Consider the following 144,179-nt stretch of genomic DNA (forward strand, 5'->3'; position numbering starts at 1 on the left):
CAGATGAAATGAAGCCAGACTCAGGGTATCATCTTGCAGAGAAGCCATTTAAAGGAATGGGCTCGTCAGAGGGACTGGCTATCACCAGTCGACCACATTTGGAGAAATGTAACAGAAGGAAACAAGTCAGGTTATTGCTGAGTGTCTCAGCTTCCTTGTGTACGATGGTTCAATCCTTAAGCACGACAGTTCAACTCTAGAACCCAACAGTTCTTACTTTAAATACAGCAATGTGACCCTTGGATATGATGGCTTGGCCTTCGACCTATTCCTTGAGGGTCAGGTCCAAAGGCCAGACCATTATACTCAGTGGTCATACCGTATAACTCGAGGAATTATATCAAATAGATAAACAGATGTTCCAATATATTTCTACATCATACAACATACCTCAGTTAGAATACAAAGACTATATGAGTCTTTGATTAGAATGCGAGGCACCAGTTTGGTCATCCCAATTTCGCAGGAATGCGAAAATAGTGTAGGGCCACAACGAGCAAAGTGATGATAAATTATGAGTCTCTTTTTTGATATCCTGAAACCAAGACCGAGATAGAAAACGGAACGAGAAGATACAGTTAAAACAAAAAAATACAAAGTAATACATTGATAACCAAGAAACGGTGCGTGAAGACCAAGATCAGTAATTTTGTTTGCCGTTAACGATAAAATCGAAGTGTTGTGACAATAATCGCGAGAAACAAAGAAACTCAACTCCATGCATAACGGAAGGAAGTAAAAAAAAAAAAAAAAAAAAAAACGAAGTGTCACCAGAGTAAAACTTCCTCCATAAATGTAGACTAAATAGTAGTTATATATATTGTGTGTTTCTGGTTATATTATATCTAGAGAGGTGACTTCACAGCCCCAGTTAGATGAATGTGTTCAAAGCCAGGGTTAGTGCGTGTTTACAGTAAGCCACGGGAGTGAGCTTTGACACGCAATATGCTCACGAGCCAAACCAGGCCATTGTGAGGACACGATGGTGGTAGATATGTTCACACAGACCCGGTTCTCCCGTGGGTATGTTCTCCTGGATTGGGCGTGGTTATAAGAATGCTATCTTGACTTGGCTGTGAACACATGACTCTTGGGCTTGGCTGTGAACACATGACTTGGGCTTGGCTGTGAACACATGACTCTTGGGCTTGGCTGTGAACACATGACTTGGGCTTGGCTGTGAACACATGACTCTTGGGCTTGGCTGTGAACACATGACTTGGGATTGGTTGTGAACACATGACTCTTGGGCTTGGCTGTGAACACATGACTTGGGCTTGGTTGTGAACACATGACTCTTGGGCTTGGCTGTGAACACATAACTCTTGGGTTTGGCTGTGAAACATGACTCTTGGCTTAGCTCTGAACACCCAAATTCTGGGCTTGGCTGTGAACACATGACTCTTGGCTTGGCTGAAGGACGAACACTCATCCCTGGCTTGGCTTTAATGACCATACCACCTTGGCTTGGCTTTTGTGAGCACACCAGCCTCGTTCGACGATTTGTGAGTACAGCACCTTTAGCTTGATTTTTGTAAGCATACCGACCGTGTGTGGCTTTAACAGAGATGCCAGAGAGGCTTAACTGGATATTGAGCACACCAGCTTGGCTTGGCTGTTAATGAGTACAGAGCCTGGCTTGGCTGTTTATGAACACACCAGTTTGGCTTGGCTGTTTATGAACACACCAGCTTGGCTTGGCTGTTTATGAGTACAGCAGCCTGGCTTGGCTGCTCGTGAACACACTAGACTGGTTTGGCTGTTTATGAGCAAACCAGACTGGCTCGGCTGTTTAAGAGTACAGCAGTTTGGCTTGGCTGTTTATGAGTGCAGGATTTGGCTTGGCTGTTTATGAGTGCAGCAGCCTGGCTTGGCTGCTTATGAGCACACCAGACTGCCATGGCTTATCTCCGCTGGCACGCGACGCACTTGACGTATCTCTATACTTCACACTACACACGATAAGCAGAGATTAACTCTATTAGGTTCAAATACGACTCGATGCCTCTTCTGAGTTAACCTTACTGTGTCTTCACCCACAACTTATTTGATGACCTATCTTTATCATTCGTTTTCTCCCGTATAATCATTTTCATTAATATGGTAGACTTTGATGCCAGTTTTGCCACGTCCTTTTCATGCATTCGTCTAATATCTTCCTTTGGTGTGAGCGAGGCAAGATGGGTTTTGTGCATAACGGATCTGCGGATCTGCCAGGAAGCATTACCCTTCTTGAGCTTCTGCTCTCGACGCCAGATGGCTTATAGATCAACAGGAAATTTTTTTTATAATGTACAAGAACTTTGTTCCACAACGCTAACTGTCAGTTTAAACATTCCGGACCACAAGTTTCCCCCTTGGATATATTTCCTTCCCCATAACCTTGAAATACAGTAAGCGAGAGAGCGCATGCGCCAGACATGGTGAATGAATTGCATGCAAACTATTGAGTGAATGAGTTTTTATGAGTGAATGAATTTCGTACAAGGTTTTGTCAAACACTGGTTCGATGGTTCGTGAAACAGTAGTTCGAAAAACTTACGAGATACAGAATGGTGTGGGCTGTGAGGCTCACAGCCGTAATTATCAATTAATCCGCTAACAGTTGTTAGTTACACGATCTAAACTGCTCAGGGTCATCTCCCCTAGCGAAGTGTACGAGGGGGACATCTTTAAACTCTTTTCCCCCACGATTTGTTCATCAGTACGTTCGCACTCCCGGCAAATATAATTCATAAGTTTAAAGAGCTTTTCCTTCCTTATGTATTCAGTCGCAGTTATAAGGATCGTATCTGCTTTGCCTTTATACCCACAGGTACTGCTGCAAAGTAATTGGTGATTTTGTTAAGTAAAGACTGGCCAAGCTATAGATTCTTGGCTCTAAAGAACCATGTATGAGGGTTAACACTTATAAATGACATGAATCTTACATGCCACTGAGCCACTGCAATTTATGGATATCATTTTTTTTTTCCATCTTCACTTCAGTTACACTGCCTTATTTTTTTTTTTTCAACTTTTTCTGTAAAGATTATTGGAAATTCCTAAAGACAGGGTGTGGTGTAGGGGAAAATGGAAGAGAACGGCCATATCAGAAAGTAGTGGGGTAAACATAGTCAAATCTTACTCACACACCTCAGAAGGGAAGCCCTGAACCTAGCTTACCCCGTTGTAACTCAGGAGTAGACAATAAACGATTAATTAAAAAAATCTTGCGCAAGAGTCATCTTCCGGCACAGCCAACTCTCTTCACTCTCCCACTGGACTTGGTTTGATATTTCAGGGAAAACTTTGATAGTTTCCTTTTCCCCCAAAACAACTACTTTTGTCCATGTTCCATTATTCCCAACGTTTTTCTTGGTCATCTAAGAATGAAAAATCGCCAATAAGGTCGCGCAACTAAATAACTTCATTTTCATTAAACACACCTGTTACAGAACTATTTATTTCCTTGTTGACATATGTGGTTGTTCCATCTCAGATGTGATTTGCCAAACAAATAAACTACGGCCAATCCGATACCAGATAAGATATGAAAGTGCATATTTGTTCTGTCTCACCTTGATCCGCTGCGGGTTCTTGCTGAGGAGTGTGAAAGTCAAGGGAACAACAAGTCAGGGTAGCCGAGCTGTCGTGTGTTAACTATGAATTAACATGAAAATCAAAATGGAGTAGAGCTGGTACATACTATCATTGTTTATGATAAATGGCCACGGGACGAGTTCTTCCTCGCCCAAACTGTAAGTAGATGTTATCGTATTATTCTTTTGGGGTTAATCACTGCTTCGACTCCGGCTAGGCTGTGTTACACTGAAATGCTCATGTATACCAGGAGTCGAGTCTGGCTCACACACACGAACAAGATTGAAAAATTAAAAAGCGTAAATGCCTTACTGTACAGCGCGCCATCTGAACACTTACTAAAAAAAACCTGTTAATAAAATGTGACGAGTATTTTGTTCATATATTTTTGTCAAGTATTTTGTTCATTAATCGTATATGTTAGGTAGATTAGGTTGATCATTGCGTCATGAAACCATTAGTTTTTATTGTGGGTAATTGACACAGCTTATCGCAGATGTTCTTTATTGTATCAACGTTCACTAAGAACTGTTATATTTACCGCTAGTTTACCCGTCAGACCTCTTAGGTATAATTGGGAATCAAAGTACTGGTATAACTTGTAGCGCTACTGGGGGTGGGGGGGGGGGATAAAATCTATGCTTTCCTGTACAATTCCAACAGTGATTTATATATCAACTGGCCTCCAAAGTCACCATTGTCTATAGTCTGTCTCCTTATTAGAGAGTGATGAGTTTGGTTGAAGGCCTTCTCACTCAATAGGGTTCCATCCTTTCCCTGAATGTAACTGTAGCGCAGCCTCGGAGCTTCAAAAGCCCCATCAGTCATGCAGTCATCGATATACATGATATACTAAGTTTCAGAGAACAGTCCTATATATGTATGTATATATATATATATATATATATATATATATAAAAAAAATATATATATATATATATATATATATTTTTTTTTTTCTTTTTTTTTTGCTTTGTCGCTGTCTCCCGCGTTTGCGAGGTAGCGCAAGGAAACATGAAAGAATGGCCCAACCCACCCACATACACATGTATATACATACACGTCCACACACGCACATATACATACCTATACATCTCAACGTATACATATATATATATATATATATATATATATATATATATATATATATATATATATATATATATACACACACACGCAGACATATACATATATACACATGTACATAATTCATAGTTTGCCTTTATTCATTCACATCGCCACCTCGTCACACATGAAATAATGTATATATATATATATATATATATATATATATACCTCACAAAAGGTGAGGTAGCTGGTTCCCGAGCTTGATGGACCAGCACCCTGCAGCTTTCGACACTTCTTATTCTCATTTGTTAATCTATCGTGTGAGTAGCCTCGATCTGGGTTCCTAACGTTATAAAAAGCACACATCAGACACTTGACAGTGAATTAGTGCTATATAATCTGGTAGTACTATGATGACTGCAAACATTGTAGTGTTTAGTACACACGACAATTTTTGCATATTGCATGTACACAGGTTTTCATCTAACATTGCCAGTGTACATAGATTGATGTACAAAACATAGAGCATGCAGTACATAAATCGTGTATGTGTGTGTGTGCACAGCAGATGTGAAAAAGACATGGATGCATAAAGGGATGCTGCTATTATCGTCAATCCTGCTCCTCTTTCCCGTCTGAGACAATGAGGCTTCAGGGAACAATCCTCGCTTCACTCCTCCTGTCCCTACTTTCAGAGTAATACAGGAGGGGAGGATTAAAGCCACCTATGCATGTAACATACATAAACACAAAACGAACAGGCTGAAGCAGGATATGAAATATATAACCTGTTATCCCTCCAACTGAACATCCACAGTTAACAATGTTTCCACAAATTGCTGATCAGGAAGCTGAAAGATAGGAAAAACACATATATGCATACATATGAACATGCAAGGAGAAAATGTTTGCAAATGTTATAAAAGTGCGAGGATGCTTTTAGCTTCAATGTCTACTTTTCCAATATAACAGTTCTACTGTGTTTTCAAATTGATATATTTTGATAAATAGGTCCATATATTGGGAAAATAGTAGATTAGTGTCCTGTATGTCCTCTCACCTATCGCATTTCTGATTTTGTACTGTTTTATATCATATTACTCATTTGATATACCTTTGGTATTTGAGGGCACGTGCAACTGAACGCATCAATCAAGGCCATCTCATTTACAATTATATATATATATATATATATATATATATATATATATATATATATATATAAAATCTTACTACTTTTACTTTATTTTGTCGCTGTCTCCAGCGTTAGCGAGGTAGCAAAAGGAAACACGAAAGAATGGCCCAACTTACCTCCCAATTGATTTGTCCCTCAACCCTACTGTACCTAATAACCTTGCTCTTTTGTAATTAATCAGCTAGTTACTATTATACCCCCCACCCTCCAGTTGTGTAATTCTTCAGTTGTATATTCTTAGCTAAAGGGTCACGAATACATTAGACTGCTCTATATCAATTAATTCATTTATCATTTATAATATATATATATATATATATATATATATATATATATATATATATATATATATATATATATATTTTTATGTGAGGGTCTTGGGGAGAGGGGCATTTATGCAGTCTGTGGGGATGAGAACCTGGGAAATATGTCAGTTGATGTTTGCTGATGATACAGCACTGGTGGCTGATTTAAGTGAGAAATTGCATAAGTTGGTAACTGGGTTTGGAAGTGTGTGTGAAATAAGAAAGTTGCGAGTGAATGTGAATAAATGCAAATTTATCAAGTTCATCAGGGTTGAGGAACAAATTATTTTTGGTGCGAGTCTGAATGGAGAAAAACTGGAAGTGAAGTATTTTAGATATCTGGGAGTGGACATGGCAGTGAATGGATCTATGGAAGGGAATCAAAGGGTGGGGAAGGGGGCAAAGGTTCTGGGAGCACTGAAGAATAAGTGGAAAGAGAGAATGTTATCTGGGAGTGCAAAAATGGGTGTCTGATGGAATAGTGCCAACAATATTGTATGGTTGCAAGACATGGGATGTGGATAAGGTTGTGTTGGGTATGGTGGGAGTGTTGAAAATGAAATGTTTGAAGGCAATATGTAGTATCTATTATTTATTTATATACTTTGTATCTGTCTCCAGCATTAGCGAGGTAGCATAAGGAAACAGACGAAAGAATGGCCCAACCCACCCACATACACATGTATATAAATACATGTCCACACATATGTAGTATGAGGTGGTTTAATTAAGTAATGAAAGGGTAAGAGAGATGTATAGTAATGAAAAGAGTGTGGTTTGGGCATATGGAGAGAATGAGAAAGGAAAGATTGACAAAGAGGATATATGTGTAAGAAAAGAAGGGAAAAAGGAGAAAAGAGAGACAAAATCGGAGATGGAAGGATTCAGTGAACAGGATTTTGTGTGATTGGGGCCTGAACATGCAGGAGGTTGAAAACATGCATGAGATATATTGAACTGAAACAATTTAGGATAATGAAGTCAATGTACCGGCAATGGACTGAATTAGGGCATGGGAAATGTCTGGGGTAAACCATGGAAAGGGAGCTGTGATTTTGCTGCATTACGCATGACAGTTAGAGAATGGATGGTGCTACCATGTAAACATGGGAAATGGCAATCAAGTATGGAAAAAAAATATTCATGAATTAATACCAATGGTTTTTTTTTTTTTTTTTTTTTTGTCGCTGTCTCCCGCGTTTGCGAGGTAGCGCAAGGAAACAGACGAAAGAAACGGCCCAACCCACCCCCACACACATGCATATACATACGTCCACACACGCAAATATACATACCTACACAGCTTTCCATGGTTTACCCCAGACGCTTCACATGCCTTGATTCAATCCACTGACAGCACGTCAACCCCGGTATACCACATCGCTCCAATTCACTCTATTCCTTGCCCTCCTTTCACCCTCCTGCATGTTCAGGCCCCGATCACACAAAATCTTTTTCACTCCATCTTTCCACCTCCAATTTGGTCTCCCTCTTCTCCTCGTTCCCTCCACCTCCGACACATATATTCTCTTGGTCAATCTTTCCTCACTCATTCTCTCCATGTGCCCGAACCATTTCAAAACACCCTCTTCTGCTCTCTCAACCACGCTCTTTTTATTTCCACACATCTCTCTTACCCTTACGTTACTTACTCGATCAAACCACCTCACACCACACATTGTCCTCAAACATCTCATTTCCAGCACATCCATCCTCCTGCGCACAACTCTATCCATAGCCCACGCCTCGCAACCATACAACATTGTTGGAACCACTATTCCTTCAAACATACCCATTTTTGCTTTCCGAGATAATGTTCTCGACTTCCACACATTCTTCAAGGCTCCCAGAATTTTCGCCCCCTCCCCCACCCTATGATCCACTTCCGCTTCCATGGTTCCATCCGCTGCCAGATATCTAAAACACTTCACTTCCTCCAGTTTTTCTCAATTCAAACTCACCTCCCAATTGACTTGACCCTCAACCCTACTGTACCTAATAACCTTGCTCTTATTCACATACCAATGTATACTTCACAATTCCAATCTTTCCATTCACCTCTGGCCACCTATAGGTCACTTATCAACCCAAACTCTCTCTCTCTCTCTCTCCCCTCACACCCCCTGCTTGAAACTCGGATTATGCTCAGTTGGACCTACCATCTTCACACTTGAGTGTCTACCTCCAGCAAATTTGATTGTGAAAGAGATATACAAATTAGAAACATTTACCTGTGAACTAGTGATCTTGAGAGGCCCATGTTGGAGATATGGTTGCCTCATTGTAAACAACGGGCCATGGCCCCTGACCGTTAGAGTTGTGACCCACCCAGATGACCACAAGAACTCCATACATATCCTTAAGCATCAGTGGAGTGATTGCCTGACCAACATCTATCACCACAATCTCTTCGTACCAACCAATCAATGCTCATACAGATTCAATAATTGTCCAGTACCTACCACTGTGAATGTCAAACACAATCCATGAACAAGTCACAATTAAGCAAGCAGAGAGTTTACTTTTCCTATAGTTATGAGTATGTCAACTATTACATTACTGTAATAAAATCAAAGTGGAAAACATTCATTACTAATGTTCACCATTAAATACATGTCAACACAGTATAACCACAGTTCAGCTAGTAACTTTACATCGCTTAATGTTCACTACTAAATCCAAAATGTGTCAACACAATACCACTGCAATTCAACCAGTATGTAACTTTACATCACTAAATTTCCACAACTGAATATATAATGCATGTCAAAACTAATGCAATTCAACCAACATGTAACTTTACATCACATAACATTCAACAAATCACCACTAAATGTATAAACCATTAAACCTGCTCTATAAAACTTCTTGCACTATGTACGTGGATTTCACCAATATGCTTGTCCAAAGCATAGACATTTCCAACCCTATGAACTTGAGCTCTTTTGTGATGAATAAACTAGTTACTTTTATAACCACCCAATTATGGAATTCCTCATCCATCTATTTTCAGCCAAATGGGTGCTTGAATTCAGTAAACCATTCTTTCTTTATATAATTACATCCATGCATACATCACAATTTAAATCTTTCCTTTCACCCACGCTATTCTTGATACATTCCATCCACGCTCTGTAACATTCTCCCATACTCTAGTGGTGGCAAAATTGCACATACTTTCTTTCCCTCTTCCCTGATAATTCTCCTTCATTTTCTTCCATACTACTCCTTTCACACCCTCCACAACTCGAATTCACCTTTTTCATTTTCACTCCACACACCCTACCCAATAATCAGGGTTTCCCCAATCCCCAGTACATCCAAACTATAACTTATTATTCTCCACAAGCTCCCTACTTTTACTACCATTAGTCATCACAATGACATTCAGAGCCATCACCCTGAATTGCTGATCCCTTATACTCCCCAGCATAACTGGTAAATGCTACACATGTACCCCTTGTATGCACTAGGATGCAACTAAGATGACCAGGCAGTGGTGGCTGAAATTCCTCCTCTCTTGTGTTACTGCTTTCCAAAGGAAGGGTCAGAGAAGGGAACCAGGCAAGGATTTCTCCTATGATCATTTTTCTATTCTTGGCTTTACCTTGCTGGGGTAAGAAGCAGCAAAAAGGTATTAAAAGAATTGCAGATGTACATCATGAAATAATCTTGCCTTATGAAAGTGGACTGCTTCTTCTTACACCTGACACAGAGATCAATATGATCTGTTGTAAATTACCCATATCTATCTTGAGATTAACTTCTTGATATCTAGCTTAATTCATAACTTAAATCTCTACATCAACTTTCATTCTCTTCCTTAAAGTCTTAATATTTCACCTCAAAAGCACAAAAAAAAACACAGTGTCAGACCAACCTTTTATTGTAGTTTGACCATAACAGAGCCGAGACTGGAGAGGAAGTGTCATCATGTTAACAAATTCTTTAGCTTAATTCTTCTTTCAGAAACATTAAAAGTTCCTTCAGGAACTTCAGTCTTAAAACAACTCTGATTGTAAGACTGAAGACAAATGTATACATGAATGATCTGAGCATTCAAATCAATTTCAATTTCAAATACTTTCAAAAACATAACTGCAAGAACATTTGTACAGTTTACAATGCGCAGTACTTCATAATGTTACCATTAAACAACTGAGAACACACATGTATTATTTCGTAGGAAATATATAATCACTGGAAATTCATGTTACATATACAATACATATTTTACAAAATTCATCATCTTCAAACAATACAACAATAAATTACTTCTGGATAAACACCCAGAAATACAGCACAGAATGTCATCAGCTTCAATGGTATAAGCTTACTGCATGTAATGGGAAGGGAGCTATAAAAATTTCTAGGAAGATACAATCCACACCAAGTTGGGGCGGCTCTGTCAAGGTCATCCACAGTGGTAATGCTGGGGTGGTGGTGGTGGTGGTGATTATGGTGGTGTTAGTGTACGAAAGCAACTAGGCCACCACATACAATATTTGCTATAAGATCAACATAATGGATTATAGGGGATAATGATATCTGATTTCACATAAGTTTTTAAAGAGAGTTCTCACATACACACTCTAGAAAATTGTAGCAAATATATGTGTAATGTCAGAAACATTATGAATATGCCTCCATCCCTACGTAAAATCTTAAAAACTTTTCCCCAAATCTTGATCAAAATAAGAAAATAGGATTAAAAACTCAGTGTCCTATGCAAAATTCTTTTTAAGTGGTTATCATGGCCATCATCAAAACTGTAAATACTTTCTTCATACTCTACTGAAAATTATGTTTAACAGGATGCTGGATAGAATGCACACATCAAACCCTTGCACAGTGTTATAATTTTTTGAATTCATATTTCTATCACACTTACCGTCTAAAGCATACAAAATCACATAAAGCATGATAAGAACACAAGAAAAGATTAAAGTATAAAGAAAATTTAAAGATGGATGAACCATGTCACATGTGAAGAATTACCAGTGACTGAAAATATCCATCATCTTGAAATATCAAAGATAAGCATCTAATTAAGAAGAAAATAAAATAGACAAATTAATGCACAATGTAAGGCATAAATAAAAAAAAAGACATTTCCAGTCATTCTCAGACCAAGTTCACCGGTAAACTCCCAGGCAATCAGATCTTTGTAAAACTCCGTTTCTTTTCTTAATTCTTTGTTGCAACTTAAAAAAATATAAGTGCATGCACATGAATGAAGTCTCCTGACTTCACAAACCATCATAGGCCAGTAATCCTACATAAACATCTGCATGCACTATTATTATACCAACCCTGAGAACCAACATTTCTAATATCATTCCACATTATGAAAAACTTGGCTATATCTAAGGAGGCACAAAATGCAGAATTATTGAAGTGCACATTCATGTAGGAACAGAATTATTCAGCAAACATATATTTATGATCATTATTTCCAAAAACCTAAAACATTAATAAGCATGTAACTCTCCCTTGCATATACCATGCAATATCATCAGGTTTCTTACAAAAGCTCAAATGAGCAGCAATTCAGTAAAAATGCAAAGGGATTACTGAATACTAAGGTAACTAATATCTCAATATACAAGTTTCTGAGAGCACACCCTACACCAGATGTGCTGCCACCATCACACCCCAGGACTCCTCAAATGTTCTAAATGAATAGACATGAAGACAACAGCAAAGTCAAAAATACTCAAGCATCTAAACATTGTAATCCTAAAGTGCAAGCAGAAAATCAAGTTATGTCAATAAGACACTGACATACAGGTCACCAAAAAGCAAATATCATAATGCACAATCACTAAATACAGAGGGCCTACCTTCACTTAGAGAGAAAAAATTACTTGGCTAAAGTTTGAACCATCAACCATGTGACTAAAATAAGAAAGTTACACATAAAATAAAATTCATGCAACAGTGTTCATGGTATGGCTACAAAACTTCTCCAGCACTATGTGACTCTTAGAGTGCTGGGATGATCATCGTAGCTGCATCATAAACAGCTGTATCTTCACTGTCTGTGACCTGACCTGTCATTCCCAGTTCTACACCAAATTTCAATAAGATTCAATTTCCAATTAGTAAGGGATAGAGAACCTTATAGTAATCCTTGGTAAGACTCAAAACAGTAGGTCATATCACACTGCTCGGCTTCAAAAGCCAATTTCCTGATGGTGTGGTTAAGTAAAGTCAGAGCATATCATTGATCTTAAAATGTAATAATTTATCTGTGTTAATCTACCTGCCTCCTAGTGTTAAACATTAGGGATGATAATGTTTAAGGACACATTTACTTGGGCAAACTTAAACTATCTGCCTCTTATGTTTAACATTAGTGATGGAGATAATAGTTAGTTATTCATTTATCTAAGTTAACTTAAACTACTTGTCTCCTGATTTTCAACAGTAGTGACAAAATGTTTTGGGAATCACATATCTGTGTTAGTTTAATACAGCTGCCTTCAAAGTTGGTAATGGAGACATTTTCATACAGAACCACAACTCTACAATTCTGAGAACACAGTGAGGTCTTTTTTAAGTGTCATACTAGCTTCAAACAACTGGGCATAACAAGCAGACTTCACTCACTACTGTCCTGAGGTTTATACAAACTAAATTATGCTTATCATATGCTTGTGCAGTGGAACTTAAATTACCAAGGTATCTTCAAAATGCAAAGGACACTGGCATGCATTGTTTTTCAGGTTCAGTGCCTATGAAATATTACTTAATTTCAACTTAAAAGAGTATGTATATCAGAAAATTACACATGAATTATTATAATTTCCTTATCCTAAGAAATAAGTGTCGAATATGAGACAAATTGTACTAACAAGTCAATCACCCAGGATTTGAATTAGACAATACCAATTACCCTGGAAAAATGGTGATAATCATTCTTACTTTACAGACACAAATATTAAGATCTAATAACACAGACAAAATTTTCAAATTGCAAGGCATGTGTTAACTAAGGCATTAGTATATATAATGGTTCATGGCATAATACTATTCACTTGACCACACCACCAGGTAGTTTACTTGAGCCACATTTTGCAACCTTCTCAGGCAATGTTTTCCGTTGTCTTCATATGTGTTCATATTTGTAATCAGTCGCACTTATGATGTCATTACAGCATGAGAGTGTTAACTGCCACAGTTATCAACCAGTCATCACAAGCAGAAATTCGCATCCACAAAGGACGTACAAATTCCAGCTCTCGACAGTTAATGGGTTACGGTTAATTACACATCCTGAACCTCATAAATGCATTCTACAGAGGTTTGGCAAGTAACACTATCATGCCCCAATTCTTTCATATCTGGTTCTGTTGGAGACAAGAGCTTAGAGTGGTACTGCTGAAGAAGCTTAGGCAGTAGACTTTTAAAACATCACTTTAATTGTAAGAGAATAAGTACTTGAGCAATCTATATCTTAGGACAATCAGCTGTTGCAACATCAGCACACACTACACATTTCCACTATTGTACAAGTAATTGTTTTAAAAATCTATCCCAGATTAGTTACAGAGAAACACATGGCAGCAAAAGGAGAAACTTCATAAGAGTAAATAAGATTTACACAAAATATCATTTCATTACCTGTTATATTTTGAAGTTTCTCAAAAGGCATTGTCAGTGGTTATTGTTACTGGGAAAGGATCAAGTTTATACTCTTAAATAATTGGCAAATTATTTTTTACCAGAACAATAACGCTCCTCACTGGTGACATTTCAAACAACTTTTAGCAATGAATTAATGGAAAAGAATAAGAAAAGTACAGGATAAGATGTCTATAACATGGATAATTCTTCAGTGATCAGGTACTGGAAGCATTTTGCATTCAATCCCCATTCAATGAGAACAATATCCCAATAAAAAGAACCAGGTATTACAATGCTCAATGGGTTCATACCCCATAGGCCATTGGGAAAACCTGCCTCTTCCATTTCTCCAGATACTGTGTAGCCACTGGTCATTAGTGCTCACCTTATTACAATGCTCAATAAGTTCATACCCCATAGGCCATTGGGCAAACCTGCCTCTTCCATTTCTCCAGATGTTGTGTAGCCACAGGTCATTAGTGCTCAGGTAAGGAGTTACATTCTGGCATTACTCTTAGTAATACTTTTTAATTATGATGCACTGCAGCAAGAATGCTTTTGGCTAAAAAAATATTATTATAGCTATTGCTGAAATAGACATATAGGCTTACTAATTATTAAAGGAAATTCATTCAACATAAAATCACTTTCCTAATTCTGAGCATGATATAAATAGGTAAGGTGAAACATAAAAACCATCCAATTCAATTCATAAGACTCAAAATCATGAGTTCAATTATTCAAATTTACACTGGAGTTAACAATTCAAATTAGCAGAACTGTACTCCCTAAAACCTCACACACACACACACACAGGATATCTGAGAACAACAGACCCATACAATGGCCACACAGGTCTGAGAGAAAAATGCACAGGATGAAAGACTGAAAAATATAAGTGCTACCTGCACAGGACAACAGGCAGGATCCAATGGACCAGAAATGAGGATATAAAACAAAATTTGTAAACAGGCCAGCAAGAGGACCCTACACAGTGACAATGAGCAGTTATGACATGTGCTAGTTATACACTGCCATGAGAATCCTATACTGACCCAGATATTTAGTCATATACTGACCCAGATATTTAGTCACTGTTTGGGAGTTACGAGATGTACAACACTGATGCACCTAGAGTAGAAAACAAAATGCTTCTTATGTCATATATTCTTAAAGTACAATATACAGAATGATCAAACAGAAAACCTAGAGGATGAATTCAGAATAAAAATCATGAACAAAAATTATACTTTTCATTGTATCACTACTTTGAGTGCAAAGAGCAAAAATGATCCCATTCTGGCTTCCACACTCAACCAGAAATTAAAAAAAAGAGATTATTCAAATTCCACAAGTAAAGGCGATAATGTAACCTTCGGAGCAGAAAGAGTAAAAACACAATCCTTCCTACCACAGTATTATGGATACTCTTTATAAAGACAAAATGACAGTGTTTTAACAGTATTAGCATCAACTATAAAACACAATCCCTACCATCACAGCACTATAGTTACTTTTAAGAGAGAGACAAAAGGACAGTGTTTCAATAGCATCAGCATTGAATATATACAACTCGTCACATTTTGACTTAATATTGGGTGCAGCACCTCTCTGAAGAAAAGCTCTTGTACACTACCAACCTAAGATTATGGGAGTGTTTGAAGGAGGGCCAGAGAACCATGTGCACTTGGGGTGAGGTCTCCGAGGAGTCTCCTCCCTCCCTCCAACACTCCTCCCCAACAGTAAAACCAGATAACCAGCACTGGCACACTAAAGCCTGTAGGAGAGGCACAATACATTTTTTTGTAGTTTATCAGTTTGCTTAATAGGGAAAATGAGCCTTAGTTCAGATACATCTAAAGCTCAATATCACTCAATATCCTGTTTGCCATACTGTTTCACTCAAATTATAGGACTCTTTTTTTTTTTGTAAAAAACAATTCTAATCTCATAACACATATAACTGCATAAAAGAACAGATAAGATTATAAAGGGGGGTTAAAATACAAAAAAGATAGTAAGAATATATGGCAAGATTGGCAGTTATGAGATTAAAAGAGCTATTTTCTACCTCTCACATTTCTTTAGTAACCAAATACAAAACAAGCCATCCACAAGACCTTATGGAGGCCAAGAATTACTGAAGAAGCCATATCTAGACATAACCATCATGTCATGTACATCAGAAATGAGGTGTCTTTTAATTATGTCTTGAAGGTATCTATCAACTGTTACAGGATGATGACACCAAGCATGATATCTCTAAGGATGAGTTCCTGTTATTGTGCAAAGGGTAACTCAGCATTAAAGTACGCTTGATGCCATTTGCACCAAGTCTTGAAAGTCAGTAAAGTGACTGTAGCACAAATGAAGAGGGTCTTAAAAACTCTTGAAACTTAAATTCATCCTTACAACCACGTCCTATTGTGTATATGATGCTGCTGTTAACTGTTTCAAGAATAATTATTACAATCTTCAGTTGAGCACTTCCACATGTCAGTCAGGCCCATTTGTATGATTATACCAGGAAAATGTTCCTAACTGATTTGTGACCTGGTAACAATGAGGATCTTGGTGTCACCCTCCTGCTAGTTCACGGTGGGTCTTTAGTCTTGTTTGGCTGCTGTTACCGTATCCAAGCCCATTTTTGCTAGAGCTCGCAATGCAGTTAAGCATGCCTGTAAGAAAAGAAAAAAAATGCATTGGTAAATCAATATATAAAAATGCATTGGCAAATCAATATATAAAGTCTACGATTATCAATCTTTTAAGATTTACATGGTTACTTAAAGTCTTTGTACACAACACATATCAGCAAAACGTAAGTAAAAAAAAATATTTTGTGCTATTTCTTTCCTTATAATTTGAAAATAGTCCTCCAGTAAGTCTAAGCACTATACACACTCATATCACTTTACCAAAATGATTTTTAAACTATACGCTTGACCTTATTCTCACCTGAAGATTCCACTGTTAATTTTATTTTCTTATTCCAGTATTTAGTATATATTTACAATTTTTTTTTTTTTTTTTTTTTTTTGTCGCTGTCTCCCGCGTTTGCGAGGTAGCGCAAGGAAACAGACGAAAGAAATGGCCCAACCCACCCCCATACACATGTATATACATATGTCCACACACGCAAATATACACACCTACACAGCTTTCCATGGTTTACCCCAGTACTTCACATGCCTTGATTCAATCCACTGACAGCACGTCAACCCCGGTATACCACATCGCTCCAATTCACTCTATTCCTTGCCCGCCTTTCACCCTCCTGCATGTTCAGGCCCCGATCACACAAAATCTTTTTCACTCCATCTTTCCACCTCCAATTTGGTCTCCCTCTTCTCCTCGTTCCCTCCACCTCCGACACATATATCCTCTTGGTCAATCTTTCCTCACTCATTCTCTCCATGTGCCCAAACCATTTCAAAACACCCTCTTCTGCTCTCTCAACCACGCTCTTTTTATTTCCACACATCTCTCTTACCCTTACGTTACTTACTCGATCAAACCACCTCACACCACACATTGTCCTCAAACATCTCATTTCCAGCACATCCATCCTCCTGCGCACAACTCTATCCATAGCCCACGCCTCGCAACCATACAACATTGTTGGAACCACTATTCCTTCAAACATACCCATTTTTGCTTTCCGAGATAATGTTCTCGACTTCCACACATTCTTCAAGGCTCCCAAAATTTTCGCCCCCTCCCCCACCCTATGATCCACTTCCGCTTCCATGGTTCCATCCGCTGCCAGATCCACTCCCAGATATCTAAAACACTTCACTTCCTCCAGTTTTTCTCCATTCAAACGCACCTCCCAATTGACTTGACCCTCAACCCTACTGTACCTAATAACCTTGCTCTTATTCACATTTACTCTTAACTTTCTTCTTTCACACACTTTACCAAACTCAGTCACCAGCTTCTGCAGTTTCTCACATGAATCAGCCACCAGCGCTGTATCATCAGCGAACAACAACTGACTCACTTCCCAAGCTCTCTCATCCCCAACAGACTTCATACTTGCCCCTCTTTCCAAAACTCTTGCATTCACCTCCCTAACAACCCCATCCATAAACAATATTAAGGTAAAAATGGTGTCATAACAATGGGCAAAATCAGCCAAATTCTGAATATTAAAAAAGTACCATGAGCCATTCAAGCAGCCACAGTTATTCAAATTAAGCATGTCACAGACATTTAAACCTTGGTGCAATGATACACGGTCAAATCTTGGTGTGTTCAACCTCTAACTGCCAAGGTAATCTGTCAGTAACTGATAAGCTTCAGGATTTATCTGGAAGCAAATCTGAGTTACAGGTGATAAATGACTTCTACATATACCTCTGGGAAGCTTAGAAAAACTCAACTGAGGGTGGGAAATTTTGAGGACATGTATACACATCCTCACCTCTTTACCATGCTATTTGAGGAAATATAGGTACAGCACATCTCTAGCACTTTCCTAAAGTGCAAATGTGAAGCTGCCAGTGAAGTAAGACATTTGTGTGCAGTATGCTCCTACAAAGCACAGGCCTCTTCAAATGTGCACAGGAAAACTGAAAAACGTACATACCTTCTCAATACTTTCCTAATGAGAAGATATACATACATCCACAGCACCAAAAACGTTAACCCACTCTCTCAACATATCCAGACTATCTTAACATTACATTTATCCAGTCTATCAATGCACTCAAACTATGATCTTGATATTTCACCTACAGATCTTAACACAACAGACATCATTTTCTGGATGTTTACATAGACTTTTAATTTCCTATCCTACCACCCCCTTTGTACAATCAGTTTGACAGCTTATTATCACTACCATTCTCAAGTTTCCCCTAAAAGAAATTTCTCTGCAATGCCACCTCTTTCACATAAAGCTACAAGGCTCAAAAATTCAAAGTCTTCCGTGCATCATTCTCGTAAGATTTCTTCCTCTCCTTCAATAACCCTTTGTATTCTTTTATCACTAATCCCCATGTTCATTTAAACTATATGTATACAAAGAAACCATTATGTCTATACAACTGTTCTCCAGTCCTTTTCCAATGAACTTGTCTATCATACTTGCTAAATCAATCTCTTCAAAAAATAATACATTTTCTGAAGCTGAAAATCAATAATGACATACAAGAAACTTGTTCCTGTATTGTTAACATTTAATAGGAAAGAAAAGAGTGGCAGTGATGGTACATGAAACAGGAGGCTCCAAACTGGTTTAAGCCTGTTACCCAGTGGTTAGATGGTATCTTTAAATTCCAATGGTAAATGTTGTCCTATAGACCTTACCTAAGAAAGTAAAAGGCTCTATTAATTCATTAAGAGAACTAAAAAGCTCTATAAATGTACTACTTCATGATATACTTTTATGCATTGTACTCACCTGGTCATGAGAGTCATCAATTGTAGGACCAGCCCCATGAGAGACATGAGGAGGATTCGTGGACAGGGAGACCAAACTCAGGTACTCACTCTTATTGCCCTGCAAATAAAAACAATTTTCTTTACTGATACTTGTTGCCCTCCATTATCTATAAATCACAATTATCTGAAATCACAAGCACAGGCTGCAAAAAGACATGCTATGACCATTGTTATTACGTACACCTTTTCTTATTTCTACCAACAATATCTTTTCTTCTAGAAATAAAAAAAAAGCACTCATATGCGGACTACTCAACACTACATTCCTCCACATCCTTCAAATCTGCTCCTACTTCTTCTAGCACTCAATCTGCATCTCATCTTGATACAACTTACTCCATAAACTGACTTGGACAGAATATCTCAATGGGGATGAGGAAATCTGGTTAAGTTTAATGCCTCCACAAACCAGTTCTGTCCCTCTCTTTATCAATAACTCCTCATAACTTTACTCTCTCCTTTGCTAAGAGCCACCATATCATGTGGCAGGGTGGTGACGGGAATGGATGAAAGCAGCAAGTATGAGTATGTACATGTGTATATATGTATATGTCTGTGTATGTATATGTATTATCCCTGGGGATAGGGGAGAAAGAATACTTCCCACGTATTCCCTGTGTGTCGAAGAGGGTGACTAAAAGGGAAGGGAGCAGGGGGCTGGAAATCCTCCCTTCCTTTTTTTACTTTTCCAAAAGAGGAAACAGAGAAGGGACCAAGTGAGGATTTTCTAAGGCTCAGACCTCTGTTCTTAACACTACCTCGCCGACGCAAAAGAAGGAACAGAGGGGGCCAGGTGAGGATATTCCAAAAAAGGCCCAGTCCTCTGTTCTTAACGCTACCTCGCTAACGCGGGAAATGGCGAATAGTTTAAAAGAAAGAAAAAGAAATGTTGAAATGTACAAGCATGTATATGTGTGTGTGTGGGCGTGTATGTATATACATGTGTATGTGGGTGGGTTGGAACATTCCTTCGTCTGCTTCCTTGCGCTACCTCGCTCGGCACCTTTCTACATTTTTTCTCTAGGAAAATAATAACAGAGAAGTCTGCCAGTGGTGGAAGTTGCTATCTTCTGGAATGCAGCAGCAGCCCTATAAAAAGGGGTCCTGGGAATGGAGAGTAAGTTAACATGGGTTAAGATATACATAAAGTACAGGTTTGTCATTGAGAGAACTGGACAGCAAATACAATCAGAACCATTAACCTTCAGCTTGAATTTAGACTGTTATCCTCAGCATACGTCTTACCTTAGGAAAATCAGTAAACTGCACTTGTAACCCCAAAATCTGGGCCAGATACATCAGCTGATCCTTGGGTCGCACTGCCTGAATTGATGACACATTGGGGTTCTGTGAATGACATGCATATTCCTTTATCATTAGATATATCTATTCAATAAGTAGTCAAAAGCACAGAAACTGTTAGGGTATATCAACCTCTGGATTTTCACAAATGGTGACTAAACCAGGGGATTATAATTGCAGAGATAAAATTTGGGGAAGCAGTCTACCCTCTACTTCTCCTAAATGTTCTTTCCTTAACCCCTAAACTCTTTTACAATTATTCCAGTCTAAATATTTCACTTAGTTTTCTCTCCTCTCCTCACCCTAATACTTGCATTTCTTGCAATGAACATATCTCCTCCCTTATATTAGACAATCCTAATATTGCAAAGCTGTAACTTGTTACAATTCTAACTATATCTCTTTCTAAATCTCATTATTAAATTCTAAAAATTTCTAAATCTCGTTATTAAACTCTAAAAAACAATTCATTCCCAAAATAACACAAACATCCTGGGAATAACTACAATCTACCTCTATCTCGAAACCCAAAATATGAAAATCACAAAATCTACTTCTCAAAAACTGGTGCTGTCATATAATTATAATCATTATCATTTTTCCTTGTGAGCACCTATTCCATAACTAAAAGAGTCTTATTCATCCTAGAAATGTATACTACTCACATTTTAGTGATGGCTCTTCCTTTGCCTCTCTCTTAGCCCAAGTTGAAAAAACTTCAAGTTCATTAATTCTTCTGCTATTACCTCCCTGCAACCAACCCTTACAACCTTTTGGAGCTCTGTGGTGTAACACTTAGCACTGCTGACCGTCATGCATTCAAGAGATGCCTAGAGGTCGAGTCCACATGGGTTCAATCCTGGTCACTACAGCCAGTCCATGGTTAACTCAGATGGAAACCCTGCCTTCTTGTATTTCAATTTTCCAAAGAGGATGCATTATCTGTTTTTGACGCTACCTTGCTCATGCGGAAAATGGCAAGTATGTACGAAGAAAAAATAATATAACATGGTAATGCCAGGAAACAGAAAAAGAAAGACCCATCCACTCATATATACACATATCCACACATACATGTACATATATATATCAACATGTACACATAAACAAACACATACAGAGACATACATACATATATACACACGCGCATATTCATAATTGCTTGCTTTCATCCATTCCCAGCGCCACCCCGCCCCAAAGAAAATTGCATCTCTACCCCCTGGGTAGTGAGGTAGTGCCAGGAAAACAGACAAAAAAAAAAGGCCTACATTCGTTCAAACTCAGTCTCTAACTACCATGGGTAATGCACTGAAACAAGAGCTCACTATCCACATCCAGGCCTCACAGACCTTTCCATGGTTTACACCAGATGTTTCATATGCCCTGGTTCTATTCATTGATAGCATGTCAACCCTAGTACACCACATCATTCCAATTCACTCTATTCCTTGCACGCCTCTTACCCTCCTGCATGTTCAAGCCCCAATCACTCAAAATCTTTTTCAGTCCATCCTTCCACCTCCAATTTGGTTTCACGCTTCTTGTTCCCTCCACCTCTGACCCATATATCCTCTTTGTCAATCTTTCCTCACTCATTCTCTCTCAGTATTATTACTTCTTAATAATACTGACTGCTGATGAAAGAGATCAGTAGATGCCATCTACCAATATTCACTGTTAGCACAGCAGCCCTGCCAATAGTGTTTATCTAAATGCTTATGAGCAACCATTGCTCGTGAAGGAGGCCACATTCAAATCACATTAAGAAAGGGGTGAGAACAAACAAGCTTGAACAGGCCATGAAGCACCCTGACCATCATCTTAAAGTGACTTTGGGTAAGGGGTTAAAGGGTACTCATGACTATGTCAGACTTTATATTCTACATTCTACAACAAATTTCTAAACTTCCTTTCATTACTGATAAAATTCTACCATACAATTCCACGTCCTTGTCCTCTTTTGATTTCTCTGTTCTCTAAATGCTTGACAAAATACCACTGCTGCATTGCTATACCTGATTAACCATGGCTTGCTGTTGTTGTGTTTGCACCTGCTGCTGCTGCGAAACTTGAGGCTGAGATGGAGGCTGCTGCTGCTGCTGAGGTGGCCCAGTCATGGGAGACTGCTGCTGTTGCGGTGATTGCATGGCTGCCTGCTGACTGGGTGGAGGTCCCTAATTAAGGGATAACTAAACATTAGCTCAACAGCATTTTCTATCAATGTACCATTAATGCACTAAAACCCTTGTCCTATCAAACAGCATGGTGGTTCATGCAGAATCTCCTCCACATACCTAAGCCTTTGCACATCCCTATAACTATTTTCAATACATACTTTTTTCTCACTTATATTTTCCCTCACTGACTTCCAGTCTACCCTGAACATCTTGCCATTTATTTGTCTTTTTATGCATGCTATCTACATGCATTTTCTACATAAGTCTATAACAACTCATTCCTATGCTTACAATGAACCAAAAATTCTTTTGATAAATACATTATCTCCATCTAATCAGGTTATAATCAAAAGTCTACTGTTTTCAATCTACATTCATTTTCAATATATCTAAACTGCCCATACACTATGAGCCATTCCACAGTTAATCAACGATGGCTCAAAGTTATGTTTCAAGACTCCATCTAACACACTGTTAGACATTCTATAGCTAAACTGCTTTTCCTTTCACTATTACAAGCAGGTATATGTATTTACTCCAATTTTATGTAAACTATCATCATTTCTTCATAGTTTCTGACTTATGAACCACTAAACTTATGAAGAGGATCCAGAAATGTAACCCATATGGAGGCAGAGGACTCCCGCACATCCTCCTCAAAGGCTCAAGCTAGGGTGTCTGTATGTGTGTGGAAGAATCAGGATGAGAAAAAGGGGAATAGGTAATATGTTTGCAGAAAGGGAACTGCATGTTTTGATTCTGAGAGAAACTAAGCTTAAGGGGAAGGGGGGAGGGAGAGGAGGAGAATAGTTTGGTAATGTCCTAGGGATAAAGTTGGGAGTCAGTGTATGGGTGAAAACAATGGAAAGGATGGCACCTCTGCCGAAGGAGTTGTGGGATTGTGTGAAAGTGTAAGGAGGTGAGGGCTGATATTGGTAAAATTGAAAGAGGATTACGAGAGGTGGGTATCTGCTAGTGCTCATGTATCTGGTACCATGAGGATTTAGGAAGAGTGGCAAGTGATTTGGGATGACCTGAGTGAGTGTGTTAGCATTTCTAGTACAACGAACTGCATAATAGTGATAGGGGTTATGTATGCACGAGTGGGTGATGTGGTAACTGAGGGTATAATTGTAAATGAAAATGGTGAACACCTTCTGGCACTGCATGCTGAAAGAGGGGTGGTGACTGGAAAAATCAGGTATAAAGAGGGACTTACAAATGCAAACAATGATAAGTGGAGTTAACAGTGAACAGGAATTATGGGATTACTGCATGTTCTCAGTAATAAGCACACTAAAGAGAGATCTTCTGGATGTAAATATGCTGAGATAGACAGCTGGTTGGATCTCTAATGACATCTCTGGAACTGAAGGTAAAAGGTCTGTATGAGCTCTGAGAAAAGGGGAAATATGGTGGGAAGTTGATGAAAGTGAGTAAGTTTAGAAAAGGGGCTTGTGTACGAAGACACCAGGAGAGACTGGTAAAGGAACAGCAAAAAATGAGTGTACATGAAGCTAGGAGAGGGTGAGGAATGGGAGGTACACTCTCCCCGGATTATTTGGATATCATAAATTTGTAATCTGGATTAATTAACTAAGCCCAATAATTACAATTCAATGGAGAAAATCTTTGCAATGTTATGAATTAATGAAGCATTTTTGAACTCTGAATTAAGCATATAATATACAAGAAAAAATTCATAATATTGTTAAGGAAATTTTTCATGTCAGTCTACAAATTACAGCAACATTTTGAAGTATTCCAAATCAGAGAGTCAAAACAAATTTTCGTAATTTGTGTTACTGCATAACTTTAAGTAGATCATAAAGGCCAAAACCCAAAGCATTATAATCTAATGGGATCCAGTGTACTATGGGGAGCAGTACTTACATGTGTTAAGAGGTGTGTGGGATATGGATGTGGAAGAAAGGATGGTGAATTGTGGTACAAGGAACTTAAGTTGTTAGTGAAAGATAAAAGAAAGTTTTATGGAATAACTTACAAGGATGGAGTAAGGATGAGTAGATGTCAAAGAAAAAACAGCAGAAGATCAAGGATTTAAAAATATGACAAATGACAAATGAGTTGGGGTAGGAGAGTATTATCAAATTTCAGGGCAAATAATAAAATGTTTTGGAAAGAGGTGAATAATGTTAAGTGAATAAGAGAACAAGTGGGAGCATCTGTGAAGGAAGTAGATGCAAAGTGGTAACAGGCAAAGACGATATGAAGAAGTGGAGCGAATATTTTGTAGAAATGTTGAATGTGTTCGATGAAAGGGTGGCAGATGTGACATATTCATGGTTTCATTAATATTAATGGAGGATTATGTAAACTGAGAGCTTTGCCATAAGCAAGGTCTGTAAACAGCTGAATATGCTCTGACCAAGTAAAAGATTTCATAAAGGCATGGTGACTGGCCTTGTGCCAGAAGCCTGACACATGTGACCGGAAATAGCGCACTTCTCTCTGCAAGTACTGACTAAGAACTGAATTTTGTCTCATATCTCTGCTTTCCCATGATGATGTGCTATTACATGAAAGTACCTGCAATATTTCATGTTTAATTTCTCCACATAATTATCAGCATATATAATCTATACACCTTATCTTTAATGCTGCATGGGCGGCAAAAAACTTATGTACAGTACTATGCCCATGGTATTCTGAAGGTTACCAACCACTACAGTGAAGGATATAAAAGCATTATCTGAGTTGCCATTAGCTGTTGTTGGTTCCTGACTCAACACTCTACTGTTTATCTAGCCCAGAATTTTCAATACCCCAGGCCACATACATCACACTTGCAATCAACTGCAGGAGGCATCTTGTGCCATACACAGCACATCAACTGTCAATGGGTTAATCAAAAAGGTACCTAATCACCTGATTCTGGTTCTGCCATCATACAGACTTATTATATGCTTAGCTAGTATTCATAAGACAGAGATAATGATCCTTGAGGAGGGGCAAAAGCTGACAGCTGGGTAAACTCTAAAGGCAATGTGTGGTTAGCTTAAGAAAGTTATTTGGGAGTAGAGAAAATACTCTGTTAACGCGATATGGCTTTCTACAGATCAGATTTTGCTGCCTATATGTCCCTTAACTTCTGCTTATTGCAGAGAATATTTGATCTGATGAGTAAGGAATAAAGAGGGAAACTAAATTCTACTACAATTTCTAAGAACTGCTGTAGGAAATTACTTCCACTCGACAGCTTAGGAACAAAAGAAAAGAATGCTTGTTCTAACTATTCTTGTCTTGCTGTTGATGGATTACTTTCTTCCTCAATGAATAAAATTAGAAATCAGTCTAATTTCCAAAACTGAACCTTTAAAAGTAAAATTGGGCTATACCTGAGGTGGTCCTTGGGGTCCTGAGTGATGGTTCTGTTTTGCCATGGCTTCTGCAGTTGGAGAGTTTCCTGATTTTAGTAGCTCCTTGGCAATTGTTGCTGTTGCCTGCATATTCACCATTGGACCTACATTTACCATACCCATACCTGTACATACGTATCAACAGTGAAAATAATTACACTTTCATGATACACAAGTTTATCCACAGAAAATATATATTCATATCAACTCATAAATTTCACCTGGATATGAAACTTTGTAAATGATCCTAAGCACACTTAAGATACAAACTGAAATGCAAAATAAACCAAGTCTTCAAAAGACATATCAAAATGTATACATACAATTGTATGTTTGTAAGGCACATCCAAGGGAATATGTACAAAAATAAGCCACATACCAACCACATCCCTGAACATGAAAGTCATGAAAAACCTACACAAAGTCCATCTATACACATTCTTCATTCACCCTTCATTCGCATTGACACATGCAGTGCAAGTAAAACTTTATAAAACTCTCCTGCAACATGCCCTAACAACATGTATCTAACTTCCACATAAAACACTTTGGCCCAGTTACAATCCTAGTACTTCCTTGCATCTTCAATAACTCTACGATACACAACAAAATCCATGACATCTGAAAACCTGCCATCATGGAATCGACCCTAAAACACTCTAAACCCCCTAACTTCCCTCCTCCTACCATCCTATATAACTTCTGTTTTCAGATTCCAAACTGAAAAAATTATCCAATACAGAATCAAGCAGTATCAATCACCAACACCCCACATAAGCAAGGCTTTTGATCCAATCACTTAACAACCACATTATACAAAAAGCTTCAACCAACCCAACTCCCTTCCCTCAAAATAATTGTGGCAACAGACATCAACAAAGCATGCAACACTGTTCCCTGATATTTTCACACAAAGATCCATGACACCATCCTCTGCAACAATGATAGAAAGTGGTTTGCCAACTTCAAAGCTGACCACCAAGCCAGTCTCTCCCAAAGGATTCGTCTCTAAAACTATTATGCTTTGTCTACCAAAATGACCTCCCAGTCCCTCCTGCAGACCACAGTATGAAACGTTAACATGCAGATGACCCTGCAATCACATTGCAGTACCCTGACACCCTAGAAACAGCAATATGCAAAATTTCATTACATAACTGGAACAATGGCTCACCCAAAACAAAACAAATCATTTGCATCTCCATACAAGTCTTCAGCCTCCACTTTTTATCCAAGAAAGTCACACATCCAATGGGCAGTCTCTCATCACCTTCAATGTTCAATCACTTCCACATAAATAAATGCCAACTATTCTGGGCATCATAAATGACACACATATACCAACCATTCACTCCCCCCCATGCCAAAAACATCAACAAAAAACAGCAAACAAACTAACAAGATAAAGAATCCCTTAGTACCCTCTACACAAAATTCACCTCCTTCATCCTAAACTACACCACGTCCACTTGGTCATCCAACCTGTCATTAGTAAATATAACAAAGCTGCAAACCACTGAAAAATGAGCATTTAAAGCATTCCAGGCTCCATGCAATCATGAACATCCAACACCTACAAAACACATCAAAAATTCTCCCTACATAATCCCTACCCAATATGCTCAATGCTCAGTTCTTGCAACAGCACAAGAACCTTCCCACTGAAATCACTCCATAAAAAAACAACCAACCCCTAAGTAGAAATAAAAAGCTTACCTCTGCTTGCTTTGCACTTCAGCACCCCAACCTAAACTCAAAGATCCCCTTCATCCCAACAAGAACAACACTAACAAAACATGCACACTTAAATCAGCCAACAAGCTCTAAACAACTGCCCTCCTGTGTTATCAACCATTGGTGGTACATCCACCTGAAACCCCACACTCAGCAGACATGTATAAATTACATTCACTTGTCTATGCTCTGGACATCACCTATCCCCACATCACTACAAATACCGATTCAATGTATCTCAGAACAATATGCCCACGATGAACTAACCACACTGAAAACACTGAAAACTTACTTCTAACATGCCCCTCAATTATCCTAAAGCATCACTACACTTTATGACCTGTGGTCCTGCCCCCATGGATTTGGCAAACTTCCCAAGTGCTGCAGGGGCTCTGCAGAAGTAAGGGGCTCCTAGGGAAGGAAGGTAAGAAGATATGTACAACTGTATGCCTCAAACCTTAGTTCATCTGATATATATCCACAGAAATACCAACATGTTTGCAAGTACACATTCTTATATCCACAGAAATACCACCATGTTTGCAAGTACACATTCTTAAGACCTGAAGACTATAAGACCCTTAGGCATAAGAGGGAGGGGATATCATGAAACACATATGGTGCCTGTAAAGTCATCAGTGCCTTAAATAATGATAATTTAATTAAACAACCTCAAGATCCCTTATATGGGGCTCTTGCAGCTACAAGGCAACATTCCAATCAGAGGCAGGGGCATGATGAACTCCTTTGGAGTGTGAAGGTCTTTGATGAGACGGTACTCCTTTTTGTCTTATGATGATAATAAAACTCCCCTGAAGGTGACTTATCACTAGAAATGTAAGCACTGGCATATATAAAACATTTTAGTAACTTCATGAAAAATTTCTGAGTAGTTAAAACTACAATTCACAAAGTAGTGCAAGATATTTAAAACAAAACATTTAATTACCTTGTGGCTGAACCTGTTGGAAACCATGGAGAGCTGACCCATCTGGCATCATGATAAGCCCAGGTACCAGTTGCCTTCCCCCACCAACAGCTGGTCCCCCCATCTGGCCCATGTTATTAACACCTCCAACAACTGCTGCATCTGAACCACGTTGATCAGCTCCATCTTCCAAGAAGGTTACCTACAATATTATGATAAAAAAAAGGTAAGACTACAAATTTCCCTTGTATTGTACTTATGTGCAGAATGTGAAGAACTGCTAGTTCATTTGTATTCAATGAAGACATATATATGAAACAACATGATGGTTAATCTCAAGACTGGATTCAGACATGAACGTTATAGTAAGTCTTATTGGGAAGATTGTGAAAAAAGGCAGATACTGACTTATGAACGATGTGAATATAAAAATAAGAAAATGTGCTTTAGTGTAACCATGTGAGTGGACCAATATGGTATTTGGCAATGAAAGGACAAATTAGGTTACTTCAAACAGTTGTAATAAAAGCATATCCCCTCATATTTAAGCATGGAGGAAGAGGAAGAGGAAGAGGAGGAGGAGGGAGAGGGAGAGGAAGAGGAAGAGAAGGTGGGGAGGAGGAGGGCACATGATCCCAATGCTGAGATTTTTCTTCCTAAAATGAACAAGGACAACACCTAAAGCTCCAAGATAATCCTAAACAGTTATAACAATATACAATAATATTCAGAATAGGGTGAACTACTTTGATCTTTAACATTTATGAGGTAAATATACTTAAAAAAATAGCCATAATTTTCAATGAGAATGTTCCAGTAATCTTATCAGTTCTTTAAATAACCTTGATGGAGCATGTGAATGACAGGCATGATACTGACGGCAATGGCAATGACAACACTAACAGAGACATACTATAACACAGTCTGTCTCCTTATAAAGCAGTAAGCATTAATCTGCATGTAACAACAGGTAGTTAAGTTTTACAAAAATTCACCTTTCTAGTTTTGTCAGGGTCTGAATTTGCACCATCAGTCTTAATGGCAGGCTTGCCTGGCTGTGGCTGAGGACGAGAGTAACCCAGCAGCTGCAGCATGTTCTCGGCTGCTGCTCTTTTGGCAAGCTTCTTGTTGGGCCCACTACCCTGTGCACTCTGACTACCAACAGTTACCTGTGAAAGGAATGTATTCAATACATAAAAACACTGATCTTACTAACAACTTAAAAGTTTCAAGTGATTAAGGTTAACAGGTCCAAGTATGGTTCACAACCTAGAATTACCTGTAACATTAAAAAAAGCAGTATTTCTCATCACAACAAACCCATCACCAATGAAAGAATGACCAGATCCTGGCACCCTTTTGACTGCCATCATGCAACTAGGAACAAAATCACTTCCACAGCCAAAGTTCTTAAACTTGCTCTTTCCTTATTCATTTCTGCAACATTTGTGGTCTCAAATCTCACCTTTCCTCCACAGAACACTACCTATTTAATCATTCCCTGATCTGAAACCCAACTGCCTACGACTGCATCTCCTTTGCATTATAAGATCTCTAACTATAATCTCTGTGTTTGTTTCCGTTTCAAGGCTGGAATTCTATATGTTAGCTGAGACAGCACGGGCAGGTGAGGCCCTAATCAAGGCCATCCACCCTTGCCTGAGCCAGGTACCCGTTTTACCGACCAACCCCTAGAGGTGGATGAACGGCTGGGTTAACTGTGGACTGACTGCCGCGACCAGAATTCAAACCTGTGCACTTGACCCTGGGGAGCCCATGAATGCTTCATGGTCAGATACATTAACTGCTGCATTACAGTAAAAACACCTACTGGTCACCTTATGGATCTTGAGCTTTCTAACTCTAATGCCATCTGGCTCAAAACGTCAATATCCTCCATTTCCTTGCTTTTAAGTTTTGTTTATCTCCACCTCATTCTTTTCTTTTTAGCTGAGAGAGCACAATCAACTGAATGTCCTAATCCAATCCACCTCCTTTATGCCATCTATATAAAAATATTTTTTTCCACCTCCTTTATGCCATCTATATAAATATATTTCTTTAAAATAGCATTATGCGGGCATTCCACCAGTTTTTAAGGCACCTAAGTCATACATATCCTTAAAATTTGGAATAACCAATCAAAAACACTGTCAACCTCTCTCTTAAGAAATTCAATTGGTATTCCATCCACCCTAGCTAATTTGCCACACTTCATCGTACACAAAGCTTTCACCATCTCTCATATTTTCATCAAACCATTTGCCATGACTCTCTCGCTATATGTACCCCCTCCCCATGTCTCAGGAAATAATGCCTAAAATTGCAGTATACTTACACAGATAAGAAACATCTCATCTGCCAGCTCAGGCCTTCATCCATCCACTCAACACCCTCACACACCAAAATTAGGAAAGAATACTTCTTTTCTGGATATTTTCTTTAATAAAGTATAACAAAGACTCATTCAGTAAGGAAAAAAAATTAGATCATTCCCCCCAGATCAGGTTGATAATTTCTGAAAATCTGCACAACTTATGGGTTAAAAACTCAATGCATAATAAACATAAAGATATGTAGAAGTCTACAGTCATGATTCTGAAAATCACACATTAAGTAACATCCACAAGCTAAGACTAAATACCTCATTTTCATAATTCACTTAGAATATTAGTGACTCCACACTATGTGAAAAAAAGGGGGGGAGACAAGTTTGCAGACTGTCAAAACGTATTTTCATCAATGAAAGTAAAATCTAACACCTTCACAAACTTGTGAATCATATTTCAAAATTTACATTATTTTATGGCCCTTGACATTATGAAAAAAATGATTCTTGTTCTCCCTACAAGAAAATGGTTAAAATACAATCTTCTAGAAACCACACCAATCATGAAGCTATTAATTCTTTTTACCAAAGAAGGAAGAAAGAATATGAAGTTGTGAACTCTAAGGTTTAGTACCTAATTAAAAAAATATTATATTACAGTTGCCCTACACAGAGTTTTGAGGAAATATATCCATACCTGCATGATAAACTCTCTTCGACGTGGTACACCTCTTTCAGCCAAGAGTGTGTATACAGGTTCCTTCTCTTTCTTGGCCTGCTGGATCTGGATCAGTCTGGAAATGGGGTTTATACCCTGACCATATTCTGGGGCAGCTTTTTGTTCCTGTTTATGGGGGAAATTAAACTGAATTAGTAATGACTCACTGCTGAGTAGTTCATAAAACACATGATCAAAATCATTAAGAAAAAATATGGGAATCTACATTACGGTAAAACGATGATACAAAAGTATCAACCTTTGTTTGTGGGTTGTAGGGGAATGAGGACAAATCAAACAAAAGCATGCACACACAAGCACAGGTAAAGATCACCTAACTACCCAAGATTCTGCCAGAGGCCAGGTTAGTGTGCAAGCAATTGATTCAGAGTGCAGATTTTGCTTGGTTTATGCTGTTGATATCTGCAGCCGCACAATTCCCATAATCATCACTTCTGGGATGATCCAGCACTTTTCTTAGCCAAGCTTGCATCTAGATTTATTCAGAAGACTTCCATGTTCATTGTTCCTATTTCTGATCTTTTAAGGCAAAACACTGAAGAGTTGCTCCAGCTTTTTACCAGGCTCTCAAAATTTTTTTTTTCAGTGCCCTTTTACCATACTCTAAGAAACACTTGCAAACTTAAGTCACTATTTCTTCTAAAATGTGAGGTTTTAGTTGAAAAATATCTTTTTTATGATCTATGTTCCCACAAACTATCATACAGCATTTTATCCTTCTTTCTATATTAAATAGTTCATGTTCTTTCAGTCTTTTACATTAGTTCGAGTGTTCCATTCTCTCAATTTTACCTGGAGAGTTTTCTGGTTTCTCTCTTGTCTATTAACCTATTTGCTTAAGTAACAATACAATGCAACAATATTCAGTTTTGTTTTTTAATATTTTTTTTTTTATTATTATTATACTTTGTCGCTGTCTCCCGCGTTTGCGAGGTAGCACAAGGAAACAGACGAAAGAAATGGCCCAACCCCCCCCCCCATACACATGTATATACATACGTCCACACACGCAAATATACATACCTACACAGCTTTCCACGGTTCACCCCAGACGCCTCACATGCCCCGATTCAATCCACTGACAGCACGTCAACCCCGGCACACCACATCGCTCCAATCCACCCCATTCCCTGCCCTCCTCTCACCCTCCTGCATGTTCAGGCCCCGATCACACAAAATCCCCCCCACTCCATCCCTCCACCTCCAATTTGGTCTCCCTCTTCTCCTTGTTCCCTCCACCTCCGACACATATATCCTCTTGGTCAATCTTTCCTCACTCATCCTCTCCATGTTTTTTAATATACACAGGATAAATTTCCATATCAGCTTTCTATGAATTTCATCCATAGCTTTCTATCTCAAACAGTGAAAATTCTTATTATCATACTGCTCATTACCTGGCTCATCATTAAAAGCTTTTCCATATGTTCCCTGAATTCCAATTCTTTATTTATGATGAACCCTAAATGGAACATCAATTCACTTTAAATCTGTCTCCCTGCTGGGCCCTAAGAAGGTGTCACCATTATAGTTATTCATTCCATGACCTATTTGTTCAAATTTTCCATCAATAATTCCACTGTTCTCTTCTGCTCATTTATATACCTGTCATAGCATTTTTTCTTAATTTTCCCTTGATCCAATCTTTTTTATGACTATACCATCACATGCTAATTAACCTGACTCATTTCTTTCCTTTCTCTGTCTTAGACTGATATCGTTATAAACACCATTCAAGCTTGCATGATACTGTTACTTGCAACATATTTGACAGAACATCATCTTTGTCACACAAGCTTTGTTTGCTGCTGCTTTGAATCCTTTGGATTTTAGAAACTTTGACCTACCCTCATGTCCTGCCTTTTATGTTTTGTTTCACTGCTCTCTCAAACAAAATTCTGCAACTTGTCAAATGCCTTGGCAAAATCAAGAAAAATAATATCCATTCTCTCTCTCTGCATTAAAGTATCATAAATGCTTTTATAGCAAGCTTATCACTGAGACTGTACTTCATTCCTTGGTTACAATCCATGCTAGCCTGTGTTTATACAACTGTTGTTGATTGTGTGTTCCAATGCATATTTTTTCATCATATCTAACCCAAATAAACTTCAGAGCAGCTCAGGACTTAAAAAACAAATTCAAATTTTGCTTGTAACTGTGAAATGAAAGAATATATGAAAAAAAAACTCATACATCTATGGTAGAGTACTGAAATTAATGCAGTGATCCTCAGCAGGAGGCAGTGGATGGAGTAAGGAGGGAATGGCAAGAAGAGCAAAGGGAGCCTTTGACTGATTCAATAGCAACTCTTATTACTGTATATGAAAAATATACATGTAAAGGTGAAAGGATATGTGCAAACACATGAGCTAACCTAACTTATAAAGTGGTAACATAAACTTAAAGATAATGCACACTTCCCCTGTCAAAAGCAATGCAGGGAAATGGGGTTTGGGGCAAGTCTTATGACCCACATTCACTCAATGACACTTATCACTGTTTTTGGTTACAATCACACATTTACATATATTTCTACATATATTTACTTTATTTATTTATTGTACATAATTGCTGTTTCCCTCATCAGCAAGGTAGCATCAGGAAACTAATGAAGAATGGCCCATCCACTCATATACTTGAATATATACATAAATGCCCATATATGAACAAATACATACATATACATATCAAAACATACATACATATACATACACAGACATACATACATACATATGTACATATTCATACTTACTTGCCTTTATCCATTCCTGTCACTACCCAGCCCCACAGGAAACAGCATCACTACCCCCTGCATATACATATGGTTGGAAGTAGTTGGCAGGCAGTCAACAACAAGGGAGGTATACTACCAGTGCTACCTGCCTGGGTATCAAGAGGGTCAGGGACAGCTGCATAGTGAGCCAGCAATTCAGTGGCTGTTAACCTGGACTCCTCTGACCCAGGGTGCAGTCTTTTCTTTTTGCCTCAACCACATGTGGAGTATGGCATTCTGTCCACAAACGTGCAATCTCTCCTTGTCACACATAACACGTGACAACACTTAACTCACTCAGCTCATTCTTCATAAATCTAGATTTTCCTGTGGTGAGCACTATGTGCTAGCCCTGCCTTATGGCAAAATGGTAGGAGCAACAGATGGTAGTAAGTAGGAACATTAAGGTATGGGCATTAGGTAGAAACATAAGGTAGGAGCCTCCACAAATGCTGCATTAAACTTTGCCTCTGCCAATGGCCTGTTAAGGGTGAGCCAATAAAGGCTGCAAAGCAGCACTAGAGTTTACTAGTTATGGAGACTCTATTGCCGTGGCCAACCCCTTGAGGGAGTTCCAGAATTAAACAAGCATGTCTGCAATTATTTACAAGCATATTTACACTTCTAAATTATTTCCAGATTGTGGTAGTCTGTAATAAGCACCTGAAGTGATCATGAGACACTTGGTTGCCATATGAATGTCAAAATATTGGCTGGTTGTTTAAATAAGCCAGTAAAAACAAGTGTTCATATGATGATTCCTGGCACCTGCCACTACAACTCTTCTTAAGATGAATTTCTGCATTCAAAATTTAAAGACTTATCACAACAAGCTATGAAAAAGAACTTATGAATACCTATAAGAAGAATTTAACAAAAGCTGGGGTAAGCACACATTACTCAACAGACATGCCACATGTTTCACAATACTCTTATTCTCTATTGCAATGTTCAGTGTATGCTTGCAAATTCACCTGGAACCTTTTTCAGCCATCTGTCAACTCACCTTATAAAAGTTTCTCTACCTGCATGTTCTATGTTTCAGTTGGCAATACAAAGAATCTTTCCATATTTTTCTAGGCTCTTATTTTTTTCTAACAGGCTCAATTTTTTTTAATAAGCTCTCATTTCTTTTAACTAGGCTCTCATATTTTTTGTTTACACATCCTAAGGGATTTTTGTATATCTAGGCTCATTTTTTTTTTACTAAATCGTATGGAATTTCTAAACATCTAGTTACTTTATTTCTTCCATATTGTGAGGTTTTTCATCCTAGTAAGTGTTCCCACATCACAAAAGCAAAATGTGAAAACCCATAAGAAATGAGACTCCATTAGAGACAGTGCAAGCTTTATGGTTTTGGATGGTCTACTACCTGTGATCCTGCTATTTCTGAAAAGATGCCGATCTGACTCATCTGCCTACATCACTAAAGCAGCACTGGAATGCCTTAGTTACCACTACAAACAGCCGTGGAATTGGTGAATATGTAGGTCTTAAAAGAAAAAAAAAATTCTGTCATTTGCAGAGTCCTACCAGCATCTGAGAAAGCACTTGCTTTATGGGAGATTAATATACCTTTCTATCCCTCAATATAAAGTACAACCCTACGGATTCAACTCTGTTGACCATCATATGATATCTATGGCAGGTAGATGTTCAATAACCATTAAGCAACCCAGTCAAACCTGTGACACTATGGCTTGGAGGGTGAAGTAGTAACTACTGACCTCTTAATCTCATTCATTTGCTTACAGATGGTGACTGTCCCTTAGGCCTATTACCATCCAAAATCAGTAAGTTTATGATGGAAAAATACAAAGAAAGGAAAGGGAAAGTAAACAGATGCACACAGGACTTTGCTTATGGTAGAAAACTGGTTTTTCATCTTTCAAAGCCTACATTTATCACCTAGGAACAGAATCCTAGGAGCATGTAAGAGCTTACCTATCAACAGGATAAAGTCCTTAAGAAAAAGCTAAAGAAAGTTAAAATAGGACCTACCCTTATGACCCCATCTAACAGCAACATACTCAAAGCCAGACAAGCAGACCTTTACAGAGATATCAAACAACAACATTTGTCAAATACCAAAGAAACCTTTTATCAAATTTAGCAACAAAGTTCTTAAGCAAGCTCCATAAAAGAAAATTTTCAGATAATTTTGAATGTTCTGACAAGGGATAAGTGGTGGCACCCCTTTAACCCCAACAGGCATCAATATAACCCTGACATTTGTCCCTTTAACCCTGACACTTCCATCTAAAAGTCATTTCCTATTCTTTCCAGACACCATGAGCAGATAGAGGAAGCAAGTGCTGACAACAGAGGAGACTGCAAGAACTGATGTTGATGGCCTCTGAGGTGTTCTTTAGTATCATTACTTACGAACACCTCATTTATGATTCTGATCGTAGTTCTTACAATTATAAGTTGGATTAAAGTTTTTCCTAAGACTATGATGTTTTGTTTTAATCATAACTATAGATGAAAAAGTACAGAGAGAAAGTGGACAGAGCAAAGAGCTCAGGGTGATAAGGTGTACTAATTTTATGATAAAAGAAAACTATTTCTCATTGTCAAATATGCTTTTCTCAGAAAATTAAGTAATAAGCATAGAATCCTCCTTTTTTGAGTATGTGTATGTGTGTTAGAAAAGTGGTACACACTTTAGAACTACTTTCATTTCTTGATGGTGAGATTGCATCAACCGGGTATGCCCATGAAATTATAATGCACATCCAAAGGGTTAAAGAATCCCTAGGGAAGATTTTACTTCTAATAACCTATGATGAGATTTTGCATAAAAGCAGGGTGCCTACTGTAGAAAAGTACAGAGTTACGAAAAACAAGTCATGTAGGTTAAGTGTACTCAAGTGGCATGTAAGAGATGGAGAGATTGTAAGCTTGTGAAATGAAAACGAGCTACTTTACATGTGGGTGAGACAAGAAGAAAAGATAGCTGCCTGGGCCAAAGGAGCAACATTTGACAGCCAGTGAAATGCTGGCTCACTATGCAGCATTCACTAACCCTCCTAATACTCAGGTGGGTACTGCTGGTACTATACCTCCCTAGTTGGTGGCTAGCCAACACCTACTACCTCAGAGAACTAAAGAAGATCTGAGGAGAACTTGCGGAAGACCTGAGCATGAACTGGCAAAGACCCAGGAAAAGGAGGGGAGAACAAGGGGAAGATTTAGGAAGACCTGTGGAAAGTCTAAGGAGGACCTGGGTAGAATGTGAGGAAGACCTGAGGACAACCTGTAGAACATATGTGGAGGATCTTGGGAAAACCTAATGGAATACCCAGATAGGATCTGGGAAAGCTTTAGGGAAGACCTGAGGAGTACCTTGGGAAAACTTACGTAGAACCTGAAGAAAAAAAAACTGTAGAAGACAGAGTTAAACTGCAGAAGATATGTTAAACAACCCATGGAAGACCTGAGGAAGATTGAGAAGACCTTGGAAGGATCTGGGGAAGATTGGGGATGACTTATGGAGAACCTAGGAAAGACCTGAAGAAGACCTAGTAAGGAACTGGGGAAAAAATTTGTGAAAAACCTGAAAAAGGCCTGGAAGGACCTGTTTTTGAGTTAATTTGTTACTTTCTCATACCCATACTGCAGCATCTAAGGCCCTGCACATGTAATGTAGGTACTCCAGAATCTGGGCAAGGTTTAAAGCTACCATACTTTGGCCTTTAAATACTCTAAAATCACCAAAGGCTGCCATCTTTTCTTAGGTAACATTGCGTACAGCCTTTGTCTGCGATGTTTTTGTGGGTGAGTATACTTCAAGACTAATATTTGGTGTTATTTGGGCCTCCAGGCCATAACCTTGAAAAGCAATAAAATGAATTTCACAAAACTGAGCCTTTAAGGTACCTGTTCCTTACTGTACGTTTTTTTGGCATTCTGTTTATAATTTTGTATGAAAACTGGACTGAAAATTCTCCCCATGAATGTAACACACTCTCCACTGCCAGATGCACTCCACATATCCTTAAATTGTCCATTCTGCCTTATGCACCCTTATTTCAACTATGGATTTCATGCATCAAGTTAGTTCACACACTAGCCCTACTTCTGGTCTAACAGTCAAATGAAAAGAAGTACACTAAAACTAGTACTCATGCAAAACAGTTTATTTCACTTATTTCTTTATCCTTTAGCAAGTATTTTTATGCCTTATTAAAGTTATCATTATTCAAATGTCAAGGAAGTGGTAGAACTGGGGCTGGGGTGGTAATACAGTATAAGCTGTGAAACAAATCTCATTTTCTATAACAAAAAATTATAGAATTTATGCAAATTCAATTCTTAACCATTTTTGGAACACAACCTTGCCTTACCTTCCTGCCCCAGAAGTCCTTTCTATTCTAATGAGGCTCCTGCAGCATTCTGGAAGTTGATCACATCCACCAGTTGGGACCACAGGTCATAAACTGTTCTCATGTATTATGTACATCTATGTGCAGAGAGTGCAGGGCATGTGAGTAATTCATGTTTGGTGTCTTCTTTATGGTAGTTGTATCATGGGCATGAAAGGCCTTTAGATATGTTGAAATGGTGTTTACAAATTTGCAACGGTGGGTGTTATCCAGAAATAAAGCAGAAGACTGTGACTTGAGTTTGTTTTGGAAATGTGGTTTTCAATGGGTTCATGTCTGGTGGTCTGAGTTTCAGAATGAGGTAGGAGTTCAACTGTTTAATGTTTGTCAGTTTTGTTCACTGTGTATGTGTTTTATCAGTGTTATATTTACTGGGGGTTGGGAGAGCTGTGAGCTGAGATAAGGGAAGTGTGAAGCAAGGGTATATATCATATTACTACTTAAGGATGGTGGTTAGTTATAGAGAGGTATGGAAGGGAAGCATCTAGTGCTGTTGCACAGACCTGAGTACAAAAGAGGACTTGGCATACATTAGATGGAAACAATATGGAAACTAATGAGGGAGCAAATACAAATAAATGCAGGGATGTCTAAAAACTAAGAAGTTAACGAGGACAAAATTCCAGAGAATTCAAAAATCCAATGTGATTAAGGAAACTGGATACAACTAATGGCAGTGAAACATACAAAGCAAGCTAAGCACAGTGATAAAGTAAGCATCAAAACATCAGGCTTGAGAAAAGTAATCTTTACAAAATCCTGACACACCTACATTCTAAAAAAAGTACATCCAGTCATGCTAATACACACACAACTACTACAACATTACACCACAAAGACATTAGTAAAAATGTTTAATCTTGCATACAATGACCACACAAGTTTCTTGAGATATACATCATGAGCAGACAATAATGAAGGTGAAGCATAATGACCTTAAGTACAAAATCATTACGTACACATTTTAAATTCTCTTTTCTTCTTATAAAAGTCCCCAAATCCAAAAATTCCTGAGAATATATTCATTCATGTGCATGAATATTTTATGACATTCATCTAATAAACCAAAACTGATATACATTTCAATAATCAATCTAGTAAAAATAAATGCATAAAAACAAGTATTTCCCAATAAGCTCAAAAAACAAAAACAAAAAAAAATTATCAAAACAGTCACACTGAAATAAAAGCACCAATGCTATACTTGCCTCTTGACCCACCTTGATGAGATTTCGGCTCTTCTTCTTAGTGGTGGGTTTACGCTTGACACGCACAAGAGACGTGGGGGGTAGAGCTGGCAGTTTGCGAAGTTCCTCCAACATTAATTCTGCTGCTCTTTTCTTGCTGACCTATTTGTATTACATGATTATTGTAAAACTCATTACATAATAACTACAGTAATGCAACAATCATATGATTACCACAGAAATCTAAGAACTAACAGTGTGATTACAAAAATACCCTAAGAACTATATGATAATAACAGTATAACTATATGATTAACAGTTCTCTTAGAACTAGGTTCTTCAGTGATCTTTTCTTCCTTTTTGTCTTGATAGTCCTACATAGTGATATAAATTTCTATCTGTTTTTCACTTTCTTGATCTCTCATTCTACCAGCCAAATAGTATATGTATGATCCCTCTATCTTTGTTCTTCTCCATACTCAGTGCAGGGTGGTGCACAAGAGTCCTCCCCAAACACTTTGGTTACCACAATTCTCTATATTCATAATAATAATAATCTCTACACTAAAGCCTGGACATCAGATGAACAATAACAACATTGGTTTAACCATAAATAAGTTAATAATTCCAATATATTTTCATAATTATTATTGTTTCCTGCATTAGAAAGGTGGAGCCAAGAAGAAATGAAGAAAGGCCACAGTCATTCACATTCTTTAGCTTTCATGTGGAATTCCCTGAAACCATGGTTCCCTATCCACAACCAGGCCACAGAGACCTTTCCTTGGTTTCCCCTGGCTGCTTTACATGCCCTAGTTCAGTCCACTGACAGCTTGTCAACCCCTGTATACAACATCGTTCAAATTCACTTTCTCCCGTGCACAACCCTCACCCTCCTGCACGCTCAGCCTCAATCACTCAATATCCTTTTAACTCCATCATCCTTCCATCTCCAATTCCCCTTCTCCTTATTTCCTCCACTTCTGACACATACATCCTCTTTGTCAATCTCTCCTTACTCATTCTTTCCATGTGTCCAAACCATTTCAGAACACTCTTCAGCTCTCACAACCACACTCTTTTTATTACCACACATCCCTCTTACCCCTTTAACACTTATTCAATCAAACCACTTCAGAGCATGTTGTCCTCAAACATTTAGATTTCTAACCAATTTCACCCTCTTCTACACACCATCTACAGCTCTTGCCTCACATCCATATAACATTGTTGGGACTACTATACAGTGTCTGCAAAAAGCCTTGACTGCCCCCTCCCCCAGATATTTTCAAAGGCGATAATTACTTTGTGTCCTTCCACTAACATATTCTTCAATAAAATGAAGGAGTCTCCATCTTATTCCTGTTTGGTGGTCCAGCCTCTTAATCAGCATCCCATGCAGTGCAATGTCAAGTGCTTTCAGGTAGTCTGTATACAAACAATCCACCTAGTAATCTCTTTTGTCTAAAACCAAACTTAATCTCTCATAGAAAAATCTAAGAGGCTCATTACAAATGACTTCCTTTCCCTAAAATCATCTTTTTTTTTCATTTCTAATTTCTTCTCTGCACAAAGTCAACTATCTGCTTCCTGATCATTTTTTCCAGGGCTTTACAGACAACACTCATCAGGGTAAACAGTTTGTAGTTTGGTGCCTCTTCGTAGTTTCCTCTCTTTTAGACATGTATGATATTCACCCTTTTCCATTCCTTTGACACTGGTTTTCTCCAGCGACACCTTGAACAGTATTTCAAGAGATGTCAAGTGAATCTGCACATATTTTCAGCACAATTGTGAGCATACAAGCTTTTGTGTGTGTGTGTGTGTGTGTGTGTGTGTAGTCACCTATTCGTAAAAAGCAACTTACAGAGCATGAGGAATTCTCTACTTGTGGGGCCCCATCACCTGAACATAAAATGCTATCATCCAGCTCTTTAAACCTTTGTGAACTCCGAGCATTCACTGGCTCATTGGTCAATTCGTTCCAACATCCACCGCAATAACACTAAAATAGGACTTCTTAACATCCTTTCTAGCAAGCTTTTCACCCAGCTTTTTGTTATGGCCTCAGGTTACTGCACTGCTGCATCTATTGAAGAACTGTTCCCAGTCCATGTCATCCAGCTGATCCACAAACATGAAGGCTGTCATGAAGTCCCCCGAATCTCTCTTATCTCCTCTACAGTGGACAGCTTTGTTGCCTTAAGCCTCTCATAGTAGATCAATTCTCTTAATTCAGGTCACATCTTAGTTGTTCTTCTCTGTAACCTCTCATTCAGATTTCTGTGCTTCTTTAGGTGCAGCAACCACACTTATGGGGCAAAATCCAGTTTTGGTCTGATACATGAAGTAAATAATTTTACAAACCAGTCCATATATCTGAATGATTCATAAAATTTCTGCAAACACTTTGCTTCTTTCACAATTCTCCTGACATGCAGCTTAGATGATAAATTAAGCACAATGTCAACCCCTAGATATTTTTCACATGCAAAATCCTGTAATTAATTTCCTACTAAGTAGTAATCTCACTAAAGTCTTTCATCCTCATTATCTCAAACTTGTGCTGTGTATAAGTTAATTCCCATCTGTCCTGTAAAGAAAGGGAGTTTTACACTCAAGGGGCCCCACCCCTTGAACATTCTCTACGAACATACAACATTCCGCATTTCCGTATACTGTCTGATAAACTTGACCATGGTGTCATAGCACTCAAATTGTGTAAGAAGGGAATACCTGGTAAAACCAGACATTGGATACACACCTGAAGTAACAAATCACAACACATTGTAAATCAGGCACTTTCCAATGATTCCACAGTCAAAAGCTCATTTCCAATAAGAAAAGTACTCCCACCTATTCTGTTCCTCACTGTTAACCTGATACTTACGCAAACATAAGCAAGTCTAATTTCATCCTCTACAGATGATACAAGACTAAGGGTTAAAATCTTATGAAATGAAGACACTGACAAACTACAAATTGGAATACGCAAATTCTTCCTCTAGGTTGCCAAAAACCAACAAGCTTTTCAACATTAAAAAGTTCCAACTTCTCCAATATGGTTGGAGTGAAGAAATGAAAAACAATACACAAGGGATAGCTCCCAGCCGCCTACACTAAAAAATAATTCTCTATTAGTATGACAGGTATTTTAGACTCTGTAAAATACTATCACTGAAATGAAAAGGTGTGATAAGCACAGGAGAAAACACATTGAAAATCCAGGGCCCTGAGACTGTATAACACAGTGCCTGCAGCCATAAGAAACATTATGGGATGTAGAAAGGAGAAATTTAAGGACCCCAGATAAGTGTTCACAAAGTGCACCAAAACAGCTGCATGGAAAGACCAATGAAGTCAAAGCCAGATAAAACCTTTAAGTCCTCCCTATAGATGCAAGTCACACACCTTCCTGACTCTCACCATCAGTGTGTATAGTTTAATGTTATTTATTACTTATTCATTATAATTGCTTGCCATTTCCCATGTCAGTGAGGTAGCACCAGGAAACATATGAAGAAAGACCCAACCACTCGAATACACATGCACACATACATACATATACATATATACATACAAATACATAGACATACATATACACACATATATTTTTTTTTTTTTTTTTTTTTTTTATACTTTGTCGCTGTCTCCCGCGTTTGCGAGGTAGCGCAAGGAAACAGACGAAAGAAATGGCCCAACCCCCCCCCCATACACATGTACATACACACGTCCAGACACGCAAATATACATACCTACACAGCTTTCCATGGTTTACCCCAGACGCTTCACATGCCTTGCTTCAATCCACTGACAGCACGTCAACCCCTGTATACCACATGACTCCAATTCACTCTATTTCTTGCCCTCCTTTCACCCTCCTGCATGTTCAGGCCCCGATCACACAAAATCTTTTTCACTCCATCTTTCCACCTCCAATTTGGTCTCCCTCTTCTCCTCGTTCCCTCCACCTCCGACACATATATCCTCTTGGTCAATCTCTCCTCACTCATTCTCTCCATGTGCCCAAACCATTTCAAAACACCCTCTTCTGCTCTCTCGACCACGCTCTTTTTATTTCCACACATCTCTCTTACCCTTACGTTACTTACTCGATCAAACCACCTCACACCACACATTGTCCTCAAACATCTCATTTCCAGCACATCCATCCTCCTGCGCACATCTCTATCCATAGCCCACGCCTCGCAACCATACAGCATTGTTGGAACCACCATTCCCTCAAACATACCCATTTTTGCTTTCCGAGATAATGTTCTCGACTTCCACACATTTTTCAAGGCTCCCAAAATTTTCGCCCCCTCCCCCACCCTATGATCCACTTCCGCTTCCATGGTTCCATCCGCTGACAGATCCACTCCCAGATATCTAAAACACTTCACTTCCTCCAGTTTTTCTCCATTCAAACTCACCTCCCAATTGACTTGACCCTCACCCCTACTGTACCTAATAACCTTGCTCTTATTCACATTTACTCTCAACTTTCTTCTTCCACACACTTTACCAAACTCAGTCACCAGCTTCTGCAGTTTCTCACATGAATCAGCCACCAGCGCTGTATCATCAGCGAACAACAATTGACTCACTTCCCAAGCTCTCTCATCCCCAACAGACTTCATACTTGCCCCTCTTTCCAGGACTCTTGCATTTACCTCCTTTACAACCCCATCCATAAACAAATTAAACAACCATGGAGACATCACACACCCCTGCCGCAAACCTACATTCACTGAGAACCAATCACTTTCCTCTCTTCCTACACGTACACATGCCTTACATCCTCGATAAAAACTTTTCACTGCTTCTAACAACTTGCCTCCCACACCATATATTCTTAATACCTTCCACAGAGCATCTCTATCAACTCTATCATATGCCTTCTCCAGATCCATAAATGCTACATACAAATCCATTTGCTTTTCTAAGTATTTCTCACATATATACATATACATATTCATCCTTACTCACCCTCGTCCATTCCCGGTGCCACCCTGCCCCACATGAAACAGCAAGGTAGTGCCAGGAAACAGACGAACAAAGGCCACATCCACTCACACTGAGTCTTTAGCTGTCATGTTTAATGTTTCTATGCATATGTACCACCACCAACACTGTGTCTGTGAATGAAGTTGTGTAAAACCAATTTCAAGAAAAGAAAGAAAACAACTCCATGGCCTCCCCTCTTTTTGGCAGCTGTCAAAACATCAACCACAACCACTCTGCCCACCATCCACTAAGCAGTGGGCCAAGCTAACATATCCAGTAATAACTGCCATGAGCCCTGCTCAGTCTCTGACTGAATGTACACTCAGTATCAGAGATGTTTGAGAAAAATTCTTGGCACTTTGCTCTCCATTGCAGAAAAAGGTACACTATAAACAATAATGAATCATATCATGCACTTCTAACTCAAACAATCAATACATACCTTTTTGCCAGTGCCTTCTCCTTCAGTTCGGTATTCTCCCACCACGCATACTGTGACAAATGTTCGTACGTGTGGAGGCCCAGACTCGCGTATAACTTCAAATGTAACAGTCAAGTTACGCTTCAATGCTATTTCATGAACAAGTGAGATTGGCGACTTTAAATCAGCATTTGGGTCGAGGTCTGACAAATCTGCCAAGGGATGAAAGTTATAAAAGTATGAGAAAAAAATGATTTTTGCCTCAAGAGGTCAAGCAACTGAAGTGAAAGTCAACAGGAAATTGGAAGTTTACAAATTATCTCTTACTGCCATAATTATAGGTAAAAATCCAAACACCAAGATGCACATGTATCCCTACTATTTCTGTGAATCCAAGGCATAGCACTAATTTTGCCCGGAAAATGATTATCTATCTGTCTATATCTCTGATACCCATTCCCTCTGAGAACTCCCATCCATGCGGTGGCCATGGCAAAAGTGTATTTGCTTATCCCTGTCCTTAACATGCCTCCATCACACACACTATTCCGTGCATTCTTCCACCATTTCTATTCCTCCTGTACTCTTCTACTCTATTTCCCTACATCACAGGGAGTCTTCCTCTTACGCCAACCCCTTTAATCATACAATCATAAGCTCTCCTTGAGAACTTTCTGTCTTGCATTCTTTCCACGTACATAAACTACCTCAAAGTATTACATTTCATCCACACTACTCTCTGAAGCAAAGAAGCAAAGTCTGTTGGATGGAATACGACAGTGTTTAGCATTCAACAAGTATGTTAACAGATAATAAACATGTTCAGGATGTGATAACTATAAAAGATATTATTAACCTATAACTTTAGCTTATAAGAAATTAAAATTAAAACAATGATTAGTTACAGCCACTTAGCAGTTCAGTCATCCTAAGTGATTATTAGAGTAATACAGAGTTACAAATGTTTAGATTGGGAAAACTTGAGCTGAGGATTAAAATGAGTTACCAAATTAAACACCATCAAAACTAGACATAATCTAATATCATACCTAACTGTTAACAAGAGGACTCATTTATCAAACTATCAGAACCCTTGACATTTCCAAAGAGAGATTTCCTACACACAATGAAAAAACTTGTCTCCATGACTCCCTCAATATGAAAATTCAAAGTCCTTCAGTATTTCTTTATATTTGAAATCCACCACTATCAGTGCTTTACCATCTTTGAGAGTGCATATTAGTGCTTAATGTGCCATCCTGACTGTCCCTTCCTTCTTTTTTTTTTTTTTTTGCTTTGTCGCTGTCTCCCGCGTTTGCGAGGTAGCGCAAGGAAACAGACGAAAGAAATGGCCCAACCCACCCCCATACACATGTATATACATACACGTCCACACACGCAAATATACATACCTACACAGCTTTCCATGGTTTACCCCAGATACTTCACATGCCCTGATTCAATCCACTGACAGCACGTCAACCCCGGTATACCACATCGATCCAATTCACTATATTCCTTGCCCTCCTTTCACCCTCCTGCATGTTCAGGCCCCAATCACACAAAATATTTTTCACTCCATCTTTCCACCTCCAATTTGGTCTCCCACTTCTCCTCGTTCCCTCCACCTCTGACACATATATCCTCTTGGTCAATCTTTCCTCACTCATTCTCTCCATGTGCCCAAACCATTTCAAAACACCCTCTTCTGCTCTCTCAATCACGCTCTTTTTATTTCCACACATCTCTCTTACCCTTACGTTACTTACTCGATCAAACCACCTCACACCACACATTGTCCTCAAACATCTCATTTCCAGCACATCCACCCTCCTGCGCACAACTCTATCCATAGCCCACGCCTCGCAACCATACAAAATTGTTGGAACCACTATTCCTTCAAACATACCCATTTTTGCTTTCCGAGATAATGTTCTCGACTCCCACACATTCTTCAAGGCTCTCAGGATTTTCGCCCCCTCCCCCACCCTTTGATCCACTTCCGCTTCCATGGTTCCATCCGCTGCCAGATCCACTCCCAGATATCTAAAACACTTTACTTCCTCCAGTTTTTCTCCATTCAAACTTACCTCCCAATTGACTTGACCCTCAACCCTACTGTACCTAATAACCTTGCTCTAATTCACATTTACTCTTAACTTTCTTCTTTCACACACTTTACCAAACTCAGTCACCAGCTTCTGCAGTTTCTCACATGAATCAGCCACCAGTGCTGTATCATCAGCGAACAACAACTGACTTACTTCCCAAGCTCTCTCATCCACAACAGACTTCATACTTGCCCCTCTTTCCAAAACTCTTGCATTCACCTCCCTAACAACCCCATCCATAAACAAAATAAACAACCATGGAGACATCACACACCCCTGCCGCAAACCTACATTCACTGAGAACCAATCACTTTCCTCTCTTCATACACGTACACATGCCTTACATCCTCGATAAAAACTTTTCACTGCTTCTAACAACTTTCCTCCCACACCATATATTCTTAATACCTTCAACAGAGCATCTCTATCAACTCTATCATATGCCTTCTCCAGATCCATAAATGCTACATACAAATCCATTTGCTTTTCTAAGTATTTCTCACATACATTCTTCAAAGCAAACACCTGATCCACACTCTACCACTTCTGAAACCACACTGCTCTTCCCCAATCTGATGCTCTGTACATGCCTTCACCCTCTCAATCAATACCCTCCCATTCCTTCATATCACTGTATATTTGTTATGGATCACAGCAATTTCTTTGAAGGATTATACACTATCAACATCCTTATGCATTTCTTTTCTAGAGTTTCTGTTCCCATTTGTACAGTCTGAATGGGCCACTTTTCCCTATTTCCTGAAACTTATGGCTGTCATTATTAAGTCGACCAAACTTTCTCTTCCTCTGCCTTCTCTTTCCCTCCTCTCTCATGTATCCCTCTGAGCAAATCAAGTGAGATCGTATCTCTTTTGTAAACTTTGTTTCCACAACTCCAACAATATCACAGGCATTTTTCTCTAATAAGGTCTTTAAATTCCAACTTATTACTATCTCCTACTAATCCACTATTTCTATACATAATTTTCACTATGACATTTCCATCGCCTAACATACTTGATCTATCTGTGGTGCTGGTAGTGGTGTTCCATACTTCTGCCTCATTTGGCATCTGCTTTTTACCATCTCACTATATTAGACAATTACCCTACTGAATTCTGCCTTGATTTTCAGTTTCTTTGCCTGCCTATGTAACTCCTGGATAGATATGTGAGTGCATGTGTGTGTGCATGTGTGTAACCCCAAAGCCGTCCATGTCCACTTACCAGTGTTATCACATATAAATGTTTGTGAATGCGATCCTTGTCCATTTGTCTCTACCTGAATGCAACTACTAACCTAGCTCACCAAAGACAACCTTCTAAAAATGACCCTTCTCAAGACCAATTTTCAAGGCATAAATGCAGTATTTAACTTACATAAGTATATTTTTGAAGGAATGAAAGTGATAATTGGCTTGGGTCTAAAAAAAAAACTATATTCAATCCCAAATTAATCTTTCCATCAAAATTAAAGTATACTTTGACTGTGACTAGAACCTCCAAGGGAGAGAAGAGCGAGCGAGAGAGAGAGAGAGAGAGAGAGAGAGAGAGAGAGAGAGAGAGAGAGAGAGAGAGATGGACTTCTACCTGAATATTTTTGCACATGATGCAAAGGTCATGAGGGTAGTGAAAAGCAAGGATGGTTGCATCAACTTACAAGGGGACCTAAACAGACTCCAAAGTTTGTCTGATACATGGCTGAAGAAATTCAACCCAAACAAATGTAAAGTAATGATGATCGGACAACATGAAAGATGGCCTCAATATCATTATCATCTAGCAGGAAATAAGCTTCAGGATTCTATGTGTGAGGGACGTGAAGGTTTACAATGTCCCAAACCTGCAGCTAGAATCCCACATTACCAGAGGAATTAAGGAGACCAACTCTGAATTATAAATAAAACTAATAACTAGAGGATGTGTGGATCAGGTGTTTGCTTTGAAGAATGTATGTGAGAAATACTTAGAAAAGCAAATGGATTTGTATGTAGCATTTATGGACCTGGAGAAGGCATATGATAGAGTTGATAGAGATGCTCTGTGGAAGGTATTAAGAATATATGGTGTGGGAGGCAAGTTGTTAGAAGCAGTGAAAAGTTTTTATCGAGGATGTAAGGCATGTGTACGTGTAGGAAGAGAGGAAAGTGACTGGTTCTCAGTGAATGTAGGTTTGCGGCAGGGGTGTGTGATGTCTCCATGGTTGTTTAATTTATTTATGGATGGGGTTGTTAGGGAGGTGAATGCAAGAGTTTTGGAAAGAGGGGCAAGTATGAAGTCTGTTGGGGATGAGAGAGCTTGGGAAGTGAGTCAGTTGTTGTTCGCTGATGATACAGCGCTGGTGGCTGATTCATGTGAGAAACTGCAGAAGCTGGTGACTGAGTTTGGTAAAGTGTGTGAAAGAAGAAAGTTAAGAGTAAATGTGAATAAGAGCAAGGTTATTAGGTACAGTAGGGTTGAGGGTCAAGTCAATTGGGAGGTGAGTTTGAATGGAGAAAAACTGGAGGAAGTGAAGTGTTTTAGATATCTGGGAGTGGATCTGGCAGCGGATGGAAACATGGAAGCGGAAGTGAATCATAGGGTGGGGGAGGGGGCGAAAATTCTGGGAGCCTTGAAGAATGTGTGGAAGTCGAGAACATTATCTCGGAAAGCAAAAATGGGTAAGTTTGAAGGAATAGTGGTTCCAACGATGTTGTATGGTTGCGAGGCGTGGACTATGGATAGAGTTGTGCGCAGGAGGATGGATGTGCTGGAAATGAGATGTTTGAGGACAATGTGTGGTGTGAGGTGGTTTGATCGAGTAAGTAACGTAAGGGTAAGAGAGATGTGTGGAAATAAAAAGAGCGTGGTTGAGAGAGCAGAAGAGGGTGTTTTGAAATGGTCTGGTCACATGGAGAGAATGAGTGAGGAAAGATTGACTAAGAGGATATATGTGTCGGAGGTGGAGGGAACGAGGAGAAGAGGGAGACCAAATTGGAGGTGGAAAGATGGAGTGAAAAAGATTTTGTGTGATCGGGGCCTGAACATGCAGGAGGGTGAAAGGAGGGCAAGGAATAGAGTGAATTGGAGCGATGTGGTATACCGGGGTTGACGTGCTGTCAGCGGATTGAATCAAGGCATGTGAAGCGTCTGGGGTAAACCATGGAAAGCTGTGTAGGTATGTATATTTACGTGTGTGGACGTATGTATATACATATGTATGGGGGTGGGTTGGGCCATTTCTTTCGTCTGTTTCCTTGCGCTACCTCGCAAACGCGGGAGACAGCGGCAAAAAAAAAAAAAAAAACTATACTATAATAACTAATAACTAATAACTATACTAGAGCAGTGTGGTTTCAGAAGTGGTAAAGGATGTGTGGATCAGGTGTTTGCTTTGAAGAATGTATGTGAGAAATACTTAGAAAAGCAAATGGATTTGTATATAGCATTTATGGATCTGGAGAAGGCATATGATAGAGTTGATAGAGATGCTCTGTGGAAGGTATTAAGAATATATGGTGTGGGAGGCAAGTTGTTAGAAGCAGTGAAAAGTTTTTATCGAGGATGTAAGGCATGTGTACGTGTAGGAAGAGAGGAAAGTGATTGGTTCTCAGTGAATGTAGGTTTGCGGCAGGGGTGTGTGATGTCTCCATGGTTGTTTAATTTGTTTATGGATGGGGTTGTTAGGGAGGTAAATGCAAGAGTTTTGGAAAGAGGGACAAGTATGAAGTCTGTTGGGGATGAGAGAGCTTGGGAAGTGAGTCAGTTGTTGTTCGCTGATGATACAGCGCTGGTGGCTGATTCATGTGAGAAACTGCAGAAGCTGGTGACTGAGTTTAGTAAAGTGTGTGAAAGAAGAAAGTTAAGAGTAAATGTGAATAAGAGCAAGGTTATTAGGTACAGTAGGGTTGAGGGTCAAGTCAATTGGGAGGTAAGTTTGAATGGAGAAAAACTGGAGGAAGTAAAGTGTTTTAGATATCTGGGAGTGGATCTGGCAGCGGATGGAACCATGGAAGCGGAAGTGGATCATAGGGTGGAGGAGGGGGCGAAAATTCTGGGAGCCTTGAAGAATGCGTGGAAGTCGAGAACATTATCTCGGAAAGCAAAAATGGGTATGTTTGAAGGAAGAGTGGTTCCAACAATGTTGTATGGTTGCGAGGCGTGGGCTATGGATAGAGTTGTGCGCAGGAGGATGGATGTGCTGGAAATGAGATGTTTGAGGACAATGTGTGGTGTGAGGTGGTTTGATCGAGTAAGTAACGTAAGGGTAAGAGAGATGTGTGGAAATAAAAAGAGCGTGGTTGAGAGAGCAGAAGAGGGTGTTTTGAAATGGTTTGGGCACATGGAGAGAATGAGTGAGGAAAGATTGACCAAGAGGATATATGTGTCGGAGGTGGAGGGAACAAAGACAAGTGGGAGACCAAATTGGAGGTGGAAAGATGGAGTGAAAAAGATTTTGTGTGATCGGGGCCTGAACATGCAGGAGGGTGAAAGGAGGGCAAGGAATAGAGTGAATTGGATCAATGTGGTATACCGGGGTTGACGTGCTGTCAGTGGATTGAATCAGGGCATGTGAAGCGTCTGGGGTAAACCATGGAAAGCTGTGTAGGTATGTATATTTGCGTGTGTGGACGTATGTATATACATGTGTATGGGGGTGGGTTGGGCCATTTCTTTCGTCTGTTTCCATGCGCTACCTCGCAAACGCGGGAGACAGCGACAAAGAAAAAAAAAAAAACTATACCAGCATTCTGCCAATCCTCGGACACCTCCCTATGATCAATACATACATTGAAAATCCTAACCAACCTGTCAATAATACAGTCACCCCTTTTGTAAGGAATTCAACTGCAATACCAACCACACCACATTTCATCAAACACAATGCTTTCATCACCTTTTACCCTCTTCACCACTGAAAAACATTATGTCAAACTAAGTCACCAGTCACGCAGTCAATTAAAAGTTCCACCCACATAAATTCTTTCCTTTCATGTGTTTGATGCTACACTTTCCATTTCCACAAATGCATCCACATTCCTCTTTATATCATTTAAGTGCACCATGCATGGATAAACTGTATACTCAATCTTCCAGGAAATCTTTCCCCATTCATAAAATCTTTCCCCATTCATAATCGGAAATTGTTTGATGTAAAGGAACAATATCAATCTATGTGCCTAAGGATTCTACTCACCTCCCTGTGTACATGTAGTAGCATTTTCTGGCATGGGAAGTGTCTTGATCAACTTCAAGGCTTTAGATGCAGCATTATGCTTGGCTTGCTGAGCTGTAGTTCCTTCTCCAATGAACTCACGGGTGCCAACTCTTAATGTTACAAAAAAGATAGGATAAAGTGGTGGTCGGCCATAGTACTTCTGTTGAAAAAGAAAAAATACAAATAAGTAAATCACACATGTTTTAGTTTACATACCATAAATCAGAAGGCCTATCACTTAATCAGTTATCTAATGTGCTAACAAAGATAAGGGATCCACGAAAGATTTCACATACAGAATAACACTCAAACAATATTTTGAGAGCATTCTATTTTGAATAAACACAATGAAGAAACTGTGATTTGACAGTATGACTTCATCAAAGCTTGAAGTCGAATCAACCATAACATGATCATAAACAAAACCATCATCCCTGAGCAGCAGTGAAGTCTCATTTCATGGTATCAGTTATCAAACTTTCATGGAGCCATCTCCACCTTCCAGTCCCAAACCAATGCACCACAGGAGGCCAATAAGGTGGGATCCTTGTGTTTCTTCATTCTTATAAATAATGCCCAGATAGATGCTTCTTAATAGAAGGACACTGACAACCATGCTACTCAACCCTGCTCTCCCACCTCAGTTACCTTCGAGAATATTCTTAATAACAACCAGAACTGGACCATCACAAACATCACCATCAAACAAACTGAGACTGGAGCCATGCACATCCACCTTGCTTGCAAATATGTCCCATCTCCTAGTGACTCAATAAGCCCCAGCCCTCTCCATGGTAAGTCGTTCACCCAGCTTCTCAGGATCACTTCCGATGATAAACTAATGGAAGGAATACATCAATCATCAAATCCTTAGCAATTATCTTTACATTCTTTCTCGATTCCAGATACTTGGCCTCCCTGCACCTTAAAAGCAGCTACACACCTTTTCTTCCGAAACTTACCTTAGCCATTCCCACAAGATCTTTCTCATTATCTACCACATGACAGGAGCTACTAGAAAGGTGCTGAGAAAAACAGATAAGACCATACTTCATCCCCCTCACATCAGCTCTTTTGTACAAGGTACTCAGCACATTGGCCCTCCTAACACTATCCAACCACCAAATACATTTCATCCATTTTGGACTGAAGCTACTGTCATCTAATACCATCTGACAAAAAACTCAGTTTGCCATCATAACTGCATCATGACCATTCAGGCTTGTACAGACCACATCAAGAACAACCCCATTCCAGTCATTGTGAATGTCACCAAACAAATATTAAGAGTGCCACTCCAGCATTTGGATACAGAGTGTTTTGCATCCTCTCCCCTCCATTCTTTATATCTTTAACACCCATCAACAAGTCACACATAACGCAGAGAAACCAGAGCACTCTAACCCCGGATATGCCCTACAGGCTTATCTGTGGTCCCTTGACCATTCACATGCCCCAGTTCAACCCACTGATGGCTGGTTGCTCCTTGTAAACCACATCACACCATTCACTTTATCTAGTGAACACCTCACACTCTCCCACATATTCAGGCCTCATCCTTTCAAAGTATCTTCCACTCGATCCTTCCATCTCTAATTTAGTTCTCCTTTCTCCTTGTCCCCTCCACTTCTGACACACATCCCCTCTTAGTCTGCCACTGCTCACTAATCCTCTCTATATGTAAAAACAGGTTTAGACCACTCTCTTCAGCTCTCTCACCCATACTCTTCTAACTACACTTCTCTCTTACTCTTTCATTTCTTACCTGATCAACCCTTCTGACACCACAAATGGTCCTCAAACATTTTACTTCCAACAAATTTGACTGAAGGCCCATGCCCATACCTTGCAACCATACAATACAAAGGAATTTAAACAACAACAGACCACTTTTCAGGCTGTTTGTGATAGTGGATGATATCACAAACGTAAGAGGTCAGTGTGGTAAGATCAGAAAAACATACATATGTTTCAAGGAGGTATGAATAATGTCAGTCATGGACTTGATTCCAAATATTCATTGTTTCTTGTGGAAGTGCAGGAAACTGTTTACCTCATTTTGTTCACATTCTCTTTCAACTTTCACCTTTCTCACAACTCTAACTCTCATGATTCATCTCCAAGCTGAGCAGTAAAAAATTAAAAGAGGATGAGTCATTTGGTACACAGTGGCTTTGACATTGGCAATTTGGTAGGACTTAAATGCCTAAGCTCTGTGCCAAGGTTTAAATGACTTTTTTCAAATTACAAAAAAGATATCAATGTGGAAAAGACAGCTGGATAGGTAATGCCACACACCACGATTTCTAAGACTACAAAATCCTCCAAAGATTTGGAAACAACCATACAATTCTCAACAAACTTTTCTTCTTCTTCAGATATAAAATTCATGAAATCATCTCTCACTCTTTACAAATCCTACATCAAACCAAATTACTCCTCTACAATATTCAAGGTAATTCTTTAAACCTTTGAAATTATACATGAATATAACCACAACCTGCATAACCTTGGAATTGCATGTGCAGAAATTGCATGTAAGGAAAGTGAAAAAATATTGACACTAACCTGATTGTACATGGCTCGAATATTTGGAGGCATGTTAAAGTAGGGGTTAGGGGGGCGGGGAGTCTCCATGAAGGTGTACATTGCAGCTTCACCTCGTTTCATTGCAAGAGCATTAAGTTCCACTGTTGGGGTCAGCTTAGCTGTGTTAAGATAAAATAATCATTCAATAATGGAGGAATGATGCAACTTATGATACAGTACAATCAAATGTACAAAACAAACACAATGTTTGTACTGATACCATCTTAGTTGTAGGAGAGAGAGAGAGAGAGTTCTAACAATCACTGAAATTAGTAAATACCAAGCCTAATATCCAAGAAAACATCTGTATTTACTTCCAATAATAAAACAGTCATATGTTCTATAAGATTAAGACTGTAAAATACCATTATATCATAGCAAAACATGCATCTGACTCTACAAGGTCAGATAACCATGATCACTCGCAAAACACTAACTATGCGTGAGGTACATGGAAAGCCCTTATTCTTATTCATCATTCTTCCTATTTGGCTTTTCACACTATATTAAGCATTCTTCCTATTTGGCTTTTCACACTATAACTTCCTATAACTTCAACTCTTTTCCTTTCCAGCTATGCATTTTCAAACTCAATCCTTCACATAATTACCTAACTTTAAAAACTTATAGTTTCATCCTAATCATCCTCTCACTCAAAATAATATTCATTTTCATACACACTTAGGTATTCCTGGGTTCTGACAGTTGGTGATAAAACTGCATGCAAGAAGTCACCTCCCACGAGGCTGTACAACCTCTTCATGAACTTCCGTCCTATAGAAGCCAATCTTCCCCTCCATCCACTTTTGACCCCCTTCCACATTATATAAAGGGCACCACAAATACATCCTTGTAGTTCTTGGCCCCTCCAACAATATCAAAATTCTTAAACATTACCAAGCTACCTTCCTTAATATATACATATCCAAAATATCATCATATGGTATTTTACATATATGATGTCCTTGTGAAAAAATTACATAACGCAGACACAACAAAAAGTTTCAAAAACCAAGTGTAGCAACAGCTGGTATTCACTCTTGGGAGTGATTGCTTGCTAGCCAGTGGCTAAGCCCACCAGGCCAGGAAGTCCAACTAATCTCACTATGCAGTAGTGATACTACTTGCAATTTCATGCTGCAATATTACATTAAAATCTTCACAACCCCTTACAGTACAACTGTTGGTGAAAAGAAACAAAGTGAGTCTTGTGCTTTTGGCAAGAAGAAAATCAGTTAAGCTTGGAGGCCAAGTCAGATATTTGGAAGTGCTTTAATACCTGTCAACACTGTCTGGATCAAAGATCAGAATCAGAGTAACATCCTATTAAGTTCATCAGTTATTCAGCTACCTCTGGACAAATTCTCCTGCTGCTATTCGATCTCCTCTAGAATATTTGGGGCCTCTTTCACATATATATCACCACATCAGAAAATGTCAATGAGGTCACTGCAAGCCTGACCATTCTAACCAATTTCCTCAAACACTAGCCCTCAACAACAAAGCAAATGCTCCCCAAAAGAGATCAACCTGTGAAAAAAAGGACTAAGCCTGAAAACAGTGACCAGAAACAGGTGTGACCAATACCAGAAAGCAAATAAAACTGAATAGGGAAACAACACATGCCCTCTCAAAAGGTATGTCAATTATGTCACAGTTGTAACAATTGCTGACTGGCCAAGATGGTGAAAGAAAAAACAGCTGATACCACTAGTGGAATGACTGTTGAAGGGGAATGAAATCCCATACATTCAACTCAAATATGTAGAGAGTTAGTGGGTTCTAATTTCTGGATCCAAGGACTATCTCGTCTGCTAACAAGTCACCCAACCATACAGATAGAATGATATAAAATCACTAGTCAAAGTTATTCATCTATATTCATCTATCATACTTGATCGCCATTTCCCGCGTCAGTGAGGTAGCACCAAGAAACAGACGAAGAACAACCCATCCACTCATACACACATAAACACCCATACACGTACAAATACATACATGTACATATCAAAATATATACATGTACATACACATGCACAGTCATATACAAGTATACACTTCTACATATTCATACTTGCTTGTCCTCGCCCTCATCCATTCCTGGGGCCACCCCGCCACACAGAAAACAGCATTGCTACCCACCCTAATCTCATCAGTACTATCCCTACTTACTCTGTTTGTTTTGCCTTTGAGTCTTTGGTGGAGGATGCTTAAACTGTGTCTTTTCAAGTGCTATGGCAGCAGCTGAATGTTGGGCTTTCTTAATACTTGGGCCTGATGCAGTGTACTCCTCACTTTCACCAAGCCTTAGGGTTACTGTGAAGGTTTTTTTATGAGCAGGGCCTTTTTCATCTGTCAAGCAGTACTGGTGCTGAATCTGCAAAACAAAAAACTTTCATAACAAAATATCAACAATAAAACATACAAATCAAAATGCAACACCAAAAACATCAAACAAGTTCTTCAAAATCAAAAAATAAAACACACATACACAGGATATAAACTAAGGATTTTGTGGGTGAGAAGGACGGGAGTCAACATTATCCCTAACCTGTTGCCAGTGTCATGCATTAAAAGAACAGTAAAGGAGACAAACTGCCTTCCGGCAAATGTCAGAATAGCTTTCAAGTATATGGACTGGAAATATTTAACAAGCTTTTCAGAGATGAAATCTGATTAAGTTTAATACCTTCAAGACCTAGTTTCTACCCAACTATCAAAGATTTCTTACTTCCCTCTCTTCCTTGATGGTTCTGTAATTCCATCTCTTGGCTCAATGAACATACTCTGTATTGCGGTAACATCCACATTTTCTAGCAAACCCCACATTACGGAAATGGCTAAGGCTGCCTCTTAAAAACTGGCGGCCCTGTTTAGATGTCGAAATTTCTGATTTTAATGAATAGTTGCTTCAGTTCTACGAAGGTTGATCCATCCTTGTACGGAGCAATGCTCTTACATCTGGCATGGTTCTAGCTCTGCATCCTTACTTGACAGAGTCAAAAGTGGTCCAACTTATAACTCTCCCAGGCTAACTTCAAAACTTAACCCACTTGACCTATGCCACAATGCTGGTTCACTTTCCCTCTTCTATTGGTATTACTTTAACTTTCGCTCTCAAGAGCTGTTTTTTTGTGTGCCCCTATCGCTAGCTAGACCATGCAATACTCAGCAAGCTGCTGTGTCACATCATTACCATGTGACCACTGGCAACACATGGGTGGCTATTTTGATAACTTTTTCCCTACACTTTGAAGCTTTGAAGCTCTCTGCCCACTCATTTCTATGACCTGGCACTTCCCCTAAAATAAAAAAAATATTTTCACTAATCTCTTGTTTCTCCCTTTCATTAACCTCTCTATAGCTCAATTAAGACCCAGCCTTGATGTGGAATTTTGTCTGTGACTGGAACTTCCAAAGGGTAGAGAGAGACAGAGACTTGCTATGAACTTCTACCTGAATATGTCTGCACATGATGCAAAGGTCATGAGGGTAGTGAAAAGCAAGGATGATTGCATAAACTTACAAGGGGACCTAAACAAACTCCAAAGTTTGTCTGATACATGGTTGAAGAAATTCAACCACAACAAATGCAAAATAATGAGGATGGGACAACATAAATAGTGGCCTCAATATGATTAACCTCTAGCAGGATATAAGCTTCAGGATTCTGTGTGTGAAGGACTTGAAGGTTTACAATGTACCAAAACTGCGGCTAGAATCCCATATCACCAGAGGAATTAAGGAGACAAACTGTGAATGCTGGCAAATATTGGAATAGCTTTCAAGCACATGGATAAGAAAATAAATCAGCAAGTTGTTTACATCCTACTTTAGCCTTAAACTACAAACTGTTTCGGAAGAATGGTAAAAATAAATAAAGAAGCACAAAGAGATTATAGAGAAAGTCTAGAGGAAAGCAACAAAATAATACAACAATTAAGAAAGCTATAATACCACAATTAAGAAAGCTGAGTTAATGGGAAAGACAAGAGGCTTCAATAACTTTGCACATCTTGGAAGTGAGAAGACCAAGGGTTGAACTGATCACACCCATTAAGGTTTTAAAAGAAATTGATGCATAGACATGGAAACATTCTTCAAGAAATGAATGGACAGAATAACCAGAAGGGATAAAATTAAGCAAGATATCTGGCAAAAAAATATGAGAAAGTATTCTAATGGTATAAGAGTAGTATGCAAAAGGTATCCAAATGGAATAAAATTACTTTAAATATGGTTAATAACATAAGCATACAAAAATTTAAGAAAGTGTGTGATAGGGAATGTTCAAGAGATAATGGCTCAACGTTGTAAAACTCATTTCTTGTAAAGTAAAACTGAGTAATAACAAATAAGTGATTACTTGGGAAAAATTATCATGCAGTATTCAAAAATGAGAATACGGTTCAAGCAGAAGTACAAAAGGAAGTATATGTGAACCTTAGCAAACATCCAAAGGTCATAAAACAGAAAAAATTATGTTAAATACAAACGCTGGTTAAGTGAAAGGGAGGGAAAGCAGAGACATATAATTTAAGTGGAGATGTAAAAAGGTTAAAGTAGGTATTCTTTGAAGATACAGGGGGACATCAGTTCTGCAATGAGTGAAAAGTATGAACAAGAAATATAATACAGTGGAATACGAGAAAAGGAACAAAAAGAAACTGCAGGAAGGAAAAGGCCAAAGAACATGCCACCATTCTAAAAATTTTAAAAGAATTCTTGATACAGAATAAATAATGTGATTACAGGGATACAATGGAAGGGCTCCTGATGTTCAAAAGGATCCATCTGAGAATAATATTACCTTATTATATCTGGCAAGTTCATTTATGAGACACATTGGTGTCTTCTCTTTACTGGTAGCTGTAGAATCTGCATTGGAGATGCTTGTGGATGTTGTCATGGAAGAAGAGTTGGTTGGTGATGACCCACCCACATTAACTCCACTAGAGGTTGAATTCATGCCCACTACACCACCTCCAACCATATCTTGCTGATGCTGCTGTTGCTGCTGCTGTTGTTGCTGCAGCTGTGGAGGCTGTTGCTGTTGTGGTGGTGGCTGAGGTTGCTGCTGCTGGTGCTGCATCGTCTGAGGCATTGGCTGCTGATGTACCTGCAAAAAGCAAAAGAAAATTCCCCACTGCCACCTCTTACTTTCGCAAATACTATAAATAAAACCCAGCCAACTCTGAACCTAACTAAAAATAATTATATTTCATGAGCTGTCATTGCCAATTCATGATGCATCTGTACACAGATTACCTCTATACCATAGTGCCTCCATACAAGATAAAAAATCTAAAAAGTCTGGCATCTCCTCTTTTTTTTTATACATGCTTGCTATTTCCTGCTATTTTCTCTATAATGCAAACACATCATTGGTGTTCTCATCCAATCCTCTAGTGCTGTATTCACTTTCTCACAAACACACTTTCTCTTACCACCTCCCTCTATGCTTCCATCTCTTCAGGTTCCCTCCATCCCTGTCCTCTTTCTAGTTTTCTCCTCACTCCCACACTTAACACCTTCCTCACTTTCTATCAATTCCTTTTACTTCCCTCCTCTCCTTCCTACACATGTTCATGGAAAGAATTAACAACAATGGCCAGCTCTATATTTCATGAAGAATGGGCTTCTGATAATGAAACCAATGACTAGTCCTTTCCATACTTTGTTCCCTTCTGATTTCCTTACCTGCGTATGATGTGGTGGTGGAGGTTGCTGTTGCTGTTGTTGTTGCTGCTGCTGTTGTTGTTGCTGTTGCTGCTGATGTTGCTGTTGGTGACTACTGCTGGGAGAGGTCCCCATCCCCCCTGGCCCACCACTACCCATTCCACTCATCTGAAATGTATCATGAAATGTAACGAGAAATGTATCAAACTACAACTCATCTGGATCTTTTTTACTCAATAAAAAAAAATTCAGAATGAAATTTAATATCCTAAGTTTACAGAGAATGGAATGTTAGATCAACAAAGATCTCATAAGATTTTGATATCAAAAGATTCAATCTACATCTTAATGTAATGATGTGGCTGTCTATGTATAGATCTACGCAACCAAAATCAACACCACAATAGAATCAGATTTTCTTCTCACTTGGGATTGAAGAGCACAATCAGAACACTTCAGGTCCATTACTTCCCAGACAAAAATACTTTTTCAATCTGTATACAATGGACAATGGACTATGTCAAGCCATTATTGCTAAATATAGTAGCCTATGCTGGTTACAGTGACAGGAAAGGCCACCAGTGCTTGGTGTCCTGGGGTTGGAAGGCCATGCAGATGGTGGTGATCCGGGAAGGGAAAGACCATACATGCGGCGGGGCATCAAGGAAAGGGGAGGAGTAGTACTGGGGGGATGGGATTGGGAGAAGGGATGGCCATGCAGGTGTTGGGAGAGTAGAAGGTCGTGCAAAAGGTGGGAATCTCATGAAGGGAGTGCCATAGAGGGGGTGGGAGTTTAGGAGGGGGAGAGTAATAGAAGGATGGAGTCAAGAGAGGGATGGTTATATAGCAGGGTGGTGTTTGGGGAAAGGGAAGGCCATGCAAGGGGAAGAAGGCTTGGGAGAATGGGAGGGCAGTGCAAAGAGCAGGGTTCAAGGGAAGTCAGTTCATGAGGGGGGAGAAGAAGGGAAAGGCCATGCAAGGGGGTGAGAGTTGGGAGACGAGGGAGAAGCAAGGGATGAGGTATCTAGAGAGGGAAGGGAAAGGCCATGCAGGGAGTTGGAGGCTTAGGGGAGGAGAAGGTAGACCAATGGGGAGAGGGGGGGTTGGGAAGGGGAGGGAAAGAGAGGGCAGTGCAGGTAGTGTGGGTCAGGGGAAAAGAAGGCCATTCCAGTAGTTGGGTTTAGAGGGGAAAGCAGAGGGAGGTGGGTCAGGGTAGGAGAGGGCTACACAAGAGGTGGAAGTTGGGAGATGGGATAGCTGTACAGAGAGTAAGAGGTCAAAAGAGAGGATGGCTGTGTAGGGGGTTGGGGTTGGAAGAGACTGAAAGGTCACATATTGGAAGAAGCATTTCTGTTGGTTTCAGTGGGATTATGTTCACCCACTGAAACATCAACATAAATCTAAACTTCAAAGCCCATAATGAGTGAAACTTCAAATTTATGTTCAAGCCAGCTGAAGAAGCTTATGACATTAAAGCTACAAACCATGAGTTCCAAGATTAAGTTTTTCAATAACTTTATAATAATGCTTTCTATATGCAGTACTTTAAATACCCACTATAATCATTTTTACTGACCTGGTGAGGTCCCGAATGATGCATGACAGAGTGTGGAGGGTGGGTCATGTGTGGAGGACCAACAGCTGCAGTTGCTTGTAGGTGGGACTGAGGGTGCGTTGGTCCTCCATGGTGACCTCCATGTGGCCCACCATGAGGCCCACTGTGTGGCCCACTACCACTGTTGCCACTATGTAGTCCCATGTGTGGCCCAGAGTGAGGACCACCATGACTATGTGGACCACCATGGGGGCCTCCATGAGGGCCAGAATGAGGCCCACCATGTGGTCCTGAATGAGGGCCTGAGTGAGGCCCTGAATGTGGGCCAGAGTGAGGGCCAGAGTGTGGGCCAGAGTGTGGGCCTGAGTGTGGGCCTGAATGTGGGCCCGAGTGTGGTGCAGAATGTGGAGCAGAATGTTGTGCAGAATGAGGGGTAGAATGTGGAGCCGAGTGGTGAGGGCCATGGTGTGGAGCATGAGACGGGTGTGGACCATGATGTGGAGCTTGTGCCGGGTGATGACCCGGGTGATACTGTGAGTGAGGAGGACCTGTGTGTGTGGGAGGACCTGTTGGGGGAGGTTGAGGAGGTCCACTAGGGTGATGTGGAGGGGGACCAGGATGGTGTGGGCCAGGGGGACCATGATGGTGATGAGGAGGATGGTGATGATAAGGTGCATTTAGGGTGTGGTGGTCAGGACCAACACCTGAATCTGGGTGACTCATGGCCTGAGTCATGACAGCCATCCCACCAGCGGGAGCCATCATGGGCGCCATGCTCACCAGACCTGCAACCAAGACTTCAACAGTGACTGAGCATTCAACAGTTATGGCTACACAAGGCAGACAACAGGACACCTACAACCAACACTTATTCATAGCTTGTACATAGTAGTTCATTCCAAAGTCCTTTAAAATACTCTTCATTGTGCTAAACTAAGTTACAATGCATCATACTCTCTTTAATATCAAAACATGCTTGAAATAGTGCATATTGTAAACCCTTTCACTTCCTACTATTCATACATCCTAACCAACTAAGGGCCACTTATAGCTGCTTCAGTACCTATAGGTTGATCCCAGAAAGTGCTAACCTTGCATGGAGACAGGTGGTGGTTGTGTCATGGAGACCATCATGGGAGGTCGCTGTTGATGGGGAGGCACCAAGCTAGGCTGAGCCATGCGCATGGGAACTTGCGCCATCCTGGAATAAAAGACCCATCAAGCTGTATGACAACTGAAATGAAACACATCAAAGATCTGCTTCCTGATGATGTTAATGGTTTAAAGTATCATGGGCACCATAACATTTGATATAAGTAAAATAAATTTCATAATGGTTTGGTTACCAAACATGCTTGCATCATATCTTTAAACTGATTAAACTGATTAAATCCTGATCAAAACATCATTCTATATAGTGTCTTAATGAAATTCATCTTGTGCTATCAAATATAATTCCAAGAAAAAAAACTCATTTATATGATTCACAACTAAAATACAGCATATTCAACAAGGTAATAATACCAATGAAGTTCACTTATATATATCTCGAATTATCTATTTATACATTATACTTGATTGCTATTTCCCACATCAGCAAGGTAGTACCAGGAAACAGATGAGGAACAGCCCATCTACTCATATACACACATATATATATAAACACCCATACACAGACATATACATACATATACATATCAACATATAAATACACATACACAGACATATACACATATATACACATGTACATATTCATACTTGTTTGCCTTCATCCATTCCTGGCACCTGCCCTACAGGAAACAGTATCACTACCTCCTGCTTCAGCGAGGTAGCACCAGTAAAACAGACAAAAGGCCACATTCGTTCACACTCAGTTTCTAGCTGTCATGTGTAATGCACCAAAACCACAACTCCCTATACCCATCCTGGCCCCACAGACCTTTCCATGGTTAACCCCAGGTGCTTCACATACCCTAGTTCAGTCCACTGACAGCACATTGACCCCAGTATACAACATCATGTCAGTTCACTATTCCTTGCAGGCCTCTCACCCTCTTGTATGTTCAGGTCCTAATTGCTCAAAATCTTTTTCACTCCATCTTTCCACCTCAAATCTGGTCTCTCGTTTCTTGTTCTCTCCACCTCTGACACATATAGCCACTTTATCAACCTTTCCTCACTCAAAAATTAATAAACATCAAAAAAATCAGTACCATAGTGTTTGCCATAAAAAAAAAAGCATATTGCTGTGACATTCATCCTTAATTGGGGTAAACCAGTGAACAAATAACAAAGATGTGAATGAAGATACAAAGAGTATATAAAAATACAAAATGCAAAATCCACACGTACATGTCCGGCAAGTAATTCAAAGTATCCAGAATCTTCCACCCTCACACTCTTCATGGCCTACAATTGCATATTTGACAATACCCATCATATAAAGAAGAAAGTATATAGCCATCACTTTGAATGTAGCTATGTTAATGTTCAATACAGAAGATACCTACTGAAACAAAGTATCTATGATTGCAACACCAAGAGTACTTCTTGAAAAGCTGTAGATTCAGCATCATTCCAAGATAAAAGCATCCTTAATATGGAACATATCTGGATTAACAAAAGTCATATTTGTCAATGATTTGGAAAATCTGATCTCAAGTATTTTTGGAATAAAAGTAAAGTTCTGCTCGGTATCACTATCAGCAGTGGAAACTTAATGACATAACTTGGAGAATTTGATTTCTTTCTATTTTACTAATTAATACAAAAGGGACAAGTTATGGGATCAGTGTAAATGTAAGGGAAGCAAAATAATTGACAGGGCCTATTCAAACTTCACCTAACCTTCCCAAGCAGCTGAAACTTATCTAAACTTTTAAAATATCCACAAGTGGACTTCAGGACCTACATCCTGGTTTCTTTTTGTTCCATAAAGGGTTGATTGGAAGACATAACTGCAGAATTTATAGACAACGACGCAGACTGAAAACACTGCTTCACCAAGCACATTGTTAATGAAACAGATTGCGTGTATAGACAGTTACAGCAACTACTGTACATGGATCCAAGACAAGAATTGATCCATCAAACAGATACCTAGGGGCACCAAATAAGTTAGCTTAAGCTTCCTACCCCAACAATCCTCTGCCAACTGTCCAACTGATACAAGGAAGGGCAATGCTAGAAAGCAAACTCGTAAGCAAATGTTAAAACAAACAACACATCAAGTACCTATTAATGCTACAGCCCAAGGGGAAAATCCAGGGTCCAAGAACAATGAACACACTGCATCCAGCCATAAAAAGTAACATGGAATGCACAGTGGAAAATAATAAGACCCTGGATACATATTCAAAAAGTGTACTAAAACAACCTAGTTATGATGGTCATGCGAGTCTGTGTTGTGCAGCTTCCAACAACTTGGATGACCGATGACCATTCAGCAGTTTGGACTTAGCTCAAGCTATGAGGGTATAAGACCTCCAAAGGTTACCTCAAGTAAATGCTAGTTAACCTCCTCACATGCAGTCATTCTATGCAACCACTTGCAACAGACCACATTAATTCTGATACCCTTCTAAATACCTAACAATTTAGCTGCAAGCTGAAACTAGCCCTGAATACTGTTTAATATTGTTTTGCAATGGGAGAACAGTCTTAGAAAACAGAATACAAGTTACAGAGAAATATACAGAGCATTATATCTTAGTATAATGTGAGGCGATAATAGTTAATGATAAAAATATCAGAGGAAATAGGAAGGTTAAATGACATAAGTGCAAATGAAACAGAATCTAGAAAAACATTATCTTATCTCTCCAGCAACACAAATTTCCCTCAATTTTCATATTCTTGTTGAGATATATTAGACAAACAGATGACACACTGACCAGCCATTCGCACCACCTCTCAACCTCCCCATATGCAGCCATTCCACACACTCCTAATCAGCAGCCCATGTTAATGTTTGTGTATTTCTACTATATATATCAACTGTTAATGAAGGTTAGGCGAGTTCTTGTCAGGTTCTACTAATATTTTTCCTAGTGCTTCTCATACTTTTAATCAACCCCTCAAATTCAAGTCTCACCTCTATCAGCTTAATATCAGAGAAAGCACGATAATGCTCTGAATCATCCTCCGAGGATTTTACTCTATTATCTAAAGATCACAGTACCCTAAAAGAAATTATGTCATTATATTCCTAAAGCTTATTAAGTGCTGAGCAAAACTAGTAATTTACCATTTCGACCACAATGCCTCCAAGAAAGGGAAGGTGAGGTCAACAGTGGTTCTGCTTATTCACTGCAAATGCATCAGCCTTCTATTAATTAACAATTTCCCTGCTCTTCACAAAATTTTTACCGTTGCCTTATCTAATATCACAGAATAAAACATACGAGCTCTAAATAATACCCTTCTTTCCTCTACACACCAGACTACCATTGCACAACACAAAATCACTTTCGGTTTAAAAGCCTAAAGTGATGTGGAGCTAAACTTGACTCTTGCGGTCATCACTTGCCCCTGACCGGGACAAGTAGCCATTGCATAAACTTACATACGAGAAATTGCTCTGCAATCATACGACACTGGTCGTATTGGTTGAACAACTTCAACACCTACTCATAACATTTCCAGGAGTCTTCCATTTGCTAGAAAATAACACCAGAGTGCAAAACGCGAAGTTTCGCAGTTGAATACCTTTGCAACACATCAATTCAAGGCCTCACCATAGTTCTATCTCAATCAAAGTGACCAAGTACATACAGGTTTACCAGATTCACTTCCCTTGACTCTACAATTACCTTTCTAGCTCTGCTCGGCCTTGTCAATGTTAAAATTATTATTTCGTATTTAGTCTGTAATGAAGACGATCATCGTCTCATCCCTTGCAGACGACATAGCTTACCCCCCTAACAAAACATGTTAATTTTACAGACTTACCTTAAACTTTTAGCCTCTCACTTCACGTCAACCCAGAGAATTAGAGTTGTACTTAGGTTGAAATGAAATCAGAGGCGAGAGGATCAATAAATAGTGGTGAAACGTATGGCAAACAGAGACAATATCCTACAAACTAGTGTGCGGCCATGCTGATGTGCGGAGCTGACAACACTGGGCGCGTCCTAAATGACCCTCTCTATACATCAATTTCATCCTAATTTTAAGATTATATCCTTAAAAAAACATTTCTAATTTCATCAATATGAATATTCTAGCGTAAACTTATCGCATGTGTTCATTAATTCCTCTTAGATGTGAAGAGGTCATTGTAAGATTCATTTGTTTTGACACTTGAAGTTAAGTTCTGAGTTTGTAATAGGTGTGAACTCGACCAGACTTGCTGGTGCAAGAAAAAAATATTGTTTTTCATCAATTTAATGACTTTGCAGCTTGTCAACCAGACACTTCTCTCTTATCTATCTCTGCAGCGAGAGGAAACAAGAGCCACTTGAAGGATCTCTTTGGAGCTAGCTTAGGAGGACTCAGAAACATTAGCAAACACCAACAGGAAATATATTATTCTTCTGGTTGATGATAAAGTCTGATGGCTGCAGCCATGAGGTACGAGGGCCATATCATGCAGAGAGTATGTCTGGACTTATAATAAACTTAAACACTTAAAGTGCGTTCAAAGATTTTTCAATTGGTGACGTCACGTTGATGGCCTTTGATGACCCTGGCCTTATACTCAAATATCAACCAATCCTCAAGCAATAAAGAAGGCTTGACAGATGCTAGCTGCATGATGTTCACTGAATGAGAAGTTAGATCCTAATAACAGTTTTTTTTTTCCATACAGAGAGAGTCAGACAATGATATAAAAAGAAGAAATGGGACAATGCAGAAAAAAAAAAAGGCTCAGGAAGTAATTAGAAGGGTAAGGGTGAGGGAGCAGGGCTAGACTCAACATGCATGATTGAGGGATGTGGTGAAAATCGTCTATTGTATTTTCGAAATTTGAAGGTTTGGGATTTGTCCTTTATACCCCCTTCAGACAGAAAGGTGCCTTTGTACGTGTATGATGTACTTAATGGCTGTCAAACGTTGAATATGATTTAGTCGAAATTCAGATATCGTGAAATACACAAAGTTGAATAACTGGGGGTCTTCAATGGCGCAATGAATGTATTAGTTCCCATGGCGACACATAATTTGGCATCCACCTCAACCCAACCAAAACAAATGAAAAAAAAAAAATATCCCAACACCGCCCGGCCTCTACACTTTACTCTCTAACTTTTATCCTTTCATGGAAAGCCTACTTACCATGGTGCCATATCTCAATATATAATGTTATGATTATCTGGTTTGTAAAATATGATTGTTGATAATTGCAGCACAGAGTACAGAATATATTTCAATCCCATGGAAAGGGATTTCAGGTGAATGGGGAACTTTTTTCATTGAAATGTATTTAGTTAAAGAGTTTCATTGGCTTTCCAAAATCTATTCTGGCGTTTTGATGAGAAAATTGGCGTTAACACGGGCTTTTGGAAAATATCTCTATAATTCAATTCACTGACCACATAGTCATGTGCTGAACTTTATTTACTACCTCAAGCAAAATAAAAGATGATAGTAACACTAATTGTCATTTCACATATTTTTCTATTCAACAAAAAATTAGTAAAATTTTAGAAATTTATATTCACTACTAATTTTGTTTGATTTGATCAATCATACACACGCAGAAATACTTAAGGCAGTGCAACTTCTCTGAGTTTAGCTGTTGCAAATTTATCATTAACTTGTCCTGTAAGGGAAAGGAGGTATTTGCTCTTAACTTGCATGTACGGGCCGTCTGGTATCATATACACATTGGTTTGAAACCTGGTCGCGGCAACCGCTCCACAGTCCAACCAGCTGTTCATCCTCCAGTAGGGATGGTCGATAGATGCACAAAGAACTCATACAGGAGGCAACAAAGATGGTACCAGAATTAGTTTTTGAAAGAGACCGACGAAGTGGACAGTACTTTATCAGGTGTAGGAACATAGCAAACAGAGGAGGAATCGTAAAATTAAGTAAGAAATTCGTAAATAAGTATGTAAATAAGTACTTTTATGGTAAAAGAAGGTGGCGGATGAATGGGACATTGACTGACGACATGGTTAACGCAGAGAGCATACATAAAGTGTAGAAGTTGTATGATAGTAGAATGTTTAGTTAAAAGCTGGGGGACCAACGCGAGTAAAACTCCCTCCCCGTATAGCACTACTACATTGCGTAATAACAATGAATAAGAACAGCTCTAAAGGAGTTTTCGGTGTACTTCAAGGCAGGTTTTAATTGTCTCCTACAGTCACTGACCCAACCCTGGAGCTCGGCTCCATCTTACTGAGTGTGCTCGAAATTACACAGGGTTGTGGAGCTTTGCCCGAAAGGGAAATCGGCAAGATCAGTAAAGTTCTCTGAAAAAAAAGTTCCTGTTGTCAGTTAGAAAGCCAACCTTTGTCACTAAGTTCCTCACGTCGAATGAACCACTAGTGAAGCCCGTCCTACACATCTCCCATGACTCTTAGTAGCGCCTCCCTCTGCTGAAATGACATTGGTTTCGTACTAGCCGTCCTCCTCAGCCATCTATCCCTCGTCGTCTCTTTCTCCGCTGAGCCATTCGTTCCATACACCTCATATCGAACTTCGACCCGTTTCATGGAATTGTCGCATAAAGCTTCTCGAATATGGGAGCTGTAACTTAAAAGGCTTTACTGTCAACAGATGCCCTACTTCACCAGGATCTCAGGCCAAAAAGAGGTAAAAAGTTGAAAGAGAGAACGCTTTGCAGAAAATGTCGTGCATCTTGAGTTTAAAGTTTCATTCAGGTCCTCAGTCGTTCTTTCCAATAAGAACACCAAGTCGTCCACAACATCGTGAATAGCTTTTGACAGCCTCAATTTGGGCACTCCAGCAGGTTTCAAACCGGTGGGAATAGTTTGTTTTATTTTTGCCCCGTCGCACGACTGAACGTGAAAAACAGAAGTAGCTGCAAAGAATATGTATGACACTAAGAGGCACTTGACAAGAGGGGTAAACACCAGACTGCTTCAAACTGTGACTGTCGCGGCTGACAGCGCACGAGAATTTCCAAGATCCACTTCTGTACACCAGATATACGACCAGACGTCACAGATATATGGCCACAACACTGAGACCCAATATCAGTTAAATGAGAGTTCGTAGGACTCTAGCTTAATAACGATCAATTTCTGGATGGAAGGTCCATCCTTTGTATGAATGTAAACGAAACACAAAAAGCCTTCGTTAACAGACATATTATTCTTGATGAATTCCACTTGAACAAAATCTAATGATATGATACAGCTGCTGCCGGTGCATCAGGAGCTGAGTCAAGCAAGGGTCAGCAGTACTTACTTGTGCCTTTGAGCAGCAGCTCAGAGTTCAGTGCCTCAGACTGGAGGCAATAGGCTCATGAACACATTCAGAGTTTGAGAAGATTGGGTGAAACTGATCCATGATTCTGCTTAGCAGATGTGAGGTGATGGTGTTTTACTGGGTCGTACTCATACAATTGAAAATAGGTACGAAATTCCTAATCTTCTTCCTTCTAGCTACAAGGTTTGTAGGGAAGAGCAACATTCTGGGGAACTGCTTGTGAATATTGCACCCGCCATCCAAGGGCAAATGTCCCTCCCTCTAGAGCACCCAGGCGTGTGTCCTGGCTTTGGTCATGGGGGTGAGGGAACCTATCACCAACTACTTAAGATATAGAGCGACTGGACGGCTGTTCCACACGTTAGCAGAGTTGTCGTGTTGGCACATCCCATCTGGAGAATATAAAAAGGTCTTAATTAACCCGGTGATGCGAGCCGACAGGTTTGGTGGAGATTAAGATGGCTGGCTAGTGATTACGAGGAGTCGCTGAATCATCAGGAGACGGGAGGCGCCATCCATAGTAGCAATAGCGATCGATGTTCCCAAAGGCGAGATGTACAGTAACAGAGAGAGGAATCCCAGGAACCATCTACGGTAGGAGTAGGAGGTGTATTCCCTCAAAGAAGGCAAAATGGATGACCCTTACGGTCAGGAGGGACATAATTACAAATCCATTTGCCGCCAACGGTGAAAGTTCGGCGACCAAGAAATTCTTTACGTAATTACGATACGTTGCATATGTTGCAATACATATAAAGTTTTTACACCTATGTACGTATGCAGACACAATCTAGTCCATGCCAGGTGTCAGCCTGTTGGGTTTTTAGACTGTACTGTAGTCAGAACATTGTATTAGATTAACTATCCTTATCTATGTTAAACTCAGGAAGAACCCGTGAGTGATTTTCCCGCTAAATGGTGAATGTAAATATCCACCATTCATCATCTATAAAACTCAATGTTGTTCCTCATTTGGGAATAACTGAATCTGGGACTTGACAACGACGCACTTATAATCCATGACCCACGACCTCAAGTGAGAAAGAAGAGCTTAACAATATAACAATATATTAGATATGGCCATACTGTACAGGGGGAGGGGATGAATCAAACAGACCTTGCTTTATCATCATATGGTATATTGTGTTCCTGGTACATTACCCAGGTTCAGTGGTGTTTGTTTCATTTTATGTGTCCCTCGTAACTAAAATACCTTGATATTCATCATTTTAGAATCCAGAATATGGTGAATGTTCGACTCTATCAGGAATGACTAGGATCAAATCGACGGTGAAATCCATGAGTATTTATCCTCACAAAGACGCTTCCATTACTTAGTTCAATGACCTTTCAGAAGTGACCGCTAGAAATTCTTGCTTGTTCAATGAAAATCGATTCTAGAGTTTGTGATAAACCCTTACACTTTTTTTTTTCCCCCTACATGTTCAACTGTAATAACCTATAGTGCTAAACAGAGATTATTGGTACTGCACAAGTATGGAATATACAAATTCTCTCCTAAAATCAGTGAACGAAGAAGCAGCATCTGTATACTATTACTTCCAAAATATCAACGCCTTATTTTCATTGGCTGTCTGTCCTCATTGCCTGCAATGCTTTTAATGTCCCCCCCCCCCCCCGGAAATTATTCGTGCGTCTATTCTTAGCATGTTACTGTGTTCATATCATCTGCTTTTATCATTTATACATATGGCTACATGTTGTATGCATTATGATGCATTCACTGTTTCATAACATGCTTGCTAAGACTTAGCAAGTTCTGCTGTTTATTCACGTGCGTCCATTATCTATTTCCATTTCGTATTTTTGTAAATGCATATTCATATTCGTATTATAGATTGTAATACCCACGTTGGTCCATTTTTTTCTTTTCATGTGGTATTTGTTATGTAATCAGAACAAGTCTTATGTTGAAGTGATTATTGGTAGCTAAAAAATTCTGTATATCTGTTTTTAAATGATAGGTATAACGCAATTGGCTGGGACAGCCAGCCGCCTTGCGGAACCCACTTGCGTCAGTAATAAATCATTTTACAAATGCGGTGTGGCATATGGCCCTTGGTTTGACAACCAGTTTTTTGAGGGATAATGGTAATATCTGAGATTAATGTTCAGCTGTGTGATATATCTTAAAGAATAAACAATTTAGGATGAATATTGTTTTCACGATACACGTAGAAAGCGTATACTCATGTAGTTATGTAGTTTTTCCTGCAATTCTCTTACGTAACGATGAACCTTGCATTTCATAAGACGTTTCTCCACTTAAGAAAACATATTTGCATCTGCTGTTAATTAATATGATTGCTCTCAGATGGCCTGGTGAGTTTAATTTGGTTATCACGTAGTGACAATCATTTCATGTACCGAAGATACTGGAGTGTGGTTGTTTAACACGTGTCGTAGAATCAGTGTGTTAGACTTTCACTTTTCTTTAGGTTTACATTTTTATAATATCTACTTGTAAATGTCCTATTTTCAAAAGTATTATAGTATCTTTGGTTAATATCCTTGGCGTTTCCTACGGGATGGTGACACTTACACTTAACACTAGTGTCTTTTTTTTTGCATATGGGTCATCTTTGTATATATTCACCGTTTACTTATCTATTTCTAAGGTGGTTCAGTATATTTTTCTTTAAGGTTACATATTTGTAAACACGCGTATGTCTTCATACTGGAGATCAATTTTCAGGTCTTCTGGTGAAAGTACCATAACTTTCTGGTATCTCATAAACAATGCAATTAGGGCAGTGTAGTGAATTATATAATATTTGTTCTTTTTGGAGTGTTATTGAATTCTGTATCATTTATTAAGCAGCTATTGCCTTACGGTAAATCATGTAAATATTTTGTGTTCGTTTCCTTGAGTTTGTGTTTCCAACGTGTATAATAGTTATTATCATTATACTCATTGGGTTAACTATATCATAATGATAAGTTAAGAATGATAATATTCATTCTGTAATACTCTACTGTACAATGAAATTGAACTACGACAGTTATGCATGTATATTTTTTAGGTTCAATTTCCCCCTCTCAGAATCTAACATACGAACAAAGTGTACAATGATCAACATTGGTCTAAATACAATTGATGGATATTTTCTTCCTATGAATGATTTAGATTTAGAGTTTGTAAATTTTCATAACATCGAAAGTTGGGTCATTTATTGTCTTTTTGGCAGACAGATGTTGTGTGCGTTGGCTGGTGAACTCATCATCAGTGTCCATTCAAAACATGTCTTCGTGTCTCCTGTAATACAACTCTCACCATGATCAACATCACAGACACTCAGAGTGAGTCTTTCCTACCCTTCACGCTTATGGTGATGCCCCAAGATCACGAAGTGCAGGATATTAGGGAGTTGTGACATGGAGGAAGGTGTCTTATGTGTGTTATGACAGAAACAGGGAATGCGAGCTGTCAGCTTGGCTGTCCAGGGCACAGCGGCGGTAGTCGACATTGAGCTGTTAATGAAAATGATTCCTGGTCAGGTATTTCGCACGATGGTGTTGGTAACCGGACAGTGGAATATTACGGAGATATGCTCCCTGGATGCCAGGTTTTGTGATGTGTCTGTGTGCTATTTATAACATAGTGTGCAGCTGCAGTGGTATGGTAGGTTCTTGGCTGGTCTAGTGAGGGCTGACCTGCCTCAGGTGTAGTGAGGGTTGACCTGGTTGAGGTGTAGTAAGGGTTGACCTGGTTGAGGTGTAGTAAGGGTTGACCTGGTTGAGGTGTAGTAAGGGTTGACCTGGTTGAGGTGCAGTAAGGGTTGACCTGGTTGAGTTGTAGTAAGGGTTGACCTGGTTGAGGTGTAGTAAGGGTTGACCTGACAGACGTGTGGTGAGGGCTGACCTGACTCAGGTGTAGTGGAGGGCTGACCTGGCTTAGTGAGGGTTGATCTGGCGGTTGGGCGAGGACTGAGCTGTCTGAGGTGTAGTAAGGGCTGGTCTGGCAGACGTGTGGTGAGGAATGACATGGTTGGTATGGTAGAGACTGACCTAACTGAAGTGTGTCATGGGTTGACTTGGCCAAGGTATGGTGAGGGACAATTTGACTAGGGTGTGTTGAGGGTTGATCCGAGATGAGTATGGCAGGAGTTGGCCTGGCAAGCTATTGTGAAAGCTGACCTGGGGAATGGTAGGGATAGTTGAAGTTTGATATGGTATGGACTGACCTGGTTAGAGAATGGCGAGCTGATGGTTGGGGTATAGTAAGGTTGACCTGGCCGGGAATGGTATGGCTAACTTGGTTAGGGTATGGTGAGGTGATCTCTCCTAGGTGTGGTAAGGGCCGACTTGATCTGGTTATGGTAAGGGCTGACCTGGCTTGGAATTGGAATGGCTGGTCCGGCCATATATATATTGGAGATGGAAGAATGGCGTGAAAAAGATTTTGAGCAGTTGGGGCCTGAACACGCAGGAGGGTGAAAGGCGTATACTGGAATGCTGTGCTGTACTGGGGTGGATGTGCTGTCAGTGAACTGATCCAGAGCATGTGAAGTGTCGGGTAAACCATGGAAAGGTCTGTTGGGACATGGTTGTGGATAGAGAGCTGTGGTTTCTGTGCATTATACGTAATAGCTAGAGAACGGATGTCTGCACGTGGCCTTTCTTTGACTGTTTTTGGTGCTGCCAACATATGTTTATGTGGTGAATTACCCACCCTTGCCTACATAGGGTTACATTGGGAGTGAAAAGGTCCTTTTGGTGAGATTTAGTCATCCTCAGTGTAAAAAAAGAAGTACAATCTCAGAGAATTTTTCACTCCAAAAGAGTCAATCATTTCCCTGTTACTGACTGCACCACATCCTTCAGGAGACCCATAAAAGGGCTTCTTGGACAGTATTATATCAGTATATTCTATTTATATAGTGACTCCAAAATGCCTGTGATTTGGTTAATAAATACCTATGCCATCTTAGCTACTAGTAAAAATTGGGACATGCTATCCATAGCTTACCCTTAAACTGCAACATACATCATTTGTTAGTATATGATCATCTGTGACGTTCATTACCTAAGAGATAATAATTTAGTAAGCTATTGGTAATTCATTTAAATTCAAAGAAATTTACATAATTTTATTACTAGGTTCTAATATGAGTTGTTGGTAGAGTTTTTAAGCTCAAAATTTGAAGTTGAAGAGAATTTAAGTAAAACTAATGTGTCACATCTTAATGGAATTAATTAGTAGAGGACTGTATGTTTCATATTTTTTAAGCATTTGAACCCCATAACCTTATCTAGCTTAGCCTAACATAGGACTGTATGGGAGCTATTTATGAGGTGCTTTCATATGAAAATGGTGAGAAATGTTTTCTACATTTGTAGTTTCTTTTAAGTGATCCAAATCCCAAATACTTCAGGAAATTGTACTGATAGATTAGACAATCATTTTCTTTTCTTGCAATCATTGAGATGATGTATCTTTTGTTGGTAAGATGAAATTACTTAAGGTTGCTTTTTTATTCCTTTCGACAAAAATTTGCCGTACATAGCTAAACCCAACTGACCTCACTCATTCCCAACCAAACGAAATCTGACTTTTTTTTCAACATCGAAAATATACTGTTTGTCAAAGGATAGAAGAGGATGATAAGGGTCTGGGCATACTAAGGATTGCGGAAGGAAAGTTCATTGTTTACACGGGTAGAGATGGATATGTTTGAAGGTATAGGAATCCTGACAACTTTGAATGGATAAGAATCTTTGGTTTTGAATGTAAATTAGAGGAAGAGGCTGGATGTGGTGAAAATGAAATGCCTGAGGATGATATTTGGCTTTTGGTTGGTTGATCATTTAAAGATTTACTTAATCAAAGCAATTTGTTAGTGAGCATAGTCTAATTGAGAGTGCTAACCTGTTCTGCATTGGTTCATTTATATTAGAGGATGAGTTAAGACTGATTTAGATCTGTGAATTGGAATTGGAGGAATCAGTGGGGGGGATGAAGTAGATGGAAGGATGTAGTAAAGGAGGCTTTGGATATTCAGGGCCAGAACTCTCTGGAGTATGAGAGGCATGCATTGGATAGATTGAGTTGGAGCAGTGTGGTATATGGGTGGGTGCTCTTCTGTTGATATACTGAATCAAGGCATGTCAAGTGCCATGGAGTAGTATGCAGAGCTTGGGTATGCATGGTATACTTCAAGTTCATTATATTGTATGTAAAGTTTGAGAGATAGGATTTGTGCTAATGAGCCTCTTCATGTTCTTGACGCTGTGTCATGAATGCAGGAATGGAAATTACAATTAAGAATGTTATTATTATCGATATTATCAATTAAGAAAACATCATTTTAGTATTATAACAAATGGATGCTTAACAGTTTTCTAGTTTTTATCATTGAAGAAGTTCAGGTGGATTTACTTTTTTTCTTTTTTCAGAAATTGGAGTTGGGTTTGCTGCCTTTGGGGTCTCCTTTATCTTCTTGGGTGTCATTCTCTTTTTTGACAAAGGACTACTGGCCATTGGCAATGTAAGTACCGAAACAGGTTTAGACATCATAAGTGCATAAGAGGTTTAGGCAAGCCAAAAAAATGTCTAAAAATTGTTCTGAAAGAAATGTACTGTAATTTGTGTATTCACTAAGTTAGCACATGTGAGCTTATATGAGGGATAGCAATACGGAAAGATAGGCTTTGTAAGTTTGATGCATAACATGCTGTGGGTACAAGGTTATTAATATACAGAATTCTCACCAGCTTTCATTCTGGTAAGGAAAAGTACATTTTAACCTGGTGTTAGTTAGATTGTGATACACAGAAGTAGATTGTTGGTAGTATCGAATAAATCATGAATCTTGTGTTTATTGTATAGTTAACATAAATACTAACACCATAATTGTCTTCAATATAATTGTTTGGGATTAATCACTGAAATAGTATAGTTTCCCTGGGGATAGGGGAGAAAGAATACTTCCCACATATTCTCTGAATGTCGTGGAAGGTGACTTAAGGTGTATGGGTGTGTGTGTTTGAGTGTGTGTGTGTGTGTGTGTGTGTGTGTGTACATCCTCCCCTCCCATTTTTTGATTTTTCCAAAAGAGGGAATGAAGAAGGGGCCAAGTGAGGATTTTCCCTCTTAGGCTCAGTCCTCTGTTCTTAGCGCTACCTCACTAATGCAGGAAATGGCAAATATGTATGGAAAAAGTGTATGTTATGTGAGGTAACATGGTCAGTTGTATGTGTAATCAAGGCCATCTCATTAATACTTTCTGTCTCTCTAAATCTGGAGAAGGCATATAATAGGGTTAATAGAGATGGCTTTGGTTTTTATGCATTGTATGTGACAGCTAGATACTGAGTGTGCATTTGAAGCCATTTTTCATATGTTCCTAGTACTACTTCTGGGTCAAGAAAGGCAATTACATATGAAAGAATACATGATAGTATTTTTACAAGAAAGTGTTTTCTTCATAATTATCAGATGCAATATTTCTGTGGTGCTTATAACTTTACATATTGATAGGAAACACTGTAAACAAACTTATTTTACTGTCTTGAAATTCATGTGAGCAGTAATTGTATTTGTTAAAAACAAAATGAGCAAGTATAAAGATTTGTCATTAATGGTAAAAATGGATGATTATAATTTTTATTGCATTTTGAAGTCATGTAATTATGCATTTTTAAAAAGAATTCATATTATATTCTACAGATTCTCTTCCTTGCGGGTCTAGCATTTATAGCTGGTCTTGAACGCACATTCCGATTCTTCTTCCAAAAACGCAAGTGGAAAGGATCAGGAGCTTTCTTTGGAGGCATTTTGATTGTCCTGCTTGGCTGGCCATTAATTGGCATGTGTATTGAAGTTTATGGTTTTATTTTATTATTCAGGTAAGTGACAACAGTCAGAAGCAGTTTTGAAATTGAATATACCGTGGAAGTAGATTTAAGGCTAACATGTTAGGCATTTATGATTGATTAGAATATTTGGAGGGACCTGTCTGAATGCTTTTAGAAAATAGTTCTAGAAGGGATCATACCAGTCATTCAGAAATAAGTTACCCAAGCTCTTTAATACGAGCTCTTAATATGGTGTTGTGTTTCCCTCACATCTCTCCCAACCCAGTGCATTTGGGTTGGGTTGGTTTCCGCTATAGCCATTTCTTTTCTTGCCATCACCAGAAGGTTGGGGTGCAAGATATGTGAAACTCTGGGAAAGGGATAACAACAATATCATTATTTGAATACTCTCAAAGCATAACTGGATGGGTCAAGGTCAGCAGTTGGTTATGGGTGAAATGCTGATAGTATGAGTTGGATACCATTGATGAGGAATCTGCAGGAGTGCATGGTGAGTGTTGTATATATGATGGGTTTTGCATAGGCCTCTGTTACTTTATAGGTAGAGGCATAATGAAGGCAAGTAAACTTAGTCATATTTGATCCAGGCAAGTAAACTTAGTCATATTTGATCCATTAGCTTTGTGGAAACTACAAGCAGAGAGGAGTTTTTGAAGGGAAATTGGTCTCTCTGATGAGTTTGAATAATTATATGTGAAGTCAGGTGAAGCCCCAGGATTGTTACGTAGAAAGTTATAACATTGTTCATTGAGTAATATTTGAGAAAAAGTTAAGGCCTGTTTCAAAATATCAATGACTGGCTTTGTTTCTTTTCAGTGGATTCTTCCCCGTAGCTGTTAATTTTTTGCGTCGCATGCCAGTCATCGGGCAGTTACTCAACCTTCCTTTTATCAGTGGAGTAAGTTTAAGTGTTCCTATATTTGATGCAATATTTTTTGTTGTATGCACTTTACAACTAGAATCATGAGTAAATGCATCTGGATATAATGATTACCTAATTCATTATCTGATTGAAATAGGGTAGATCTTATTTTTTTTCTTATTGTGAAACAGAGAAATCATTTCACACATGTATATTTGAGGCCGTAACTGCAGATTAGCCTTGTGGACCCTTAAAGTAGAATAGAAAAATATTTAAGTTTTAAAAATGAAAATGTTTGCACTTCATTTGCATCAAACCAACAAATGGCTTTGTTATCTAGTCTCAGAATTTGTTCAGTTGCCCGTTGTTACTCTGATGTGATTCCAATACATTTGTGATTGTTATGCCCACGGTACCATGCAGCAGATGACTATCTCATCAGTAAGCTGAGAGTTTTTGGTTTGTGTAGTACATCAAGTGACCATGTAATCTTGTTTGTGTTCAACCTAGATATTGCAAGTATTTTCCTGAAATGCAAGTCTCTGTGGGTAAGTTTTGACAGTGCTGCCCAGGTGTGCACTTTAAAATGATAATACATTTGTCCTGTAAGTTATCTGCTGATCCTGAAAAAGGTTTTGAGGTAGCTTAAGTGTGAGTAATGAGTTTATTTTCCAATCTGTATGCATCTTTTTTTTACATAATTGCCTCTCCTCTTTGGCGAGATAGCACCAGGAACAAACACTCACCTCCTTTATACACATCCTCTCTCTAGCCTGTCATCTACAGCTAAACCCCTTACACTCTTTCATTGATAACTGTAGCTTGAGTGTTGACATCCCAGATAATTTTTATAATCAGTCAGTCAGTTGTTTAACTTGACTATACTTCATATGCCCAGTTTGAGCCCACACATTAATTGACTGTACTTCATATGCCCCGTTTCCGCCCACTGACAGCACATCGCAGCTTTCCCATATATCACGTGGTTCCTATTTGTTTGGTCCCATACCTGTATCTTACACTCATACAAGCACTGTATTTTTCTGGTATAATGTTGATTTTTTGGACTAAAAATTACAGCTCAATAAACCCTTATTTTTATTGAGGTATACATTCCCAGAAAAACTGGAGGAAGTGAAGTGTTTTAGATATCTGGGAGTGGATCTGGCAGCGGATGGAACCATGGAAGCGGAAGTGGATCATAGGGTGGGGGAGGGGGCGAAAATTCTGGGAGCCTTGAAGAATGTGTGGAAGTCGAGAACATTATCTCGGAAAGCAAAAATGGGTATGTTTGAAGGAATAGTGGTTCCAACAATGTTGTATGGTTGCGAGGCGTGGGCTATGGATAGAGTTGTGCGCAGGAGGATGGATGTGCTGGAAATGAGATGTTTGAGGACAATGCGTGGTGTGAGGTGGTTTGATCGAGTAAGTAACGTAAGGGTAAGAGAGATGTGTGGAAATAAAAAGAGCGTGGTTGAGAGAGCAGAAGAGGGTGTTTTGAAATGGTTCGGGCACATGGAGAGAATGAGTGAGGAAAGATTGACCAAGAGAATATATGTGTCGGAGGTGGAGGGATCGAGGAGAAGAGGGAGACCAAATTGGAGGTGGAAAGATGGAGTGAAAAAGATTTTGTGTGATTGGGGCCTGAACATGCAGGAGGGTGAAAGGAGGGCAAGGAATAGAGTGAATTGGAGCGATGTGGTATACCGGGGTTGACGTGCTGTCAGTGGATTGAATCAAGGCATGTGAAGTGTCTGGGGTAAACCATGGAAAGCTGTGTAGGTATGTATATTTGCGTGTGTGGACGTATGTATATACATGTGTATGGGGGTGGGTTGGGCCATTTCTTTCATCTGTTTCCTTGCGCTACCTCGCAAACGCGGGAGACAGCGACAAAGCAAAAAAAAAAAAAAAGAAAAAAAACATTCCCAGAAAATAGTGTTAAGATGAAGTATTTTTAACCATTAAATGCTAGGATTCTTCATGTGAATACATACCTAGTAGGTGCCAGAAATCTTCACACGAGTCTTAATGTTCAGTGGCTTTACTTAAATTCTCCAATATTTTGACATTTTTTATGGCTGCTGAGTGTTATCTTGGTCACTATAGGTGCATATTAGCAATTCTGGAGTGTAACTGTATCAATGAATATGTGTAAATGTATGCATATATATATATGTGTAAGTAGTAGCAGTATATTGTGATGAGTCATTTGGAAAATTTGCTTCATGAGGCTTAATCCCAGCTGTGACCCCCTTCTTCCACCTCTTCTTCATTGCTGCTTTCACTGGGTAATTTATACATTAACTGTAGCACTGTACCAGGGGCATATAAGTTATGTTAGCTCACTGGTTTGTACATGCACTTTTCATTTACATGTGCATATTTCTTGTGTGGTGGGGTGGCGACGGGAATGGATGAAGGCAGCAAGTATGAATATGTACATGTGTATATATCTATATGTCTGTGCATGTATATACATGTGTATGTAGGTGGGTTGGGCCATTCTTTTGTCTGTTTCCTTGCACTACCTTGCTAACGCAGGAGACAGCGACAAAGTATAATAACAAAAATAATAAAAATGAACATTTCTTTCATAAATAGTGATGTGTTATTGTACACAGGTCTTTATTTCTTTCTCTTCTTCTCACTGATCCATTATCTTCTTCCACTACCCCACTGTCACCTCTGCAATTTATGCATTAACTTTAGTGCTATACTATAGCCATGCAGGTTATGTTAGCTCACTAGTTTGAAAATATCCTTTAATTTTACATATACAATATTTTTCTTTTTATAATAGAAAACCAAATTTAAAGACTTTTCTTCTTAAAATGTTATTTCGAAACTGATCTCATGGTTTTTAAGGGTTAGCATAATAGAGAGGGAGATGTGTTCCAAACTTTGTCCAAAACCCAGTGTTTTCTCTAATTGACATTGTGACTGTGATATAATTCAATACAAATACTGTGCAGTATAGATGAATACAGGGTAACACTCTTTAATCATGGCTGCATTCCCACGGATGGAATGTATGCATTACACACTCGGGTTCAATACCTGTTAAACCATTGTTGGGCCATCACCACTCTCCAAGCCGTCAAAGCCCCTCTGGCTTGGTTTCAAGTATTGTGTTCTTTTGCTTCTTTATAGGGGTCTGTCGAGAAGGTGAACAGCTTGTAGGACACTTGGGGTTGTCATTATGTTCAAAAATATCAGCAGTTGGAGAGAGCATCATCACCTTGCCACAGTGAACAGTGCATGTACAATGAAGAAGCATCTCTCTTAGTATCTTGGTGTGTAGCCTGGATTTCTCATGAATCAAGGCAGCAGATGAGACACAAGTCACAAATTTTGAAATGTGGCACTTGTTTTACTCTCATATCTTTTAACTCAGAGGGGAACTGTTCGTATAGAATATTTCGTGTTAAAGTAAGAGTTCAGTAACAAGTTCTCTTAGAGTGAACCCATTTAAAGCAAAAAGAAAAAATATTACTTTTATCTATCTTGACTACATTTGGGCTGTGATTTGTGTGACCTTGCCAGAGTTCTGCCAGAAGCATTGTCTTTCATTTTTTGAAGACATTTAGATGGTTCAAATCCAGTTTGGTTGTACGTACATTTACTGTTACACACTTTGATAAATCATTAGTGTTGAATGTGAGCAAAATGGAGAGCAACCAACTGCACATCTGAAAAATCAAACAGGCAAGCAAAGCTTGTTCAGATCAATGTGAAATATTTTTGTAAAGAGTAAACAGAAGGTATAACTGATTTTTGCAAATGATTTATTGTCTGACACAGAACAAAAACTTAATGTTGTAAAAGTAATATTTGTATATTTGACTTCACTTACAAAAGGAAATCTAAACTGAGGGCATGCAAATAAATGCTTCATATTTATACATTTGACCAAAGGCTTAAAGAAGCAAATTCAAACAGTGAGCATGCAAATAAATGCTCATCTCATTTCTATACTAAGCAAGCAGGAGACATGAATGAAGAACTGCTTGTCTCTCACTTACGACACTGAATAATAATTTCATTATTTCTAATTTGCCCTGAGATCCCTTTCTTGGCAGGGTCTTGTATTACAACAGTAATACTTTTCCAGGAGTTCCTAAAACTGTAGAGCTTTCTACTCATACACAATTTGTAGCTTCTCTGTCCAATTGCCACCAGCACTGTGTCAACTCATCTACCTGGCCTCACCCCTAGAGTACTGTAGACCCATCCCTTTGTAAAACCCTTCCATTTACCTCCCTCACTATCCTATCCATAAATAGATTAAACGGACTTAGTGACAGTGTACATCCTTGATGCAGACCAACCATCAGTCGGAACTATTCTCCGTTCTTCCTTGCTAATCACATGTACACCATACTCTCAAAATTAAAACGCCTCTGCATCTTGAAGCTTTCCTGCCTCACCATATTCTTATAGCACCTTCCATAGGGCCCATCCATCAACCTTTTCATAAATTTTCTTCAGGCCCATAAATGCTACATTCAGATCTGTGTTTCTCCAATTCAGGCCCATAAATGCTACATTCAGATCTGTCTTTCTCCAAGTATTTTTAATACAACTGTTTCAAAGTAAACACTGGGTCCACAATTCTCTCCATTTTTTAAGCTACATTGCTTCTCTGTTGCCCTGTGTGCATACTATCACTCTCTCAGTCACCATTCTCTTATACTAATTACCATGTATGCTTAACAGACTTATACCTCTGTAATTCAAGAATTCACTTTTATTCCCTTTACCCTAATGTGATAGCACAATACAAGTATTATGCCGGTCTGTATGCACTTCACCTTGGGACATACACACTGAAAATTTTGACTAACTAATAAACAAACTGCTGCCCCATTTTTTGAGAAATTCAACTGCAATCTCATTCACTCCTGTAGCTTTGCCATACCTCATTGTTTGCAAAGCTTTCACTTCCCCTGCTCTTTTCACCACTACATTTGCCTTGACTCTCATTCATCATACCTCCTCCTCCCAGACACCCAACATCTGCCACCCTATCCTCTTACACATTCAACAATCCTTTATCTATCTCTTCTTTGTCTCTTACCTCTTTCCACCATCTCCCCTCATTGATACTCCCATTTGTTCTCATTACACTATTTACCTCCCTCAAAAACATTTTCTTATTCTCCCTGAGGTTTGCGGGTACTCTCACATCACCTCTCATTAACCATCTTTTTTAATCCCTTGAACTTTCCTTTCACTTCTTGCTTACTGTCCTAGTTTCATTTATGCACACCATATGCCACTCTTTACTTGATTTTCCATGTTAACTTGGTACACAAGCTTCTTTTTCAAGTTTATCAACCCTCTACATTCTTTGAAGTTTCACAGTCACCTTCACCAAGAAATAATCAGACCTCACATTAACTGCCCTTTTTAGCACATGCATATCCATGAGTTTTTCATGTAAAAATTTGTAAATCAGTACCACCCAGTCATTCTTGTATGTATGTACCCTTTTAAAACCAGATATTCCCAGTCATAAATCCTTTTTCCAACTCACAGCTTGACAAATTGTTGACCATTGTCATCTGTGCTGGATACCCCATGCCCCGCAGTTATTCTCTCAACTTCCACATCATCTACTCTTGTATCCAAATCTTCCATCACTAAGACTCAATCCCTTTCATCAAGGTTGCTAAAGAACTCATTCATTTGCTTCCAAAAGACTCGCTTTTTTTTCACTCCACATGCTTCCACATGAATAAGCACTCTATCACCAACATCTTTAAAACTCTTGAACATTCCCACATCTACACCAAAAGTGTCACTGTTACTATTTTCCATTTACAGTGGTTACAACACATATGAAAAGTCATCTTTGGTAAGGTTATATCATTGTCAGTGGATGGATAGGAGCACAGTTTTGTAAAAGACCCCTCTCTGTGGAGTCCATCATTTCCCCAATCCTGCTTAAAGTGCACCTTTATGATGCAGGAATGCAATAAATGGAATGATGCAGGAACGCCATAAATGGAGTCGTAGAATTTTATAGTATTAAATTTGATCAACTCTGTGGTCTTTGTACATGCATTTTTCATTCTTAAGCTGATTGACTTTACTATATAGAGACTTTTTAGCATTGTTGCAGATTGTTGAATATTTATTTAATGTTTAAAGAACTGTATTCCTGGTCTAAAGGCCTTTCATGGTTTATTCGTAACAGAAATCTTCCCATGTAACCATGAGAGTTTCGTATGGAATTATGGAGATTTTGGTTTTAGGTATTCACATAGGTGAAATATGGAATGTAGACACTTTTATTCTCACTGTTGATTTTCTATATCCATATATTACTGAGGTAACTTTTTTCTTTTCCAAAAATTCATAAAATGATGATTTCTTTTTTAAGGAAATTTGCTTTACAGTAGCAAGTGACCATCAGGAACAAAGGAAGAGTGGCTTCAAATACACTGATCCACTCTCTATCTGTCATTCATAATGTACAAAAATGTAAGCCTCACATCCATAGTGAAACCTCACAGACTATTTCATGATTTACTTTGTTTCATATTCCCTGGTTCATCTCATTGGCAAAACAATGCTTCCTCACAAGGCCATATCAATCCAGTTCATTCTATCTCATGTGTGCCTCTCCAGAATGTTTAGGCCCTGATACCATGAGTACTTCATTCTTTCCTTCCATCTTTTTGGTCTATCCACTTCTTAGCTCCCTCCAGGACCAATAATTTTTTCTGTACTTGCCTTCTTCATAGATTAAAACCATTTTTGCACACCCTTGTCGGGTCTCATTCAGACTGTGCTTACTACGTATATCTCTCACACACTGTTATTCTTTACTCATTGAGTTCACTCCAATCCACAAATTGCCTTTCAGCATTTCATATTTAATATTCACCTTAAATTTATGTTTAAGACCCAAGATTTACATCCATGCAACATTGTTGGGACTACAGTACCTTCAAACATACCCATCCTTGCTTGAAAAAACACTGACCTCCCATTCCACATACTCCATAATGCACACAGGATCTTAGCCCCCTCTCCTACTGTGTGACTCACTTCAGCCCCCATTGTTGTACCCACTGCTAAGTCTACTCCTATGTGCCTAAAGCACTACACTTCCTCTAAGTCCTCCCAAATCATACATTCAAACCTTTCTGTCTCACCCACTACTGTTCTTCAGTACCTTACTTTTGTTCACATACACTTTCAGCTTTTCCTTTTACACTTTTACTCTCAAACTCTGTTATCAGTTTGTAGAGTATCTCTTTTGAGTCTGCAACTAGCTTCCTGTTATCTGCAAACATGAACTGGTTCCCCTTCCATACCCTCTATCCCCTGCAAACCATAGAACCACCCCACTCTTAAAGACCCTTAAATTCACCTCACTTGCCATCGGATCCATAAACAACTATGGTGACATTCCACACCCTTAACATGGACCTGCTTTCACAAAGAACCAATTACCATCCTCCCTTTCTGTTCACAGACATGCCTAAATCTCCTGATTAATACTCCTTATTGCAGTTATTAACTTTCCATTTATCCCATTTATTCATAGCACCTTCCGCAAAGCCTCTCTGGCAGTCCTGTCACAGGCTTTCTCCAGATCCATAAATGACATGCACAGTTTACTCACTTTTCAATGTTTTCGAAGCAAACTCTTGCTCTATACAGTCCTAAGGCCACATTGCTTCTTCCATCATATATTCTGTGTATGGCTCCATCCTCTTAAATTACTATATTACTATGCAGCTAGTGTGGCATTCACGCTAAGACAGGATCTATAGTTTAGTGGATGTGTATTAAGTTTATTCAGTATGATTAGAATATTAGACTCTAGAAAGGGAAACACTGTGTCATTGAGAATATCATCTCATTCAGCAACACGATATTTTATAAAGATTGTCATAATAGTATTTAGCAAGTTAGTGTATTGTAAAATTATTTTATTCGTGAGACAAATATTGATCTCTCAGACTGAACACCCCCAGAACAGAAGCATTAGAGAAAAACTCAGTGCTGAAAAATCAAGTCCAGTACCAAGTAATTGAGATCATAAAATTAATGTAGAAAAGTTGAAAGTATGGCATATATGAATTAAAAGAATGCAATTGAGAAATGAAAGAAAATTAAAGAAATGAAAAATTAACAAACTATTCTGAAGGTGGTAAATAAAAGGTGAAGGAATGATTGTCTGTTTAGGAGAATGCCAGTGACAAAAGGATTAAGTTTTTAAGAGATGTAGAGAGTATTTTAAACTGATTGAAATATTAAGAGATTTCTCTCTTGGGACAGAAGGATTAGAGGTATGAAAATACTGGAATTGATGTATGGATGAGAAACTTTACAAAGGAGGAAGTAACAAGAGCTTATAAAGAATGGGAATACTAAGGGTATTAATGGAGTGGTGAATGGGTTGGTGAAGATCTGGGGATGAAAATTACTGTGGTCTATTTAGAAAGTGTGTATGGAAAAATGGTCAAGTGTATGATAACTAGATCAAACAGCATTAACTGCTCTGTCTAAGAATAAATCATTGTAAAGAGACTATGAGAAAAGGCTTTCGGATTTGTATTGCCGTGTAGAATGTATAGCAGGTGATACATTGATCAAGATATACAGTAGTACACTTAAATGCATGAAGGAGAGACAGGCAATGGAATATAGGCACAGATGCAGAGTGAAAACTGATTTGGGCTAGGGATATTTTTCATCAAACCATAAACTGTACCTGTAGATGTATGAATGGATTTTTAGTGGCTTTCCATTCTGGAGTACAGATTTTGAAACATTTGTGCTCGAGTGTTAAACTTCTCTCAGAGAGGGAGAGAGATAATACTTACTTACTTACTGGTGTTTATGACAAGAATTTTGCCAAAAGGTAGGGCTTACCTACTGCAGGAAAATATAGAGGTTCAAAGGAGTTCATGTGAGTTTTGTGTTGTGGTAAGTGAGATGGAGAGTTAGAAAGGTAAATATGTTTGAGGAATTATTGGTAATGGATGCAGTGGATGTATTTTGCACTCACCAAATCCTGGATCAGCATTGGAGATGCATTCCTTTAAAACCTAACATAGGAGAAACACTGGAGTGTGAATCATATATTACCCTAGGATTCATTGGGATAAGGGATTAAGTTCTTGGGGAAGATTTCTCTACCAAATCTTTGCACAGAAATATAAATGAAATGCAAGAGAAACAGGCATCATCAATCTTAGTTTTCAAATATAGATAAAGTGTAAGGTAGTATTATTTGTGCTTCAAAATACGTCACACTAAGAAGTGTACAGCCATGGTACTTTGATTTAATGTTCATTCCAGACACTTCAAGTTTGCTCCATGTTCTCCATAATCATACCTCTAATATGAGTGAATTTGTTGCACCTAAAAGTGTCATGTTGGAGATGCATTGCCTCACTTGATGCCCAGATATTACTCTTTCTGATGTAGCAGGCAAGCCAAGAGCTCTGGTAACATCAACACCACATTGATAAGCATCAATCCCCTTCAAAATGTCTAACTTACCTCCAGGCTGATGCTCTTCCTTCTTATCCTCGTCCAACAAGCACGTTTCACTGAGGAACTTTCCAGTCATTAGGTATAGGGGATTTAAGGTTATTCTTTTTTGTTTGTTTGTATGTCTAGGTGTTTGCCCTTTATTAAATTTAATTTTTTCTTCATGAACACCAGGTAAGTGAAACTTCAGATATTGAAGCGCTAAATAGCAGGGATTGGTTTATAAGAGGTGGTGTGGATGGAGGCACCGATTCCACTTGGTGTAAGCATGGAAGCCCATGTTTTACTTGAGCAGACTGGACATTAGTTGAGGATGTGAATGAGTAATTTAAGAGACCATTTTAACCGATTCTTCCAGTAAAAATAAAAAAAATGGAGCTGTTGACGATAGATTAGTAGAATAAGTGAACAGCTGGTTTCTTTTCGGCACGTTTTTATATATTTAAGCTAGTGACTTTTATCTTTGTCATTAATCTTTTGGAAATATTGTAATTCTTCAGGGAAGGCTTGGAATTTCCTCATAAATTCTGTTAAAACTGCAAGCATAGTTGACATTAATGATAGTTTTTAGTTTCTCAAGTGTGTTCACTCTGACATTTCAGCTGTTGCCCCCAGACTCTTCAGCTTGAGTATGCCAAGGTAATTCTTCAGTGATATCTTTGGTGGTGGGCTTGAGCAGTGGCTCAGAATATTATCATATATGAATTTGCTTTTGTTTACGACCAAGGACTTGTGTTTGGTACGTGAAACAAATCATAGAAATTGGAATGTGTAGAATGGAACTTTGTTTTTATGTTTGACATGAATCTATTTTGAGTATGAATACATGTGTTGATGTTTGATTTGGTTTCATTTGGATATTGTTATGTGTTTTTATCCAGGTATTAGTTTCCTTCTACAGTGTTTTTTCAGTTTCTAGGATTTGTGAAAATTTTATTGTATTTAAAGCACTTTAATAAGATTCAGTATTTTGTACTATTTGTAGAATCCAGTACTATTCATGCATCTTCTTTTGTTTTTGTTGAAAAATCCCCACTTGTTTTTATTCATATCGTGGTAATCTTTATAGTTGTGCTGCCGATATGGAACTCTTGTCCTTATTGGATTATTGAAAATTTAGTAGATCCTCTCTACTGTTAATCCATGGTACTACAGTACTACAAGAATTGTAATTACTATGAATGATAAGGACTTGCCTTAAATGTTTATTGTTTTAAAAGCACTAATTTATGTGATTCCAGTGAACCTAATTGCATTCCTGTAAACCAGTTTTTGTAGTAGATGTAATTAGTCTGTTGACAGTGTAGTCACAAGTTTTCCCTTGCATTCATATTTCCTTAGAATTTAATGTGTTTTTTAATGTCAGAAGACTTTTATAAATGAAAATCTCACAGCATATTTCAAGACTACTCTGTTTTTTCTTGATTATTTGTTTTTTCTTAAATCTATCTACTTATATAACGTACCTGGTACAAGTGATGTGAGGTTGTACAGTTGTGTATTTCTAGGCAAAGAGGAATGGATATTGAAGATTAGACTTAAGATGTAAATTATAGGAATGTTTGAGAGAATAACATATTCTTTCAGTGCAAAAGGTCGGAGAGACTGAGGTAATAGAGGAAATTCCACTGAATTATTAATGTTTTCGTATGAAAAAGATGAAAATTTCATTTATATGGTATGTATATTGAGACAGATTGTAGAAAAGAGGTTTTAGGAGTTTGTTAGTTGAATGGGAGAGCATTACATCACCAAGGTTTTATTTTTTGTGTCATATAGCTGGTGGAAGAATGAATACTTTATTTCAGAAAATTTAATTTGGCATTGTTAAGAGATGGGTAGAATCCAGGGAACTTCATGAATGAGAAACTAATTCAAAAGGGTTCTTAAAGGATACAGTGAAAGTCTGGATACACCAGTCAGCAAAATTAAAAATATTCAATGAAAATATCTTATTCAAGTTTATAAAGACAAGTTCTTTACCTAAGTGTAATTTATTTCTGTATCATATCTACTTTATAAACGATAATAATAAAAATACAAAATAACATTATTTTGGTAGGTAATTGATGCAGCACATTCTAAAACTTTATGTATTTCTCAACTTGGATACAAGAAGTATAGTGTATCATAAACCAACACAGACAAGTCTGCTACACCCCATCCTCTTATTCACAGCTCCCTACCCACATCCAGGCTCCACAGACCTTTCTATGGTTTACTCCAGACGTTTCACATGCCCTGGTTCAGTCCATTGACAGCACATCAACCCTAGTATACCACATCATTCCAATTCACTTAAACGCCTCTCACCCTCCTGCATGCTCTGGCCTCGATCACTCAAAATCTTTTTCCACTCCATCCTCCCACCTCCAGTTTGGTCTCCTGCTTGTCCTTGTTCCCTCAACCTCTGACACGTATATTCTCTGTCAGTCTCTCCTCTCATTCTCTCAATATGTTCAAACCACTTCAACACACCCTCTTCTGCTCTTCCAACCACACTCTTTTTCATTTGCATACCTCTCTCTTACCCTTTCATTACTTACTCGATCAAACCACCTCACACCACACATTGTCCTCAAACATCTCATTTCCAACACATCCACCCTCCTCTATACAACCCTATCTATAGCCCATGCCTCGCAACCATATAAAATTGTTGGAACTACTATTCCTTCAAACATACAGATTTTTACTCTGAGATAATGTTCTCTCCTTCCACTCATTCTTCATCGCTCCCACAACCTTCGCCCCTTTCCCCACTCTGTGACCCACTTCTGCTTCCATGGTTCCATTTGCTGCTGAGTCCACTCCCAGATATCTAAAACACTTCACTTCCAGTGTTTCTCCCTTTAAACTTATTTTATTTTATTTTTATTATACTTTGTCGCTGTCTCCCGCGTTTGCGAGGTAGCGCAAGGAAACAGACGAAAGAAATGGCCCAACCCCCCCCCCATACACATGTATATACATACGTCCACACACGCAAATATACATACCTACACAGCTTTCCATGGTTTACCCCAGACGCTTCACATGCCTTGATTCAATCCACTGACAGCACGTCAACCCCGGTATACCACATCGCTCCAATTCACTCTATTCCTTGCCCTCCTTTCACCCTCCTGCATGTTCAGGCCCCGATCACACAAAATCTTTTTCACTCCATCTTTCCACCTCCAATTTGGTCTCCCTCTTCTCCTCGTTCCCTCCACCTCCGACACATATATCCTCTTGGTCAATCTTTCCTCACTCATACTCTCCATGTGCCCAAACCACTTCAAAACACCCTCTTCTGCTCTCTCAACCACGCTCTTTTTATTTCCACACATCTCTCTTACCCTTACGTTACTCACTCGATCAAACCACCTCACACCACACATTGTCCTCAAACATCTCATTTCCAGCACATCCATCCTCCTGCGCACAACTCTATCCATAGCCCACGCCTCGCAACCATACAACATTGTTGGAACCACTATTCCTTCAAACATACCCATTTTTGCTTTCCGAGATAATGTTCTCGACTTCCACACAATCTTCAAGGCCCCCAGAATTTTCGCCCCCTCCCCCACCCTATGATCCACTTCCGCTTCCATGGTTCCATCCGCTGCCAGATCCACTCCCAGATATCTAAAACACTTCACTTCCTCCAGTTTTTCTCCATTCAAACTCACCTCCCAATTGACTTGACCCTCAACCCTACTGTACCTAATAACCTTGCTCTTATTCACATTTACTCTTAACTTTCTTCTTCCACACACTTTACCAAACTCAGTCACCAGCTTCTGCAGTTTCTCACATGAATCAGCCACCAGCGCTGTATCATCAGCGAACAACAACTGACTCACTTCCCAAGCTCTCTCATCCACAACAGACTTCATACTTGCCCCTCTTTCCAAAACTCTTGCATTTACCTCCCTAACAACCCCATCCATAAACTAATAATTAAACAACCATGGAGACATCACACACCCCTGCCGCAAACCTACATTCACTGAGAACCAATCACTTTCCTCTCTTCCTACACGTACACATGCCTTACATCCTCGATAAAAACTTTTCACTGCTTCTAACAACTTTCCTCCCACACCATATATTCTTAATACCTTCCACAGAGCATCTCTATCATATGCCTTCTCCAGATCCATAAATGCTACATACAAATCCCTTTGCTTTTCTAAGTATTTCTCACATACATTCTTCAAAGCAAACACCTGATCCACACATCCTCTACCACTTCTGAAACCACACTGCTCTTCCCCAATCTGATGCTCTGTACATGCCTTCACCCTCTCAATCAATACCCTCCCATATAATTTACCAGGAATACTCAACAAACTTATACCTCTGTAATTTGAGCACTCACTCTTATCCCCTTTGCCTTTGTACAATGGCACTATGCACGCATTCCGCCAATCCTCAGGCACCTCACCATGAGTCATACATACATTAAATAACCTTACCAACCAGTCAACAATACAGTCACCCCCTTTTTTAATAAATTCCACTGCAATACCATCCAAACCTGCTGCCTTGCCGGCTTTCATCTTCCGCAAAGCTTTCACTACCTCTTCTCTGTTTACCAAATCATTTTCCCTAACCCTTTAAACTTACATCCCAGTTAACTTGTCCCTCAACCCTACTGAACCTAATACCCTTGCTCGTATTCACATTTACTCAACTTTCTCCTTTCACACACTTTTCCAAAGTCAGTCACCAACCTCTGCAGTTTGTCACTCAAATCAGCCACTAGAGCTCTATCATCAGCGAACAACTACTGACACTTCCCAAGCCCTTTCATCCCCAACAGACTGCACACTCACCCATCTCTCCAAAACACTATAGCACTTACCTCCCTAACCACCCCATCCTTAAACAAATTAAACAACCATGGGTAATCATACACCCCTGTCACAGACTGACCTTCACTGGGAACCAATCATTCTCGTCTCTTCCTACTCGTACCCATGCCTTACATCCTTGATAAAAACTTTTCACTGCTTTTAGCAGCTTTCCTTCCGCACCATATACTCTTAAGACCTTCCACAAAGCCTCTCTATCAACCGTATCATATGCCTTCTCCAGATCCATGAATGCTACATACAAATCCATCTGTTTTTCTATGTATTTCTCACACATTTTTCAAAGCACACACCTGATCCACACATCCCCTACCACTTCTTTATATTTTTATATATTATACTTGATCGCCATTTCCCGCGTCAGCGAGGTAGTGCCAGGAAACAGACAAAGAATGACCCATCCTCTCATGTACATATACATATACAGATTGACATATACATAAATATACAAATACATACACAGACCCAAGCAACCAACCAGGCAGCCAGCTTGTGCACTTTCTTGCCCTGTACATATTGCTGTTGGTTGTTTAATAGAGAATTGAATTTTTATGGATTCTTTTAATACAACCTTACACGACAAGCTTCCATGTCAGTACTAACTACAGTTTCACTGCACACACTTTGTAGTGAAATTCCACGTCTCCACTTAAACTTGTTTAACCATCCTTGCAAATATTCAGTCTAGTCCAGCTTTAGTTCTTTATGAAAAACTTTGGCCTGCTTATTATGAATCTACCCAGAAATGCTTACACCTTTATCATGTGGGAGCTTAAACCACTTTATAAGTGCACTGTCTAATTCTGTAGGACTATCATCTAGGAAGACAAGAATGAAACAGTTAATGGAGTTATATCAATCACAAACATACCTACTTTAAGAGCACAGAAAAAATCAAGCCCATTTTTTTTGCTTCAAAAATAGCCTTTATTCCTGTTTACCTTTTCCCACTTGAGTGAGGTGGTGTCAGGAATAGATGTCCAAGCCTTTTTCTGTACCTACTTTTAGAGAGTGATATTACAGGAGGGTCGAATTTCCTGCTCCCTACCCCCATCCCTTAGGATGTGTGTGTGCGTGTGTGTGTTTTTAATGAATTTATTGCAAGTATTACTGATGGAGTTCAATCCATTTGTTTTGTTTCCTGTCATCACCTTTAACTGAACCCCCGATACACATAAGTGTTCATTTGTAACACGAGGAAAATTACAGGCTGTATCTTCAATGAAAGACTAACCCCTTTATGGCATCCAGAAATTTCACCATACACAAAAATGTTATGAAATGATACATCACCCATCTATTTATCATCTCTAATGCCTGTTCCCTTTGTAAATTCCCTTAATGGGTGGCCATGGCAAAAGGGTCTCCATTGCTGTTTCTTAGCCTTTAGTGCCTTACCCTAATCAGACCCCTGGCAGAGGGCAATTCTAGCACAGTATTGTCAGAGGCTCCTACCTAATATTCTTGCCAACCACTTCTAGCTAATATGTCTACCTAATGTTCCTACATTCTACTTCTACTTAAGGTTTCTGCCTAATACTCCTATCTAATGTTTCTCCCTACTTCTTTCTATCTAATATTCCTACTACTACTATCTATTGCTCCTACCATTTTGTCAGAAAGTAGGGCTAGTGCATAGTGCTCACTGCTGAAAAATGTAGAGTTACAAAGACTGAGTTATGCACGTTATGTTATGTGTGAAAAGGAGAGATTGTATGTTTGCGTACAGAATGCCAACTGTTCACATGTGGGTGAGGCAGAGAGAACATACAGCTACCTAGGTCATAGGAGTGCAACTTGATAGATTACCATTCAGAAGTAACAAAAAAATAAAAAACACAAAATTATACAGGCTGAGTGAAAAATCACTGTGCACCTATGCTGCAAATTATAAAATTGCCTCAATCTTAGTATTGTTACAAGAAATGGCCTATGTGACTTTTGACACCTATAGTGACCAACCTCCTCTTTCCTCCTCACAGAATGTCATTTCAGTGTTTTTTTTTAACAAAAGCATGTCTGGATGCTACAGGTGTTGATGTGAAAATGGTTTTGTTTGAGGCTTCACTGTTTTTGGTGTAACAGATGTTCTATAGTGCAGACCAATATACAGATGTAGTGCAACAGATGTTTGCTGAAAAGTACCCCAACTCTCCTGTACCAAATCACAGCACATACCATCGCTTAATAGCCAAATTTTTTTTAATCTGGATCGAGTTTGGATGTGCAAAGATCCAGTAGGCCAGCTGTAGTAAGAGAATCTATCGAGCTATCTACATCTGTGATGCCTCTTCCCTCCTGGGACTCTCTCAAGGGGGTGTCCATGGCAATAGTCTCCATAACTGAATTCCAGAGTAACAGAGAACATTGTGGATATTTCAAATCTCTTAATTCAAAGCCCAAAAAAGCTCATTTGAAAATTGGCACAGCAGAAGCATTTCACATAGCAGCTCACGTACAGTAGATGCACGGTGACTTTTGGCTCACCCTGTGTTCTCCAGGTTCAGTGAATACAGTGTTTGACCACTCCTGATAAGAGAGAAAGATGTGGAAATTATCTTTCTTTCTGTTAAACTTGTTTGCTTTCTGAACTTGTATTAGAGAATTTGATACACTGGCTCAGCATTAGTGGTATATAACATGAATTAATTTTTTTACGTTTGTTTGCTGTTTCCCATGTTGTCAAGGTGGCACCATGGTATGTGCATTTTCACATATCCACTCTGTCATGTATAATGCACCAAAATCAAAGCCTCCCTATCCACTGCATTTGACCTAGTTCAGCCCATTGACAGCATGTCACCCTCTGTGTATGACACTGCTCTATCCCATGCACTCCTCATACCCTCCTTCTTATTCAGGCACTGATAACTCAGAAGCGTTTCACTCCATCTGTCCTTTTCGTCCTCAGTTTCTCCATCTGCCTTCTTCCTGTCACTACAGATGCATATGTGCTCTTGATTTGTGTGTCCTTCCTCATCCCCTCCATATGTCCAATCCATTTGAGCACATCCTACTCAAGTCTTTCAGACATGCTTACTGCCACACTTCAGTATCAGTGTCATTTCATAGTCAGCCCTCCCAACATCACATATTGTCCTCAGGTATTTCATATCCACCACATCCACCCTCATCCATTCTCTTACATATAACCTCCTAACTTGTGTCCACGCAGAACATTTGGGACTATGATACCATCAGACATACCCATCTTTGCCCTCACAAGCAGAGACCTGTCCATAGACTCTAATGCACCCAGAACGTTTGTGTTCACACCCATCTTGTGATTCACTTCTGCTCCCTTAGTTCCATCCAGTTGCTCTGTCCACATCCAGGTATCTAAAATACTTCACTTCCTCCAGGTTCTCTCCTCAAACCAAACTCAGTATATTGAGATATATTTAGAAATATTACAACCTTAAAGTCATAATGAGATGGGCCGGCAAGTGTTGGGAGGATACTGACATTTGTTTATTTATACATACACTTACTGTTATTATGTAATTTAATTCATAATCACATGTTTAATCATCCCCCTCCCCTTTCTTACATAATCCCAGTGAAGTCACAGTCATTAATTTTTGACATAAGTTATTCGTAGTTACTCTTATGGTATTAATGATTAAAAGGAAGTCTGTCTTTAAAAAGAAATTCCCATTGGTTTCTAAACAGTAGAATGGATTAATTGATATAATTTCTTAAATCTATATTTTTGCTAACTGTCAGGTTTTTAATGAGTATTGTTATACACATTAAAGAATTATCCCACCCAGATTATAGGAGGGACTTACTAGGAACAGACAAAGAAAAGCTGCATCCGCTCATGTCCATTCTCTAGCTGTTATATGTAATGCATTAAAAGTGCACTTATTATTTTTATCATTATTATTTCATATATGTCTGCCCTTTCCTATGTTAGCAAGGTAGCACCATGAACTAGTGAAGAAATGGCCTCATCCGCTCACATCCACTCTCTAGCTGTCATTTGTAATGCGCAGAAATCAGAGCTACCCTAACCACAACCAAGTTCCACAGATCCTTCCATGATTTTTCCCAATTGCTTCATTTGCCATAGCTCAGCCCAATGACAACATATCCTCCCTTGTATACCACATCACTCCAAATTGCTCTATCCCTTGCACTCCACATATCTTCCTGCATGTTCAGGCCCCAATCCTGCAAAGCATCTTTCATTTCATTATAATAACTCCAAAGACTCCTTCTCTAGGGGTTCCTTCAAGCTTTACAGCTGTGCAACGATCATTAGCGGGTAAGGATGGACTCCTTTGGAATGAGTTCTGCGATGAGATTGTACTCCAATGATACAACTTCACCAAAGCTGACTTTTCACTTATGGTGTAACCACAATCAGGCATAGTTCAGTACTGCCCCTTCACTTTCCTCATCAGCAGAGTTGGAAGCAATGTTGCCAGCACCCACCTGACCCAGACAGCACCACATATGACTGGTGCAGCTGGTAATTTTACTCTTTTATAATTATGCTGTTATGAAATAATTATCAGTGCATCACAGTGATCACAGCAACGAAAGAAAGTTTTGTAAAACAAAGCATGATAAGTCATCGATTTTTCAGTGTTGGTCAAATAGATAAACATGCACAGTGGAAACCCACTTGACAGCACATTGTGATGAAAAATCAACAAACTTTATTCAGTTGTTTGGGTGAAAGTGGTGGAAGAAATATACTTTTAGAAGTGAATTTTTTCCCCACATATGAATGTTGCAAAATTGAAGCAGTTAATTACTTTTTTAAACAACTTGAAATGTAAATTTTAAGGGTTGGAAGGGAAACTTTAGCTTAGAGGTAAGGGGTTAAATAGAAGTGTAAATTAAAATGTTGGAAGGGAAACTTTAGCGGAAAGTTAAGGGGTTAAATAGAAGCGCAAAAGTTTAGTGCGTCAATCGTTGTCCACTATTTTCTAGAAGCATGGCATTTGATATTGACTTATGTTGAAGAGTTAATATATAAAAAAAAATTTACATAAATCTGCATTAGAGTTTGTGTTCAATAGTTGATTTATTTGTAACCAATGAATTCTGGAATTTCTGATAATCCTACATCTCATGAGGGTAGGTTCATAAATTGGATGATAAATTAGTAGTAATACCAGCTTGTTTTCTAATTTCAATATACCAGTTAGAAAGTAATTAGTACATTTATTATGTGGTCACTGAGTATATTAGAAGATATAGATTCATATTCAATGGGTAAACAAAATGGGAATGATTCAATAAAAATTCCAAGACTACTTGGAGAGGTGTGTTTATCATTTGCAAACAGGTTAATCAAAGCATCATCTCAGAATCAACCCGTTTCCTTATTAACTTTGTAGTTGTTGTACATGTGTCTACCATGCTTTAACAAATTCAGAGATTTTTAAACATGGAAGAGACTTTATTGTAATAACATTAAGAAATTTTTAATGTTTAATGTTATCAATTTTGACATTTCATTTCATTCATTCCAGTTTGTAGATCGACTAGCAGGAGACTCCAAAATGAATGTCTGACGAGAGAAGAATGCCTGAGGCATCTTGTATTTAGTGGATAAAGAAAGAAGTCAGCTTATTGCTAAGGACTGAAATGAAGGCAATATGCTAGAGGGAAAACATTTATCATTAAAGGAAGGAAGAAACTACATGTCACAAACTGTGTTTCTTGGCAGTACAGCATGATAGCAGCTTTGTGTTTGAAGTTGAAGTGGATTTTATTACAGAAATCATCTGAATAAAATCATGTAACATAGAGAAGTGAAAATTGGATTTCCAGAGCAGTTTATCATGATACGATGTGATATTCCTTCTCCTTAATGTACTATTGAGTACTGGGGCTACCACTGATAACATTATTTTGCATTTAATTGTTGAAAACAATAAAGATTATCTAGAATTTATGATTAACTTCTCTCTCACTCAAGTAATAACTGGTTGTAGTTACTACAACTGTATTAATGATTAAAAGGAAGACTGTCATTAAAAAGAAATTCCCAGTAGCTTGTAAACAGAAGCATGGATTGGTTGTGTGATATAATTTCATAAATCTATTTTTTTGCTAAATGTAATTTCTTCATAAGGTTTTTAAATTGAGCATTGTTATTCACATTAGAGTATTATCCTACCCAGATTATAGGAGGGACTTAATGTGCAAACTATTGTCCTTCATTCTGTGTTTGTTTAGGATGTTGGGATTAACAAAACTAACCCACTGGTCTACAGCTTTGTTTCTCCCATATAATTTCATACTCCCAATAATGAAGATTGACAGTATCATGTCTCTAAAGAGAATACAATCTCTGTATAGAGAACACAGTAATATATATATTTATACACAAAAGCCAGATATTTATTCACTTTTCATTTTCCAAAGATACTGAAACTCACATTTATAGAAAAAAATCATTTGAAGATAAGCATTTAGTTACTTAAAGATTATGAATTGGAATTAACAGAAGTAACATATGATAATATTTTTTTTTAAACAAGTCCATATGGTTGAAGGGGAAATATACTTAAATTTTTATATTGATTAATCTTTAGTTCTGTAATGAAGAAAAATCAGGAGAGTTTGAAAAAATTATACCAGTTAAAGTGGTTTTTACCATTTCCAAGAGAAAAACAAGTGTTATGTACCTTTTCATAAATACTTGCACATGAAATGGTTATTATCTTAAAATTAGGTTTTGTATGTAGAGCATCTTCACTGCCAGACATCTTGTGGCTTTTTATATGAATAATTTAATTTAACATGCGATGCATGATGCTTTAGCGTAAAATATGTCCTAAGTCCCCAGCCTTTAAGTATACAAGTTGGATAAGTACCCCATGTTTACTGTGAAGTATATCAAGAATATATTTGGGTTCAGTGTAAATTTTGTGATCTCTTAAGTGTTGATTGTAGACTGTGCCAAATGTATTGCAACTAGAATGGTGTAGGTGTCAGGTTAACTCATTTTGGGACACATCAGTAGTATACCTGTCTGTGCATAAATAACCAAATTGATTATATGACTGATATATTTTTCCCATACATGTTTAGCAGTGCTGTAGAGTATAAAATTTAATGCAGATTCAACATATAATGGAAGGTCAATGCCTCTATTTCCCAGTGTTGCAGATGTCATGCCTTGGAGGAGTCTGAACAGTTTTCAACAAATGTACTATATTAACACTTTACTCGTGTCCGTTCAACTCTGCTTTTTAGTATTTTAATAAATGCTGTTTTACTTCAATGCCTCCTTCACCTGTATCTTCCTTCCTTTTTAACTTGCACCCTATTACCTTTCCCAGATATGCATGCAATCTTCATTATGTCCGCCTGGCAGTAACCCCATGGCATTTTTGTCCTTTGTATTTCAACTATTTCCGTCACAGTTCACAATCTCCAAATATTCCATTATCACTCTACTCGGTTTTTCTCCCATGCCATATCTTGCAAAATTCACTCTGATTGTACCATTAAATACTCTTCAATGCCATTACTTGAATTTCATGAGTATATTACTTTGGCTTCTGTATTGTGCTGGTATACATCCTTTCGAATGCTTTGACTTTATTCTTTGCCTAAAAGCAAAACCCTGTTACTTAAAACTATTTTCATATAACCATTTAGAATACCTTTATATTAACTACGGACAAGTAGGAGTGGGTCTTAATAATGTATCGATAACAGTTCTTGTTAAGGCATTTGACTGTGTTTCACCTCTGTGTTGATAAGCATTATTTAGAAGCATCTGCTTCCCTGTAGGTTAGAAAAAATATCTGAAAGATCACTAGAATTTTTCAGAGTACACCCACTGAACTTGTCCTATGCCAGCCTGAACTGCGAACATAATTACCACAAAATCATTAGGTTTATTCCCTTATACAATATGGGGATAGACTTAATGATTATAAATACACCCATGTCAAGTGAAATATTTACTCATAATTTGCTTTGAATAAATAATTTTATTGGCACATTTCCACACACACGTCATCAGTGTAGCCCTGATATATACCAAACCTTTGAGGTGTCTGCATAAAAGCATTGTTCCTTACATTATATTAATATGTTATATGAAATATCAAGGAATGAAAATCTGCGTATAAACTTAGCTGTTCTGGATTGATATCCATGCCAGTAGGAGGGGTGAAATTTGAGTTAGACCTTTAATGTGACAGACTGATCTGTTCATCTCCATGTTTGCCTGGATTAGGATGTGTGTATGAATTGAGTGTGGAATACTGTCTCTGAATTATCGTGAGATTAGAAAATAACTTTTACAAGATACATAATTCCAGAAACCTATTACAGATTCCTTTTTGCCATTAAACTCCATATCTGATGCCAAAATACCATATCAGACAATAATTTGAGTTATCATTTTGTACGGAAAATGATTACTTTGTAGTAGCACAAAATGACTAGTTCCTGGAACTGACTGTTTTAAAGTTATTGGGAAACTACTTTGTCAGTAATTAAAAAAAAATAAGCTTGTTAATGTTATAAAGAGTAATCAATTGTAATTGGGTCATGGGAAGAATATCGATTTGAAATAATGTTGCAAAAACTTTTCACATTAGTTTACTAGTAATTAATATTATGTTTTAAAAAGATTTCATTCACACAGTTTTTTGAGAAACCTTTGATCACATTATATTAAGCAAATCATTCATTCATCAGAGATAAGGTTATTGATTTTGATCTTATTAGTGTATGCTTGATGGTGACTCTGTCCATTCAAGTTATCACAGGAAGGGATAAAATAATGGAAGCACACAGTTTATCTTTTAGCAGCTTTCAATTATAGCATTAAGTTTGTCATCCCTAGGTGACACTTAAATGAAATGCTGTCTTAAGTTTGTAGTGTTTAACCTTTGGTTATCATCCTTTTGTTAACTTAGCTCTGACATCTGTTTACTCTAGTAGTGTACATACTTTGAGATTTTTTATGAAACAGGAATCTACTGATTTTTTTTTTTCTCAGTCTTAAGTATATGTCCAATTGATGGAAGGAGTAATTTGGGTGGTGCTATTCACATCTGTATGTTTCAAACAAGCTCTTTTCCTCTGATGGATTTGCTTGGCTGACATTTAGTTTCCTTATTTTTGTTATCAATGGGTATGAGACGTGTTCCTTGAATGACAGTCCAGTTAGTTATTGAATCTATATGGAATATAACCTTGAGAGTTAGGGAAATGGGTTATAGCAAGGAAAGGTATAATGTGTTCACTTTTTTGTTTAGCAAATTCAATTTACAGAGTAATTGAGTGAATTGTTCTCCATAGGTACCTTGTGAAATCATGTATGTATATTTATTGTTTTACTCCATACTGCAAGTGTACAAAGTATACCTTGTTCAGGAATAGTGTGTATGTACTAACAGTTGCTTGTTTATGCAAACACAAACAAATATTTGATACAAAAACTTTGTGTAGTAGGACTTCACTAGTTCTACTAATCAGTGTTCAGTAGTTTTGTCTACAAAGACCTTATTTTATTACCTTTACTGGTACTGTTAAGATAAACAGTAAAGGTTGTCATCTTTAATAATTGATATTTGTTAATGACATCAGACCCCATGTACAAAAAGGCAAAAAAAAATCCATTAAGGAATTATATTCAATTTAAGCAAGATTATTTTTAACCTTGACTGCTATATGTAGTAACCATAGTTTTCTGCAGCTAGACAGTGAGTTATGAGAGTTACTAAGAATTGTTCATGTTTTGATTTGACAGAATATGATCCGTTTTTCCACATATTTGAATATAATGGCCTCATCATTTATGACCAACATTCATAATTAGTGACAATTACTCCTCTGAGCCAGGTAACTGTCTTTTCTTTCTGCCTTATCCACAAGTGGACTGCTGACATTGTCTACAAACATACAATCTCTCTTTATCACACTTAACACTTGACAACACATATTACTAGCCCTGCCTTTTGACAAAATGGTAGGAAGACAAAACAGGAGCATTTGGTAGAAGTAGTACGCTGAAACATTAGGTAGGAGCCCTTAAAAACACTGTGCTAGAGTTGCCTTCTGTCAGTGGTGAGGCACTAAAGGCTAAAAGTGGCACTGGAGTTCACCACTTATGGAGAGACTTTTGTTGTGGCCACCCTCTAGAGGAAGTGTCCAAAGGAAACAGGTGTCAGAGATATATACACATAAACAGATAGATTATCCCTGAGGAAGGGGAGAAAGAATAGTGCATATGTATTCCCTGCATATTGTAGAAGGCAGCTAAGAGGGGTAGGAGGAGAGAGGCTGGAAATCCTCCCCTCCTTTATTACCTATTTGCTCTCTAGTCTTTTACACATTATTTACCTCCTTACAAAACATTGTATACTCCAGAGTGGGGACTGGAAATCCTCCCATCTCTTTTTTCTATTTTCCAAAAGAAGGAACAGAGAAGGGGGCAAGGTGAGGATATTCCCTCAATGGCCCAGTCCTCTGTTCTTAACGCTACCTCGCTAACGCGGGAAATGGCGAATAATATGAAAAGAAAGAAAAAAAAAATTGTATTCTCCCAAATTTACCAGCAATCGCTCATCCAAATACTCATTTACCCTCTTCTTGAACCCCTGCACCTTCCTCTTGACCTCCATCTAATTTCTGTTACACATACCCATATCATTTGCACTCCTTTTCTGGAAGTACTACCCAAACACCCCTCTTTTCTCCTTCACTACCAACTTTACTTCTCTATCCTACCATTCTGTATGCTTTCAAATATGTCCATCTCCCACCTCTCGCATGCCACAGTCATCTCTTATAAATGCTAGCCCTGCTTCCCTGTATAACCTCTCATTCCTCACCCATTCCCCTTGCATCATTTACTCTCACCTTCTTCCATTCTATACTCAGTCTCTCCTGGTATTATTTCACACAAGTATCTTTTCCAAGCTCACTTACTCTCACCACTCTCTTCACACTGACATTGTTTCCTCTTTTTCAGAAACCTATACAAATCTTCATTCTTATCTCCAAAAGATAGTGATCAAACATCCTACAAACTGCCCCTCTCAGCACATTTACATCCAAAAGTCTATCTTTTACACACCTATCAATTAATATGTTATCCAAATATACCCACTGACCATCTCTCCTAGTCACATACATATACTTGTGTATATCCCCCTTTTTAAACCAGGTATTCCCAATCACCAATCATTTTTGAGCACTCAGCTCCACAAGCTGTTCACTATTTCCACTCATAAAAGTGAATATTCCATGTGCCTCAATTATACCCTCAGCTGCAACATTTCTTACCTTTGTATTTACATCACCCATTACTAATACCCAGTCTCTTACATCAAAACTACTGAGATACTCAGCTGCTCCCAAAAACACTTACCCCTTATGATCTTTCTTCTCATGTCCAGATGCACAAGCACTTATGCTCATCCATCTCTTGCCATCCACTTTCAGTTTCATTCATATCAATCTAAAATTTACTTCCTTACACTCCCACAATTCCTGCTTCAGTAGTAGTTCTACTCCTTCCTTAGTTCTTATCCTCTCATCAACCCCAGCCTTTACTCCTAAGACCTTCCAAACCAATCTGTACCTTTAGCCTTGAGCTCTGTTTCACTCAGAGCCAGAGCATCAAGTTTCTTTCCTTAAACATACTACCTGTTTCTCCTCTCTCTCACCTTGGTTACATCAACACACATTTGGACATCCCCAGCCTGAGCCTTTGAGGAGGAGGAGCATTTCCTGCTTAGCTCCTTCTTCCATTCCTTCTCTTAGAAGTTGATAAACAAGAAGAGGGAATCCAGCCCCCTGCTCCCACCCCTTCAGATATGTTTATATTTATACTTATTATACTTATTCACTGTTTCCCGTGTCAGTGAGGTTACGCCACGAAACAGACAAAGAATGGCCCATCCACTCATATATACATATGTGTGTATCAGGTGTTTGCTTTGAAGAATGAATGTGAGAAATACTTAGAAAAGCAAATGGATTTGTATGTAGCATTTATGGATCTGGATGATAGAGTTGATAGAGATGCTCTATGGAAGGTATTAAGAATATATGGTGTGGGTGGCAAGTTGTTAGAAGCAGTGAAAAGTTTTTATCGAGGATGTAAGGCATGTGTACGTGTAGGAAGAGAGGAAAGTGATTGGTTCTCAGTGAATGTAGGTTTGCGGCAGGGGTGTGTGATGTCTCCATGGTTGTTTAATTTGTTTATGGATGGGGTTGTTAGGGAGGTGAATGCAAGAGTTTTGGAAAGAGGGGCAAGAATGAAGTCTGTTGTGGATGAGAGAGCTTGGGAAGTGAGTCAGTTGTTGTTCGCTGATGATACAGTGCTGGTGGCTGATTCATGTGAGAAACTGCAGAAGCTGGTGACTGAGTCTGGTAAAGTGTGTGAAAGAAGAAAGTTAAGAGTAAATGTGAATAAGAGCAAGGTTATTAGGTACAGTAGGGTTGAGGGTCAAGTCAATTGGGAGGTAAGTTTGAATGGAGAAAAACTGGAAGTAAATTGTTTTAGATATCTGGGAGTGGATCTGGCAGCAGATGGGACCATGGAAGCGGAAGTGAATCATAGGGTGGGGGAGGGGGCGAAAATCCTGGGAGCCTTGAAGAATGTGTGGAAGTCGAGAACATTATCTCGGAAAGCAAAAATGGGTATGTTTGAAGGAATAGTGGTTCCAACAATGTTGTATGGTTGCGACACGTGGGCTATGGATAGAGTTGCGTGCAGGAGGGTGGATGTGCTGGAAATGAGATGTTTGAGGACAATGTGTGGTGTGAGGTGGTTTGATCGAGTAAGTAATGTAAGGGTAAGAGAGATGTGTGGAAATAAAAAGAGCGTGGTTGAGAGAGCAGAAGAGGGTGTTTTGAAATGGTTTGGGCACATGGAGAGAATGAGTGAGGAAAGATTGACCAAGAGGTTATATGTGTCAGAGGTGGAGGGAACGAGGAGAAGTGGGAGACCAAATTGGAGGTGGAGAGATGGAGAAAAAGATTTTGAGTGATCGGGGCCTGAACATGCAGGAGGGTGAAAGGCGGGCAAGGAACAGAGTGAATTGGATCGATGTGGTATACCGCGGTTGACGTGCTGTCAGTGGATTGAATCAGGGCATGTGAAGCGTCTGGGGTAAACCATGGAAAGCTGTGTGGGGCCTGGATGTGGAAAGGGAGCTGTGGTTTCGGGCATTATTGCATGACAGCTAGAGACTGAGTGTGAACGAATGAGGCCTTTGTTGTCTTTTCCTAGCGCTACCCCGCACACATGAGGGGGAGGGGGATGGTATTCCATGTGTGGTGAGGTGGCGATGGAAATGAATAAAGGCAGACAGTGTGAATTGTGTGCATGGGTATATATGTATGTGTCTGTGTGTGTGTATATATGTGTACATTGAGATGTATAGGTATGTATATTTGCGTGTGTGGACGTGTGTGTATATACATGTGTATGGGGGTGGGTTGGGCCATTTCTTTCGCCTGTTTCCTTGCGCTACCTCGCAAACGCGGGAGACAGCGACAAAGCAAACTAAAATATAAATATAATATGCATAAACGTCCATACACACACATATACAAAGATATATATATCAACATATACATATATACAAGTACATATTCATGCTTGCCTTCATCCATTCCTGTTGCTTCCCCACCACACAGGAAATAGCACCCCCCCCCTTCAGTGAGGTAGTGCCAGGAAAAGAAAAAAAGGCCACATTCATTCACACTGTCTCTAACTGTCATGTGTAACGCACCAAAACCACAGCTCCCTATTCACATACAGGCCCCACAGACCCATGTTAGCAAGGTAGCGTTAAGAGCTGAAGACTGAGCCTTAGAGGGAATATCCTCACTTGGCCCTCTTCTCTGTTCCTTCTTCTGGAAAATTAAAAAATGGGAGGGGAGGATTTCCAGCCCTCTGCTTCCTCCACTTTTAGTCGCCATTTCCCACAGATGAATCTAATCAAAGAAACCTCAGTATACATTTAAACCACTCTTTACTTATCAATATATGGGAGCGTATGTATGTCAATTACCAATACGTGTTGGGAAGATTTTATGTTCACAGCTATCCTAATTGCAATACACAGGATCTAGGCTGATAAACAGATGGAAAATATACTGTAAACTTGAATAATTTATTTACATATGTGCACTATATACAGCCATGTGTAGAAACTTAGTTAACTGAGCACACTAACTTTATGTACAGGCAAACAGCACAAAATCAAGATAAATTTGAAAAGATGATCTGTTTTACGTTCCATGAATGCATCTGTCCAAACATGTTTGGTAAATATTAAATAGATACACCCAAACCTACAACCACCTTTCAAAAAGTAAGTGTGAAAATTATGAAAATTAACTAATGCAATAATTATCTTCCTAATCCATAAACTATTTTGTGTCTTTCATGGACACAAAAATAAACCCAAACCACATATTCTATTACATAATTTAACCATTCCAAATACATCTTAAATCCGCTGAGAATACATCAATGTTTAATATGTGCAGTATGGTCCAAAAAGAGGTATACCAATGGACTCTTAGTAAGCATTAAAGGCACAAAAATTACACAAGGGGATGAGGGGGGGAGAAAACTATCCAAAAAACAAATATCAAATCCAATGAAATTCAATGGAAAAAATTGATTTACAGGAGCATTACAAAACACATATATCTAAGTAAATTACATTAGGTAGCATTCCTTTGAGTCAGTCTTAATTCAAAGTCCATGAATATCTTGAATAAAAATTCAAAAATCATGTTTGCAAAGAATAACAATCCAAATATCAGATCACAATATTGTTATCCAGGAAACCAATCCTGAAAATTAATCCGAGAAATAACAGTAACCCTAGAAATCACAACACCATAATAACTACAAACCTACGTCGTGGAAAATTTCTGAATTCCTCTCTCACAAAATATTGATGCTTATAAATTTCAAGCATGTCACTAATCTTTAAAAGGTTACTGTTCTTTGACTGCTTGGTGTTATCCAGTGCTTTATAATAAACTTATAAGGGGCCTCAATAACTAAACAAAAAAATTAAGCTACTTCTCAATTATTAGGTTTGGAGATCTATACAGCTGTCCAATCACAACCTGAAAGGAAAACACACTTGCATTACACATTCAAAAGGAATCAGTCAAAAAATATATTTTTTTTAATACTGTATCTTGCAATTTTTTTCAAGCTATCTAGGGATAATATTAGTGTACTTAAATATAGTATTATACAGTAATCCCATACAGACTCACTTATGTTATATGGTACAACTACTTATACGTGCTCTCTGAAAAGGTCCAACAAACTGCCCAAACAATGACGACATTATCCAAACAAAGCAAAATGAACCCAAAAACACTGAGACGATACAAAGACTGTATACACTTGCAAATGACATAGGACCTAATGATAATAATAAAGTATGGGATATTACAAATAAATGTCAGATGGACACATAAGCAAAGGCGATAGATGTGCAATCTTGCAAAACTTGGACTAAACAAATGGATTTCATGAGAAAACTAGCCATTTTTACTGATGACCTCTTTCAGCTATGATCTGGGAACACTTCTCAAACAACTGGAACACACGGTGAGAGTATTCTGAGTTTCTGCTACACTTGTTTAGTGCACTGGACCCTATTGTTCATACTCGCATATCGAACCATTCTCAGGAATGCGACTTGTTTTTTTAAAGATTTTCATCCAAAGTACCTAAATACACTATTTTCAAAAAGACCAGCATGCAGCCCCAAATTGCTCTCATTATGGAAAGTATTTACACAATTTGCTCTGAATTACAAAGAAAGTCGATTATACAGAAATTTGCAAGGTAAATCCATGAAGACCCTTGGTGATTATTAGGGAGTTGGCACTTCAACAATTTTTGAACTCAAGAAACACATAAAATAATAATTACCTTTGCAGATGCTGAACAGCCAAGTGTCTGAGTGTGAGTAAAACATTGCATCAAGTAAACATCAATGGTGTAGATCAAGTTTTCTATAGCGCTTTCATAAGTGTATAGGTGAAGGGGTGTCAATCTCTGGCCAAATGTTGTTCCATGATGAATAGAGGTAAACCACGTGATTTTCAAGGTAAATATTTCCGAGGGTGGTCCACTAAATTTAAGGTATGTCATGGAATACAAATGTTCAAAGCATATTGTGAAAACTGTCTGCTGATCATGAAGCTGAAGAAGACTTATATAAAATGCAAAGTTCGATGATGATGAAAATATGAATGATAAGCAAATTACAAGTATTTTGAGTCCACAAAGTTTTGTCATCCCTTAGCAACTTGGCACTTACCTTTACTACAGGTAAGTTTTTATGGTATATTGGTTTATTATTTGTCATTACATAATCACATTACATGAACCTTTAATAATGTTACATAGGTTACACATACAATGGATATTTACACATCATCATTCTTAAGACCATGATTCTGCACCAGGTTCTATATGAAGCTTTCCAGAGCATTCACTAAGCTTAAAGATGCTGTCAAGGCTGTACAGTATTTCATTGTGTAACAGTTAACATTATTTGAAGGTCCATATAATGTAATATAGTTGTGTCATGTACTAAACATACATGTAATAAAAACATACTTGTACTAGAATTGAATCCTAAATTATAGAAAGTGACACGACATAGTAAGCACCCTGTACAATGCTGATGAAACAGCACTAAACTGACATCTTATTCTGGAAAATTCTTAAGATAAATTTCCATATATATATTTTTTTTTAATGCAAACCTTTGATTTTCATTCAATCTATCTACCTATATCTCTGATGCCTGTTCCAAGTGGAACTCCCTCATACAGAAATAGTCTCCATAACTAAAGAACTCCAGTGCCGCTTCTTATCCTTTCATCCCTCACCCTTAACAGGCCACAGGCATGGGGCAACTCTAGAGCAGTGTCTGCAGAGGCTCCTACCTAATGTTCCTAATGACTACTTCTATCTTTTTATAAATCTTAAAGACATAAACTTTTAAATTCTGACAATTACATGCAAAATTTTAGTCACTCACTTGTGAAAACTAAAATTCATCAACTTAAGTACACCTTCCTTGTTAAGGCAGTCAGGGCAGGGTAGGCTCTTGTCTTAAGTATATTTTTTGAACAAGAACATAAATGAATTAAAATATATTTTACCATGGCTTAACAAAAGTGCATAAGATTACTGTCATATCAATGATTGGAGAGTAAGAAGTGGAAGGTCACAGACCATGGTATTAGTTTAGCCTTAACCTAAGTTGTTGTAAAGGTCCAGTGTGTTGCGTAATGCTAGTTGAATCTATGTTCACTACATACAGCACTTTCTTTTGTTCCTGTGTCAGTTGTATGTAATTCAACCTTTCAATTTCTTTTCATGATCAAGAAGACTTGTGTTCTTACCATTTCCTTCAACAGTTGTGCATTTATTTGATTGGTTACTCCTACTAAAGCATGCAGCTGGCAGCTGTCAGAGTGAAACCCTTGTGTCTATCAGCAACAAACATAAACGCTCACAAACATGGGGAAAAAATAAGATGCTATTTTGATGGATAGTGCTATGATGACAGGTACATGGCAGAAAGAATCATAACCAAGCCTATAGACTATCATACCATCACATACCACTAATGAAACTTAAAAAGGGATTACAGCTACTGAGGATGGCTGGTTGTAGTTTGTTAATGTTGTATGGCTTTTAACATAATGGTGAATTAATTTCTAAGATTAGTTTTTTGGAGGGGGAAGCTTAGGGAACAAAAATAGGGGCTAAGCTTACAACTGAAAAGGTTAACTAGACCTCATACAGATCTATTTTGTGATGCAAAGGGGACCACATATAGATCTATGATCCACTCTTCTGCACCAACAACTGAATGTCAGTTGATCTACGAAGGTGACAAAAGCCTAAGACTTCCTTACATGATAACTACACGAGTTTAAGAACCAAAAGCAATGCAAAACTATAAACACATGCTGCCAATGGTCAAGGCAAGTCAATACCAGATTACATAGTTCTCAGATCTATTTCAGCAATACACTCCAAGAAGTTTTCATATCTCCACAGAAAGTGGGGGCCTATTTCACTTCTTCCTTTGAAGTTTTCTTATTCTTATTTTTCTTTCAAATGCTTAGAATGGCACAATCAACACCATCTTTGATAAGAAAAAAAGTTGGAGAAAAAAATAAAAATCAATCAGGTCTCCACAACTGTTTGTAGACAGACCAGACTCTTAAATGAAGAAAAATCATACAAAGAGGGAAAGACAAAAGGAGAGATATCTAAAGCTTAACTGTTCAAGGGAAGGAGGAGGTATCATGACGGTCAATCCTCAAGCGGCTGGTCTCACACACAAGATGTGGGAAGCAGCAGCTAAATGTGTGCCATGGGTCCAAACCATGAATACAGTTCACAAAAACAGTGGCCAATACAACATTTACTGAATAAAGAGAGAGCAGCAACACTGATATTATGCCAGGAGAATTAATGAGATGAATGGCTTTTGATTCCACTCTACGTAGGAGATGTGGATGAATCCCCACCCCCAAGACGTGAGCAGTATTCCATACTCAGGCAAACAAAATCGCAGTAAATATTTTACAGCTGCTCACAAGAAAAATAATTACGGCACCTACACAACGTCCTAGTTCTTGGAAACCAGACTTGGTAATGTTAATTACATTGGATTTCCAAGGCAGAACTTAGGAGACCTTACAAGAAAATATAGAAGATAGCATAATGTCTAGCCATCAGTCCTGAAACATTTTAGGGAGTCATGTGCAGATGCCCTAGATATATCCAAAGCTTTTGACTTTGTTCCCTCTTATCTAGCTTCCCCTCATACAATCTATATCCGTGGTTGTTGATGAATCATACTCTCCCCCTTTCTCCATAAACAGTGGTGTCCCTCAACATTCTGTCCTGTCTCCCACACTTTTTCTACTTTTTATCAACGATTTCCTTTCTTCCACAAATAACCAAATGCACTCATACACTGACCATTCAACACTGTATTCCTCCACATCTTCAATTCTGCTCCTTCTTCTCTCACTCTATCTGCATCTTATCTTGACAAAATTTCCTCAATAAATTCAGACTCAGACAGGGTGTATTATTGGGGTAGATGAAATATGGTGAAGTGTACTACCTCCTCCAAGACCCAGTTTCTCCCCATCTCTCTAACAACAATTCCTCACAACTTATCTTTCTCCTTCAACATTTCTGTAATTCCACCACTTAATGAACATACTTGTTACATCTTATTTCACCACTATAGACAGGTCCCTCTTTAAATGCACCTTCCTTTGATCAGTTTCTTACTTGGGTAAACACATCTCATTTTTATCCGAAGTGACACAAATGAATACAGTACTACCCACAAAACCCTCAGAATATAATTAAAGGTGACCAATGGGGGCAAGAGAGGGGGATGGGAGAAGGGGGTGCTGGATAGCCTATCCTCCTATATTTTCTAATATTTACAACAAAAACAGAAGCCTAGAATGGATTTTTCTCTCAAGACTCAGCTGTCAGTTTCTGACACTGCCTAGCTAATGGAAGAAAAGGCCAGCAATTACAGAAAAGTTCACATGGATATTCACCCAAAAAATCAGAAATGTACATTTTATCTTTAACTCATTTACTATAACCCCATGTTTTGATTACTCTTCTTATATTCTCCATTCATATTTTATAACCTTACACTCAAAGTATCAAATGCCAACAGAAACTTAACAAAAAATACCATCTTAGTTCATTAAATTAAAGGCAAAAAAATTTGGTTTATACTTAATTGTTTAAAAATGCTTGGAACATGTCACTCTTCTCTGAATGATAGAAAAGGCAACGTGACACAAACAGAAAGCTACAACAATATTTCTATCAATTTTACATATAATACATGAAGTCATGTGAAGCAAGCACTTCAGCAGACAAAAAAATTCTAATTCAAATAGTTGTACATCACAAATTATTGTATACTATTTCAAAATTCTAGATCTTACCTGTCTCTTAATAACTGCTAATGACTCCTTTGCTATCTGTAATTCTCTATGCTGGTCCTCAGCTTCTGTGAGATTTCTTCCTGCCTTAAAACCATCACGAACTCTTCGAAGTGCATACTCTCTGTAATATCATAAAATAGTCTGGTCTGATTATAATACTTACAACAACATATGAATATTACAAACATTTGCCTTGACCTTTCATCCTTAAGAGAAAATCTAGACAAAACTGAACAGCTAATATTAAACAAACATCTCTAAACCTGTCTTTATTTAACTTTTAAACTGTTTTCCCTAAATTTACCAGGTACCCAACTTCTCTTCAATTCACTTAATGAACATTCATCAAGTCAACAATAGTTACTGTCCTTATTACTTGTTGGTTAAACTTTCAAGAATGGTACAATCTCATACTTACTTTTCTCTACTCACAGAAACTAATTCCTCTACTATCAAGCAATTCATTTTAACTCAATATATGAAAGCAAGACAGGTGGAATGAAAGAAAACATCTACATATGAGTACCTACATTGAGATTTTGCAATGTCCCAGTGAACATGGGAACATGAAAGTTCATTCCACATAACACTAGCTTACCAATACAACACTTGCTACTCTCTGCCGCCATGAACATTAAACTGTTGTGAGTCAGGTTCCCTACACATCGAAGCTTTGGAACTCTCTAACTTCTCATGTTTTTCTCAATAACTATGAACTGGCACATTTCAAAAGACAGGTCTTTCACTTCCAACATAATGTGGACTTTTGTCCGTGACTGGAGCCTTCAACCTATAAAAATTATAATAAATGAGGTGCTACAACCAAAGTTCTGGTAATTTTACATTTTCCCACAGATATTGTTTGGAAAGCTAATTTAACTAACCTAACCTAACCTAAGGGATGAGTGTTCCTTATTTGGGGCTTCTAAAAACAGATCTATCAACTGCATACAACAATCTTAAATTTTAAAAATGCCAAATTCCTACCCTCTACATCAAGTCGACAAAATGAAAGGATTCGAATGGTAACACGTCAAAATGTATGTTCATTTTTGTAAGTAATGCTGGTCCACAAATTTATTACTGTATTCTTATTGCCTTAAATCATTTAACCTTAAATTCTACATCATTTTAAGTGCTCTACCAACTTTGAGTTAACAGCTGTCATTGATATAAAGAATGGTACCTGTCAAGTACAAATTACTTAAAGCAAGATTTTAGTATCAATACCATTTCAGATATTCAGGGAATTTTAAGTCTTGGAATCAGTAGTTTATGAAATTTCAATACCCTGGACCACAACGACCCCAACTCTGCGTCTTCTGAGTTCAATCAATATAGGCACATCTGTGCAGTGGTTACGGTCGGTTACGTTAGGCCCTGGTTATAATAAAAAAAAAATATGTCCAATGTTTCTTATATCTTTTGAACAATTTAGACTTTCATTACTATCGCAAATCACTACATTCAGTGATTAGCTCCACCTGATACCCCGGTTCCACTGAGGTCCCCGATACCATAGGATACAGATTGGGGGAGAAAGAAGGATATCTCAATAAGTTGATTTGCGGTAGAAATGAACATAAAGAGTCGAGCATAACACATCAAACACCATTAAAATATATATATAATGTCAACATATTCATAATCAACAAGGGAGCGGCATTAAACTTTAACCAACTTCCTATCTGCAACGAAAAACCTTAGAACATTAGGAAAGACTTGAAACTTCTATGGGATACGTTGATAAAACAGACTACGGCGCCAAGAAAATACGTCATAAAAGAGACTTTTCATCATGCCTCTGAATTCAAGCTCACCTATAATTATACGAAGAAAACTTCTGGCTCTCTCGTAACAGAGCTTTATAGAGAGATAGAACTTCACGTTTTCCCACCGACATGCTTCTTGTTTACCACGGAGCTCCGTGTCTCAGTGCATGGCGGGAAGGTGACGACTGTGGCTTCGGAACGTCCAAAATTCCTCAAATCACTTTCCTCGTTCCACTCATTTTATAGAATATAATAAATATCTCAAAGTCAATCTTAAACTACTTTCATATGGAATTAAAAGATATCACAAAAATCTCATGTGTTATTTCAACCTATATCCAATGGGCCACTCATGATCCGGATGATTGTTTTGTTATGAAATACGAAAATATATATGATGCAATATTAATTGACATCCATTACCAAGATGATGGCGATGTGCAGACACACTATGTTACACTTCTAGATTGACCATATCCCTAAAAAGACACTATCTGATGAGTATGTCCCAAAATCTAGTAAGCCTAATGGTGCGCGTCGCAGTTGTTACAATGAATTTCTCATGTCGGTTTCAGAAGGAATGAGGCTTCAGTTCATTTGGTGAAACATCGCCCTTTTTACCGTAAATTTCGAGACACAAAATGCTAATATTAATTACTGTTAACAACGTACAACTGCTACCGTAGAAAATGACGACCAGGTTCAAGGAAAACTAGTTAATTAAGTATTCCTAAATATCGATCATTTATGTACTTGGGTTGAAGAACAACGTCCAATGAATAACAGCGGAAAAACAATATACACATAGATGAACATTCTTGTTTTAGAAAATTGAATCAGTAACTTAATATGTAAGCAGTAGATATAAAGGCCGTGGGTAAACATATTTCTTCATTTGTTTCCACAATCTAAAAGGACCTCCATAACGAGGTTACGACAGTATAGTTGTCACTCCTCAATGTTTATTAAGCGCCATGCACAAAAGTTTGGATTATTATATTATATCAGCGTAGGAAATGTTTAGTGGTTATGTAACTATCACTATTATAGCGCCTTAATGAATGATTGTTTAACCATTACTGAGAACACTGTGAATGATAGAAATGTCTGATGTAACACTTAGTGGACAAGTTCCACTCATGTTTCATTCCACAAGATAGGATATTATGATTGTATATATATATATATATATATATATATATATATATATATATATATATATATATATATATATATATATATATATATATATATCATTGTTACTTTTTAAGTTAAATAAACACGTGACTCATAAATTTTACCAGGGTGACAATCTACAGTATTTACGACATTTCAGTCCAGCATTTCGTTTATATAAAAGAAGTCTTCGTCATGGTGGTTGGTTATTTTTCCATATATGTTTTTAGTTGATCAATACCATCCACAGGGCCATTAGGGCTATTCATACATGTGTACATACATGGTCCTTCGCTCAAAGGGAGTGTTTTATTTAGGCTTGGAATTTTCTCAATGTTCAGCCTAAACCAACCTCTCAAAGTCCTTATTACTATAAAGGATGTTTTTATCCATCACTCTCAGCAGCTCTTTTGAGAATACCATTAAACACAACACTTCTCCAGCAGCTTCTTAAGTGCCAGGATGAACATTTCATTCAGCAACTCTGATACAAGCAATGGCTGGTCATATTGGAAAGAGATGATTAATGGGATAATGAGATTAATACAATTAGCTTCAAATTATGATAGATCCAATTCATGAGATATCATCATTGCAGTTTACCTTTTGCAAAGAGGTTTAAAATTTCACATTTCACTGAACTTTTTTCATGAAAATTAGGTTACTGTAAGTTTACATATTAACGTCTCATATTTCTTAAACAAAGTATACAAACGTAATCACAGTCCAGGTTTCACAACAACAGTTTACAAACTTTCAACGCACATTTCAAAAACAATAATTATTGACTAACAACCCAATTATCATTTTTCTATCGTTGAAATCCTCAGTCAGGAACGAATCACAGAGAGGACTATGAAAATGGAAGAGGAAAAGAAGAGATATTGGAAAAGGCATGAGAGGGAAGAGAGTTCCAAAGTTGCGAGGTGGAGAGGAAAAAATAAATATCAAAATCACCTTCTCTTAAGTTGCAGATGGTCACACAGTAATCTTGTGGCACAGCAGCATACCGAATATTGCGTTATCTATCTATGGTGGGGGCACACAAGCAGCCAGCTCTCGGGAGCAATAACCAAAGTAATAAATATAGAAGAGGGAAAGTGAACCAACATTGGGTCGTGGGGCAAACGGGTCAAATTTTCAAGTTATACTGTGAGAGTTTATCATAAGTTGGACAGCTTTCAACTCGAGTATGGATGCATGACTAGAACTACTCCATACGTATAGTGACAGATCTGTCCTTTGTATAAACGGAGTAACAACTCGGAAAAAAGAAATTTTGACATCTAAACAGGTTTCTGTTTCTTACATTCTAAAAGCTCTCAACAGCATCAAAAAGTATCCCACATACACCGCATAGTCAGAACTTTTCTGGTGGCTGTCCTGGTTATATATGCCTTTTCTAAATCCATATCTTCTGCATGCACTCTCATCTTTTTCTCTAGAATTTGTATCATTAAATTATAATGCAGATAAAGATCTCCACCTGTAGGAGCAGGATTCACTTGCAAATGGTGAGTGAGTAAGGGTGAAGATGGAGAAAGGGTAGTGATGGAGTAAGGGTGGAGCTGGACAAAGGATAAAGGAGAAAACTAAAATGAGGGATAGAGATGGAGTGAGGATGGTGGTGGGGTGAAGGAGGTGATGGAGTGAGGGTGGGTATGGAGTGAGGGTAGATATGGAGTGAGGGTGGTGATGGGATGAGGGCAGTGGTGATAGTATCACTGTCCTAACATTTCAGAACTGGTCAATGCAAAACTAAATCTTGACCGTGGAAACCATTCATTTACAGTTGAGATGATATTGACACATAGCACAACTACAAAATTTGTGGCTGTATAAAAACTGGTCAACACACATTCTTCCATTAAGAAACCCACCTTGTTCTGTACTCATAAGGAGTTCAATATTTCCTGTACAATTCTTACAATCACTTAAACTTCCTGATCTCTGTAGAGCAGAAAAATTACTACTTTCATCCACTCGTCAGTCACGTGCTGTCTGGCACACTTTCCAGATCCACTTAATACAAGTTTCACTTTCACACTTCACTATGTCACTCATCCCTCTAACTATACCCTTAACTTTTCCAATGAGAATGTTATTGGTATTATCTCTTCCTGATTAGCAATATCTTCCTTTTCTTGACACCTAAAGCCACATCTCTTTCACCATCATTTCTAATCTTGTTCTTTACAGTACGCCAACCACTTTTTATAAACTTTACCCTTTTTCAAAAACATTCTCCAGGAGTAGTCTAATACACTCTTATTCCTTACACAGCTCTCTCTTCCACATATCATTAGCCCCTGTAATAGTTTATTATTCTCCATAAATCTGTCACTCACTTTTCTCCTGAGATCATGTTCTCATTCCTTTTGTTCCTAAACATCATCTTTTTAACATTCTATTTAAAACTTCCCTTCCACAAACCACCTTCTCTTCTCAAACAGCTTTCTTAACAAATCAGAACACAGCTCAATCTGGGGAAGGTTGCAAAAGAAACTTCATGATCATTCTTATTAAGTATTCAATACTTATTAATATTTACATATTTACATACAACATGAAGAGTGACATATCTTTAAGGTTCATAAAACAAACAATCATTCATACAACTTGGATAAGTAATGTGTACAGTATAATCTTTATATTTACTTTTCTATGAATATGTACATACAATAATATTTGCAGGGGGATTATAAAAGTCTCAAAGCTTTCTTCACAAAAACCTTGAAATGTATCAACTCAATTTTTCCATAAAAAGGTGAAAAAATACCTACTACATGAACATAATACTTCACAGCTATTCACTCTACACACTAAACCTAGGTGTTGGGAGAACCTTTACTGACTTCAGGTATGCATGTGTCATCTATCAAATATTAACTTTCTAAAGTAAGAATGTCTGGTACAGAAGCACAGACATGATTAGCAAGGAAAACAAATTACTGTTTGTTCACTGCCGAAGTTTGTGGGAGAAACAAGCTCAAATATCAAGATAGTTAAAGAGTACAGAGGGAATAAACAGAAATGTTATAGATCAGAAAGCAACAATTTTCTAATGTCCTCACTTAACAGACCAATCAGAGTGACAAAATAAAATGCTGTAACTTAACACATAAATCAACAACTCTAGAGGGTCTGCAGTCCATAAGAGCCCAAAGTATAGTCAGACGCCCTTTCCAGAGACAGTTAATGCCAACAGCTGGCAATGTCATATCTAAGGTAGTCCTGAATGATGGCCATACAAAAGTATCAAGTCATCCACCCTGTAGTACTGTGAATAACTTATATCACATCAAGGTTCTATAATTTTCCTTTGAGTGATGAGAAGATTTGTGGTTCACACTCATTGGAGTTTGGCAGGCCATATGAGCACAAATGACAAGAAATAAAGGTTCTCCTTTTCTTCCACCTTGGTTTACTGGTATGTTTTGGCAACATCCATAATGATGTAAAATTTAGTGTGCAAATATTTCTAGAGTCCATGATATCTTTAAGTTATTAATTTTTTTTTCATTCTACTTTAAGTAACAAACTCTTTACTTTCCAAATTTATCATTTCCATTAACTTTCATCTTTTTTCATCACCTCTTGTCTTCCTATACTGCATCAGTTGTCCCTGTTGAGTTTACAAACCGAGATACCTCTCATTCATTATAAGCAAACTCTAATTTCTTCAAATCTAAGCAAACAGTAAGAGCTTAGCACATAACAGATCAACCAACATGCAAATTGTCTTGATGCAATTCTTAATTTTTCAGTTAGGGAACCGAATTACAATGTGGATAAAATATGTTCACTGTATTATGCTGCTACACCCTTCTAATGAAATCAGTAATGCTAAATATGATGAAAAAAGGAAACAATGTCATATGCTGAAATTCTGAAATAAGTCACCTGATTACAAAAGTACTTATCTTGTTACCTTATACAATCAATCATCTTATGATAACATTAAGTTTTGCTACTGCTTCCTCCTCTATTTTCTTGTGCAGAATATTAACTTCCTTTTGAGTTAAAATTCTTTCCATGTGGCGATAAACTATACGGTAACAGTGGGATGTTATCTTCTTCTTTGGATGAGTAAAAGTGTCAATCAGATGAACCTGAAACAAGATTCCAGAGCAATGATGGTGATGAAGAAGTCAAGTAATATATGCATTTTTAAGCAAGGGGTGCAGAGATGGAGTGCAGTGGAGAAGTATAGTGGCTAGTGACAAGCCTGTTTGCAAATGATACTTTGCCGAGAGTAAAGAGGAGTTACAGAAGGTTGCAATGGTGTTCTATGATGTAGAAGCATAAGCAATTGAAGGTAAACATGAGCAAAGGTTTGAAAGTATAAATTTTGCTAAGTTCTATTGAGTAAGAGAAGAAAGGGTACTAAATTGTTTTAGAGATATAAGCAGAGAAAGGCTGGAATTGATGACAGAATTTAAGCACTAAGGAGTTATCTAGGTTAAGTTTAGTGATATGGAAGGAGAGATAAGAGAAAGAGCAGTACAGGGTAGATGAGTCACTGGGTCCCTTAACAGAATAATGAAGGGTAGAGGTGCAAGCATGGAAGTCAAGAAAGGATCAATGGACAGCACAGCTCTCTCGACATTGACCAATGAAGCTGAAGCACAAACATGGAATATGTCAAAAGGTCAAGAATTCAGCTTGTGGAAATGAACCATCAGAAAGGAGTATGTGATATGACGAGATGGGATAAAGGAAAAAATGAGGTGTACAAGAGAAGTGGTATAGCAAGGAATGTAAAGGAAATAAATTGTGGGATGGAAAAGTGGATGAACATGATATTTTGATGTGGTTAGGGAATGTGGAAAGAGTTCAAGATGAGGAGTTTACAATGAGAGCGTATGAAAGTGTGACTAAAAGGGTTAGTTGTGAGAGGAAGATCAACTGTGACATGGGAGAGTGGAAGAATACATGGTATGGTGTATGTGAGGGAGATATGTACAGACACTGATAAGTTTACATGAGAAAGACAGACAACAAGAGGTTTGATCGGCCTGCAACTGGGTTGTCTGGTAAAAAAAAAAAAAAAAAAGGATTTCAACTTGACAAGAAAATGTAATTCCGCTAGCAGTTTTTTTAAGCTATCACAGACTCCCCACTGCTGCTTCTGCTATGGCCACCCCCTTGATGGGAGTTTCCGGAGAGAATGGGTGTCAGATATATAGGCAGACAGATATAAAGATAGATGGCGACTTAAAGCTTAAAACAATCTCTCTAACTAAGCAACTGTGAGAAATGAGATTAAATGAGACATATTTGAATCAACAGAAGGAATTTTATGAAATATTTATGGATCTGAAGAAAGCATCTGGTACGGTTGATAGAGATGCACTGTGAAGGTGTTAAGAATATGTGACATGGGAGGAAATCTACTTTAAGCAACGAGGGTTTTTTATCTAGAGAATAAGACATGTGAGTAGGAAGGGAGGAGAATGATTCCAAGTGAAGTGGGTCTGCAGCAAGGGTATGTTGTCTCTATGAATGTCTAATCTGACTGGATGGGGAAATGTGGATAACTGAGGGTCTTGGAGAGAGGGGTGGGTCTGCAGCCTTTTTAGGGTGAGGGAACCTGAGAGGTAAGTCAGTTACTGTTTGTTTGTGACACAGCTCTAGTGGCAGACTTGCAGGTGATACTACACAAGCTAGTGTCCGAGTTTGAGAGAGTGTGTGAGAGGAGAAAGTTGAGTTAATGTGAAAATAAGTAAGGTTATTCAGCTGAGTAAGGGAGAGTCAGGTGTAAGTCTGAATGGAGTGAAACATGAGGAAGTGAAGCACTTTATACACCTGAAAATGGACATAGTAGTGGAAAGAACTATGGAGGCTGAAGTAAACCAAAGTGGATGCATTGAGGAGTAAGTGGAGAGAAAGGTCACTGTCTATGAAGAGAAAAATGAATATGTGGTCCTGATGGGAATTCATGGATGCACAGCATGGGCTTCAAATGAAAAAAAAAAAAGCTTGGAATGTGGTGGATGTGTTGGAACTGAATTGCTTGAGGACAATGTGGTGTGATAACAGTTGATTTAGTATGAAATAATAAGTGAGAGAGAGAAATGACACTGAAAGGGGTATTAACTGAAAAAGCTGAGGAGTGCTCCAATGGTTTGGACATATGGAGAGGATGAGTGAAATTATATGTATCTGAAGTGGTTGGGACAAAGAAAAAGGGGAGACCATATTGGAGCCAGAAGGATGGAGTGAAAGATGAATTAAGTGAATGAGGCCTGAACATGTATGAAAGTGCATACTGGAGAGATGATAAATATACAAGAGGTGACATGCTTTCAATGGGCTAAACCAGGGCATATGAAAAATTATCATTAATATATAACCCCAAGAACCCCTTCTTCAGAGGTTCCTGCATCTTCAAGGCAGCACTATAATCAGTGGCAGGGAAAGGTTGGACTCCTTTGGCCATTATCAATTACTTCCTGTGTAGTTACTCTACATTCATACTGTTTACTCCTAGCCTTTAAGCTTCTTTACTTGCTCCATCTACTCAAGCTTGATCACTATTTTCATCTACAGTATTAAACTATCAATAATCCTTTCATTCCTCCCAGTTACCATATGGAAAAAGAAGGATTCTATAGCAACTCTATCTTTAACATACTTCTAAACATCTTACCTGCTCCACAGTGTTGCCTCCAATGTAACGTACAATGTCATAGAAGTCTGTAGAGTCATAGTGTCCAACTGCTGGAAGCCAGAAACTGATGTCGTTGCTACACTGAGTGTACTTACTCACAGGCTGAAAATATATCCTTAAATCTGTACAGTAATCAATCACAGTATGATGATGATCATCATCATTGGATTTCTAATCTTGACTCCACTTCAGTCTCAATTTGACAGCAGAGTTCTCACAATCCTTAACCTTTGAATTGGGAGACAAAGTGAACAGACTCTTTCATACTAGATAGAACAACTCAAAAAGTCAACTTTGAGCCTCTGAAAAGCACATTTTTCAGCAAGAATCCTCATTTGTGATTAACACCACATAGTTCTCTCACAAGCTGTCAGATTAACATAGGCAAGGGAGGAGAATACATGGTTATGCATCCTAAATTCACAGTTAATGCTCCCCAAAAATGCTTCACTACAGTATTATGTGTTCTCAGGGTGGTCTGAGAAGTCTTCATGGAACCAAAGTCATCATCACCAATCCAGTGATACCCATCTCTCACAACTAGGTATGATGTCACACAAAAAAATCCTTCCCATTTTTCTGAGATATATACCATAGTCTTAGGACTCTAAAGGTCAAAGAAAAGTGAGCCAAACTCTAAGAGGAAAGGTGGCATGGCCCTAAACCACTACCATCATGAATATCCAAACTCCTTGAAAAACATCCAAAACAAAAGCAAGACATCTCTCACCTTTACAGAAAGGCTTTAAACCCAAACACTTCAATCTACCTAAATTTGCTTCATAATGCTCTAAAACTGAACAAGACACCTACTCACAACATGAATATATTAAATTTCGTTCTAACTGCAGATGAGGATCTAGTAAAAGATATTAAATTTGGAGAAATATTTGGTACATGTGATCATTGACAAATTACTTTTGAGGTTACTTTCAACACTGGATGTAATGTTGGTCAACATGGTAGTCATGAATAATATCAGATTTTAAACTTGCAAATTTTAATGTGCTCCACAACACTCTTGAAAAGCAAACCTGGGATGATATGGTCAGTGAGATCGAGATGAATGTAGCTTGGAAAAGCTTCAATAAAACCTTCACAGCAGTAGAAGAAATATATTTGCCAATGCATAGCAGACATTCTTTTTCTTTAATGAAGTCAAGGTATGGAATGGTGAAATAAATGAGTGCCTGTTGTCTAAGAAAGTAGCTCATAAGAAACTCAAAAACACCAATATGATACAGAAAGTTTTGTAAACACACATAAAGGTAGAAGTTATATGATTCAGTAAACCCCAATATTGAACTTGTATTGCTGAAAATGCCAACTGAAACCCTGTTATGTTACTGTTATGTCATAAGATAAGGTGCATTACTCATTCAACTGGTACATTAATTATGGAAAATGGTGACAGTTTGAGACAACGAAGCCATGCCAAAAATCTGTACTTATGATCAAAGACACAACCAATGTCCTATATCCAGTTTCAGTGATTAGAGAGAACATTCTGCAACAAACTGAGATAAAAGCTGAAGAAATACAATTGGCAATAACCAGAATGAAAATATAAAATGGCAGGTCCTGATAAGTTTTATCCAAGGACAATAAATGTGGCAGAAACTCAGATAGTTAACCCCTTGTTTGCCCTTTTTAATAGGCCAATTGCACTGGGAAATGTTCCAGAAGAATGGAAGTTTGCCAGTGTAACAATGATATTCAAAGAAGAATGCTAACAACTACACTATGGAGGTCTCTACCCATCTTTGTCCTAATATACTCAATATACTCTAATCTCTCCTTTCACACACTTCTTAGTGCATTCAGAACCTTAGGCTACCTCTCCCACCTTATGACTTTGTTTACCCACCATGGTTTTGTTCGTTGCCCTGTCCACTCCCAGGTAACTAAAGTATGCCATTCTATATATGCATTTCTTTTAATGTCTAATTGCCTCTCCCACCTTACTAAGGTAGAATCAGGAAGAATGAACAAAGGCCTCATTTCAACATATCCATTTTCCAGTTTCCACATATAATGTGCCATAAGTGCCTTCTATTCACAATCAAGGCCCACAGATTACTCTTTAGTCAATATATCAAGTATGATAAAAAAAATCTAGCTGTAATTTAGTTGGTACACTAACCTGAAGAGAACACCTTAGAGAACTTAAAAGCATATCACAAAGTAGGTATCAAATTCATTAAACATGATAAAACTTACTTTATACTGTACATCTGTTGTTGGATCATCAAACTTGAACTGGGAGAGAAAACCTGAATCTGTGGACCAGAAGAGCCTTATGTCTGTTTGCCCTTTTTAATAGGCCAATTGCACTGGGAAATGTTCCAGAAGAAGGGAAGTTTGCCAGTGTAACAATGATATTCAAAGAAGAATGCTAACAACTACACTATGGAGGTCTCTACCCACATGGATTTGTTCGTTGCCCTGTCCACTCCCAGGTAACTAAAGTATGCCATTCTATATATGCATTTCTTTTAATGTCTAATTGCCTCTCCCACCTTACTAAAGTAGAATCAGGAAGAATGAACAAAGGCCTCATTTTAACATATTCATTTTCCAGTTTCCACATATGATGTGCCATAAGTGCCTTCTATTCACAATCAAGGCCCACAGATTACTCTTTGGTCAATATATCAAGTATGATAAAAAAAATCTAGCTGTAATTTAGTTGGTACACTAACCTGAAGAGAACACCTTAGAGAACTTAAAAGCATATCACAAAGTAGGTATCAAATTCATTAAACATGATAAAACTTACTTTATACTGTACATCTGTTGTTGGATCATCAAACTTGAACTGGGAGAAAAAACCTGAATCTGTGGACCAGAAGAGCCTTATGTCTGTTTGCCCTTTTTAATAGGCCAATTGCACTGGGAAATGTTCCAGAAGAATGGAAGTTTGCCAGTGTAACAATGATGTTCAAAGAAGAATGCTAACAACTACACTATGGAGGTCTCTACCCATCTTTGTCCTAATATACTCAATATACTCTAATCTCTCCTTTCACACACTTCTTAGTGCATTCAGAACCTTAGGCTGCCTCTCCCACCTTATGACTTTGTTTACCCACCATGGTTTTGTTCGTTGCCCTGTCCACTCCCAGGTAACTAAAGTATGCCATTCTATATATGCATTTCTTTTAATGTCTAATTGCCTCTCCCACCTTACTAAGGTAGAATCAGGAAGAATGAACAAAGGCCTCATTTTAACATATCCATTTTCCAGTTTCCACATATGATGTGCCATAAGTGCCTTCTATTCACAATCAAGGCCCACAGATTACTCTTTGGTCAATATATCAAGTATGATAAAAAAAATCTAGCTGTAATTTAGTTGGTACACTAACCTGAAGAGAACACCTTAGAGAACTTAAAAGCATATCACAAAGTAGGTATCAAATTCATTAAACATGATAAAACTTACTTTATACTGTACATCTGTTGTTGGATCATCAAACTTGAACTGGGAGAGAAAACCTGAATCTGTGGACCAGAAGAGCCTTATGTCTGGAATGCCATATAACTTCATGGCCCAACGTTCTAACCCTAAACCAAAGGCCCAGCCAATCTTGTCCTGAACACCACCTAAAACACAAAGAACTGTAATAAGGTAATATTCAAATATCAGTGCTCCAATCCATACATAAGCACATAATGAAACTGAATTCCTGAAAATTTATAAACACTTCCTTATAATGTATTAGTTTATCTAAAAACATATTCCAAGTGGAAGATATTAATCTACATATGACTTCATTTAGGGTATACAAAAACAGTATGATTGCAAAGGTACCCATTCATCATCGGAATGGGTATGTGATATGGAAAGCAGTGGAGCAGTAAAGAATATGTGGTTTTCACAATAATTGATTCTCTTTGGGGGAGGACTCTCTGACTGTAATGAGGAAAACTGATCTGTCAGCAGTGTTTGTGCTTTGCATATTCCTTGGACAAAAGGAAAAGGAGACATAAAATTTCGGCAGGTAGTTTCTAGACTTACAGTTGACAAGGATCTCCTGCTCAATGACACCACAGCCCAGTAGTTCCACCCAGTCATCACCGATCTTTACTTCCAACTCCCAAGATGGGTGTGTAAATGGAAAATAGGCATCCACCCACCTTGCTTCAACATCTGTAAAGAGTTCATAATATAGGAAAATGAGTTTGCCTTATGATAAATCCATAGGAATCATGATATACCTTCACATTACCATTAAATCTATATAATGCATATTCTCAATCATATTCTTTCAAATCCAAATTTGGTCAGGCTGATCATTATGCATTTTCACGTTATGCATCAGAAGAGATGGATGAAGGTAAGTATGAATATGCACATGTGTTTTTATGTATATGTGTTTATGCTGATATGTATATGTGTGTATACGTGCATGTATGGGAGTTTATGTATATATATGTGCATATGAGTAGATGGGCCATTCTTCATCTGTTTCCTGGTGCAACCCCACCCCACAGTTAACAGTACTGCTACCCCCTGCTTTAGCAAGGTAGCTCCAAGAAAAGAGACAAAAAAGGCCACATTCGTTCACACTCAGTCTCTAGCTGTCTAGCTGTCATGTGTAATGCACCGAAACCACAGCTCTCTATCCACACCCAGGCCCCACAGACCTTTCCATGGTTTACCCCATATATTTCACATGCCCAGGTTCTGAGAATTATCACATTTTTAGCCTGCCTGACCTGTGAGAAAATTTCTGCTGAAGTGGATATCCTCTTCCCTGATTAACCTAAGTAGATGAGGTCTTTCTGTACTTAAATTTATATGTATTATCCTAACTCGTGTACATTTTTGGTTTTATACCTTGGCCAAACAATGTAGCTGCCAACCCAAGCAAACAGCCCTTTAGATCACTCTCTAGAAGCTGCACAGCTTCAGCATAGTGAACTCCTTGTCTTTCCTTTGTCCGTTCTGCATTCTCAAACAGCTTAAAGTTATCCATGTTCTGATGACGACCAAATACCTGTAGGGGTATATTCATTAACTTTCATCAAATGAACACTAACAGTATGTATTTCAAAATGATAATCATACTTCAAGGAACTCAATATATTTCTACAACAGTCCTATACTATTAAGTACAACCCCTAGTAATGCTTATCATGAATGTGCATCATTCATAACAGCACAAAACATTTACACAGCAAAATGAGTGGATCTTCCCTGCCATAAAAGGCTCACAGCAAATGTTTCTTCCTCTAGTCCTGGACAAGCTGAAACAGGTGAATCTATGAGAACAGGGTGGTAATAATGCTAACAAGTTGCTCCCAGCAACTTGTTAGCATTATTATGCTCCCATCTCCCTGGGACTAAGTTGTGGGAGCCACATGTGTACCAAAATTTCAACAACAGTCAACAAAACTGAACAAGGAACTGAGGGAGAATTGATCAAACAACTGGAATTTACTTTGCTTAAAAAAGAGAAGGTTAAGAGGTGATCTACTTCAAGTATTCAAAATCATCAAAAGTTTTGATATTAATGATCTATCACTTTAGTTAAGACTTAATGCATCTGATTTCTCAATGTAATGGGTACAAACTCATGGTCAAACATTTTACCTTGAATGAGGCAACACACTTTTTCTTTAACTGGACTATCAACATAAGGAACAATTTGCCAAGTGGAGACTTGAAAGCAGTGCTATACATACATTTAAGAACAAACTTGATAAATATTTTGCTTCAGATCCATAACCTACATTATTTTGCCTCCTGAGTCACAGTGACAACTGCAGGTTATTTTCTTTGAATTAACTGTATACTCTCTACTTTTACCAAACTAATCTGTGAGTTTCTGATATCTTTCACTATCACAAACAGCCCTGAAAGGGCCCAGTGGTCTGTTGCAGTTTGAATTCTTTTTAGATTCCTTTGTATTCTCATTCATTTATTATACTTTGTCGCTGTCTCCCGCATTAGCGAGGTAGCACAAGGAAACAGACGAAATAATGGCCCAACCCAACCACATACACATGTATATACACAACGCCCATGTACACATATATACATACCTACACATTTCAACGTATACATACATATGCATATATACACATGTACATATTAATACTTGCTGCCTTCATCCATTCCCGTCACAACCTCATCACACATGAAATGGCACCCCCTCCCCCCTTCTTCCTTTGTATAACCTAAAGTATTCTAATATGCTTTGTAGGGCCAACAGAGAACACAGTATGAAGCAAAATATTATGAAAAACTTTAAAGATATTATAAACTCAAAGCTTAGTCTCATGACTTACAGGTCTCAAAACATCATCAATTCTTCTTTATCATAGCACAAGCTAATGCAATACAGCATGAGCCTAACTGCAGCTGGGTGAATGCTGTGGAGTTACAATGCTGTACATGCCACTTTGCACAATGCTTGATATTATTTGCTATCTGTTGCCCTAAAAAGCATTATGGATTATTTCCCATTATCATTCTTAATAAAGAAGCCTTTCACTGTTATATTTCATTTTCAAAACAAGATTTTCAAGCTAAAAAGTAACCCATATTATTTGTCATTTTTCTTAAAAAACAGTTTTGGTTTTTCTTCATTGTTCATCATATTTTTCATGATATAAAGAGTAAGTACAAAAATACAGTATCCTAATATACAGACTGAAGAACACTTAATTACACCATTCTCATTAAAAACTACATAAGAAATATAAAATCACAGAAAAGAAAATCAATCCATAGAATGAGAAAAAGCCAGTCAGGTTGTCCCGATAGCAAGTCTTCCTACAGAACTGATAGCTCTAATTGGCTGGAAGCAAGTGGACTGAAGATAGAAGCACTGTGGCAGCTGCTGAGTGGTGAAGGGCAGGCAGAGAATGAATAAAGGCCACGATCACATTTAAGTGTACATGGAAGGATATGTGAAGGGCTGACCCACATATATTCTTATAGTATATAATCTCGTGTTTGCAAACCAGGCTGCAGAGGAGAGAAATAAAGACCATTACTTACCTCAATGAAGGGAGGGTGGAGGGGGGATGCTATTTCCTGTGTGGCAGGGTAACAACAGGAATGGATGAATTCAAGCAAGTATGGATATGTACATGTGTACATATATATATGTGTGTGTATGGATAGGGGAGAAACAATACTTCCCACGTATTCCCTGCGTGTCGTAGGAGGCGACTAAAAGGGGAGGGAGCGGGGGGCTGGAAATCCTCCCCCTCTCGTTTTTTTTTAATTTTCTAAAAGAAGGAACAGAGAAGGGGGCCAGGTGAGGATATTCCCTCAAAGGCCCAGTCCTCTGTTCTTAATGCCACCTCGCTAATGCGGGAAATGGATATGAGCCTTTCTTTGTCTGTTTCCTGGTGTTACCTCACTGACACAGGAAACCGATTAAGTATAACAATAATATTAATACTTACTTCTTGTTTGGTGCACAACCTTACACCCTCCAGCTGATGGAATACAGGGTAGTGAGAAGCATCTATTTCATCCCGTCTGTAGACATCTCCAATAACCAAGAAGTTATCGAAGCCCATGCTAATCAACTCACACTAAAATAACCAACAGAAAGATCTATCAGTATTACACAAAAACTGTATTCATTTAAAGCACTTATCATTACCAATGTTACAATGTTATATATTCCTGAAAAATGCTGTTACAAAAACATAATATCATTGTATGGATGCTTTAAGGAGCCTAAGAATGGTTATCAGTACTTCCTTGAAGCACAAAATCATAAAAAGATATAAATTTTCAAAATATCTTGTATATATAACATAGAATTTCTACAATATTTGGTGCACATTATATGAATTACCTAACAGCCTAACCTTGTACAATATCTTTTTTCATTGTCACCAAGAGTGAATAGACAAAACAAGTCCCAGTCAAGGCCATCTAGGGTGGAAAGAAAAAAGAGAGACAAAGAATGAAGGTATTACTAAGGGCTCTGTACAGCTGACTTTTAAAGATGTAATTATTGTAAGAAGAGGGAAAGATGAATGGAGAAGAACTCCACAGCTTTGATATTTGAGAATAGGAGGTATTATAACATTCAATCCACAAAAGGCCAACCTCATTGGAGAAAATTATGAAATAAGAGCCAAAAACATGCTTTGAGTCCAAGCCCTTTTGGAAGGGATATGAGCATACAGCTCATAAGAGCAGTGGCAAAAATAATATTGCTGAAGAGAGGGAGAGGGCAGCAACATCACAGCATACAGAAAGGAATAACTGCAGAGAGGTGATACCTGAAGAATTAATGAGATATTGGCTTCTGATTCCAATCTCACTAACAGAGAAATGGGTGAAACACCATCCCTAAATAAGCAAGCAGTACTCCATACAAGGATAAATAAAACACCTGTATGCATAAAATAACGGCCCAGAAGAAAATCAATCAAAACACCACTATCTTTGGAAAGCAGACTTTGTGATGCTGAGCATGTAGTTTTCATAAGAGTTTATATAGTTATGGGCAACATGTTTATATCATTACAAGGCTGAATGCTATGTTTTGAAGCTGAACAGATGATATTGTGTGAGACTTAGCACAATATACCAGAACAGGAAGAAACTGCGTATTAGCAATATCGCATTTAACCCCATTACCAGATACTGCACGGGTCCATCCAAACTGAGGGAGGGGGGTATGTTAAGTTTCAGAAAGAGAATGAGTTTTAGAATGAAGAAAGGGGAAAGGAAAGTAAGCTGATGTGAGTAAAGTGAAATCATCAGCATAACAATGACAAAGGTCAGAAGTTAATGAGAGAAGATAATCCATGGAAAGAACAGAGAGAGTAAACAATAAGACAGAATCCTGAGACACCACCTTTGACAGGATAAGAGCATATATTCACTCCTTCAATAGTTACATTGCAATAGATCAGCCAGAGAGAAAAAAAGAAACACAAAACCCAAAGAAGTAAGGGCAAAGACCTGTGCTACACCCCATCAAATATAGTGAGGATACCAAGGGACACAACAAATTTCACTAAAATCCCTGCAAAGCAGACCAGAGGTTAATTCAATAGGAGAAAAGATCACAACTACACTTCATACTGCATAAAACCTATACAGGTACAGGCTTTGATCACTTAAAACCCTTTTCACTTCATCCTTCCATCTTCAATTTGGTTCTCCCTTCTCTCTGTTCCCTTCACTTCTGACACATATATCTCTTTGTCAACCCTCTCCCTACTTATTCTCTCCATCTGTTTTAACCATTTGAGCACATCCTCTTCAGCGCTCTGAACCACACTTTTTTTTATCACTACATCACTGTCTTACCCTTCATCAATTACTCAAGTCAAAACATCTCACACCACATTTGTCCTCAAACATTTAATTTCCAGCACTTCTAGTCTCCTCCACACATCCTCATCTATAGCCCATGCCTTGCATCCATGTAACATTGCTAGGAGTACTGTATCTTTAAACATACCCAGGAATGCAGTGTTATCAAGGGCCTTCACTCCCACAAGGTGTCCATCCAACACTGCTCCCACAGGGAGTTCAGCTTCGAAGCTGCACAAGCCCCACAAGAGATGTATAAACATACATATATATACTTATCATCCTTGGGGATAGGGGAGAAAGAATACTTCCCAGGTATTCCCTGCGTGTCATAGAAGGTGACTAAAAGGGGAGGGGGCGGGGGGTTGGAAATCCTTTCCTCCAGTTTATAATTTTCCACAAGAAGGAACGGAGAGGTGGGGCAAGTGAGGATATACCATCTATGGCTTACTCTTCTGTTCTTAACGCTAACGCCTGATAAGACGAATATGTATGAAAAAAAATATATATACATATCTATACTTGGAAACCATGAAATTTTCCATTAACACTTACCTGGTGGGCACTTGTATGAGCACGCAGGAGATGCCCTTCACTGATATAGTAGTTGTCAGATTTTCTTCTACTTACATGATCCTTGGGAATCAGTAAGGAGTCAAAGTTCTGATAAGTTGTAACAACTGGGTGTAACTGATTGTGGACAGAAAAAAGGGGATTGCCACGAGATGAAATGTATTTTTTGTACATGTATTGAATAATCCGTTGACAAATATGATTAAGTGGATGGTACTTCTGTAGATGGATATTTTGTCCAACATGTGTGAGTAGATGAGGTGTTATATTGGTCATGTCATCAGCGACATACTCTTTTCCTGCCACTGTCACCTGTGAGGGGGGAAAACATTTTACTTTAGGAAAAAGTTTCAATGCAGGAGCAGGAAAGTCACCCCTCTCCCACCAAGGTTTGAAAAATTCAAATTCCCCCATCCCATTTAATGGCAAAATCTTAAAAAAACACCTGGAAAAATGACACCTCCCTCCAGATTTTCTTACCACACACAATCAGCCCTTCCACACCTTCAACTTGCCTCACTGTTGGACCAAATGTATATCCTTCCCCATTACCTCACAATATTTGCTTCTTGCCATAGCAAACTTTTTCCTTACACTTTCTTACCAACACCCTATACTGTTACACCTACACCCTCTTCAATCACACCTGTCATAATGACATTCCATCCTGCCATTCAGATAAACGAATCAAATTTTACCCTTTAACCTGGCACTATATGCATTTTCTCTTATTAGCAGCCCACTTTCTACTAGCCATGAAATTTCATTGAAACTATAAAACAACCAAATTAAACAATAACCGAAAAACAATGTTAGATAATGAAATCAAAATATCACAAATCTACAATAACATGCTTTAGAACACAGTACCAGTTCCATACCAGCACTTTTTTTTAACAATCATTATTGCACTACATATCAAGAATCCCTAATAAACACAAGCTTACTCCTAAGATTATTGATAATTAGAGATGACCTCTCTTCTACATAATCAATTATTCCTTCACTGAAGAAAAAGCAAACTACAATATACTGCATAGCTTAAAGAATACATAAACTACAAAGATCATTCCTAACATATGTGAGTGAGATGATCTGATGATGGACATCTATGAGCAGTGTGTATCAATGAAGGAAACTACAGAATCTTGACAAGATTATCATATGTCGAAGTAGCTGCGTGGGTTATACCCCTTTTACAACATGAAAGGGTTTGTATGGTACTAGCTGACTGAAAAGTTACCTGTTCTCCATGTTTGTATAAACTCTTGACAGAATAATTTCTGCATGAAAATGTCAGCCATGAAGAATGCAGATGCTTTGATACAGATGACTGCGAGACTAATGACGTTCCCCTTCTGCTGCACCTCAGAAGAAACCTGTCAATTAAGAAACCATAACCTTTAGCTCCTGTGATTGAACAGTTAACAAAAAAATTCCAAATTACACTGAACAATTAAGATAATATAAGGAATTTCATCTTCATTCTTGAGCCAAAGTCATTGAGGTGAAAGGCATATACAACATACGGCTTGTGTATAGTGAAAAACATTTCATCCCGGAAAAACAGCACACCTAGACAAAAGCTCCTTCAGGCTTTAGGTGGTCAGCTCTCACTTGTTCATTGAAATTACAAGAAAACCTTTCTGGATTAATAAGAACTGGATTACCGACCCAAAGCCATATGGCAAATATGATAACAGACTCATCAAGACCTTGTTAAAACACTGCCAACACAATTTTAGTGAAGTTTACCCATATGGAAATATTGATGCCATATCCTGCAGCACTTGTAAAAGCTTGTTACTTGTGTTATTTCATTGTATTCTTGACAACAGTAACCAGCCAGGGTACAAACTGTAAAAGAGTAATATTACAGGTATTTAGTATGCAGCATTTGGTTTGTGTCTCAATATATACTTCTTTGAAATAATCACCTCAAACATACTAATTATGACTAATATTAACATACTTCTTATAGCCCCTTATCACTGAATATACATACTTTTCCTACTGAAAGTGTTTTACTCCTCAAGAATTTGATAAATTTATCATAGAACTTTAAAAAAGTATTACCAAAAAATAAAACTAACTCCAAAGCAAGTCATAAGAGAAGAGTTCTTTTCCATATCTATTTTGTTCGACTTATGCTCCTTGCCTGTGAACTGAAGTCTGACAGAGGCATTCATTTACACTTCCTTTTGGGTTTTTTAAGTTTATGTGTTTGTTTTGAGATTACTGCATTGTTCAGTATTCATAATAATTTTGTTTTTTACATTTTGTGGTTGCAAAATGATTATCAGGTAAACTGTACTGTAAAAGTTACAGAAGCAATAACACTAGAATACATGATCAAAAGAACCTATGAAAACCTCACTTAACTTCAACTAACAACTAAGCTATATCTTAATGTTCAAATTTATAGTCAACACTCTATGAAAGACCTCTCAATCTTCTTTCTGCCACAGTGGTTGCATATGGATGGAGGAAGCAAACATATTCAGTGAACACAAAACACACTAATCAAACTACCCAGCAACTGATAGAATTGAAAATTCACAATTACCTTACAAACAAAATGAAAAATGAGGTAAAGTCAAGGTGCTATGGGAACTTGATTTCTTGAAGTACTTTTAGCCCAAATTTTCCCATGTCATCACAGCCCTCCCATTAGAATTACCTACTGTCATAGAGATATGAAGTTAAACTTCAAATCAAGATTCCCTGGTCTAAATCACATCTTCTAGGGATTAGATCACTAATTCACGGTGCTTTTCTATCAATTAATTCTGAGGTTCCCTAAACTGGAACTTTACCATAGCAAGTCTACACTTAAATATTAAGAGAGAATATTTGATATAAGTCTAGTTTAGCTTCACATCAAAACTAGCTTTGGTAATGGCTACCTATGTTTTAGAAGTTTTATATAATTCACTGCGATTACAATAACTGTGGAATACGATCTGGGTTTGGCTACGGATGAGAGGCCCTGATTTTGATGCATATCATGCAACAGATATACATTGGATGTGAGCAAATGAAGCTGTTCTTCATCTATATGTGGCACTACCTCACTAAGCAGGAAACAAGTATGATAAATGAGTAGATAATGTAATAATTGTTATGTAAACCATGGAAAATGGAGGAGCTATGTAGAAATACACAATACACTTCTTAAATACCAATGGACACTATGCAAACATTGTTGCCAAAATGACAATGAAAATACCAGTATAGCACCATCTTGTTAGTCGTCTGATGAGGATCATGCTGTGTCATTTGTGTGGTTACATCCAATGCCATGTTGGCAGTGCATTCTCATGAGGATGACTGATATATTTCGACAAGGCTATTGTACTAAAATTAAATTTCAACTGCTAGGGAGGTTCTCATATATTCTTTTGACCTTATATTTGTGTATTACCTACTTAAACTCTAATCAACCCCATATTTTCCAAGTTATACTAATGTCATCATATTCTATATCTTATATTAAAATATATTATTCCTTGTCATGCTCCTCAGGCATTCCAATTACCACATGGAATAATATAATGTACATCAACCACTAGTAGCCACATTCTAAAGCCTAGGGATTCGATGAGCTAAACTCTAGTTTTACTGAATGTCACTATAATACAGCCAGACTCATCTGTCTGGCGACAATATATCGTTAATTACTACTTTAATATACTATGATATATCATCACTACGTTAATATACTATGATATATCAAACATATCAATCAGGTTAAATAGTTGATGACAACTTTTTATGACATTCAGCGAATAACATTTCACTTAAATGCAAAAATGTCCATCTAACAAGGAAGCTGAGAAATGATGAGGTCCAAATAACATACTCTAGACACCCGGCTACCGGTGTTGGCCACGATGTAAACAAACACAAGCTTCAGTTCTTGGATTTCTTCAACCAATAATTCGGATTTCAAGCTAGATTATCCTTATGAAAATACAGTAACTAGAGTATCTAAAATGATAGCAATACTACTACTACTACTAATAATAATAATAATGATAACATTGATAATGATTATAAGACATATTTTTTCCTAACAGGATTTTCAGTCATTGAACACTATTAGAGTTTACCACGCTTTGGTATATAATTAAAAAAAAAATACTGCGATAAACGTGATTATCAAAGAGTGACAGATTCAATTTTAAATGAATTTAGAAAACCACTCTTCTAAGAGACAATGACGATAATATTTTTCTGTTGCGTCAAATTACTCTCGCCTAAAGGCTGTTCATATCGCATCCAAGGAATCCGGTGCAGATGTTGACCGGATGTTGAGCACATGCAAATCACTCGTCCAAAACAATCCCACATGTTAAGATCAGCTGGCAGTGGAGACCCGCGAAATATAAACTTGCAAAGGTTTCGGTAAGATCAACCCGAAAATAACAGTGTATACCATCCAGATTGGCTAAGTTGTGTTCAAATGAGCTGGTAGAAAAATTTCTTAATATAATGGGAGGGGTTTCATAGCCAGTCAAAGAGAAAGACAATTATTGTGATCTCACCAAATTGGTTTCCCAAATATAGCCATATATCATACATGTACTCGTATTTGTATAATAGTATAAGTCCTTATAACAGCACTCCCATAATATGCCTCTTTGGCAAATGGTACCACCTCGTTGTTTTAGAAGTTGTTTTGTGTACTTTCCTTTATGCTCAAATGATGAAAATACGCCATAATAGTAGTGTAATTCCCTCCTTAACAATCACGTATGGAAGTCGGTCCGCTCTTATAAGTAATATATAAGTATCACCGAGTTATGATGATGCGACTGCTATTATGATATCCCTTTCGATGATTTATAACTTCAGTAGCCAATAGATATATACATACATGAAATGGATAGAGGAAATCATCTCAGTTTTGATCTCCGTTGTGTGATGGTGAATATCCACAGAGTTACTTAGCAAAGCAAACAGCAGAACAGATCAGTGGGTTCTTCCTAGACTTTGATGTTGCGTGAAATGGGAAGCATAACATTTGTGGACTTCATATTTACTAGGGCGCAAAAATTGTCAAACAAGGATTTGAGGTTTTAGTTGATATTCTGGTTGCATTGCTGGAGTGGTATGATTGAAGGGGCACGGAAACATGTTAAACAACAACAGTGGTTTAGTGATTAAGACACATAAGATGAATTAAATACCCCAGGGTCACAAGATAGTGTAGCAGTCATCAGAGACGTTGGCTGTTTCCAGAGTTCCAAGATTTTACTGGTGCTCAAAAGCGCCACATTCTGTCACCTAGAATGCGTTGGCTTTCGTACGTAGCAAGTGTTGGGGAACCTTTGCAGTTGTATCTCAGCGATCTCCACTTCCAGTACCCAAAGAAGTATATTGCAACTTCTGTAGCACATGAAGTTACATATTCCCAAATGGAGGTAGTACTTCTGCTTTTTGGACGTGACGTTGCCCCAGGTTTATCCAGTTGAACTTATTATCTCAAAAGTGAGAGCGTTGTGATAACCTCATTGCATGGACAAGTGTGCGAGTTGTACAAAGATGTACTTAATATATATATATATATATATATATATATATATATATATATATATATATATATATATATATATATATATATATATATATATATATATATATATATATATATGTATGTATATTTGCGTGTGTGGACATATGTATATACATGTGTATGGGGGGGGGTTGGGCCATTTCTTTCGTCTGTTTCCTTGCGCTACCTCGCAAACGCGGGAGACAGCGACAAAGTATAATAAATAAATATAAAAATATATATATATATATATATATATATATATATATATATATATATATATATATATATATATATATATATATGGGTATGTTTGAAGTAATAGTGGTTCCAATAATGTTATATGGTTGCGAGGCGTGGGCTATAGATAGGGTTGTTTGGTCTCCCATTTCTCATTGTTCCCTGCACCTCAGACACATATATTGTCTTTGTCAATCTTTCCTCACTAATTCTCTCCATATGTCCACACCATTTCAACACACCCTCTTCTGTTCTCTCAACCACACACTTTTTATTTCCACACACCTCTCTTACCTTTTCATTACTTATTTGATCAAACCACCTCACACCACATATTGTCCTCAAACATTTCATTTCCAACACTTCCACCCTCCTCCATACTACCCTGTCTATAGCCCATGCCTTGCAACCATATAATATTGTTGGAACTACTATTCCTTCAAACATACCCAATTTTGCTCTCCATGATCTCTCCTTCCACACATTCTTCATCGCTCCCCGAACCTTCGCCCCCTCCCCCACCCTATGACTCGCTTTCGCTTCCATGATTCCATTTGTTGCTAAGTCTACTCCCAGATATCTAAAACACCTCACTTCCTCCACTTTTTTTCCATTCAAACTTACAAGCCAACTTATTTGTCCCTCAACCTACTGAACATAATAACCTTGCTCTTATTCACATTTTAAAGGCATGAAATATCCAAGATCAATCAGTACAGTATTCACCCTGTCTTGTGGGGGTACAAGAGCTATAGACTGAGCAGGGCCCCATTCATCTGGCTCTGGGTAAAGGCTATAAGATAGAACATTAATTTTATGTTTGAAAATTCCCTTCCATATGTTCACTGTAAGAGATATATATAACAAATATAACCAAGGTTGCTTAATCTTTGCATGCCTGTTTTCATTTATGAACTGGTTTTCTCTTACATTTACCCTACATGTATTTGCTTGTATGCAGTAGAATTTATACTGATGTCATTGCACTCCTCTTATGACACATAGGTATTTGTGGTTAACTGCAGTACTGAAAATATACGATATACTAATCTTCTGTGATTTTCTAGGTAAAGCAAGTCCAAGAAAACCCAGAGTCACCTCCAACCTTCTGCAATCCAAGCTGCATATTAAGAGTTCATTAAAGAAGGTGAGACCTGCATATTTCAAATGTTTACAGCCTGCAGAGATGATTAAGCGAGCAGCAGAATACCAAAGTGGGGTACAACTAAACTTTTTTAAATCTCAGATAAGGTTGGAAGGAGGAAGGCAAAGGGGAAGGCGGTACACAAAGTCTGATAGGTCTTTTGCGTTAGGCCTGTACCATAGAAGCCCTAAGGCCTATGAGTATATGTCTAAAATATTTGTTCTGCCAATTACAGGGATGATGAGATCATAGGTACATAATGTACACTTTGCAACAAGATAGAATGATAATGCGTTTCATCTGTTAAAAGAAAAAGCACAAGCTATGGATAACAGAGACAGGGTTTGCAGCTTATTTGATGCAATATCCATAAATAGTGGAATGTACCATAACAAGCAAAGATAAGGTAGTTGGTGTTGAAGATTTAGGAATGTATGGTAAGTCAGAAAAGTTAGCAAAATATGCTATGGTTTTTATGGTACGAGGACTGGCCACATAATTTAGCCACACGATACACCTGCAGAAACCGTTATCACAATCGGGAATTCTTCCAAATTAAGAGAAGTTTACAAATATGAGTGGACTAACATTCACACGATATCACATATTCACAGCTACCGTTAAGGGCAAATAACAATACGTACCAATCTTATCCTTTGGGGATCTAGCAGGTGCACATGAGAAACACCCACTTCGTCTTACCATTTTTTTGTTTAAATATACAACCATAGTCCCTTTATATTGATCAATTCATTGTTCTATAACCGGAATGAAATGTATATATATATATATGTACGTACATGATGCTGTGTAACGAGTTATAAAGTGATTTTTTCAGGTATACAGAGTAAAATGATGAAAGCCCAGGTATGGTCATGGCGAAACTGTACACCTGAAACGTGTACTTTGTTTCTTGGTGGCTAGCTAACGCCACATACATTTGCTACTCATCATTATCATACTATGGGGTTCCAGTTAGGATTAAAGGTCCTTTATATCTTTCCTATCATCTTTTTTATAGCCATTGGTCTACATTACATGCCAGTGATATATCATACGGGCCACAAAACTATAGACGACTACATTGTGACTTATGGCCACAACTTATTCCTAAATCTGTAATACCAACACTGCTATATATAACTCGAGACTGTATTATATCGAGCACAGTATGAATAGGATATCATTGTTATATAACAATATTTTACCCAAAAACCTAAAAAAAATAGAGTAACATCTCTTGGACATCGGAAAGTTAGGTAAAGTCTTTTGTTTTTGTGTATTTTATACTATTCTAGATTCAAATACATCACGTTTAGGAAAAATTACTATTTAATTCTGAGAATATACTCATTTAGGCACAGTTAAGGTAAAATATATGTGTGATGTATTATTTTTTTTTTACCTAAAACGATTCGAAAAATGACGTGCCGTCTACCTAGATGGCTGGCCTCGCTGAGGCCAACGTGACTTGCTATGGTGTAAACTCGCGTGACCCATATTCTCTTTTAGTATGGATTCAGGGAGAAACAAGTTCACAACCAAGTTTAAGCTCCGAGTGATTGAGTATGCTGAAAAGACGAACAACTGTGCAGCAGCAAGGGAATTTAAGGTATCCGAAAAAAATGTTCGAGACTGGAAAAAGATCTCTGCCCAACTGAAGCACATGCCGGTAGATAAATATGCCAACAGAGGAAAGTGTAACAAGTGGCCTCAGCTGGAAGTCGAAGTGGCCAAGTATGTCAATGAAAACCGACAGAATGGGTATGGTGTTTCCCGAGGATCGGTTCGAATCTTTGCCCTTAAACTAGCAAGGAAATTAGGCGTGTTAGATTTTAAGGCAAGCCATGGCTGGTGCACAAGATTTATGAAAAGAAATGATTTTGTACCGGCACGAAGGACGAAAATATCACAAGAACTGGTAAATATTTTTGCACGTCTGAAGCTATAAGTTGCTCTTAGCCCTTCTCAAGTATTGCTTAAGAATATCTCATAAACTCGAACTATACACGAGTATATAGGTATGGCCGCTGCTCAAGAAGTGGCAAAGTCTAGTTTGGGACGAGTTACAGATTTTTTGGGAATATTAATTTGCAGATCAGTCAGGTTTAACGTTATTTTCGTAATGGTGTTTTACCATCCTTATATTTGGCCGAAAATCCATATATTTTATATCTAGCATTACTACAGTTTTGATAGTGATAACATTAAAAACTCAGAATACAAGTTGAGTGCCGCAGTGGGCAGGGCATTGAAAAGGAGAGAAATTATGGGGTAAAATAAATAAATGAAAAAAATATTTTTGATATAACAAAGGAGTGATGAAATCGAACATACCCTTGGAATATGTTAACCTAACTTAGAAATAACCTAACATTGACCTGAGTTGATGTGATCAGTATTTTGGAGTAAATGTACATAAAGTCTGCAGATAAAAATATAATTACCCTTTGAAGTAAAACTTTCATATGCCAGGTACCTTTTGCTGAACAAATCGCATTTCTCATTTATGGTGGGGATATAGAGGGTGAATTCCATGGCCTTCCTCCTTACTCAGCCCTTCTCAGAAAACTTGTTTTGGTGAATCTAGGGAAGACCAATAAGACGACTGATAACTTGATGAAGTGTAGAAAAATCTATCTCTGTCCACAGCTTATCAGGGTTCTCTTTTATGGGACCCACAATACTCAGGAAATTGGCCACGTCCACCAGTTAGGATTTTGGGTAAAAAAAAAAAAATGTATATGTCAGAGCAGGACATTTTAGGAGTAATAGTTCAGTGTTAATGATACGCAAGTTGTGTTATTTTCATGAGACTTTTTTTGATATGGTGAGTCTGTGTTTGTAATGTAATAAGAATAGGTGATTTTCTGATTGTATACAAGAAAGTGCAACTTGTACATGCCTAGGAAGTATAGTTTTACATAGGTGGATATACAGGCTGCCTTAGCAGAGTTTAAGACTAGGTTGGAAGGACAGCTATTTCCCTGCTTGTTACAAACATCTTTTGTGAGTGTCCAATTTTTTTTTTTTTTTTTTTTTTTTAGGGAGGGGGTATGTGTAAGTATAGGTTGCTGAAATGTGAAGTAGGATAAGCTTGCCTTTATCATTAAAACATTGTAATGATAACATTCTTATTTTTGAATTTTAGATATCTATTTGTATTCAGATATATTTATGGATGCCTAGATTTTAGATGCATTGGTGCCAGTATACTTGTACAGCATTTAATGGAGAATGTAATGCTGAAACTTCTTTTTGAAGACTGATTGGTAATCAAAGTAGTATGGAAATAAAAGCTAAATTTTCAGAATTTTGAGATGAAGCCCTACCACGTTGCACAAAAAGTAGAAATATAAAAACTATCTTTTTGTTAATTAAGAGCCATTTATAGTTTAAAAAAAGACTATGTTGTGTACAATTTATGATTCCATAGTTTATTTCATTAGTTCCTTAAACAAAGAATAAGATATCATGAAAGTTAAAAAAAAGGGAGAAATATGTAAAATTATCTGTATTC

The 144,179-nt window shown here is 38.2% G+C and overlaps 4 protein-coding genes across 7 annotated transcripts; 1 reads left to right on the plus strand and 3 right to left on the minus strand.

Annotated features, from left to right (window-relative positions):
- Positions 1 to 10,020: 10,020 nt before the first annotated feature.
- On the minus strand, positions 10,021 to 67,851 carry stau (double-stranded RNA-binding protein Staufen). 2 transcript variants are annotated; one of them, XM_071666942.1, is made up of 18 exons: positions 67,679 to 67,851; positions 63,820 to 63,929; positions 62,750 to 63,513; positions 61,195 to 61,341; positions 60,305 to 60,613; positions 57,667 to 57,871; positions 55,474 to 55,613; positions 52,885 to 53,065; positions 45,620 to 45,810; positions 40,204 to 40,332; positions 31,775 to 31,921; positions 29,744 to 29,917; positions 28,770 to 28,950; positions 26,066 to 26,211; positions 22,545 to 22,703; positions 20,473 to 20,574; positions 19,187 to 19,285; positions 10,021 to 16,457 (listed from the first exon to the last, which is right to left on the minus strand). In XM_071666942.1, exons 2-18 carry the CDS (start codon positions 63,926 to 63,928, stop codon positions 16,386 to 16,388), a joined length of 3,255 nt encoding a protein of 1,084 aa, XP_071523043.1. In that variant the 5' UTR covers position 63,929; positions 67,679 to 67,851; the 3' UTR covers positions 10,021 to 16,385. The 2 variants fall into 2 exon arrangements, with proteins under 2 accessions (XP_071523043.1, XP_071523042.1); XM_071666941.1 differs by having other exon boundaries at positions 40,192 to 40,332.
- A 6,452-nt stretch (positions 67,852 to 74,303) lies between these two features.
- LOC139751487 (vesicle transport protein GOT1B) lies at positions 74,304 to 103,847 on the plus strand. 2 transcript variants are annotated; one of them, XM_071666944.1, is made up of 6 exons: positions 74,304 to 74,452; positions 77,549 to 77,640; positions 78,822 to 79,000; positions 79,787 to 79,868; positions 89,954 to 89,990; positions 99,706 to 103,847. In XM_071666944.1, the coding sequence occupies exons 1-5, from the start codon at positions 74,428 to 74,430 to the stop codon at positions 89,978 to 89,980; spliced, it is 405 nt and encodes a 134-aa protein (XP_071523045.1). In that variant the 5' UTR covers positions 74,304 to 74,427; the 3' UTR covers positions 89,981 to 89,990; positions 99,706 to 103,847. The 2 variants fall into 2 exon arrangements, with proteins under 2 accessions (XP_071523045.1, XP_071523044.1); XM_071666943.1 differs by lacking the exon at positions 89,954 to 89,990 and having other exon boundaries at positions 74,306 to 74,452.
- A 4,475-nt stretch (positions 103,848 to 108,322) lies between these two features.
- bcn92 (LYR motif-containing protein bcn92) lies at positions 108,323 to 116,199 on the minus strand. The gene is made up of 3 exons (XM_071666945.1): positions 116,041 to 116,199; positions 114,221 to 114,341; positions 108,323 to 109,309 (listed from the first exon to the last, which is right to left on the minus strand). Exons 1-3 carry the CDS (start codon positions 116,121 to 116,123, stop codon positions 109,259 to 109,261), a joined length of 255 nt encoding a protein of 84 aa, XP_071523046.1. The 5' UTR covers positions 116,124 to 116,199; the 3' UTR covers positions 108,323 to 109,258.
- Positions 116,200 to 119,680: 3,481 nt separating this feature from the next.
- PheRS-m (Phenylalanyl-tRNA synthetase, mitochondrial) lies at positions 119,681 to 137,631 on the minus strand. Of its 2 annotated transcripts, none has more exons than XM_071666946.1 (10): positions 137,581 to 137,631; positions 135,474 to 135,575; positions 134,962 to 135,097; positions 133,701 to 134,030; positions 131,267 to 131,398; positions 128,685 to 128,844; positions 127,863 to 127,994; positions 127,287 to 127,447; positions 123,821 to 123,943; positions 119,681 to 121,280 (listed from the first exon to the last, which is right to left on the minus strand). In XM_071666946.1, exons 2-10 carry the CDS (start codon positions 135,494 to 135,496, stop codon positions 121,113 to 121,115), a joined length of 1,365 nt encoding a protein of 454 aa, XP_071523047.1. In that variant the 5' UTR covers positions 135,497 to 135,575; positions 137,581 to 137,631; the 3' UTR covers positions 119,681 to 121,112. The 2 variants fall into 2 exon arrangements, with proteins under 2 accessions (XP_071523047.1, XP_071523048.1); XM_071666947.1 differs by lacking the exon at positions 137,581 to 137,631 and adding an exon at positions 137,544 to 137,562 and having other exon boundaries at positions 119,809 to 121,280.
- Positions 137,632 to 144,179: the final 6,548 nt, after the last annotated feature.

Source organism: Panulirus ornatus, chromosome 11, assembly GCF_036320965.1.
Source record: "Panulirus ornatus isolate Po-2019 chromosome 11, ASM3632096v1, whole genome shotgun sequence".
Lineage (NCBI taxonomy): Eukaryota > Metazoa > Arthropoda > Malacostraca > Decapoda > Palinuridae > Panulirus > Panulirus ornatus.

Excerpts from the sequence above, each read along its gene's own strand:
- LOC139751487 (XM_071666943.1), top strand. The coding sequence starts at position 74,428 with ATGATCAACATCACAGACACTCAGA. Across the intron at positions 74,453-77,548 it reads CAACATCACAGACACTCAGA|AAATTGGAGTTGGGTTTGCT; the intron begins GTGAGTCTTTCC and ends TTCTTTTTTCAG. Across the intron at positions 79,001-79,786 it reads GGTTTTATTTTATTATTCAG|TGGATTCTTCCCCGTAGCTG; the intron begins GTAAGTGACAAC and ends GTTTCTTTTCAG.
- PheRS-m (XM_071666946.1), bottom strand. The coding sequence starts at position 135,496 with ATGGCATCAATATTTCCATATGG. Across the intron at positions 135,098-135,473 it reads GCATCAATATTTCCATATGG|GTTTCTTCTGAGGTGCAGCA; the intron begins GTAAACTTCACT and ends CTTAATTGACAG. Across the intron at positions 121,281-123,820 it reads GAGGCAACACTGTGGAGCAG|GTTCATCTGATTGACACTTT; the intron begins GTAAGATGTTTA and ends ATCTTGTTTCAG.
- stau (XM_071666941.1), bottom strand. The coding sequence starts at position 63,928 with ATGGCGCAAGTTCCCATGCGCATGGCTCAGCCTAGCTTGGTGCCTCCC. Across the intron at positions 53,066-55,473 it reads TTCGAGCCATGTACAATCAG|AAGTACTATGGCCGACCACC; the intron begins GTTAGTGTCAAT and ends CTTTTTCAACAG. Across the intron at positions 26,212-28,769 it reads CCAACAGGTTCAGCCACAAG|GTATGGGTATGGTAAATGTA; the intron begins GTAATTAAATGT and ends ACGTATGTACAG.
- bcn92 (XM_071666945.1), bottom strand. The coding sequence starts at position 116,123 with ATGTCGGTGGGAAAACGTGAAGTTCTATCTCTCTATAAAGCTCTGTTA. Across the intron at positions 114,342-116,040 it reads TTTTCTTCGTATAATTATAG|AGAGTATGCACTTCGAAGAG; the intron begins GTGAGCTTGAAT and ends ATGATATTACAG. Across the intron at positions 109,310-114,220 it reads TAGCAGTTATTAAGAGACAG|GTTGTGATTGGACAGCTGTA; the intron begins GTAAGATCTAGA and ends TTTTCCTTTCAG.